The sequence below is a fragment of the Ornithorhynchus anatinus genome, chromosome 3 (genome assembly GCF_004115215.2).
Source record: "Ornithorhynchus anatinus isolate Pmale09 chromosome 3, mOrnAna1.pri.v4, whole genome shotgun sequence".
NCBI classification, from domain to species: domain Eukaryota; kingdom Metazoa; phylum Chordata; class Mammalia; order Monotremata; family Ornithorhynchidae; genus Ornithorhynchus; species Ornithorhynchus anatinus.
Window position 1 is genome coordinate 141,714,649 of NC_041730.1, and position 144,179 is coordinate 141,858,827.

The 144,179-nt window shown below is 48.9% G+C and overlaps 1 non-coding gene across 1 annotated transcript; it reads left to right on the forward strand.

Annotated features, from left to right (window-relative positions):
• Window positions 1–89,830: 89,830 nt before the first annotated feature.
• Window positions 89,831–89,967, forward strand: LOC114810513. The gene has a single exon (XR_003758212.1). It is a non-coding gene; the product is annotated as a small nucleolar RNA SNORA7 (small nucleolar RNA).
• The last annotated feature ends 54,212 nt before the right edge of the window (window positions 89,968–144,179 follow it).

The following is a 144,179-nucleotide window of genomic DNA, read 5'->3' on the forward strand; positions in this document are numbered from 1 at the left end:
CAACCAGGTGTTTTTATTCCTGCTGCTGTTCTCTGTTTTCTTCTTTGCTGTTTTTGGCTTTTGCCCCCAGGTTTTCATAAGAAATTGGAAAAGACTCACCAGTCTCTGGTTCGGCTCCCGAGTGTAACAGCCAGCGATAACTTTCGCCAGTGAGAGGGGGCACAGTCGGCAATAGCTTTTACCAATGGGAGAGAGCGGTCGGTGGTAGCTGGTAAGTGAGGGGGAGAGGGCCCAATGGGGTCTGCTGCTGCCGCGACTCAGAGACTCTGATCTGGGACCCCGGGCTGCCCCCATTCTCCTTGCCAGGTTTCTCATAGGATAATAATAATGTTGGTATTTGTTAAGCGCTATGTGCAGAGCACTGTTCTAAGCACTGGGGGAGATACAGGGTAATCAGCTTGTCCCAAGTGAGGTTCGCAGTTAATCCCCATTTTACAGATGGGGTAACTGAGGCACAGAGAAGTTAAGTGACTTGCCCACGGTCAGACAGCTGACGAGTGGCAGAGCCGGGATTCGAACCCATGACCGCTGACTCCCAAGCCCAGGCTCTTTCTGCTGGCAAGGGGGACTGGGGTGAGAGAGTGCGGATGATTCGGTGTGGACCATCCCGACTGTTACCAAGATAACTCTCGATGGTCCAGATGGCAGTGGGCAATGCTGACCTGTGCAGTGCCCAACTGCGTCTCTTTGGGCACGGTGGGCCTGTGAGCGAGAGAGTCTTTCCCAGAGTCAACCTCAGGGAAGCAGCGTGGCCTAGTGGAAAGAGCACGGCCTAGGAATCAGAAGGACCTAGGTTCTAATCCCGTCTCCTTCACTCATCTGCTGGCTGACCTTGAGCAAGTCACTTCACTTCTCTGTGCCTCAGTTACCTCATGTGTAAAATGGGAATTAAGACTGGGAGAGGGGCCATGGACTGTGTCCATCCTGATTAGTCTGTATCTACTCAGTGCTTAGTACAGTGCCTGGCACACAGTAAGCACTTAAAAACCCAGTTCTGCCACTTGTCAGCTGTGTGACTGTGGTCAAGTCACTTCACTTCTCTGTGCCTCAGTTCCCTCATCTGTAAAATGGGGATTAAGTCTGTGAACCTCACATGGGACAACCTGATGACCTTGTATCTATATATATATATAGATTTTCCATTATATATATATTATATATAGCTATATATATAACTATAAATATATATATAACTATATATTTTTCCATTACCCTATTTATTTTGTTAATGAATTGTACATCACCTTGATTCTGTTTAGTTGCCATTGTTTTTACGAGATGTTCTTCCCCTTGACTCTATTTATTGCCATTGTTCTTGTCTGTCCGTCTCCCCGATTAGACTGTAAGCCCGTCAAACGGCAGGGACTGTCTCTATCTGTTGCCGACTTGTTCATCCCAAGCGCTTAGTACAGTGCTCTGCACATAGTAAGCGCTCAATAAATACTATTGAATGAATGAATGAATGAACATCTACCCCAGTGCTTAGAACAGTGCTCTGCACATAGTAAGTGCTTAACAAGTGCCAACATTATTATTATTATAAAAGGAAAAAACCCCACATTCATGGATGCAGCCTCATCGTCGACAGCGTGGTCTTTGGAACAGAGGAGGGTTCTCTAACTAAATCTCCCAGGACCCAGGGCAGCCCCCTGCCCCCCTGGGGCCCCCAAGGGGTTGCACACCTATCCACAACGAAACAAGGGCGGGTTGTAGCAGATTGATGTTAAAACAGCCAGAAGACGAATAAACCAGGAATCCAATGGGCACTGGGTACCGGCACAACATTGAGGGGATCAGGAATCCGCTCATTATCTTCCAGCCAGGTCTGAAAACCCCACAAATGAGAATGCCTGTTCTGGAATCTCTCATCGTCTTACCCAGCTCGGGCTGCAATTCTGTCTCTCTAAACTAAGCCCCACCGCGTAATTCCTCTCCCGAACCAGAGGCTGTTTGCTTTACATTCCTGTGATGGACTCTCCCCCAGCATGGAGCTTCAAGGCCATCGGAATGTGAGAGAACACAATATTCGCTTGTGCTCGCCAAAACCTCTTTGACCATGGGGGCCAAACAGTGGGGGGTGGGGAGTGGCGGGGGGACCTCTTCGGGCCGCGGGGAAGAAGCGGCCCTCTGGCAGGAGCCGGGGAGGCAGCTGCTGGGGTCCGGCCCACTGCCGCATTCTCTCTTCTTTGCCTTTAATCTGTGGACTCTCCGAGAGAGGGACTCCAGTGTGTCTGGGCTCGTGGAGGAGAAGGTCGTTCGGGGAGGGAGTTCTCTGCTCTGTTTACACCCCGGCAGCTGGAGAGGGTCGGGGCACCATGGGAGGGAGGATCCCGCTCCCACGTGTTCCGTCTCCACTTGGCCGTGGGAGAATGACCCTGCGTTCTGGCCTCGGCAGTCCAGCAGTCCGCCCGGGGCCACGGAGGGGCCATATTAATCGTGCCCTTCCTGGGAGGGGTAATGGACTGTTCTCAGATTTGCCTCTTTCCCACCATCTCCGAGGCTCACGGCTCCTCTCCTCTACCACTCAGAGCGGGGCAGTTAGTGGAGTCCGAAGCCCAGCTGGCCGGCCTTAGGGGATTTGTTCTTCCATTTCTAGGTCCGCCCGCTTTCTGGTTGCTGAGAGAAACAGGATTTTGAATGGCTTTGGTCATCTCCATGAATCCTACTGGGCGCAGGTCCATCTGCTGAGTCTTGGGAGAGGCCACCAGAAGTAAAAGAACCCTCCCTGCCCTTTTGGGGCACAGCGGGGAAACAAACTTTAACAAACAGAGCAGAGGGAAGAACCGTAGCAGATTATAGAATGAATAAGACCCCATAAAGTAGCTGAATATTTGAATTTGCAATGATTAGGTTGGGGTGTCTTGGGGTGCTGGGGATTAATCTGGGAGATCTTACTGGAGGAGGTGGACTGTCTCTATCTGTTGCCGACTTGTTCATCCCAAGCGCTTAGTACAGTGCTCTGCACATAGTAAGCGCTCAATAAATACTATTGAATGAATGAATGAATGAATGACTTTTGTGAGGGCGGTGAAGAAGGGGAGAAGAATGGCTGGCTCTCTAGTTCTCTGTGGAAGTTTACTTGTAAACTCCTTGAATTTTAGATCTTAAAGATTCATAATCTTGCAGAGAAGAAGAACACAGGACAGTCTAGTGTACATATCCTTAGACTCTATTGCTTCCCCTACTTGTAATTAATTTTCTTGTCTCTCTACCTGGGTAGATTTGAGGCTCCCTAAAGTCAGGGACCATGTCTACTAAATGTATTGTACTTTCTCCCAGTGTCTAGTACAGTACTCAATACCCAGGAGATAGTAAGAGCCTTGAAAAGAAGGATTGTGTCTATTGTCAGCTATCTCTCATGTCTGCTACTTCCCCGATTAAGCCTTCTTTTCCCCAGCTCACTTTCCCTTCTGTGTCACCTATGCACTGCAATCAGTGACCTTTGGTCATTTGATCTTCTCCCCACCCCAGTGTTTATGTACATATCTTTAAATTATATGTTATTCATATTAATGTCTGTCTCCCCCTACTCTAAGCTCGTTATGGGCAGGGAACGTGTCTGCTAATTCTGTTATATTGTACTTTCCTAAGCTCTTAGTACAGTGTTCTGAGCATAGTAAGCACTCAATAAATATGATTGATTGATATCAATCAAAAAGATTATTCAATGGTATCTACTGAGCATTTACCATGAGCAGAGCACTGTACTGAGCACTTATACTTTTCCCAAGCCCTTAGTATAGTGCTCTGCTCACAGTAAGTGTCCATTAAATATCAGGTTGGGAAGTAGCTTGAGTGCCCTTATGGACTGGGGTCTCTGACCTGTGGTTTACAAAGGAGGGGGTTGGGGGCAGAGGGGTGTGTGTAGGTCATAACTGATGGGAGAGAATTTACAAGTCTGTTCGGATACACGGACCCATATTTACTTTCCTTCAGAAAAGCTTGTTCATTCATCCTCCACCTTGTGAGCTTTGCCAAAACCAGAATTGATTCACACTAAAATATGAGGATCCAAACCCTGATGTCTGCACTGAAGAGGAGCTTCTTAAGCTTCACCATTTCACAGAAACCAGATAATCCATCCTCTACCACACTTTTACCTCCTACTTCCATCTGGCCCGGCTGCCTCACTCAGGTAAATGTGAAAACATGTTTCCAATTAGTAGAGTTTCTGCCTCAGAATCTTGTAGATAAGTCAGTCAGTCAGACAATTGTATTTATTGAGTGCTTACTGTGTGCAGAGCACTGTACTGAGCACCTGGGAGAGTACAGCATGACCATAAATGGACACATTCCCATCCCACAAAGAGCTTACAGTCTAGGGGGGGAGACAGACATTAAAATAAATAAATAAATTACAGATAAGTAAAGAACAGATAGAAGCAGCATGGCTCAATGGAAAGAGCCCGGGCTTGGGAGTCAGAGGTCATGGGTTCTAATCCCTGCTCTGCCACTTGTCAGCTGTGTGACTGTGGGCAAGTCACTTAACTTCTCTGTGCCTCAGTTACCTCATCTGTAAAATGGGGATTAAGACTGTGAGCCTCATGTGGGACAACCTGATTACCCTATATCTACTCCAGCGCTTAGAACAGTGCTCTGCACATAGTAAATGCTTAACAAAATATCATTATTATTATTTTTTTTAAAGTGCTATTGAGCTGGGAAGGGAGATGAATGAAGTGAGTAAGTCAGGGCTATGCGAGAAAGGACTGGGAGAAGCAGAATGGAGGGCTTAGCCTAGGAAGGCCTCTTGGAGGAGTAGTGCCTTCAATAAGGCTTTGATAGGGGAGAGAGTATTTGCCAGTTGGATATGAGGAGAGAGGGCGTTCCAGGCCAGAGGCAGGACTTGGGTGACGGGTCTGCGGCGAGATAGATGAGATTGAGGTACAGTCGGGTTAATATTAGAGGAGCAGAATGTGCGGGCTGAGGTTGTAGCAGGAGAGATAATAGGGTGGAGGGAAGGAGCCCTATTAAACTGGCGGGAGGAAGGGAGGTCTATTTGTCCCCGGGATCGTTGGTTGAGCCATGGGTTGGCCCTTGGCTCCTGATGTTTGGTTCTGCAGCACCAACGAGCTTACCCTGGACTCATTTCTCTCCTTCAGCCTACATATTCAATCTGACCCAAATCTTGTAGTTTCTTCATTCACAACATTACTAAAATCCACCTTTTCCATCCAAACTGCTCCCACGTTGATCCAAACATTTACCCTGTCCCTCCTTGGCTATTGCATCAGCCATCTCACTGACCTCCCTGCCTCCTGTCTCTCCCACTCCAAACCATACTTCACTCTGCTGCCCAGATCATTTTTATAAAAAAAATTAATTCCATGTTTCCCCGCTCCTCAAATACCTCCAGTTATTGCCTATCCACTTCTGCATCAAACAGAAATTCCTTACCATCAGCTTTAAAGCACTCAATCACCTTGCCCTTTCCTATCTTACCTCACTGATTTCAATCTATCAGTCATATTTAGTGAGCATTTACTGTGTGCAGAGCACTGGACTAAGCATTTGGGAGAGCACAACACAATAATATAACAGCCACATTCCCTGTCCACAATGAGCTTACAGTCTAGAGGGGGAGACAGGGATTAATATAAATAATTGATGGCTATATAAGTAAGGATTGTGGGGCAGAGATGGGGTGAATAAAGGGAGGAAGTCAGGGCCACACAGAAGGGAGAGAGAGAAAAGGAAATAAGGGTTTACTTAGGAAAGGCCTCTTAGAGGAGATGAGCCTTCAGTGAGGTTTTGAAGGTGGGGAGGGTAATTGTCTGTCAGATATGAAGAGGGAGGGCTTTCCAGGCCAGAGGTAGGGTATGGGCAAGGGGCGTGGTGGCGAGATAGACACAACAAAAATAATAATAATAATGTTGGTATCTGTTAAGCACTTTCTATGTGCCAAGCACTGTTCTAAGGCCTGAGTTAGATACAAGGAAATCAGGTTGTTGCACGTAGTGTTCACAGTCTCCATCCCCATTTTCCAGATGAGGTAACTGAGGCACAGAGAAGTTAAGTGACTTGCCCACGGTCGCACAGCTGACGAGCGGCGGAGCCGGGATTAGAATCCATGACCTCCGACTCCCAAGCCCGGGTTCTTTCCACTGAGCCCCGCTGGTGTACAGTGAGTAGGTTGGCATTAGAGGAACCAAGATTGCAGGCTAGGTTGTAGTAGGAGAGTAGGGGCAAACAATAAGGCTGAACAATTAGATCCAGATGAGTAAATTTTGATGGGCCTTGTGATCATTTCCCCCCACCCAAACGTGGCCAACAGAAGGGAAAAGGATCAGGAAGTAGCAGGGTAAGCCTGGGGAAGGGTCTCCACTGACTCTAGGTAGTAGGTTGGAGCTCTGTTGCACCAACATGGCGAGTCACCTCTACCCAGAGTTGGGGACGTCCACTATGTCAGACCCTGCATGGTGCCGAGTGACCGATCGAACCTCCTTGCCGAAGCAAGGAGAAGTTAGCATCCCCTTGGGGAGGGAGCTCAATTGCTGGGTGATTTGAAAGGTAGCCCTGGAGACTTGATGGCCGGGTGATTTGAAAGGTATCTCCTCGTGACAACCCGTGTCTCTTTCCTGGTTCTGTCATGCTGCTAGAAGTTGGGGACCGTGCTGGCCACATAAGTCTATTCCTCCCTAGCAGAAAGCGTTCACGGAGCAGAAGTGAAGCACGTGCAAGTAATTAAAGTGTATTCCTCCCGAAAGGGAAATTCATTTTGCCATGTGGAATAAATTTTGCCCGGCTCTCAGCCTTTCTGACTCTGGTCTCTCATCTCACACAACAGGTGATAGGAGGACAGGGTTTGGATGGTTAGATGACAAGTTCTGCTTTGTACACGTTAAGTTTGAGGTGACAGCAGGACATAATAATAATAATAATAATGTTGGAAATTTGTTAAGCGCTTACTATGTGTAGAGCACTGTTCTAAGAACTGGGGTAGATACAGGGTAATCAGGTTGTCCCACGTGAGGCTCACAGTCTTCATCCCCATTTTACAGATGAGGTAACTGGGGCACAGAGAAGTTAAGTGACTTGCCCACAGTCACACTGCTAAGCGGCAGAGCCGGGATTCGAACCCATGACCTCTGACTCCCTAGCCTGGGCTCTTTCCACTGAGCTACGCTGCTTCTCTACATCCAAGTAGACATGTCCCGAAGGCAGGAGGAAATGTGAGACAGCAGAAAGAGAGAGAGATCAGGGCTGGAGAGGGAGATTTGGGAATCATTTGCCTAGAGGTGGTAGTTGAAGCCATAGGAGCAAATGAGTTCTCCAAGGAAGTGGGTGGAGATGGAGAGTAGGGAACCCAGAAATGAACCCTGAGGGACACCAACTGTTAGGGTGTGGGAGGGAGAGGAGGAGCCCCCGAAGGAAACTGAGATCTCCTATTACGACCCAGTCTTCACTCTTCGCTCTTCTAATGCCCACCTACTTGCCACAGATCCTTTGATCAAATCCTGCCTCTGGCCTGGAACATCCTCCACCTTTGTAGCCAACAGATGATCACTCTCCCCCTCTTCAGAATCTTATTAAAATTACATCTCCTCCAAGAGGTCTTCCCTGACTATGCCCTCATTTCCTCTACTCTCTTTCCTGCATCACCCTTGAATTTGGATTTGTACCCTTTATTTACACCCCCCCCCTCAGCCCCATAGCTTTCCTGTACATATCGCTAATTAATTGATTAATTAATATTAATGTCTGCCTCCCCCTCTAGACAGTGAGCTCATTGTGGGCAGAGAACATATCTAACAACTCTGTGTATTGTACTCTTCCAAACTCTATGTACACCTCACTGCACACAGTAAGTGCTCAACAAATATGAATGATTGGTCGATTGATTGGTAGGAGAGAGAGAGTTGATTGAATGCCCTAAAGTTGTAGGTAAGGAGTTTCTGTTTGATGTGGAGGTGGATGGGCAACCATTGGAGGTTTCTGAGGAGAGAGGAGACTTATTTTTGAAAAATGATTGGGCCGCAGAATGAAGTATGTCCATCTGGCGTGGGTGGGTCTGATTACTGTCCAGCTAGCCAGAGATACTGACCCCCACCCTAGTCCCTGCTCTTCTCCCCACAACCCTTGATCCTCCCAGCTCATGGGGTTGGCAATAGCCCAGGTCCTAGAAACTGCCCACTGGGCTCTGGTTGATATTGTCCAAGGCAGCTAAGAGGTCGATGAGGATTAGGATGGAGTCGAGGCTTTTGCATTTGGCAAATAGCAGATCATCGGTGACCTTTGAGAAGGCAGTTTCTGATGTGTGAAGGGGATGGAAGCCAGATTGGAGGGGCTCAAGGAGAGAATAGAAAGAAAGGAAATTGAGACAGCGGGTAAAAAGAGTTATACTTAAAGAGTTTGGAGAGGAATAGCAGGAGGGAGATGGGACGATAGCTGGACAGAGCCATGTGGTCAAGGGAGGGGTTTTTTTAGAATAAGGGATACACGGGATACATATGAGATGCAGCATGGCTTAATGGAAAGAGCCTGGACTTGGGAGTCAGAGGTCATGGCTCCGCCACTTGTCAGCTATGTGACTTTGGGAAAGTCACTTAACTTCTCTGGGCCTCAGTTACCTCATCTGTAAAATGGGGATGAAGATTGTGAGCCTCATGTGGGACAACCTAATGACCCTGTATCTACCCCAGCGCTTAGAAGAGTGCTCTGCACATAGTAAGCGCTTAACAAATACCAACATTATTATTATTACTTAACTTCTCGGTGCTTCGGTTACCTCATCTGGAAAATGGGGATTAAAACTGTGAGCCCCACATAGAACAACCTGATTACCTTGTATCTCCCCCAGCACTTAGAACAGTGCTTGGTACATAGTAAGCGCTTAACAAATGCCATCATTATTATTATTATGGACATGTTTGAAAGCAGTGGGGAAGGAGCCACTGGAGAGTGAACAGTTGAAGATGGCAGTTAAGGAGGGGGCAAGGGTTTTGACGTGAAGGAATGGGGCCAGAAGTGCGGATGAGGGGGTGGATTTTGAAAGAAGGCAGGAGATCTCCTCTAGAGATATTGCTGGGAAAGTTGGGCGAGTTGAAGGGAGGGTAGGAGGAAGTAGGGACTGAAGTGGGGCAGGGGAGATTTTAGGGAGATCAAACCTGATGGTGTTAAGTAGGTGGCCAAGTCATTGGTGGCAAGGGATGGAGGACGTGGGGGGCAGGGAGTCTGAGGAGTGAGTTAAATGTCTGAAACAACTGGTGAAGGCAATGGGCTTGGGTGTCAATAAGGATGGAGAAAGGAGGAGAGGACAAAGTTAAAACATGCAAGGATAAACTGGAAGTGGACAGCTTCGGCCTTCATTTGTTCATTCAATCATACTTATTGAGAGCTTACTGTGTGTAAAGCACTCTACTAAGCACTTGGGAGAGTACAGTATAACAACAAACAGACACATTCCTACCCACAACGAGCTTACAGTCTAGAGGGGGAGACATTCATTAATATAAATAAATAACTAGATTAATAATTACAGTATATATATATATGTGGTGTGGGGATGGCAAGAAGGATGAATGATGGAGCAAGTAAGGATGGCGCAGAAGGGAGTGGGAGAAGAGGAGAGGAGGGCTTAGCTAAAAGCTTCTTGGAGGAGATGTTCCTTCAACAAGGTTTTGAAGTGGGGGAGACCAATTTTCTGTCCGATACGAGGAGGGAGGGCGTTTCAGGCCAGAGGTAGGATGTGGGTGAGAGATCGGCAGCAAGATAGTTGAGACGGAGGTATAGTAAGAAGGTTAGCATTAGAGGAACTAAGTGTGTGGGCTTGGTTTTAGTAGGAGAGTAGTGAGGTGAGGAACGAGGGGGCAAGGTGATTAAGTGCTTTAAAGCCAATGGTGAGGAATTTTTTATTTGGAGGTGGTTGCGTGGCGAATGGAGTTTCTTGAGGAGTGGGGAAAGATGATCTGATCACTTTTAAAGGAATATGACTCAGTCAGCCGAACGGAGTATGGACCGGAGTAAGGAAAGGCAGGAGGCAGGGAGGTCAGTAAGGAGGCTGATACAGTAATGGAGGTGGGGTGGATAAGTGCTTGCATTAATGCGGTAGCAGTTTGGATGAGAGAGAGGAGTCAAGGATAACGCCTGTTATGTAGTTTTCCGCCAGCAGTGATGTGCGGCTCTGGCACAGGGGGGAAGGAGGCGGACTGTGGAGGTGATCCAGGGCTGTGGGTTAGCGGTACGACATCGATGAAGGGAATGAGTGAGTTGAATTCAGTAGAGAGGGTGGTGTGGAGAACATCTGTTTGGTCATCAAGGAAAGATAGTTTTGGTATGGTGGCTAAATGAAGCATGATGACTTGAGAAAATGGATGGGGTCAAAAGACCCCATCTTAGAAAAGCTAAGAAAAGTTAGAAAAGCAGCGTGGCGCAGTGGAAAGAGCACGGGCTTTGGAGTCAGGGCTCATGAGTTCGAATCCCAGCTCTGCCACTTGTCAGCTGTGTGACTGTGGGCAAGTCACTTAACTTCTCTGTGCCTCAGTTCCCTCATCTGTAAAATGGGGATTAAGACTGTGAGCCCCACATGGGACAACCTGATTCCCCTGTGTTTACCCCAGCGCTTAGAACAGTGCTCTGCACATAGTAAGCGCTTAACAAATGCCAGCATTATTAAAAGACTGGAGGTCTCCATGAGGGAACAGCACAGAATTGCAGGGAGGGGATGTGTGAGAGATAAGGCAGGTGAAGTGGCTGTGGTCAAATAGAGGGATTTCAGAGTTGTTGAGGGTTACAGTTGCTCAGTGGCTAGAGATGATGAGATCAAGTGTGTGTCCAAGTTGGTGAGTAGGTGAGGTGGGATAGAGCAGGAGGTTAGTGGAGTTGAGGAGTGATAATAATTATAATTATGGTACTTGTTAAGTGCTTACTATGCACCAAGCACTGTTCTAAGCACTGGGGTAGATACAACTTAATCAGGTTTGACAGACTACCTGTCCCACATTGAGTTCAGACACTTAATCCCCATTTCTGACAGATGACCTAACTGAAGCACAGAGAAGTTATGCGACTTGCCCAAGTTCACACAACAGACAAGTGGTGGAGCTGGGATTAGAACCCATCACCTTCTGACTCCCAGTCCCATGCTCAATCCACTACACCTTGCTGCTAGATGGGCAGCAGAAGGGGTGTCGGGAACATCTGTGTGGATATTGAAGAGCCAAGGATCAATGTAGGGATGGAGAAAGAGAGAAGTAATGTGAGAAAGGGATCAAAATGGTGAAAAAAGTTGGAGGTAGGATCTGGAAGGTAGTAAATGACCATTACTAGATTCTGGAGTGGGTGGTATAGGTGGATAATATGGGCTTCGAAGGAAGGGAAAGAAAGGGATGGGAGAGGAGAAATAATGCAAAAGTGGCACTGGGGCATGAGGGGGAAGCCAACATCTCTCCCTTTCCCAGTGAGACTGGAGGAGTGAGTGAAGATCAGCTCCTCTCTGGAGAGAGCAGCAGGGGAGACAGTGTTGTCTGGGGAGAGCCAGGTTTCAGGGATGGCGAGGAGGAGGAGGAGTGATTGGGTCAAGAACAGGTCAAGGAGGAAGAGAAGCTTCCCCATGTGGAGGAGGGGTCCCACAGGCCACAATTAGTTGATCCTCTGGAGGGGGTTCTGGGAGAGGGGACAGCATGAGGGATGGGGAGGGGTTGGATGGGCGTGAATTGACGGGGACTGGCACAGCGGGAGGGTGATGAGGAGTTGTGCTGGGACAGGATGACAGGGATGGGGCTGGGGACAGTAGAGTGGGGATGGGGCAAGAGGTGGAGAGGGTGTGTGTGTTTCTGTGTGTATTTTTGTGTGATGGAGTGGGCTGAGCTCCCTCAAGGGAAGGCCTGGAACCTGGGGGTGGACCATAAGTGTGTATGTTTGTGTGTGTGTTAGTTAATGAAATGGAGGGGGCAGAGCTCCCCTGAGGAAGGGTCTAGAGCTGGAGTGTGTGTGTGTGTTTGTGTGTGTTAATGTGATGGAGAAGGCAGAGTTCCTCTGAGGACTGGCTAGAGCTGAGGGGAATGTTATAGATGGAAAAATGCTCTGAGTTCCTAAGAGATGAGAGGAAGGAAAACAGCATCCAGGGAAAACACATTCCATCAGCTTAAGCTTAGGCGAAGTCACAGAATCATCACTGCGTCCCGGTCCTCATTCAGAGGGCTCGAGAACTTGTTTCTGGGGAGCAGAGTCCTGGAGACCCTGTCTTGGGGCCACTGTCTGGAGGACCCTGTATCGGAAGCCTGTTCTATGGGTCCCCATCTAGGCACCTGTCCTGGGGTTCTGTCCTGTGGGTTTCCATACTGGGTGACCTTTCCTGTGGACACTGCCCTGTGGGTGCTCAGCCAGGGACTTGTCCTGGGGTCTTGCTCTGGGGGGAGTCCCCATGCAGGGACCATCCTGGGGCCGGTCCTGGGGTCCTGTCCTAGGGGTCCCTAACCTAGAGACCGCCCCAGGGCTCCTCACGCGTGGCTGGAAAAGGCTGTCTCCCAGATGAGACTCTGAAACTGAGGGTGGGACCCTGGGTGTTTTTCTCATTAAGGCCTCCTCTCTGTCCCACAGAGCTTTGGGGCATCGAAGCAGCAGTCATCACCACCTGTGCCAGCTGCTGTGGGCCCCTGGCAGCTGGCCCAGGGCTGTGGGCCTCCCTCATCAGGAGGCTTTTGCCTTGGCCTGGTTATCCCAGCCAGGTTGCAGGGCTCTCTGTCAATCATTCAATTAATCAATCAGTGATATTTATTGAGCCTTTACCATGTGCAGAACACTGTACTAAACACTCTAGATGGTAATCTCATTATGGACAGGAAACGTGTCTGCTAATTCTACTGCATTGTATTCTCCCAAGGGCTTAGAACAGTACTCTGCACATAGTAAGTGCTCAATAAATACATTTGATTGATTGACAGGGAAAGTAAAACACAACAGGTACAAATACAACACTGAGAAGCAGCGTAGCCCAGTGGACAGAGCATGGGCTTGGGGGTCAGAAAGTCCTGGCTTCTAATCCTGGCTCCACCACTTGTCTGTTGTGTGACCTTGGACGTGTCACTTCTCTTCTCTGGGCCTCAGTTACCTCATCTGTAAAATGGGGATAGAGACTGTGAGCACCGTGTGGGACATGGACAGGGTCCAACCTGATGATATGGATCCTATCTCATTACTTAACACAGTGCTAGCACATAGTAAGCGTTTAACAAATAAACAAAAAAAAGAGTTGGGAGAATGCTATTCTACCAACTGTGGGTTCAGAAAGCTCTGCTGGCTTTCCCCACTTCCCCTGGCTGATTCCTTCAGCTTCCCCACCTTTGCTCACTTCCCCTGCCCGATTCCTTCGGCTTCTCTGGATTTCCCCCAGTTTCCCCCATTTCTCCCTGGCTTCCCTCATTCCCCACAGGCTTCCCTCAATTCCTCTGGCTTCTACTTTTCCTGGTCCAGGCCTGGCCAAGCTGGCCGGGGCCCAGGGCAGGAGCTCTCGTGAACAGCACAATCTGCTGTTCTGCCAGAGTTTTAAAGTCCAAAGAAAGTGATTTTCCAACTGGGTCTCACTGGGAAGAGACCCTGAGTGTGGGGCTGAATGAAGATTTGAGAGCTCGCATCCCCCCACCCTTCCCACCAAACAAGACCTCGGAACAGGGACCCTCAGGCAGGGCTCCGGGCCAGTACCCAAGGGACCATATTCTCCACCCCTCAAAGAGACACCCGGGGGCACCTAGAGTTCTGTGAGTCGCTTAAGCTTTTGGAATTAGTTTTCCCCCAGAGCTCCCAGAGGGCCACGTCTGGGGCTCTGAATTTCCATTTTTCTCTGCAAATGAGGAAACCTTCTGGCCGAGTCCAGTTGGGCACTGGTCCCCGAGCCACGCAGAGGCTGAGGCCTGGAGGAGCCCTAGAGATGCCTCAGGGTGGGGACTGGCAGAAACGGGAAGCCCTTATTCCTTAAATTGAGCCTCACCACTGTACAGTAGAGAAACCTGGAAGCTGCAAGTGGAGTTGGAGCCCAACACTGGCAGGTCTTCCAGGCCAGGGACTGACCAACAGGTCCTTTCCAACCTGTTCAGGGCTGGGCTTACGGCAGATGCACAGTCCAGCATTCTGCACACCACAGGCACTCAGCACAGCTCTGAGCACACAGCAGGTACCCAGTACAGCTTTGAATGCACAGGCAGGTACCCAGTACAGCTCTGTATGCACAGAGCTCCTCCCCTCCTCCCCTCCCCATCGCCCCTTCTCCCTCCCTCTGCTCTACCCCCTTCTCCTCCACAGCACTCATGTATATTTGTATACATTATTTATTACTTTATTAATTTTATTAATAATGTGTAGATATCTATGATTCTATTTATCTTGATGGTTTTGATGCCTACTTGTTTTGTTTTGCTGTCTGTCTCCCCCTTTTAGTCTGTGAGCCCATTGTTGGGCAGAGATTGTCTCTATCTGTTGCTGAATTGTACTTTCCAAGCACTTAGTACAGTGCTCTGCACACAGTAAGTGCTCAATAAAAACGATTGAATAAATGAACAGCTGATCTCAACTTCACATCACCAACATTCGCCCTTTCCTCTCCATCCTTACCGCTATCAAATTAGTACGGTCACTCACCCTATCCCGACTAGATTACTGCAACAACATCCTTTCTGACCTCTCAACCTTCGCCCTCTCCCCACTTCAGTCCATACTTCACTCCGCTGCCTGAATTATCTTTCTATAGAAATATTCAGGTCTTGTCACCTCCCTCCTCAAAAATCTCCAGTGATTGCCTATCATACTCTGTATCAAATGAAAACTCCTCACTATTAGCTTCAAAGCTCTCCATCACCTGGCCTCTTCTTACCTCACCCCCCTTCTCTCCTTTTAAGTCCCGGCCCGCACACTCGGCTCCTCTGGTGCTGACCTCCTCACTGTGCCTCGATCTCATCCGTCTCGCCGCCGACCCCTGGCCCTGTCTCCCAGATGAGAGAGGTATCCTCAACTCATCTCTCACATTCAACCCACAGATTCACTGTCACCAAATCCTTTCCATTCAACCATCACAATACTGCTAAAATCCACCCCTTCCTTCCTATCCAAACTGCTAACATTTTAATCGGAGCACTCATCCTATCCTGCCTTGATTACTGCATCAGCCTCCTTGCTTACTTCCCTGCCTCCCATCTCTCCCTACTCCAGTCCATAATTCACTCTGCTGCCCAGATGATTTTTCTGCAAAAAAAGTTCAGTTCATTTATTCCCACTCCTCAAAAACTCCTAGTGGTTGCCTGACAACTTCCGCAACAAACAGAAATTCCTTACCATCAGCTTTAAAGCACTTGATCACCTTGCCCCTACCTCTGCCTGGAACTCCCTCCCTCCTCAAATCTGCCAAACAATCACTATTCCTCCGTTCAAAGCCCACTGAAGGCTCACCTCCTCCAAGAGGCCTTCCCAGATTAAGCCCCCCCTTTCCTCAGTTCTTCTTCCCTTCCACGTCACCTCAACTCACTCCCTTTGCTTTACCCCCTACCTCCCCACCCCACAGCACTTATGTATAGATGTATATATCTATAATTCTATTTATATTGATGCCTGTTTACTTGTTTTGATGTCTGTCTCCCCGCCTCTAGACTGTAAACCCTTTATGGGTGGGGATTGTCTCTCTTTATTGGTGTATTGTGCTTTCCAAGCACTGAGTACGGTGCTCTGCACACAGTAAGTGCTCGATAAATACGATTGAGTGAATGAATGAATGAACCCTATTACCTGCTATCTTCTTTAGCACTTAGTACAGAGCCTGGCACATAGTAAGCATTTAAATACCTTGGTTATTACTCTAACTCTGCCCGCTCCTCTACCTGGCAACTCTACTTCTCCCTCATTGGCTTCCTCCCCTACTACTTACATCAACTGTCCCAGGCCCCCAGTGTCCCCACGTCCTCCCTCTCTTGTCCCGGTGACTTTGCTAACTATTTTGTTGACAAAATAATAATAGTAATACTGATAATTGTGGTATTTGTTAAGCACTTACTATGTGCCAAGCACTGTACAAGCGCTAGGGTAGATACAGGACAATCCGTTCCCGCATGGGGCTCACAGTCTTAAGTAGGAGGGGGAACGTATTGAATCTTCATTTTGCAGGTGAGAAAACTGAGGAACAGAGAAGTGAAGTGATTTGCCCAAGGTCAAGCAGTAAAGTGCCAGAGGCAGAATTGGAACCCAGGTCCTCTGGCTCCTCTAGGCTTCGCCGCTTCTCACCAAAGCCATCAGGGATGAATTTCCTCAAATCTCTCAATGTCTATCTCCCCCTCTAGACTGTAAGCTCACTGCAGGCAGGGAACATGTTTACCAACTCGGTTATATTGTACTCTCCCAAGGGCTCAGTCCAGTACTCTGCACACGGTAAGCTCTCGATAAATATGATTGATTGACACCCCCCCCAGTCCTTCTTTCTTCCCTCCCACCCATTATCTCATCCTTCTCAGCCATCTCTTAAGAGGAGACCTCCCCAAATCTAGCCCTCTGTCTGACCTCTGTCTTCATCCCTCTACACCTCTTGAGGGGCATCCCTTACACCCATTCGTCTTCCCTTCCTGACTGCCATCTGCCACTGCTTGCTTTCTGACTGCTCCTTCCCTTCTACCTTCAAACTCATCCACTTCTACCCTCTTCTTAGAAGAATCCCCTCTTCACACCTCTGCACGACCATCCACTGCACCAGCCCATCTACTTCCTGCCTCCCCCAACCAAACGTTGTTTGTTCATTCATTCATTCAATAGTATTTACTGAGCACTTACTATGTGCAGAGCACTGTACTAAGCGCTTGCAATGTACAATTCAGCAACAGATAGAGACAATCCCTGCCAAATGACGGGCTTACAGTCTAAGTTTACACCCACTGCCTCCAATTTGTCTCCTTCAACTCCCTCTTTGGCCATCTGCAATCCGCTTCTGGCCCCTCTGGTCCACGGAAATTGCCCTCTCAGGTCATCGATGACTTCCTCTTTGCCAAATCCCATAGTAATAATAATGACGGTATTTGTTAAGCGCTTACTATGTGCCAAGCACTGTTCTAAGTGCTGGGGTAGATACAAGGTAATCAGGTTGTCCCAAGTGGGGCTCACAGGCTTAATCACCATTTTCCAGATGAGATAACTGAGGCACAGGGATGTTAAGTGACTTGCCTAAAGTCACACAGCAAAGAAGTGGCAGAGCCAGGATTAGAACCCACATCTTCTGACTCCCAAGCCCAGGCTCTTGCCACTAAGACACGCCTCCCTTGATCTCTTATGAGAAGCAGCGTGGCTCAGTAGAAAGAGCCTGGGCTTGGGAGTCAGAGGTCATGGGTTTGAATCCTGGCTCTGCCACTTAGCTGTGTGACTGTGGGCAAGTCACTTAACTTCTCTGGGCTTCAGTTACCTCATCTGTAAAATGGGGATTAACTATGAGCCTCACGTGGGACAACCTAATTACCCTGTATCTACCCCAACGCTTCGAACAGTGCTCTGCACATAGTAAGCGCTTAACAAATACCAACATTAATTAATCGTTCAGTTGCCTTTTACTCTGTGGACCATCCCTTTCTCCTAGAAACACAGAAGTGTTTTATGACCCTTCAACTTCAATGGCTAGACCCTTACCCTCAGCTTTAAAGCACTTAATCACCTTTCCCCCTCCTACCTTACTTCTCTGATTTTCTACCACACATCATCCCGCACACTTCACTCCTTTAATGCCAACCTACCTTGTCCCTCATTCTCATCTTTCTCACCACTGATCCCTCACCCACGTCTTGCCTCTGGCCTGGAACTCCCTCACACTTCATATCTGACAGACGATCACTCTTCCCACCTTTGAAGCCTTATTAAAAGCATATCTCCACAAAGACGCCTTTCCCGATTAAGCTGTCATTTCCCCTACTCCCACTCCCTCCTGCATCACCCTCATACTTGGATTTGCATGCTTTAAACACTTGATATTCACCCCTATCTCAGGACCACAAGACTTATGGACATATCCATAATTTATTTTCATGTCCATTTCCCCCTCCAGACTGTAAGCTCCTTGTGGGTAGGGAACAAGCCTACCAACTCTATTAAACCATCCTAAGTGCTTAGTACAGTGCTCTGAACCCAGTAAGAACTCAATAAATACCACTGATTGATTTGTTCAGCATTTTCTATGTGCCCAATCTATACTAAGCATTGGGGGACATTCAAAATAATCAGGTTGAGCACATTCTCCTTCCATGGGCTCACAGTCTAATTGGGAGAGAGAACAGGTGCTTGAATCCCCATTTTACAGTTGAAGTAACTGAGGCACAGAGAAGGTAAATTACCTGCCCAGCAGGCAAGTGGCAGAGCTGAGATTAGAACCCAGCTCCTCCGATTCCCAGACCCATGCCCTTTCCACTAGGCTATACAGCTTCCCGGTACCTATTTTGATTTCACTGACACTGTCCTTTCCTGTTTCTCTTCAATCAGTCAGTCAATCAATCAATATTTATTATGTGCTTACTGTGTGCAGAGTACTGTACTAAGTGCTTGGGAGAGCACAGTATAATGACAGAGTTGGTAGATATGTTCCCTGCCCACAAGGAGCTTACAGTCTAGTGGGGAGATGGACATTAATATAGATAAATAAATTATGGTTAGGTACGTAAATACCGGTGGGGCTGAGGAAGGGGAGAATAAAGGTTGCAAAGACGTGTGTAGGGCGACCCAGAAAGGAGTAGCAGAAGGAGAAATGAGGACTTGGGCAGGGAAGGCCACTTGTAGAAGATGTGCCTTCAATAAGATTTCGAAGATTGGGAGAGTGATCATCTTTCAGATGTGAGGAGGAAGGGCATTCCAGGCCAGAGGCAGGATGCAGGTGAGAGGTCGGTGGTGAGATAGACGAGATCGAGGTACAGTGAGTAGTTTGGCATTAGAGAAGTATGTGTAGGCCGGGTTGTAATAGGAGAGCAGCGAGGTGAAGTAGGAGGGGGCAAGGTGATCAAGTGCTTTAAAGCTGATGGTAAGGAATTTCTGTTTGTTGCGGAAGTTGTCAGGCAACCACTAGGAGTTTTTGAGGAGTGGGAATAAATGAACTGAACTTTTTTTGCAGAAAAATCATCTGGGCAGCAGAGTGAATTATGGACTGGAGTAGGGAGAGATGGGAGGCAGGGAAGTAAGCAAGGAGGCTGATGCAGTAATCAAGGCAGGATAGGATGAGTGCTCCGATTAAAATGTTAGCAGTTTGGATAGGAAGGAAGGGGTGGATTTTAGCAGTATTGTGATGGTTGAATGGAAAGGATTTGGTGACAGTGAATCTGTGGGTTGAATGTGAGAGATGAGTTGAGGATAATGCCAAGGTTACAGGCTTGTGAGCTGGGAGGGATGGTGGTGCTGTCCACGGAGATGAGAAAGTTAAGTGGAGGGCAGGATTAGTGTGGGAAGATGAGGAGTTCTGTTTTGAATATTTTAAATTTGAGGTGTCAGTGGGGCAACCAAGTCCAGGTGTTCTGAAGGCAGGAGGAAATGAGAGACTACAGAGAAGCAGAGCAGTCAGAGCTGGAGAGGTAGATTTGGGAATCATCTGCATAGAGATAGTAGTTGAAGACGTGGGAGTGAATGAGTTCACCAAGGGAGGGTGGTGTAGATGGAGAACAAAGGGGACCTAGAACTGAGCCTTGAAGGACACCCACAGTTAGGAGGTGGGAGGCAGAGGAGAAGTCTACCAAAGGGACTGAGAATGAGTGACCAGAGAAATAGGAGAACCAGGAAAGGACATTGTCAGTGAAGCCTGCCTCCTGTTCCTCCCCACTCCAGTCCATACTCCATCTGCTGCCTGAATCATTTTCCTTCAAAAACGTTCAGCTCATGTTTCCCCACTCCTCAAGAAATTTCAGTGGTTGCCAATCTACCTCCGCATCAAAACAAAAGCTCCTCATATTGGCTTTACAGCACTTAATCCCCTTGCCCCCTCCTACCTAATCTCGCTACTCTCCCCCTATAACCCAGCTGGCACACTTTGTTCCTTCTCTCTGTACCTCGATTCTTGCCTACCTTGCCACTAACCTCTCGCCCACATCCTACCCCTGGACTGCAACGCTCTCCCTCCTCATATTGGACAGATAATTGCTCTCCCCCACTTCAAAACCTTATTGAAGGCAGATCTCCTCCAAGAAGCATTCCCTAACTAAGCCCTCCTCTCCTCCCACTCCCTTCCATTCTGCTCTTACTTGCTCCTTCATTCATCCTCCCTCCCATCCCCACAGCACATATGCATATATCTGTATATATCTGTATTTTATTTATTTATCTATCTATTTATATTAATGTCTGTGTCCCCTTCTAGCATATGAGCTCACTGTGGGCAGGAATGTTCCTGTTTGTTGTTATATTGTATTCTCCCAGGCACTTAATAGAGTTCTTTGCACGGACTAAGCGCTCACTAAATACAAATGAATGAATGAATAATGTTTTCAGGAGAAGGGGAAACATTACCTCCTACCTCTCAGGTCTCTCCTTCACAGTGTTTTTTGTCAGATTCTCTTCACCTCTGTGGTCTTACCCCGGCAAGCTGGGCTGTGTAGGCATCTCTGGGTCTTTTCTCTCATTCTGAAGCCCTGCCAGACCAAGAAATCGGCTCTGCTGCTGAGTTAACGGGAATGTTGGATTAACTGCAACCCTCCATCTGCCCTCAGTATGCTGGATAACAAAGCTCTCCCTACAACCGGAAGAAATTCAACAAAAGGATTTTTTTTTTTAATGGCATTTGTTAAATGCTTACTGTGTGACAGGCACTGTACTAAGCACTGGGTTAGATACAAGCTAATCAGATTGAATGCAGTCCATATTCCACATAGAGCACTCAGTCTTAATCCCCATTTTACAGATGTGTTAAGTGATGCACAGAGAAATGAAGTGACTTGCCCAAGGTCACACAACAGATAAGTGGATCGGAAGGGTACCTCACGGGGCTTTGGAGAATGGAAATGGAGTCCGAGTCAAGAGAAGAGAGAGAAATGGATGTAGGAGTGGTCTTCGTCCCAGGGGTATTTTGACTACCCAAATGCATCAAGTGTGTGAGCAGATCTTCAGAACTCACAGTGTCCAGGTGGGCCTTTGAGTCTGCCCCCTGCAGCGGCAGGGGGGTCATGGAGAGGGCCAGGGTGTCGGGGCTGGGGGAGATCAGGGGGCTGCTAGCTTCTCTCTGGCACCCATGGCCAACCTCTCCCCCTGGTTTCCCCGGCCCCGTTCTCGGCGGCCGGCCTGCTCTGGCCACGGCCCACGCACTGCTGCTGCCCACTTCCTTGAGGGCCGGAGATAGGGCAAGGATGGCCGTCATGACTGGAAGTGCATCGCTGCCCTCCGGTCACTCAGAGGAGGTGGCTAGTATGCAGGGTGGACCTTGCCTGGGTCACGTGACACAGAGGGCCCTGAGGATGTCCAGGGCGTGAGAGCGGGGCCTCTGATATTTGGGGCAGGAGCCAGGTGTCTTTTGTGGGAGAGGAAACGGGGTCTCGGAAAGCTGGCGTGGGGAGAACGAAATGCAAATCGCCGGCTTGGCAAATATCACCAGAAGGTGCCGTTAACCCCTAAGTCGACATTATCGAGCACATGGTATTGGCTCTGTGCTTTGGGTGTGGAAATATTCAAATGAATCAGCACAGTGCATGCATTACAAAATGTGACATTCGCGGCGTAGTAATGGATGGCTTCTAGGATTTAGAGGATAAATTCATTTCCTTGCTGTATGGAAGACATTAATACACTTTAATTATTCATTTAGTGCAGATAGCGGCTACGGATGCCAGATTCTTACTGGAGGGAGAAAACAACTAAAGGAAAGAGTTGAGGCATGAAGAATGAATTTGGCATCAACTAAAAAATAACATTTTGAAAGGAAACAGTAAAGTACATCATGCCTCTGTCATTAATAAAAAATACAGACCGGGAAAGTGGGCTGGGATAGACATTAGGAATGCTTCTGTGTTAAGGTTTCAGAATTACAATATTTCTGTTGGGGTTTGGAGGTCTCCTGGACCTTTCTGTGGAAAGAATAAGGATTCAAACACAAAATTGCCTATTTAGTGTCATGGATATCTGATTGTTGATGACTTACTAGACACTTACTGTGTGTAGACCTCTGTCCTGGGTGCTTATTATGTACAGAGTGTTGTGCTGGGTGCCTACTACTAGTCCTAATCAATCATATTTATGGAGCACTTACTGTGTGCAAAGCACTTCACTAAGCGCTTGGGAGAGTATACTACAACAGAGAATGGTAGGTTCATTCTCTGCCCACATAGAGCTCTACTGTTACTAATAGTAATTGTCATATTTTTAAAGTGCTTACTATGTGTCAAGCAATGTATTAATAATAATAATAATAATGTTGGCATTTGTTAAGCGCTTACTAATGTTGGTATTTGTTAAGCGCTTACTATGTGCCGAGCACTGTTCTAAGCGCTGGGGTAGACAGACATAGAGGAATCAGGTTGTCCCACGTGGGGCTCACAGTCTTAATCCCCATTTTACAGATGAGGTAACTGAGGCACAGAGAAGTTAAGTGACTTGCCCACAGTCACACAGCTGACAAGTGGCAGAGCCGGGATTCGAACCCATGATCTCTGACTCCAAAGCCCGTGCTCTTTCCACTGAGCCACGCTGCTTCTCTTAAGGACTGGGGTTGAAATAAGATCATCAGGTGCACAGTCTAAGTAGAAGGGAGAAGAGTGTACAGAACAATGCCCGGCACATAGCACTTAACAAAAAACATTAAAAAAAACACCCCAAACTAGGTATTCAATTCTGATTTTGGCAGATGAAGAAACTGAAGGCCGGAGGAAGAAAGTGACTTGCCTAAAATCCCCCAGCAGGCAAGTGGCAGAGATGGGATTAGAACCCACGTCCTCTAAATCTCTACTCTAGGTCATACCACTTCTCAGTGAGCTGGGCCCCGCTGAACACTCGATATGAGAATATGGTCCCTACCCTCAGGAAGTTTTCTGTGATCCAGTGGGGAGCCTGGCAGACACAGATTGTCTTCATGCTTTAGGGGATTAGAGTAAAAGCATGGATTCAAATGGTAACAGATGTAAACCCAAACTGAATGAAATGGGAAAAGCCAAGTGAGAGGGATGCTGAGGGAATGCTCTCGGATGGAGGTTGAGGGGTTGGTTTTTCTCTGACTTTTCTGTTCTCTGGAAGTCTCAACCCGTCTCAGCCTAACCCTGCCACTCTAGAGGGGTTTGGTGAATGATGAGGGGGTGAGGGAGAGAGGCTGGCACTGAGTTTGCTCTCTGGACATCCAGCCCCATGAGGCCTCTCCCACCTGGTGAGGGCCCAGGCCTGGGCTGGTGGGTGGGTGGACTGATGGACAGATGGGAGGACAGCTGATGGGAAGAGGGACTGGTGGATGGACTGGTGGATGACTGGCGGTAGGGTGGGCTGGTGGACGAACGGACTGGCAGCTGGTGGGAGGGCGGACTGGTGGATGGTTGGACGGATGGACGGCTGGCTGGAGGGTGGACTGGGGACAGGTGTGTAGACGGGTGCAGTGGCTGATCGTCTGTGAGGAAAAGATCACCATAATAACAACCTCAGCATTGATTAGGCATTTACTGTGTGCCAAGCGCCGTGCCCGGCACCGGGGGCAATATGTGATGATCAGATTGGTCAGAGTCACCAAATCCAGTTCTTCATTTTGGCCAGTCCTTTTGCATTCTACCCCAAACTTGGGGGTCTTGAAGCCACCCTGGCCTGCAGGATAAGGGGCCCCTGGGTGTGACGCCTCAACAGTGAAGACCCAGGGTGGGCTACCATGATACCTCAGCTGTGAAGACCCAGGGTAGGCTACCAACTCTCTTAGAATGGACTCTTCCAAGTGCTTAATACAGTGCTCTGCACACAATGAGCACTCAATAAATACCACTGATAGGTATTTTGGACTTGCCTCTAAGGATTTCACTGATGACCTCGGAGAGGGCTGTTTCTGTGGAGTCAAGAAGAGATACGGAGGAACAGGAATGAATACAGTGGATTTAGATAACTCATCCCGGGAGCTTGGCTGGGATGGGAGCAGGGAGCCAGGACGATAGCTGGAGAGATCTGTGGGACAATGTGATTCACTTATGTCGCAGTCAAGACTTCCGGGTGTTGACAAGGAGGGAAGTACCGACGTCTGATTTGGAGTAAATCTTTGGGGTAAAGCTTGTCATTTTCAGAAAGCTTCCTTCAGAAACTAAGCCCATATGTAGAAACCCAACCCCAACAAACATTTTCTGAACAGCTGTTTTGCAAAGCAAAGGCGGAGGAGCAATCAAAATCTATTTAGCCAACAAGTTGTAATCAGGAACATGGCAGAGAATCATCTTAGCATCCTCTGACAAGGCTTTAGTCAGCACTAGAGAGGCTAATGGAACGTGGTGGAGAGATTGATGTGTCTACGTGGTGGAGACCGATGGAGATCGGAACGTCCGTTGGCAGGTGGTCGGGATGCAGAGTGGTGTGTCTGGATGGTTAGAGGGAGGGATTGGGATTGGGTCACTTATCCATTTGATTGTATTTATTGAGCGCTTAGTGTGTGCAGAGCACTGTACCAAGCACTTGGAAGAGTATAACCTAACAATAAACAGACATATTCCCTGCCCACAGCGAGCTTACAGTCTAGAGAGGAAAACAGACATTAATGTAAATAAATAAATGACAGATATGTACATAAATGCTGTGGGGCTGGGATGGGGGATGAATAAAGGGAGCAAGTCAGAGTGATGCAGAAGGGAATAGGAGAAGAGGAAAGGGATCTCAGTCAGGGAAGGCCTAGATTGGTCTTTCGGGTGGTCGGTGGTTAGGATGAAGATCTGTCTGTCCAGGTAGTCAGAGGGAGGATGGAGATTGTTCTGTCCAGATGGCCAGTGGTCAGGATGGAGATTGTCGGTCCAGGTGGTCAGCAGGAGGTATATTGAGATTGGCGTGTCAGGGTGACCGGTAGTTAGGACGGAGATTGTTCTGTCCGGGTAGTGAGAGAGAGAGATGGATATTGGTCTGGCCGGGTGGCCGGTGGTCAGGATGGAGTTCATCAGTCCGGGTGCTCGGCGGGAGGCATATTGAGATCAGTGTGTTCAGTGGGAGGGGGCGTGAGATGGGTGCATCCAAGTGACTGGTGGGACAAATGGGAGATGGGTCAGCTACTCTGGGGAGACTGCTCATTCAGAAAAAATGGCCCTGCACCTTCCACTGAGGTTTCTTCTGGGAATGGCGCTTGGACAAGGTCCAAATTTGCCAGCCTCCCTGGGACCCCACATGGTTTAGGCTGTGAGCCAGTCATTGAGCAGGGACTGTCTCTGTCTGTTGCCGAATTGTACACTCCAAGCGCTTAGTACAGTGCTCTGCACATAGTAAGCGCTCAATAAAGACTACTGAATGAATGAATGGAAGGACTGCATCAGTGAGTGGGAAACAGGCAGAAAGACAACGAACGACACCCTGCTTTCCCACTGGAGGCCATTTTGTCTTGTTCCTTGGCTGAAGAAATCACAGCAACATCTTTATATTGGGGTGAACTCAACCTTGGGAATCATGAAGACCTTCAGACATGCGAGATGGTGGGGAGCCGGGTGCGGGGTTTTCTGGGTGGGGGATTGTCCTGATGCAGGATTGTCCAGGGGGCGGGGAGGGGTGGGGGGAAGGGACGTGGGAATTATGCTCCCGACCTGCAGGGTGTATTTTACTTTTTCTGGTTCTGCTCTACTTCTCTCTAGACTGTAAGCTCATTGGGGGTGGGGAAAGTGTCTATTTATTGTTGTACTGTACTCTCCCAAATGCTTAGTATAGTGTTCTGCACACAGTGCTCAATAAATATGATCGAATGAATAAATTTCAGAAAAGCCAAGTTGAGTTGAGGCAAACTTGAAAGTAGCATGATTTAGGGGAAAGTGCATGTGACTGGTAGTCAGGAGACACGGGATAATAATAATAATAATTGTGGTATTTGTTAAATGCTTACTATGCGCTAGACACTGTACTAAGCACTGGGGTGGATACAAGCAAATCGGGTTGGACACAGTCCCTGTCCCAGTGGGGTTCATAGTCTTGATCTCTATTTTACAGATGAGGTAACAGAGGCACAGAGAAGTGAAGTGACTTGCCCAAAGTCACTCAGCAGACATGTGGCAGAGTCGGCATTAGAACCCATGACCTTCTGACTCTCAGGCCCATGCCCTATCCACTACGCCAGGCTGCTTCTCCATCTTGTCACATCTCTGCTGCTTGCATCTGGGCCTCAGTTTCACTGTCTATAAAATGGGGATAAGACTTCTGCTTTCCTGCCTCTTGGATGATCGAGCCATTAATCAATCAGTCAATCGCTGCTATATATTGAGCGCTTACATTTTGCAGAGCACTGAACAAAGTATTTAGGAGAGTACAGTACTGTAGAGTTGATAGAAAGAAGCAGCATGGCTTAGTGGAAAGAGCGTGGGCTTTGGAGTCAGAGGTCATGGGTTTGAATCCTGGCTCGGCCACTTGTCAGCTGTGTGACTTTGGGCAAGTCACTTAACTTCTCGGTGCCTCAGTTACCTCATCTGTAAAATGGGGATGAAGACTGTGAGCCCCACGTGGGACAACCTGATTCCCCTGTGTCTACCCCAGCGCTTAGAACAGTACTCGGCACATAGTAAGCGCTTAACAAATACCAACATTATTATTATTATTACTATGTCAGCCTGCTCTCTGATCTCCCTTCCTCCTCTCTCGCCCCGCTCCAGTCTATTCTTCACTCCGCTGCCCGGCTCATCTTCCTGCAGAATCGTTCTGGGCATGTCACTCCCCTTCTTAAACACCTCCAATGGTTGCCTATCAACCTCCGCTCAAAACAAAAACTCCTCACTCTAGGCTTCGAGGCTCTCCATCACCTTGCCCCTTCCTACCTCTCCTCCCTTCTCTCTTTCCACTGCCCACCCCGCACGCTCCGCTCCTCTGCCGCCCACCTCCTTACCATCCCTCGGTCTCGCCTATCCCGTCGTCGACCCCTGGGCCACGTCCTCCCGCGGTCCCGGAACGCCCTCCCTCCTCACCTCCGTCAATCTAATTCTCTTCCCCTCTTCAAATCCCTACTTAAAGCTCACCTCCTCCAAGAGGCCTTTCCAGACTGAGCTCCCCCCTTTTTCCCTCTGCTCCCTCTACCCCCCCTTCACCTCTCTGAAGCTAAACCCTCTTCTCCCCCCTTTCCCTCTCCTCCTCCCCTTCTCCCGTCCCACCCCCTCAACACTGTACTCGTCCACTCGACTGTATATATCTTCGTCACCCTATTTATTTTGTTTAATGAGATGTACAACTCCCTGATTCTATTTATTTGCCATTGTTTTTATGAGATGTTCTTCCCCTTGACTCTATTTATTGCAATTGTTCATGTCTGCCCGTCTCCCCCGATTAGACTGTAAGCCCGTCAAAGGGCAGGGACTGTCTCTATCTGTTGCCGACTTGTACATTCCAAGCGCTTAGTACAGTGCTCTGCACATAGTAAGCGCTCAATAAATACTATTGAATGAATGAATGAACCTGATCACCTTGTATCCCCCCAGTGCTTAGAACAGTGCTTTGCACATAGTAAGTACTTAAGAAATACCACTATTATTATCATTATTATTGTTATGTATCCAAAAGGAAGCTTTTGTTGCTGGGAATTATGTGTGGCTCAGGAACTTGGCCAACATTTCAGACAATTCAGTTATGGAAACTGATGTCACAGGTTTTGTAAATCCAGGCCCCAAACATTAACTCTTTCTTGTTAGTGCAACAAACTCTTCTTCCCACAATAAAAGGACTTGGCTTCCACTTTCCAAGGAATAATGAATTTACCCCGATTAATATTTTCTTCTGACTCCATGGGATAAAGCCACAAGCTGACCTACCAACCCCGATCTCACTGTCATTAATGTAGGAATTCAGGACAAGAGGTCAGGTTGCATAACTTGCCAGGGGGCACAGAGAGGTGAAAATGTGGAGGGGTAACCATGATTTTTAAAATAGGTTCTGTGCTACATCCTGCTGGATTGTGAACAGGATTGGGACCAGGATCGAGACCATGGATTGGGAACTGGGTTGTGAACTGGATTAGAAACTGTGTTGCGACATAGTTTGGGAACTGGGTTGTGAACTGGATTGGGACCTACTTGACTACTTGTTTTGTTGGGCAGGGATTGTCTCTATCCGTTGCCGAATTGTACATTCCAAGCACTTAGTACAGTGCTCTGCACACAATAAGCGCTCAATAGATATGATTGAATGAATGAATGAATGAATGAATGACCTGAGTTGTGAAATGGGTTGTGAATTGGTTTAGGAACTGGGTTGGGACCTAGATTTTGAACTAGCCTGTGAACTGGATTGTGAACTGCAGTGGGATCTGGATTATGAACTGGATTGTGACTAATAATAATAATATTTATTAAGAACTTACTGTGTGCCAGGCACTGTACTAAACACCAGGGTGGATACAAGAAAATAGGATTGGACACAGTCCCTGTGCCACATGAGGCTCACAGTCTCAATCCCCATTTTACAGATGAAGTAACTGAGGCCCAGAGAAGTTATATTGACTTGCCCAATGTCACACAGCAGACAAGTGGCAGGTCTGGGATTAGAACCCAGGACCTTCTGACTCTCAGGCCCAAGGTCTATCGACTACACCATGCTGCTTGTGAACTGAATTGGAACCTGAGTTGTGAACTGGGTTGTTAACTGGATTAAAAACTGGGTTGGGATTTGGATTGTGGACTCTAAAAACCCCGCTCCTGGCGGTAGGCGACCAATTCATTCATTCATTCAATAGTATTTATTGAGCGCTTACTATGTGCAGAGCACTGTACTAAGCGTTTGGAATGAACAAGTCGGCAACAGATACAGTCCCTGCCCTTTGGCGGGCTTACAGTCTAATCGGGGGAGACAGACGGACAAGAACAATGGCAATAAATAGAGTCAAGGGGAAGAACATCTCATAAGAACAATGGCAACTAAATAGAATCAAGGCGATGTACATCTCATTTACAAAATAAATAGAGTAATGAAAATCTATACAGTTGAGCAGACGAGTACAGTGCTGAGGGGATGGGAAGGGAGAGGGGGAGGAGCGGAGGGAAATGGGGAGAAAAGAGGCTTAAGAGGTGAAGGGGGGGCGGTAGAGGAAGTAGAGGGAGAAGGGGAGCTCGGTCTGGGAAGGCCTCTTGGAGGAGGTGAGTTTTAAGTAAGGTTTTGAAGAGGAGAAGAGAATCAGTTTGGCGGAGGTGAGGAGGGAGGGCGTTCCGGGACCGCGGGAGGACGCGGCCCAGGGGTCGATGACGGGATAGGCGAGACCGAGGGACGGCGAGGAGGTGGGCGGCGGAGGAGCGGAGCGTGCGGGGTGGGCAGTAGAAAGAGAGAAGGGAGGAGAGGTAGAAAGGGGTAAGGTGATGGAGAGCCTCGAAGCCTAGAGTGAGGAGTTTTTGTTTGAAACGGAGGTCGTTAGGCAACCACTGGAGGTGTTTAAGAAGGGGAGTGACAGGCCCAGATCGTTTCTGCAGGAAGATGAGCCGGGCAGCGGAGTGAAGAATAGACCAGAGCGGGGCAAGAGAGGAGGAAGGGAGATCAGAGAGAAGGCTGACACGGTAGTCTAGCCGGGATATAACGAGAGCCTGAAGCAGTAAGGTAGTCGTTTGGGTGAAGAGGAAAGGACGGATCTTGCTGCGTCATTCATTCATTCATTCATTCAGTTGTATTTATTGAACGCTTACTGTGTGCAGAGCACTGTACTAAGAGCTTGGGAGATAAAGTACAACAATAGACAGACACATTCCCTGCCCACAACGAGTTTAAAGTCTAGAGGGGGGAGACAGACATCAGTAGAAATAAAATTACAGCTATGCACCGAGGGACTGTGGAGATGGGAGGACAGAAGAGCAAAGGAGCAAGTCAGGGTGATGCAGAAGGAGTGGGACATGAGGAAAAGTAGGGCTCATTCATTGTTCTGCAAGCAACCTGCTACGGAGGGAATTGCGTAGCTGGGTTTGAATTCCATGGGTTTCTGGTCTCCATCTGCTCCTGGACAGAACGGGATGAGAGGCCCTTCCTCTGACAACAGCAGATCCTCTCCTGGCTTCACAGGAGGGCTTCCCCCACCAGTTACCCCATGGCCCGAGTGCAGGACAGGAACAAAGCAGTAAATCCAGCCCTGTTCCGGAATAAACTCCGCTACTCCCACCCCGGGTTACTGCAGGACCCTCTGGAGACCCACCTCAGCAAGAGCAGAACTCAACTGGGGGAGGGGCAGGGTCAAAAAGGATGGGGAGATGGAAGGGACAGGTAAGGTTAGACTGGAGAAGGCTGGGGGACAACCAAGTAGAGAGGTCCTGGAGGAAGGAGGAAATGCAAAACTGCAGAGAAGGAGATGCAGATTTGACAATCATCTGCACAGAGAAGGTAGTTGAAGCTGTGGGAGAGAATGAGTTCTCCAAGGGAGTGGGTGAAGATGGAAAATAGAAGGGGACCCAGAACTGAGGCTCGAGGGGCATCCACAGAGGACAGAGGAGGAGCCCGGATAAGCGACTGAGAAGGAGAGGCCACAGAGGAAGAAAGAAAACCAGGAGAGGACAGTGTCAGTGAAGTCAAGGTAATGCCTTCATTCAATTGTATTTATTGAGTGCTTACTGTGTGCAGAGCACTGTACTAAGCACTTAGCACTGGGTGGGGTCCACAGTGTCGAAGATCTCAGAGAGGATGAGGAGGAATAGGATGGAGTTGGCGAGAAAGAGGTCATCGGTGATGTTCGAGAGGTCTGTTTCTTTGGAGTGAAGGATTAGAAGAAAGATTGCAGGGGTCAAGAAGAGAACTGGAGAGGAGAGCAGCAGATGGAGACAACATGACGGGGGATTTTGGAGACGAGTGTTAAGAGGGAGGTGGGGCAATACCTGAAAGGTCCTGAGGGGATCAAGGGAGGCTTTTTTTAGTATAAGATTTTGTGTCTGCCGACTGTATCGTACTGTACTCTCCCAAGCACTTGGTACAGTGCTCTGCACATAGCAAGTATGCGGTACATATGCTATTGATTGATTGATTGTTGGCTCACCATCTAAGGGGGGCAGGGGAAGGGAAGGCAGCCGAGAGGTCCGGGATACGAAAGAGCCGGGACTTATTAGTCTGGAAAGGTGCCATGGTGGGTGCCCATGGCATCCTGCAGGGTGAGGGAGAGGAGCGAGGCCAGGGTGGGACTCTGATCCCATCCCGTATCAGCTGCAGGAGCCCCCAGGGAAACTTCCTAATGAACTAACTCTAGAACACCTATCTGCACTGAGCGTGTGAAACCCACCCATCTGGAGTGAGAAATTCATTAATCTACGGGATTTTTTGAGCACTTACTAGGTGCCGAGCACTGACTGAGCACTTGAAGTAGCATGGCTCAGTGGAAAGAGCACGGGCTTTGGAGTCAGAGGTCATGAGTTCGAATCCCAGCTCTGCCATGTGTCAGCTGTGTGACTGTGGGCAAGTCACTTAACTTCTCTGTGCCTCAATTACCTCATCTATAAAATGGGAATAAAGACTGTGAACCCCACGTGGGACAGCTCTGCCACCTGTCAGCTGTGTGACCGTGGGCAAGTCACTTAACTTCTCTGTGCCTCAGTTAGCTCATCTGTAAAATGGGGATTAAGACTGTGAGCCCCACGTGGGACATCCTGATTCCCCTGTGTCTACCCCAGCGCTTAGAACAGTGCTCGGCACATAGTAAGCGCTTAACAAATACCAACATTAAACCCGATTCCCCTGTGTCTACCCCGGTGCTTAGAACAGTGCTCTGCACATAGTAAGCGCTTAATAAATACCAAGATTATCATTGTTATTATTATTGTTATTGAAGTGAGAGGATAGAGGGAGGACCCAATCTGGAAGAGACAGGAAGCTGGTGTTTACACCCTCCGACCCTCCCAGTCCCATAGGAGGTCTGGCTGCTGTCTGGCCCCTCCCTGCGGGCCCCCTCCCTCTCCTTCTCCCCCTTTACCGTCCCTGGCCAGCGTTCTCTCAAAATGGGGCATCCATCCGCAAGTGACCCCCAACTAGGAAACGGGACCTGTTGCGTTCGCTGAACGAGTGAGAAGCCAAGGTTGGTGCCCGTGGCCTGGAGGGAGAGTTCAGCCAGGCGCTGGGTTTGGCCAGAGCGCCTGCCAAGTGCTTGAGAGCAGCCCTCTTCAGCGGCTGGTTGGCAAAAACAAACACTTTTGGAACTCCTGCCCTGCTTAAAGGATGGGATTTTAGAGGTTTTTTGGAGTTTGGCAGGCACATCGTGAACAAATGCAGAGAAATCACCATGGCAGCGCAAGTTAAAAGTATTAGCAGGTCCAGAGCCACTGGGAACAATTCATGCACAAGAAGTCCATGCTGAGTCACTGGGGGAAAGTCAGGGATGGAGAAGGGAGAATCGGGGTGTTGAAGACAATCCTTGCTGGGTCACTGGGGAGAGTCAGGGACAGAGAGGGGAAAATCAGGAGAATGGGATGAACCGGGCTGGATCACTGGGGAGAGCCAAGGATGGAGAGAGAAGAGTCAAGGGTGTTTGACAGTCCATGATGGGTCACTGGGGGAGAGTCAGGGATGGAGGGGGACAGTCGAGGGGTGGGATGGTCTGTGCTGGTCACTGGGTAAGTGTCAGGGTTGGAGAGGGAGAAGTCAGGGCTGTTGGACATTCCCTGCTGGATTCCTGGGGAGAAAGACAGAAGGAGGGGTGGTGGGGAGTGGTCCATCCCCAGATGTGAGGGTGGGACTCTAAAAGGACAATCGGCACACGGTTCCTCCAAATGTTGTGGTGCCCTGCTGCAGAGGAAACCTCCGGCTGAGCGGCCGTCAGCCTAAGCCAGGATCCTCCCCATGTGTACCTCCGGTGTCCCGGCTGATGGGCCGAATTGACAGAAACTAACTGGGGAAGGTCGTGATAGAGGGAGTGGGATGTCAGGAGGGTTTTTGAAGGTGGGAAGAGTCACCATCTGTCAGATTTACGGGAGGGAGGGAGTCTTTAGAAGCTATGCACCGTCACCCAACTCTTCTCTGCTCATTTCAGCCCTATTTTAGAGTCTCGGCCTCCCTAGAGTCTGCCCCGGCTCTGTGTTCACCTGACCACAGCTCTCCCCATGTTCTAATCCCTTCTGAAATCCCACGTCCTCTGGGAGGCCTTCCCTACTTCATTTTCATCTCCCCAGGCCATGTCCTCCCACCTTCCACCTCTGCAGGAGGTGCCAAAGTACTACTAGGCACCAAAGAAAATGCACCTCATAGAGAGGATTTGGACTGTGAAAGCAGAAGAGTTTCTGTCAGTGGAAATGATTGCCCCATCAATTAGTTTCCACATGAAAATGGAGATCCTCCTTTTTAAAAAAAAAAAAAAAGTTATCTGCTAAGTGCTTACTACAAAGAAGGTGCTGTACTTAGCGCTGGGATAGATACAAGATAATCAGGTTGGACAGAGTCCTTGTCCCACATGGGGATCACAGTCTTAATCCCCATTTTACAGAACAGAAAACTGAGGCTCAGAGAAGTGAAGTGACTTGCTCAGTGTCACACTGCCTACAAGTGGTGGAGCTGAAATTAGAACCCAGGTCTTCTGACTCCGAGGGCCTTGTTCTTTTCACTAGGCCAGGCTGCTTCTCCTTCCTAGAACGTTTCTATAGACTGGGATGGTGACATCTGTCCAAAAAGGCACTTATACAACATTCCCGCATCTCCCCATTCCACTCCACCCAACCTGCTACCACCCTGGCCCAGGCCCTGGTCATCTTGTGACTTAGCTTTTGTTTCAGCCTCCTCGCTGTTCTCCCTGCCACCTGCTTCCCCACAGCCCATCTGTACTCCATGCAGCTTCACAAATCATCTTTGTGCACAACGCTCTTCTCCCTGTGAAAGCGTCCACTGGCTTTCCTCTTCTCTCTGAATCAAGTAGAAACTCCTTCCCATTGCCCTCCAGGCTCTCCACCATCGGGCCCCACCCGACCCACCTGTTCCCTTCCCCTTCCTCCGCTTTTTGCTGCCTCCAATCCTCCCAAGCCAACCACCTAGCTGTCCCTCGCTCTCGACTCCCCCCACCTCCATCTCCTCTCTCACACTGTTCCCTCAATTTGGGACTCCCTCCCTCCCATAAATCTGACAGATCGTGACTCTTCCCACCTTCAAAAACCTTCCTGACATCCCACTCCCTCTATCACGGCCTTCCCCAGTTAGTTTCTGTCAAGTCGGCCCATCAGCCGGGGCACTGGAGGTACTCATTAAATGATAATGTTGGTATTTGTTAAGCGCTTACTATGTGAAGAGCACTGTTCTAAGCACTGGGGTAGATAGAGGGTAATCAAGTTGTCCCACGTGGGGCTCACAGTTAATCCGCATTTTACAGATGAGGTAACGGAGGCACAGAGAAGTTAAGTGACTTGCCCATAGTCACACAGCTGACAAGTGGCAGAGCCGGGATTCGAACCCATGACCTCTGACTCCCAAGCCCGGGCTCTTTCCACTGAGCCACGCTGCTTCTCTACCCTTTTGACTTCCATTGTATCATGCCAACAAGGACCTTAGGGCAGGGATTGGACTACACCATTCAATCAGTGGTATTTATTAAGCATTTACTGTGTGCAGAGCACTGTACTAAACTCTTGGGAGAATAAAATATAACAGTTGGTAGACACATTCCCTGCCCACAAGGAGCTTACAGTCTACATGCCATTTCAATCTGAGGATTCTCTTCTTCTCTCTGGATTGAAGGGTGTCCACTGCCCAAGAAAGTAGTGCAGGACAACTTCCATCAGAGAGGGAGCTGGACACAAGTGGACAAAGGACTGTGGCCAATCATCTTATCTTGAATAATAATGATAATAGTAATTGCGGTATTTGTTAAGGGTTTACTCTGTGCGGGGAACTGTACTAAGTGCTAGTGAAGATACAAGTGCAGTGCTTGGCACACAGTAAGCATCTAACAAATAGCATGATTATTATTACGGTGCTTGACACATAATAAGTGCCTAACGGGTACACTTTGGATTTGGTCTCTGCACTTGGATTTGCACTCTTTATTCACCCTCCCTCAGCTCCACAGTACTTAGGTCCATTTGCTTATGTTTGATCCTCCATATCAAACAAAAACTCCTCACCGTCGACTTTAAAGCAGTCCATCACCTTGCCCCCTCCTACGTCACCTTGCTTCTCCCCTACTATGACCCAGACCGCATACTTCGCTCCTCTGATGCTAACCTTCTCACTGTGCCTCGATGTCGCCTCTCTCGCTGACAACCCCTAGCCCCCCTCCAGCCTCTGGCCTGGATCATCACTCCTCCTCAAATCTGAGAGGCCTTTACTCTCCCCACCTTCAAAGCTTTATTGAAGGCACATCTCCTTCAAAAGGCCTTCACCTCTTTTCCTCATCTCCCACTCCCTTCTGTATTGCCCTGACTTGTTCCCTTTGCTCTTCCGCCTATTCCCAGCCCCACAGCACTTTTGTAATAGCTGTAACTTTATTTATTTGTATTAATGTCTGTCTTCTCCCCTCTAGACTGTAAGCTTGTCATGGGCAGGGAATGTCACTGTTTATGGTTGTATTGTACTTTCCCAAGCTTTTAATACAGTGCTCTACACAAGTAAGTGCTTAATAAATATGACTGAATGAATGAATATCCTTTATTTATATTAATGTCTGTCTCCCCCTCTAGACTATAAGATCGTTGTGGACAGGAAACGTGTCTACCAATTGTGTTATATTGTACTCTAGAACGAGTCGTCTACAATCGATGCTTAGAATTCCTTAACTCCCATTCTCTCCTAGACCCCCTCCGATCTGGCTTCCGTCCCCTCCACTCTACCGAGACTGCTCTCTCTAAGGTCACCCGTGACCTCCTTCTTGCCAAATCCAATGGCTCCTACTCCATTCTAATCCTCCTTGACCTCTCTGCTGCCTTTGACACCGTCGACCATCCCCTCCTCCTCCATACCTTATCTCACCTTGGCTTCACGGACTCCGTCCTCTCCCGGTTCTCCTCTTACCTCTCTGGCCGATCATTCTCGGTCTCCTTCGCCGGAGCCTCCTCCCCCTCCCATCCTTTAACTGTTGGAGTTCCTCAAGGGTCAGTTCTTGGCCCTCTTCTGTTCTCCATTTACACTCACTCCCTCGGTGAACTCATTCGCTCTCACGGCTTCGACTACCATCTCTACGCAGATGACACGCAGATCTACATCTCCGCCCCTGTCCTCTCCCCCTCCCTTCGGGCTCGCATTTCCTCCTGCCTCCGGGATGTCTCCACCTGGATGTCGGCCCGCCACCTAAAACTCAACATGAGCGAGACTGAGCTCCTCATCTTCCCTCCCAAACCCAGTCCTCTCCCAGACTTCTCTATCACCGTGGATGGCACGACCATCTTTCCCGTCTCTCGGGCCCGCGATCTCGGTGTCATCCTTGACTCGTCTCTCTCGTTCACCCCACACATCCTATCCGTTACCGAGACCTGCCGGTTTCACCTCTACAATATCGCCAAGATCCGCCCTTTCCTCTCCACCCAAATGGCTACCTTACTGCTACGGGCTCTCGTTATATCCCGGCTAGACTACTGTGTCAGCCTTCTCTCTGACCTCCCTTCCTCCTCTCTCGCCCCGCTCCAGTCTATTCTTCACTCCGCTGCCCGGCTCATCTTCCTGCAGAAACGATCTGGGCATGTCACTCCCCTTCTTAAACAACTCCAGTGGTTGCCTATCAACCTCCGCTCCAAACAAAAACTCCTCACTCTAGGCTTCAAGGCTCTCCATCACCTTGCCCCTTCCTACCTCTCCTCCCTTCTCTCTTTCTACCGCCCACCCCGCACGCTCCGCTCCTCTGCCGCCCACCTCCTCACCGTCCCTCGGTCTCGCCTATCCCGCCGTCGACCCCTGGGTCACGTCCTCCCGCGGTCCCGGAACGCCCTTCCTCCTCACCTCCGCCAAACTGATTCTCTTTCCCTCTTCAAAACCCTACTTAAAACTCACCTCCTCCAAGAGGCGTTCCCAGACTGAGCTCCTCTTCCCCCTCTACTCCCTCTGCCATCCCCCCTTTACCTCTCCGCAGCTAAACCCTCATTTTCCCCTTTTCCCTCTGCTCCTCCACCTCTCCCTTCCCATCCCCACAGCACTGTACTCCTCCGCTCAACTGTATATATTTTCGTTACCCTATTTATTTTGTTAATGAATTGTACATCGCCTTGATTCTATTTAGTTGCCATTGTTTTTATGAGATGTTCTTCCCCTTGACTCTATTTATTGCCATTGTTCTTGTCTGTCCGTCTCCCCCGATTAGACTGTAAGCCCGTCAAACGGCAGGGACTGTCTCTATCTGTTGCCGACTTGTTCATCCCAAGCGCTTAGTACAGTGCTCTGCACATAGTAAGCACTCAATAAATACCATTGAATGAATACTCTCCCAAGTGCTCAGTACAGTGGTCTGCACACAGTAAGCTCTCAGTAAGTGCAATTGACTGATTGAATGATTGACTGACTAGCAAATACCACAATTATTATGGTGCTTGGCACATAGAAAGCACCTAACAAACAGCACAAGTATTATTCTGATGCTTGGCTGATAATAATAATAATAATGATATTTGTTAAGCATTTGCTGTGTGCCAAGCACTGTACTAAGCGCTGGGGTGGATACAAGCAAGTTGGGTTAGACACAGTCCCTGTCCCACATGGAGCTCAAAATCTCAATCCCCACTTTACAGATGAGATAGCTGAAGCACAGAGAAGTGAAGTGACTTGCCCATGGTCACGCAGCAGACATATGGCAGAGCCGGTATTAGAACCCACAACCTTCTGACTCCCAGGCCCATCCTCTGTCCTCTACGCCGTGCTGCTTCTCAACACACTAATCAGAGCCTCACAGATAACATCATATGGATGTTCTGGTTCCAAGGCATTCAGTTTTGACTCAGTGATGGGCCGAGTGACAGAGGGAGCTTGCTAGAATGCACTTTCCACCACTCAGTAGAAGCTCACGGGCAAAGGAAACCATATCTCATTTGGAGCCCAATTGGTTGGGTTGAGTTGGCTTTGTGTTCTGCTCTTTCCTCCTCCCTTAGCAGGTAGCCCCTCTGTGATGGAGCAAACAGTTCAAGGCAATCAGCGAGGGAAATGAAACTTGAGAGTTAAAGCAGAGGAAAAGCATTCTTGTTTAAAATGACATCATAACACTGCCTCATTGTACTCCACCCGGCAGGGCATTTGGGTCCTAACTTGCGTTCCACCCTGCACTGGAAGTATTTGTAATTATATATATATAAATATATATATATTAATGTTTGTCTCCCCCTCCAGACTCATTATGGGCAGGGAATATGTCTACTAATTCTGTGTATCGTACTCTTCCAAGGGCTTAGTACAGTGCTCTGCATATAGTATGCGCTCCATAAATACCATTGATTGATTGATTGACTGATACTGGGTCTGGGCTTTGCGTCTCAGGTCTCTGTGGGCTTGGAACGCAGCTTGGGGTGGGGCGGCTGGGAGAGGGGAGGAGATGATTCGGGCCAGGGGATGCAGACAGGGAGGGAGAGTCGGGGCCAGAAGGAGGAGGGGATGGAAATGGTGTTGGGAAAGGAGATAGCTATGGGGATGGGGAGATGGACGGGGATGAGGAAGGGGAGGGAATAATAATAATAATAATGTTGGTATTTGTTAAGCACTTACTATGTGCAGAGCACTGTTCTAAGCACTGGGGTAAACACAGGGGAATCAGGTTGTCCCTCGGGTAACTGAGGCACAGAGAAGTTAAGTGACTTGCCCACAGTCACACAGCTGACAAGTGGCAGAGCCGGGATTCGAACCCATGACCTCTGACTCCAAAGCCTGGGCTCTTTCCACTGAACCACGCTGCTTCTCAAGGATGAGGAATGGGAATGTAGGGGGGGCAGGGGAATTGCGGCGGGTGGCCGAGAAGAACCAGTAACCATTTTTAATGGTATTGTTTCAGCACTCACTCTGGGCTCAGCATTTTGCTAAGCAACTGGGTAGGTGCAAGATGACCAGATTGGACACAGCCACCATCCCACATTGGCCTCACAGTCTAAGAGGGAGGGTGAGTAAAGGATCCTATCCCCATTTTACAGAAGCTGAGGCCAAGAGAGGTGAAATTACTTGTCCAAGGTCACCCAGCAGTTCACTGTCAGAGCTGGGGTTAGAACCCCTCGTCTCCTGACTACCAGCCCCGCACCACTCTTGGCACCAAGCCAGGGTCTGGATGGTCGAGGCAGGGGGTGGAGGGGGAATAGCAGACCAGTCATGGGTCTCCCAGCTTTGGAGGATACAGGGACTCGAAAACATCCCAGGCCTCGTCCTTAGCATTGGCTGGAGGAGTCATCACTGTGGCGGAAAAGGCCAAGAATGTGCGGGCCAAAAAATATCCCTATTACTTCACTGTCTGCTCCTACATGCCTGGGTTCTGACTCTGGCCCCAATCCACTGATGGGTTTGAAAGATATTTTCCTGAACCGGGAAGGAGGAGGAGTAAGATGTCCAGCAGACAGGGCTCGGCCTTCCGCAAGATGGAAAACTCAATGTATCAAAGGCTCTTTGTGGAAATCCTGCAGGAAGCCTTAGAAAGAGACCCGATCCAGGGGCCGAGGACAGCGATCCCTTTCTGGATGCGCCTCGCCACTTGCCAGGTGAGCCACGCACGCATAGCCAAGGGGAAATGCTTTGAGGTTCCCCTGGGTCACTCTGTGCTTGCGGCCTGGCTCCGCCCGCCTCCGGGGACCTCACCTCCCCCTCACCTCTGGGCACGAGCCTCTCGGGCTCTTCTCCTGTGCTCTGGAAATGGGCGATGGAATTTTCCACTTGGCCCCGAGGTCTCTCCGTCAAGGTTGTGACTTGCCTGTAGAAATTTTGAATTCTCTGTGGGAAAGGCACCACCTCTCTGACCCGAACTCTGCTCCCAGTCCACACCACCTTTCTTTTTCTCCATTTTCTGTGATGACCCATGAAGGAAAGGGTCGTTTGGGATCGACTGAACAGGGCTGAGAAGGGGCAGACTCCTGGGGAATGGCCTCAGCTTGGAACTGTCCCGGGATGAGAATGGCCTGTGATCATAAAGGGAGATCCTCTGACTCATTCATTCATTCACTTGTATTTATTGAGCACTTACTATGTGCAGAGTACTGTACTAAGCGCTTGGAACTATTTGGCAACAGAGAGAGATAATCCCTACCCAACAACGGTCTCACAGCCTAGAAGCGGGGAGACAAACTCCTCAAAGGTCGTCTGCCCCTCTGACTTCTGGCTTCTCACAGAGGAGGCAGTCGGACCACCCACCTTCTGGGTGCAGGGAAAACATGTCTCATAACAAAAACACAACTCATAAACAAAAGTATTCCAGAGACGTTGAAATGTCCACACTCTGTGTTCTTCTGGTACTAACCTTACCTGCTCACTGGGCCTCAATCTCTTCTCTCTTGCCTCGTAACTGAGACTCCCTCGCCGTTCGTATTCAGCAGACCATTGCTTTCCACGAATTCAAAACACTACTAAAATGGAATATCCTCCAGGAAGGCTTCCCTGATTAAGCCCTTAACCCCTCACCCTATTCACCTTCCCTTCTGCATTGTCTGTGCACTTGAATCTGTATCTACTAAGCATTTCATTCACACTTTTTATCTCCTCACCACACCCCTTTAACACTTATGTCTATATCCTTTTATTCCTTCGCTTTCACTACCTGTAATTTACTTTAATGCCTGTCTCCCCAAGTTCTTGAGGACAGGGATTGTTTCTGTTAATTCTTTTGCACTGGACTCTTCCAAGCTCTTAGTACAATGCTCTGTATACAATAAGCATGCAATAAATAGCACTGATTGATTGGCTGAACTGAAAATTGATGTTAATCCCCTCCTTTCATTCATTCAATCATATTTATTGAGCGCTTACTATGTGCAGAGCACTGTAATAATAATAATGTCGGTATTTGTTAAGCGCTTACTATGTGCAGAGCACTGTTCTAAGCGCTGGGGTAGATACAGGGTAATCAGGTTGTCCCACGTGAGGCTCACTAAGCACTGGTAACATACAGTTTGGCAATAGAGACAATCCCTGCCCAATAACAGGCTCACAGTCTAAATGGGGGAGACAGCAAAGCAAAACAGAACAAAACAGAACAAGTAGTCTGGCGAAGATACCATCAAGATAAATAGAATCATAGATATGCACACATCATTAACAAAATAGAGTAATAAATAATATATACAAATATGCACAGTGCTCTGGGGAGGGGAAGGGGGGAGAGCAGAAGGCGGGAGAAGGGGGGATGGGGAGGGGAGGAGGAGCAGAGGGAAAGGGGGGGCTCAGTCCGGGAAGGCCTCCTGGAGGAGGCTCCTCCCTGGGCTCCTGGAACCTTTAACAGGAGGAAAAGGGCTATGGAAATGAAAAACACTTTGAGGGCACCCCCGCTGCCCTCCCCACACTAGCCACTCTGCTAACCTCTCTCCTCCAAGCGGCAATACTTCCAGGTTTCTCTGCTCTCTGGGTGGTCCCAACATTGGGTCTCCGAGTCCCTACTAGTCAAGAGGCCAGCCTGGACAGTGATCCTGGGGCCATCCCTCAGTCTTCCCTGGTCAGGTGGTAGACCAGGACAGTGGTCCTGGCTCTACCCGAGTCTGTGCTGGTCCGGGGACCGGCCCGGACAGTGTTCCCGGACCCACCCCTCAGTCTCCACTGGTCTGTGGGTCAGCCTGCACAGCGGTCTTATATTCACTGCTGAGTTCCCATCGGCCTAGACAGTGGTCCTGGATCCACCCCTCAGTCCCCAGTGGTACAGAGGCCGGCCTGGATAGCATTCCCAGATCTGTCCCCGTGTTCCCGCTGCCCTGGGGGCAGACCCAGACAGAAGTCCTGGATCCACCCCTCAGCCTCCCTGGTCCAGGAGTTGACCTGGGCAGTGGTCCTGGATCTACCCCTTAGTCCCTGCAATCAATCATTCATTTGTACTTACTGAGCACTTACTATGTGAAGAGGATTGTACTAAGCACTTGGGCGGGTACAATGCAATGGAATTAACAGGCACACTCCCTACCCATAATGAGTTTGCAGTCTAGAGGGGGAGACAGGCATTATTATGAATAAATAAGTAATTTATAATATATAATTTAAAGATATGTGCATTAATGCTGTGGCGTTGGGGGTGAGGAGAATAGCAAATGCCTAAAGGTAACAGATCCAAGGGAGAACAAGCTGGAGAAAAGAGGGTTCAATCAGGGAAGGCCTCTTGAAGGAGATGTGAACTTCATAATGCTTTGAAGGTGGAGAGAGTGGTGGTCCAGTGCATACAGAGGGGGAGGGAGTTCCAGGCTAGGGGGAGGATGTGGGAAAGAGGTCGTCGGTGAGATAGATGAGATCGGGGCCCTGTGAGTGAGCTGGTGTTAGAGGAGTGGAGTGTGCGAGCTGGGCTGGAGCAGGAGATCAGTGAGGTGAAGAAGGCTGGGGCAGGCTGATTGAATGCTTTAAAGCCAAAGGTAAAGAGTTTCTGTTTGATTCCCCTCCTCAGACCCTGCTGATCCAGGGACCCACCCAGAGAGTGGTCCTGAATCCACCGCTCAGTCCCTACAGGTCTGGGGACTGACCCGGACAGTGATCCTGGATCTTCCCCTGAGTCTCCGCTGGTCAGGGGGCTGGTCCAGATAGTGGTCCTGGATCCATCCCTTAAAGCCCTCCAGCTTGGTGCAAGGTGAGGCTTGAGTCACTCAGGAGAGAATCGGGGGAGCTTTCATCAGGAAAAAAGGGGCAGTGAACCGGGTTTTGGCATATGGTCAGGAGGAACAGGGCTTGGAGCTGGGAAAAGGGAGTGAGCTTTTGCTTGAGAGCTGTGGAGTCGACAAATTCCAAGGGTCTGCTATTTTGGGGGTTGAACACACCTGGCTCCTCCATTGTAATGAGCTTCCACGGCGCGTACGGTTTTGTGGAATCACCCCGCCTGGCACTTGAGTCGCTGGACTCCTGCCAGGGCCAGTGGGGTGGCAGACCCCAGCTTCAAGGATTCGGTCTATCTCTGAGCATCTGGCCCGGGGGCCACTGCTTCGAGACTCGAGAAACCTGAACTTTGGTTATGGCGGCTTCTCTCTGGCTGGAGAGAAGGATGTGTTTAAGTGTTAATCCTGCCTCTCCTCCTGCCTCCAGGAGACCTTCCCGAGACATCCCATCCACCCATCAGACCCCAGGTCTCACACCTAACTCCTCCTCTTCCCCCAAACCCACTTCTCCCCAGGACTTTCCCATCTCAGTTGCAGACATCCCGGTCCTCCTGCCCCTCCCTGCCCCAGAAGCCTAAGACCTCTGTGTGTCCGTCTCGACTCCTTGCCAGTGTCCAACTCCCGCTCCCAGTCCACGGCCAAATCCCATAGGATTTTCCTACACAATCTGCCCCTTGAATGAATGAATGAATCAATCGCGCAGGGTCGGGGAAGTCACTGGTGTTGCAGAGGCAGCTGAAGCCATGGGAGAGGGTGAGTGGGAGTGGGTGAGCTCCCCAAGAGGGTGGGCCTAAAGCCAGAACAGAAGAGGACCCAGAGCAGACTGTGGGGGATGTCCACGGTCAGAGGATGAGAAGCAAGAGGAAACAGCACAGCCAAGTGGAAGGAACCTGGGCTTGGTAATCAGGGGACCTGGGTTCAAATCCTGGCTCTGCCACTTATCTGCTCTGGGACTTTGGGCTTTTCACTTCATTCTCTGTGCCTCGGTTTCTCATCTATAAAATGGGGATTTTGAATGCAGTACTGCCTTCCCATTAGATTGTGGGATTAGACAGATCAGGACCATCTGATCTGATGATTTCGTATCTACCCCAGAGCTTAGTATGGTCTTGTCTTGTCACGCTCTCGAGTTATCTCTGACCAGTAGTGACTCCTTGGACACATCTCTCCCAGTACACGCCACCTCCATCTGTAATCTTTCTAGTAGTGGATCCATAGAGTTTTTTTGGTAAAAATACAGAAGTGGTTTACCAGTGCCTTGTCTGCACATTAAACCTGAATCTTCACCCTTGACTCTCTCCCATGCTGCTACTGCCCAGCGCAGGTGAGTTTTGACTTGAAGGAAATTGCCTTCCACTTGCTAGCCACTGCCCAAGCTAGGCTTGGATTGAGTATGCCCCTACTTGACTTTCCCTCCCGTAGCCGGACTGGTAGAGTAGTGAAAACTCTCCAGGTGCCATCTGGAGAGGGGGTTTAGTATGATGTTTGGCATCAAGTAAGCACCTGACAAATATTATTGGTATTAGTATTTTCCAGCAGAAAAAACTGAGAATAGCAATTAGAGAATTAGGAAGAGAACGAGGAGAGTTCTGTGTCAGCGTCACCCATCGCACGGGGATGGGTTCGAAGAGCAGCGCGGCGAGAGTGAGAGGCTGGAGTCAGAAAGGCTGAGACATGTGAAATTTATTCCATATGGTGAATTGAACTTCCCTTTTGGGAGGAATACACTTATTTTAGTTTGGCACCTTGTGCACTATACATGCTTCCCCCCCGGGAGGAATGCTCTTAGCCGTTACTTGCACGTGGAGAGGCGTCTAGTTCCCTCCGACTAGGGAGGACTTCAGTTATGTACTACGCGCACTTAGTGAACTGCTAGCTTCCAGCCCCATGAGTGCTCAGTGGGATATTCACTGTCCCACGATCCCTAACTTGGTACAGACAGAGCGGGCATCCCATGCTATGGGCAGAAGTGACACATGGTCAGCTGCTGCAAGTCTTGGTCCTCTGTCCAGAATGACAGAGGCAGCAGGTATTTATTACCTGTCTTTCTGGGCTCTTTGGGCTTCTGGGTTCCACTTGTCCTATCTCCGTTCCCTCCACCCCCACCCGCCCATCCCACCCCATCCTTCACCTCTGTATACCCTCTATACCTTATTTGGTTGGCACGGAAGCGAGGGACGCCTTCTTCCACATTCCTAGCCTGAGGTGTCCAGTGGCTTTGCTCGTGAGGGCGGCGTCCTGCCTGTGCTTCCAAGTTCCGCTTTGCTAGCTCGGGCAGTCTTGGGATAGTGGTTTGACTTTGAGGTGGTGGGTGCTCCAGTTCATTTTGGCACAGACAGCAAAACCAAGTCCCAGTATGGTTAAGAGGAAAATGAGAAGGAGAAGGAGGAGGAGGATGAGGACGAGGTCAAAGATGAGGAGAGAGAGGTCTTTGGAAGCAGAGAAGCATTGTGGCTCAGTGAAAAAAGCCCGGGCTTGGGAGTTAGAGATCGTGGGTTCTAATCCTGGCTCCACCACTTGTCAGCTGTGTGACCTAGGGCAAGTCGCTTAACTTCTCCGGGCTTCATTTACCTCATCTGTAAAATGGGGATGAAGCCTGTGAGACGTGGGACAACCTGATCACCTTCTATCCCCCCAGTGCTTAGAACAGTGCTTTGCACATAGTAAGCGCTGAACAAATGCCATTATTATTATTATTATTGTTATTCGGTATCCAAAGCAGCAGAGAGGCAGAGGAGGCTCAGGATGGAGTTAAGTAGTTTGGTCTTTGTGGCAAGGAGGTCATGAACTTGGAGGGAGCTGCCTTGGTGGAGCAAAGGGGTCTAGAGTCCGGCAGCCGGAGGTGGGGAAGAGGACAGGAAGACAGTGGGTGTATTTGACTCATTCTTGAAGAATTTTGTGCAGGAATAGGAACAGGAAGATGGGGTGATATCTGGAGGGGCCATGGGGTGGAGAAGGCTTTTTTAGAATGGGGGAATTGCACATGTTTGAAGGCAGAGGAGAAGGAGGTGTTGGAGTGTGGGAGGTGAAGATGGCAATGACTTCTGAGAGCTGGATACTGTCCTGAGCACTGACTAGATGCTGGGCACTGAACCGAGTGCTAACTGGCTACTGGTCTCTGGACTGAGTGCTGACTGGGTGCTGGACACTGTACTGAGCGCTGACTGGTTGCTGGGTGCTACACTGAGTGCTGAGTGGATGCTGAGCACTGTCTTGAGTGCTGACTGGGTGCTGGGCACTGTACTGAGAGCTGACTGGATTCTACATCTGAATCCAGACCAGCAAGGCCGCAGAGACCACATCAAACAAGATCCTCCGCCAACCCCGCCCCCCGACACACACACACACACACACACACAAACACACACTCTCTCTCATTCATTCATTCAGTGGTATTTTTTGAGTGCTTACTGTGTGCAGAGCACTCTACTGTGTGCAGAGCAATTGGAAAGTACAATTCAGCAACAAATAGAGACAATCCCTACCGACCAATGGACTCACTTTTTATCGCTCTCTCTCTCAGTCTCTCTCTCTTTCTCTCTCCACATCCCTGCTTTTGTTTCTCTGGCACCCTCAGCTCTTCCCCGGCCAGTTAAGAGTAAGTCCAGAACCTCGGTGCATTTTTCAGGGCAGCCCAAGTTGCCTAGCGATTTGCGGAGCCCAGACCTACCGATGGTATCGCTTGGTTTGGCGAGGTCCGGGAAAACTCCGTGGAGGGCCTGCACTTCTCCCGCATCTGGCACGCAGCTAAGATCAGGTCTGCCCTGACTTGGGCGCAGCAGGGCGGCAGCCCGACCGCAGCCGGAGGGTGGCGGGGGGTCCCCCGCTCGCGGGCTTTCCTGCTCCCCGGAGCCCCGTGCCCCGGCCCGGCTCGGGCGCCGCCTCCGGCCCACAGTGCCTGCTTGTTCCAGGGTCTTTTTATATACGTCCCGGCCACAAAGAGACTGGTGTTTCACAAAGCCTCCCAACACTGGGGCTTCAATCAATTAGGCGCTGACACTTAGAGAATGAAGTGTTAAGAATTGGGGAGCTCGGTGAAATGGAGAATAATACTTGCCTTTGTGTGTCCGGCCGGCAATAAAGAGCTTGTGTGTGTGCACCGAAACAAAAGCCTATAGTTGGTAGCCCAGGACTCTCCCTTCCCCCTTCCTTTGACACTGCCCGGTGAGCGGAAAAAGAGTGCTCCCTCCACGCTACTCGTGGCCCTCGTGCTCCCACCTCAAAGTGCTCAGTCAGTCGTATTTATCGAAGGCCTATTATATGCAGAGCATTATACTAAGCGCTTGGGACAGTACAATATAACAATAAGCAAACACATTCCCTGCCCACAGTGAGCTTACAGTCTCTGCTCCAGTCCCGCAGTGTTCCTGCCCCTCAGTATTCCTGCCTCCCCAGGTCCCCAAGTGTGACTCTGCCACCCAACCCCTGCCCAACCCAAGGCACCCAGCAGCGGGCACCGTCTGCCAATTCCGATTGTGGTTTCACCAAGCGGCCTGTCAATGGGCTGCTCATTCCAGCCTCGCCACCCCAGGCCTGTGCCCCTTGCCACTACCTCAGAGTCTAAGTTAAAAGCCTTGGTCCACCCGGTTCCCCCCAACTGGGGCGAGCAGCTGTTCAGGGCCAACAGCGTGAACGGACAGAGCACTAACAGCTTCCCCGGAGCCAGCGGCGAAGACTCCTTGGGAGGGGCAGGAGAAGTGTCAAGAGCAGGGAGAGGATGGGAGCATCTCTCCAGAGACCCCCCTGCTCACAGGCTCTGACCCGGAGAGGCCCCTGGGTGGACAGGGGAGAGCCAGGGCAAATTTACTTTAATCTCTGTCTCCCTGGCTAGATTTAAAAGTCTTGGAGGCCAGAAATCGTGTCTACTAACACTACTGTACTCTCCAAAGCACTAAGGTCAGTGGTCTTCCCAGAGTAAGTGCTCAAGTAAGTACTCTTCATTGAATGGCTCACACTCACAAACTGCGTCCAAGGAAATGCAGCTGGGCATCTTGTTTGGTCCCTGGCTGTCAGGGTGAGCTCTGTTCAGGCACCAGTGGTTAGGAGGGGAGAGGTGTGTCCCTTGGCCAGCAGGAGCTGCACTGAAGTTGTATTAGCAACAGTGGGGATGGTTTTCTCTGAACCATCCACCTCCCTCGTCCGTTCTCCCTGTGCCCCATGGCAGACACAGCGAGATGGCCGACAGGGAAAATGGGTACAGTTTGTCCTCACAGGATGGACTCTCTCTGAAACCTCAACAGCAGCAGCCACCAGCCAGCTCTGGAAACCACTGATGAATGGGACCACCCAGATACTGATTTGTCTGGTTTATCAGATTCAGATAACTAATTCAGGAGCAAGAAGGATCAAAGATAGAACAGATAGAAAGAAAGAGAAGCAGCCTGGCTTAGTGGAAAGAGCACGGGTCTGAGAGTCAGAGGTCATGGGTTCTCATCCCGCCTCCGCTACTTGTCAGCTGCGTGACTTTGGCCAAGTCACTTAACTTCTCCGTGCCTCAGTTACCTCATCTGTAAAATGAGGATTAAGACTGTGAGCCCCGCGTGGGACAACCTGATTTCCTTGTTTCTACCCCAGCGCTTAGAACAGTGCTTGGCACATAGTAAGTATTTAACAAATACCATCATCATCAACAGATGAAGATGAGAGCAGTCAATGAAACGGACAAGGAAGAACAGCCTGTGCACATGGGACCAGGAAGTCTGCTGGCACTGCCCAGTAGGATAATGGGGTGGGGGTGGGAGTCCCTAGGGGAGGCCAACCTCGGGGGAATCTGTGGGGGTAGGCACCTTTGCTCTATCACATGCATGTGATTTGGTCTGCGGGGGTCATCTGACGAATGGAAGATGCTGGTGTCCAGGTGCCCAGGGGAATCAGCTGGTCTCCTTGCGTAACAGACTTCGGCATTTCTAGAATGCTGCACAGAAAGGGCTGAGTGGAATTCTAGAATCTGGGGAGGAAGTGAGTGATCAGGTTCCGAAGAAAAGGTTGCACAATGATTTTCTCAAACTCAAACCTGGTAAAATTTGAGAAGTCACAAAATCGTGTGTGTGTGTGCAACTGTTCCTTGTTCTTGAAGGAGGTGCCCCTATGAGTGAATGACAAGACAAGAAAAACAGCATGGTCTAGTAGAAAGAGCTTGGGCTTGGGAGTCAGAGGATCTGGGTTCTAATTCCAGCTCTGCCAGTTGCTTGCTGTATGACCTTGGGCAAGTCACTGACATCTCTTTGCCTCAATTTTCCTCTTCTCCCTCCTACTTAGACTGTGAGCTCCATGGGAAATAGGGACTGTGTCCAATCTAATTAACTTTTACCTACCCCAGCACTTAGAACGGTGTTTGACACATAGTGAGTGCTTAACAAATACCATATAAAAATAACAAAAATAATAATAATAATGATGATGATGGATGATGATGATGTGGGACCCCTGGTCCTAGCCACACGGAGCCCACATGTGAGCTGTCTCTTGTTGTACTGCCGTGTACGTTTGCAGCCCCTGGCCCTGATTTTGCTTTTGCCCCATCGTCTCTCGTCCCTTATAAAGCTTGAGCTCAAAAGAAAGCCACCTTTTTTTAATAGCAGTGTGCCCTGCTGGTCTGTCCTTATCACTGGACTCCCAACGTTCAGCTGGGATGCAGCACTGTCTGAGGCTTTGTTCTGCCATGGTTCTAAAACACTTCTCTGCCCTCCTGGTTTTTGGTCTCTCTATGTCAGCTCTCCCCACAGCAGCTGTTTGGGTCTCCCGCTGTCACTCATTAGTCTGACATGTTCCACCCAGAATAGCAGTGTTAGGGTGAGCAGAGCTTCTATGCTTTGAGACTGATGATGTTCCAGGACTTCATTGTTCAGGATCTTGTCTGATAACTTGATGTTGAACCTGGCCCATCGGCGTAGTTGGTGGAACCAGTTGAGGAGCTGGACGTGGTGTCTGTGTGGGATCCGGGTCGGACAACACATCAGCTCCGTAAGTCTTCCGCGGTTGACCTCCCTACCCCCAAACTCTGTCAAGTCTCCCAAAGGGTGTGCCGGCCTTCTCGATAACTTTTCATATGGGATGGCTTCTTCCCCAGCCTTCCCTGACCCAGGACACTCTGGTTGTCCCCCTGACAGCTCTGCTTTACCCCGGATAGCTCTATTCTTTCCCAGGGCAGCTCCACTCTCCACCAGGGCAGTTCTACTCTCCACCAGGGCAGCTCCACTCTCCCCTTAGACAGGTCCACTCACCATCAGGGCACCTCTACTCTACCCCAGGGCAGTCTTCTTCTCCTCTGGAGTTCTTGTTTGGTATGTTTGGCCAATATGAATGCTCTGAAACAAGAATCAGACTTCTAGTAATAATAATAACTGCAGTATTTGTTAAGTGCTTATTATGTGACAGGCTCTTTAGTAAGCACCTGGGTGGAAACAAGCAAATCTGGTTGGACACAGTTCTTGTCCCATGTGGGGGTCACAGGCTCAATCTCCATTTTACAGACAAGGTGACTGAGGCAAAGAAAATAAAAATAATAATAAATATAGTATTTGTTAGGCACTTACCATGTGCCAAACGAAGTTCTAAGCACTGAGGTAGATACAAGATAATCAGGTTGCCCTACATGGGGCTCACAGTTTTAATCCCCATTTTACCGATGAGGCAACTGAGGCACAGAGAAGTGAAGTGACTGCCCAAGATCACACATTAGACAAGTGGCGGAGCCAGGATTAGAACTCACATCCTCCTACTCCCAAGCCCATGCTCTTGCCACTAGGCCGTGCTGCTTGTGACTTGTCTAAGGTCACACTGCAGACTAGTGGTGGAGGTCAGGAAGAGAACCCATGACCTTCTGACTCCCAGGTCTGAACTCTATCCACTACGCCATGCTACCCACGTATTGTATCTTGCACCACAAGCGAATCTTTGGCTGTGTTTGTCCTCTGATTTGAACTCACTGGATTGTAAATTCCTTGAGGGCAGGCACTGTTTCTCCCAACCCCATCGTACTCTCTCAAGTGTTTACTACAATGCCCTACACACTGTGAGCACTCAATAAATGTAATTTATTGCTTAATTAATTGCTGTGCGCAAAGTAACAATTGTTGTATTCGTTTAGCACTTACTACATGCCAGGCACCATACTGAGCGCTGAGGTAGATACAAGCAAATTGGATGGGACACAGCCCCTGTTCCACATGGGGCTCACTGTCTCAATCCCCATTTTACAGATGAGGTAACTGAGGCCCAGAGAAGTGAAGTGACTTGCCCAAAGCCACACAGCAGACAAGTGGAAGAACCAGGATTAGTGAATACCATTTGGTTGATTCCTTGATTGATTTATTTGGACATTTTGTCAATTGTAATTTCAGATCCCACAGTGCATCCAAGTCTCTAACGCCTCTCTCCATATAGCATCTCTACTCGTTATCTCCCGATTTCCTTCCCTTCATGATTCATGGGAAGCAGCGTGGCTCAGTGTCAAGAGCCTGGGCTTCGGAGTCAGAGGTCATGAGTTCGACTCCCGGCTCTGCCACTTGTCAGCTGTGTGACTATGGGCAAGTCACTTAACTTCTCTGTGCTTCAGTTACCTCGTCTGTAAAATGGGCATTAACTGTGAGCCTCACGTGGGACGACTTGATTGTCCTGTATCTACCCCAGCGCTTAGAACAGTGCTCGCCACATAGTAAGCGCTTAACAAATACCAACATTATTATTATTATGATTCTCTTTGCCCCAAGTCTTCCAGCTTAGGGTCTCTAGGAAAACTGCCTCAGCGACATATTTCTCCTCATTTGTTTGCTTCTTTGGGTTCCAGGTGGACAATGGTCCTATCCCTTGGGGCACTGGCTGGGCCCATCCCTCTGGATGCCAAGTGGACAGAGATTCCAACCTTTTGTGCTCTGGATGGAGAGAGATTCCATTTCTTCATGTCCTGGGTGGACAGAGATTCCATCCCTTCAGGCACTGGGGGCAGGAATTCCAACCCCTCATGTCCGAGGTGGACAGTGATTCCAACCCTTTGACCACTGGATGGACAGCAGTTCCATCCCTTTGGGCACTAGCTGGACAGTGATTCCATCCCTTTGTGCACTGGGTGAACAGAGATCCCATCCCTTCATGTCCTAGATTGACAGAGATTACATTTTTTAGGACACTGCGTGAGTAGCAATTCCATCTCTTCAGGCACTGAGTCGGTAGCGATTCCATCTCTTTATACACTGGGTGGACAGAAATCCCATCCCTTAGGGCCCCAGATGGACAGAGATTGCATACCTTTGGGTACTGGATGGGCAGCGATCCCACCCCTTCCTGCACCAGGTGGATAGTGATCCATTCTTCCCTTTGGGCCTGGTCGCACTTGTATCCACATCTGTAGTGGGAGCGGCTCCTGCAGCGGGAAGCCTGGTCCAGCCAAACAAGAAAACCTGAGCATGTCTCCAGAGCATTTCACTGTCCCAGAAGCCCTCAGAGGGATTTCCAAGTTCACAGGGATTCCTAAATTGGTAGGCCCTGTGTGGGCAGAGCCTGTTTTACAGAGGATTTCTCAGCCGGAATTCCCCCTTTTGCCCAGAAGATGAATGGGCAGGTCTGACTCGGTCCAGCAGGTTGGCCAGGGAGAAAGCCAGGAAGGTTTGAGGTTGGGACCCACCAGCCCTGCTCCCGTGCTCTCTCCAGAGCCCCTCACACTTGCACTCCACCTTGTTTCACCAAGAGCCCAGGAGATTTTCCAATCCAAGTTCTGGTTCCAGCTTCAGCCGCAACCCCATCCCCACCCCGACCTCCAACCCCAACCACCGCCCTAGTCCTGGTCCCAATCTTGGTTCTAGTTCTACCTTCAGCCTTTACTCCAGCCCCACACTCAATAAATCAATCATATTTATTGAGTACTTAATCTATGCAGAGTATTGTACTAAGTGCTTGGGAGAGTAGGGTTGGTAGACACATTCCCTGCCCACAGCGAGCTTACACTCTAGAGGCTACAGTCATTCATTCATTCATTCACTATACTAAGCGCTTGGGAGAGTACAATAAAACAAGCAGACACATTCCTGTCCATAACGAACTCACAGTCTAGAGGGGGAGACAGATATTAATATAAATAAGTAGATATATAAATAAATGAATGTTACAGATATAAACATATGTGCTTTGGGGATGGAAGGGAGGATGAATGGAGGAACAAGTAAGAGCTATGCAGAAGGGAGTGCGAGAAGAGGAGGGGCTTAATCAAGGTGGGCTTCTTGGAGATGTGCCTTCAATAAGACATCCCTGGTTCTAGTTCTACCCTCCGCCTGGTCCCCAGCCACTCCCAGCCCTGCTTCCAGTTCCAGATATGTCCCATGTCACCAATTCTCTCCTCTCTCCTTGATTTTTCTCCATGCCCCAGCATCGACTGTATTATATAATGGATTGCTTGGCACGTAGTAATCATTTAACAAATACCAACGTTATTCTACATAATACATAATAATAATAATTGTTGTTGTTGTTATTATTACCATCCAACCCTGACTCTCCTCTCTCTGTCCCTGACTTTCCCCCACTGACCCAGCACAGGCAATTGTACCGGGTGGGACCGGAGCCTGCGTAGGCTACCTGTCCCCTGTATAACGGAATACTGAAGAAAGAGGTGGATATGTCCAGGTTGATAGTTTATTTAGAGTGTAACGCTGTGGGGGCTTACCCACAGAACAGTCCGTGGCGGCCGGCGGACTAGGAGAGATCACACCGCACCCTCCCCCTGCATGCACTGCCTTATATCCCCTCTGGTGTGCCAAGAACAAAGGGGGCCCTGAATGGGCAGATGGGAGGGAGGCATCAACCATCTGGCTCAATGCTCCCTTCCAGATATCTCTGGGGCCCCAAGATTCGTGAGGCGGTATGTCCTTGGCGGTCGTTCACCGTACGGTCTTGTTGCTGCCGTGGGGCCTCCTTCCTCCGGCAGGTCCGTCTTCCTCCCACCCGTGGTTGGCACTACGCCGGCACTGTGCAATTAATGAGGCAGGATGGAGCGGGGGTCGACCCTGACTGTGCTAGCCCAAATGTTTCCCATGGAGTCTGACCATACAGCAATCCAACACCTCTGACTCTCCCACTGCATCCTTCACTCTCCCCAGTCACGCAACACAGGCCATTCAATACCCCTGATTCTCCCCTCTCTATTCCTGACTTTCTCTTCATGACCCAGCATGGACCGTTCAACCCACTCACACTCCCCTGCCCATCCCTGACTCTCCCCCTGTGACCCAGCACAGTCCATCCCACATCCCTTGACTCTCTGCAGTGACCCAGCATGGACCATCTAACACCCCTGATGCTTTCTGGTGACCCAGCACAGACCATCCATTACTTCTGACTCTCCCTCACCATCCTGTGGACCCAAATTGTTTCTGACTCCTGGAGGACCCACTGTTTCCCTTCACCATCCAGAATCCAGGCCATTTGTCCCCTTGTCCCTCCCCAGGACTGGGCCTTCCTCCTTCCATGGTTCCTTGGGTGTTTACGCTTCAGACCTCAGTCCAGGTCAGATGCAGAAAAAAGTTTTAAGGGCTCACTTACCTTTCAAGAGAGAATTCATGACTCTGGCTTATAAAAATGAGATCTATCTGGAATTTACCCATCGTCACATTGTTGCTTGCTGGCTCAACCCCTTGCCAGTGGTGTTATGTGTGTTATGTTTCTAAGAGCTGTCACTTCAATTCCCGGTGGTGGTACGTGCCTAAAGGCCGTGTCCCCTATCCTGGAAGTGAGGCGGCGGCCAAGTACAGGGTGTTCCATCTTGGGCTGATCTGACAGTTTTGTCATTTTCCAGCCCCGGCCGAGTTCACTGAGCTTCTGTTTAACAACCTCCCCAGACCACTAATCTCAGGCTCCCAGCTTTTTCCGTGGGCTGGGAACCAAACCCAGACTAACCCCCAGACTCTCACTCTTCTCCCAAAAGTGTGTTTGCCAAAATTCCGCTGCTTTGCTTTAGGCTGTTTGAATTCTTGAACTTATCACCTAACCCCTTTGCTGACACATTGGAGAAAAGATGATGATAGAATATGAGAGAGAGAGAAAGAGAGAGAGCTTGGAGAGTTTGTGTGTACGCATATGGGTGTGAGTTTGTGTAATTGTCCTCTGTACTGAAAGAAGACACCACTGTTGGGGAAGGCCAATATGGGACCTTCAAGTTGGGAGCTGCAAGCCCAACCACACTATGCCCGTGTACACACACACACACACACACACACACACAACTGTACCGCACCCTTGGTTGTCAGCAGTGCCAGAAGCTGATTGTGCCCTTGTCTCTTGTCTTTCTACCCTGGGTTTGGAGCAGATCGTTGACGTGACTCCAAACATCTCTTTAATTAATTAATTAATTATTGTAATGTCTGTCTCCCCCACTAGCTCTTTGTGGGCATGGAATGTGTCTGTTTGTTGTTGTATTGTGTTCTCCCAGGCACTTAGTAAAGTGCTTTGCACACAGTAAGCACTCAATAAATATGATTGAATGAATGAATGAATGAATTTCCTGCCTGACATGTGAGATGCTCTGTCCCAGAGAACTCCAGCTTGATCCTAGTCTTGGACGGGCATTTATGGAGCAGACGTGGGGTCAGTCAGTCAGTCAGTCAGTATTAATGAGTGCTTACTGGGTGCAGAGTGCTGTACTAAATGCTAGGGAGAGTACTGAAGTAGACAGAGCACAGTCCCAGGAGTCAGAAGGTTATGGGTTCAAATCCAAGCTCTGCCACATGTCTGCTGTGTGAACTTGGGCAAGTGACTTCATTTCTCTGTGCCTCAATTACCTCGTCTGTAAAATAGGAATTGGGACAGAGCCCCATGTAGGACAGGAACTGTGTCCAACTTGATTTTCTTGTATCCACCCCAGCACTTAGTACAATGCTTGGCACAAAGTAAGTGCTTAATAAATACCACTATCATTATTATTATTATTACAATATTATAGAATTGGTAGAAATGTTCCCTACACACAACAAGCTTACACTCTAGAAGGGGAGCCAGACATTAATATAAATAAATTACAGATAGATACATAAGTGCCATGGCTCTGGGAGGGGGGATGAATAAAGTGAGCAAGTCAGGAGGATGCAGAAGGGAATAGGAGAAGAGAAAAGGAGGGCTTAGTCAGAGAAAGCCTCTTGGAGGAGATAGGCCTTCAATAAGGCTTTGAAGTGAGGGATAGTCACTGTTCGTCAGATATGAGGAGAAAGGACATTCCAGGCCAGAGGCGGAGGTAGGCGAGAGGTTGGCAGCAAGATAGACGAGATAGAGGTACAATTGAAGTGCAGTGTACGGCACTTTGGGCTCCAACTTGGTGCTACAATTTGGAAAAGGAGGGCAGACTTGGCTCTGGAGACCAATACCCTGATTTCTCCTCCTGCTTGGCTCAGGGTCTGGGTCCTGTGTCTCCTCCACTCAGGCACCAATAGTCAGTCAGTCGGTCAATCGTATTTATTGAGTGCACTGGGGCAAATGGAATCCCAGGAATTTCTAAAGTCCTGAAGATCATGGAATTTCAATCTGGTGAATTATTTTCCAAGTGGCTCCTCTCCTTAGCCATGATTCTGTCTGAAATTATTTCTGATGGAGTCCAGCTGGTGTGCTGCAACAAACAGGGAGAGTTCACTGGTCAGTATACCTCTTTGATAAGGCATTAGACAATTCAAGCTCATTGTAATTGATTGTTGGTATTTATTGAGTGAGATTGTGTGCAGAGTACTGTACTAAATGCTTGGGAAAATACACTAACAACAGAGACAGTGGACACCTTCTCTGCTCACAAGAAGCTTACAGATGACGAGAGACAGACGTTAAAATAAACCGCAGATGGAAATGTACATAAATGCTGTGCGGCTGGGCAGCAGGAGGGGAAGAAGGCACCGGGAAGGGGAGGACCTCCACTGGACTCCAGAATGCAGGGGTCGGAGCCTGGTTCTCCCCGCTGCGGGGCTGAGTGCAGGGGAATGGGAAGGAAAGGAGAGGGCCAGCTGAGCCCCACCCACTGCTCATTCAATCAATCATATTAATTGAGCACTTTCTGTGTGCAGACCACCGTACTAAGCACTTGGGAGAGTAATAGTATAAGGGAGTTGGTAAACATGTTCCCTGTCCACAACGAGTTTACAGTCTACAGGGAGGGGTGAATAAAGGGAGCAAATCCAAGTTCAAGGGCAACACAGATGGGCGTGGGAGAAGAGGAAATGAGGGCTTAGTTAGGGAAGGCCTCTTGGAGGAGATGGGCCTTTAATAAGGCTTTGAAAAGGGGGAGAGTAATTGTCAGATATAAGGAGGGCTAGGCCAGAGCCAGGATGGCAGTGAAATAGAGAAGACTGAGATACAGTGAAAAGGTTAGCACTTAAAGTGTGCAGGAAACTGCAGCAAGGAATGGTAGGAGGGGGCAAGATGGCAGAGTGCTTTAAAGCCAATGGTGAGGAGTTTCTGATTGATGCGGAGGTTGATGGGGATCCACTGGAGTTTCTCGAGGCGTGGGGAAAAGTGGCGTGAAGGTTTTTGTAGAAAAATGATCCTAGCAGCAGAGTGAAGTATGGACTGTAGTGGGGAGAGATAGGAGGCGGGAAGGTCAGCAAGGAGGCTGAAACAGTAATCAAAGCGGGGTAGGAAAAGTGATTGGATTAATGTGGTATCAGTTTGGATGAGAAGCAGCGTGGCTCAGTGGAAAGAGCCCGGGCTTTGGAGTCAGAGGTCATGAGTTCGAATCCCGGCTTGGCCACTTGTCAGCTGTGTGATTGTGGGCAAGTCACTTAACTTCTCTGGGCCTCAGTTACCTCATCTGTAAAATGGGGATTAAGACTGTGAGCCCCATGTGGGACAACCTGATTCCCCTATGTCTACCCCAGCGCTTAGAACAGTGCTCGGCACATAGTAAGCGCTTAACAAATGCCATCATCATCATCATCATCATCATCATGAAGAGGAAATTGTGGATTTTAGCGATGTTGGGAAAGTTGAACTGCCAGGATTTAGTGACGGATTGAATATGTGGGTTGAATGAGTGAAAGAAGTCAAGGATAACGTCAAGGTTACGGGCTTGTGAGACGGGAAGGATGGTGGTGTCGCCTATAGTGATGGGAAAGTTGAGGGGAGGACAGGGCTTGGGTGGGAAGATAAGAAGTTCTGTTTTAGACATATTAAGTAGGAGGAAGATGGGGTGCTAACTGGAAAGAGCTGTGGGGTCAAGGGAGGGTTTCTTTAGGATAGGGGGGACATGGGCAAATTTGAAAGTAGTGGGGAAGAAGCCATAGGCGAGCAAACAGTTGCAGACAGTTACTGACAAGATTTGGTGAGAGATTGAATATGTGGGTTGAAAGCTGCTGGACTCCAGAACCCCGGTGGAGGGGGAGAAGTGGGTGCAGGGAAGCAGGCACCAGAGTCCAATCTCTGAGGAGCGGTGGGCAGGGAGCATCGGCCCTGTGGCCACGGGAGCCCGAGTTTTCCTCATGGTATGCATCCTCACTCGCTCCTGCCTATGTCCCAAACCCAGGCCAGCCTTGCCTGCCACCGCAGGCCCGTCTCTGAGGTACTGCAAAAAGCATGGTGCCCTCTGCTCCCTGAGCCCGCACTGTTATTTGCCCGGGCCCCAGGAAGGCTGAAACTGTTGCCCTCTCCTCCCCCAAGCAGTCACCAACACACCTTCACCACAGCTTAGGAAGGTGGCCCCCACGCCCTTAACAACAGGCACTGGGCAGAAACTATCTGGCTGGGTAATAGCACTTACTGTGTGCTTTGCACTGTGCTATGCTTTGGGGAGACAATAGAGACAGCAGACACACTCTCTGTTCTCAAGGAGCTTACATTTAGTAGGGGAGACAGACATCACACCACATTAGTAGTGACCTTGTGGAAAGAGCAAGGGCTGGGCGACAGGAGAGCTGAGTTCTAGTCCCAGTCCTCCCACTGGTCTGCTGTGCGATCCTGGGCAAGACACACAGCCTCTCTGGCCCTCAGTTTTTTTTATATGACTCTGAGCCCTGTGGAGTAGAGGGACCAGGTCCAACCAGCTCCCCAGGCTTTAAAGCTGTCAATCGCCCTGCCCCCTTCTACCTCACCTCGCTACTCTCCTACTACAACCCAGCCTGCACACTTCACTCCTCTAATGTCAACCTTCTCACTGTGCCTTGATTTTGTCTATCTCACCACTGACCTCTCACCCACTGGGTTGTAGTAACAATAAATACAGTATTTGTTAAGTGCTGGACGGAATTGAGGTGAGGCATGAGGGGGCAAAGTGGTGGATTGCTTCAAAGCCAATAGCGAGGAGTTTTTGTTTGATGTGGAGGTGGATGGGCAACTAGTAGAGTTTTCCGAGGAGCAGGGTGACACGTCCTGAACGTTTCTGTAGAAAAATGATCCAGGCAGCAGAGCCAAGTATGGACTCTGGTGGTGCCGACGTAACCCTAGGGATCGCTCGGTCAATCAATGGTATTTATAATAATAATAATAATGTTGGCATTTGTTAAGCGCTTACTATGTTCCCAGCACTGTTCTAAGCGCTGGGGGGATACAAGGTCATCAGGTTGTCCCTCATGGGGCTCACAGTCTTCATCCCCATTTTACAGATGAGGTAAGTGAGGCACAGAGAAGTTAAGTGACTTGCCCAAAGTCACACAGCTGACAAGAGGTGGAGCCAGGATTAGAACCCATGACCTCTGACTCCTAAGCCCATGCACTTTCCACTAAGCCATGCTGCTTTGACCTCTTACTGTGTCCAGAGCACTGTATTAAGCGCTGGGAGAGTACAATACATCAGAGTTCAAAGATACATTCCCTGGCCACATGGAGCATACAGTCTAGAGGGGGTGACAGACATAATTAAATTATGGACACAGACATAGGTGCTGAGAGGCTGAGGGTGGAGTGACTAAAGGATGCAAATCCAAATGGAAGGGTGCCCCCACCCAGCAGTTCAGCGACCTGCCCTTGTGGTCTTCTGCCCCTCACCTCTAGTACCGTGCTGCATCCTGACATGTTCCAGAGGGCTGGTCTTGGCCAGGCCTGGTGTTCTCCAGCCGAGTGGCCTCAAGCCCGATGACCCAGCTGTCAGCCTGGTCCTGGTGGGAAAGGGGATCTTTGGGAAGCCAGTGGGAATGGACCTGACCTCTCGATTCTGCCTTCGGGATCCTGGGTGATGCAGAAAGACTTAGAAGGGGACAAGCGTCGGGAGGCACCGTCCCCACCCCCGCAGCGGGGCAGAGTCTCCTGTGGTCGGAGAGACTGTGATGGTGGCACGTCTAGTCAGAGGATGGACGGGGACAGTTGAGGAGCTCGGCTCAGTGGAAAGAGCCCGGGCTTGGGAGTCCGAGGTCATGGGTTCAAATTCCGGCTCTGCCACTTGGCAGCTGTGTGACTGTGGGCAAGTCACTTCACTTCTCGGTGCCTCAGTTACCTCATCTGTAAAATGGGGATGAAGACTGTGAGCCCCACGTGGGACAACCTGATTCCCCTATGTCTACCCCAGCACTTAGAACAGTGCTCGGCACATAGTAAGCGCTTAACAAATACCAACATTAAGTGTACTCTTCAACTCAGTGCTGTCGGTATTTCCAATTACACTGGGTGCAGTGCACTGTGTTGAGCACTCAGGAGAGTGAACAGAAGCCCAAGACGGAGTCTCTCTCCACAAAGAGCTTGCAGTGTGAAAGGTCTCAGGTGTTCTTGGAGGCGATGTTGTTGGTGTCTATTATTCCACTGGACTTTGGCTGTCAGGACTGGGGGATGGTAATGAAGACTTAGTTGTGGTTTTGGAAATCGCAGCATCTACTACACCCCAGCTTAGCTCTCAGCACTGTGCCAAGTGGTGAGGCAATAATACTAATAAAATAATAATAATAGGAAAGCAGCACGACCTAGTGAATAGAGCACAAGCACGGGAGTCAGAAGGACCTGGGTTCTAATCCCAGCTCTGCCATCTGTCTGCTGTGTGACCTTGGACAAGTCACTTAGCTTCTCTGTGCCTCAGTTATCTCATCTGAAAAATGGGGATTCAAACTCTGAGCCCTCTGTGAGACAGGAACTTTGTCCAACCTGATTAATTTGTATCTACCCCAGTGCTTAGTACAGGGCTTGGAACATAGTAAGCGCTTAACATATACCATAAAAAATAGTACTTGTTAAGCACCTACTATGTGGCAGGTAGATGCTTGATAAGCAGTTAGGGCACAGTCCCTGTCCAGCACGAAGCTCACAGTCTAAGAGGGAGGGAGGAAACTGAGGCACAGAGAAGTGAAATGACTTAAGTTTACACAACAGACAAGAGGCAGAGCTGGGATTGGAACCTAAGTCTGACTTTCAGGTCCACTAGGTCACAGCGTGGCTTAGTGGAAAGAGCATGGGCTTAGGAGTCAGAGGCAAGTCACTTAGCTTCTCTGTGCCTCAGTTACCTTATCTGTAAAATGGGGATTAAGACTGTGAGGCCCGAGTGGGACAACCTGATTACCTTGTCTCTACCTTCGCACTTAGAACAGTGCTTGGCACATAGTAAGCGCTTAACAAATATCATCATCATCATCAATTCCAAGCAAGGCAGATGGGACCCAGTCACCCCATTCTGCAGTCACGATCTAATGCGAATGACAGGGTAGTCTACTGGGCCTGAAGACGCCGGTCCCCAGAAAATCTCAGGGAGGTGCCGGGAAGCAGAATGGTTTACGAAGCCATCCTCTCAGAGAAAGCCACCCAGCCCCCCAGCCAGGTGCCATGCCAGGCCTCAGCCTCCCTGCTGCGGGGCAGGGAGCCCAGCTGGCTGTCGGTCTTGTGACTCTAGAAATTGACTTGGTTGGAAGTGGAAGTTGGCTGGCGTCTGAACGTATGTGATTTCACCCACTTATACATCTGAATGACACACACTTTCCAGGGAAAGTGGGCAGGCATGAGGGTTCACGCCCTGAACTCAGCAGGCCCTGTGACCTAACTGAGAAAGACTTGCATTCCTTGATAGGCAGGAAACACAGCATAGCTACTCGAGCCCTGTCATTCAGGACTTGAGTGGCTACCAACATCTTCTGGAGTGTCTTCCCCTCTTGCCTGTAAACTCGTTATGGGCAGGGAACATGGCAGCTAATTCCATTGTATTGTACTCTCCCAAGCACTTAGAACAGTATTCTGCACATAATAAGCACTCAATAAGTACTAGGGATTGATTGATTGAAACTCACTCCCATTCATTTATTCAATCATTTATTCAATTGTATTTATTGAGGACTTACTGGGTGCAGAGCACTGTACGAAGCACTTGGGAGAGTACAATACAACAATAGACATGTTCCTTGCCCACAATGAGTTTACAGTCTAGAGGGGGGTAAGACAGACACTAATATAAATAAAGAAATTACAGATATGTACATAAGTGTTGTGGGTCATTCAAAGTATTTATTGAGCATTTATTATGGGTAGACCACTGTACTTAACGCTTGGGAGAGTACAATACAACACCAGAGCCAATAGCCTGGAGGATTCCTAAACTGAGATTTTCCTCAACCAATTCTGTATTGTCATCTCTCTTGTCATCAACCCTTGTTCACAACCTTCCTCCTGCCTGGAACTCCCTCCCACTTGGTATCTGACGGACCACCACTCTCTCCACCTTCAAAGCCTTACTAAGATTTCATCTTTTCCGGGAAGCCTTCCCTGACTAATCTCTCATCTTGTCCTATTTTCCCTTCTTTCTGTGTCACCTAAGCACTTTGATACTTACCCCAATCCCATCTCTACAGCACTTATGTCCTTATTCTTATACTCTGCTGCTTCCCAATCTCTAATTTATTTTACTGTCTACCTCCCCACCCCCAACTCTGACCCCCAGATTGGGAGCTCCTGAAGGGCAGGGATTATGTCTACCAGCTCTACTCTACTCTCTCCCAAGCACATGGTAAGTGCTGAGTAAACACCATTTATTGACTGGAATTTTCCCCATTGGTCTTGTTCTTTCCCGTGGAGAGAGCAGGCCCCAGCGAGCAGGGCAGGGCAGGGCAGGGCAGGGCATGGCAAGGCCGGGTAGGACCACTGCAGGAAGTGTTTCTTTGGCCCATGCTGGACGGACAGGGATGAGTCTGTAGGCTTCATCTGGAAATCGTGGCTCAGTGGAAAGAGCACGGGCTTGGGAGTCAGAGGTCATGGGTTGGAATTCCGGCTCTGCCACTTGTCAGCTGTGTGACTGTGAGCAAGTCACTTAACTTCTCTGTGCCTCAGTTACCTCATCTGTAAAATGGGGATTAAGGCCGTGAGCTTCATGTGGGACAATCTGAATACCCTGTATCTACTCCAGCACTTAGTAAGCACTTAACAGATACCAACATTATTATTACTATTATTAAATCCAGATTTGAAGTTAGAAGTTTTGTAGGACTTTTGACAAATTGGTGGGAACAGCATATTGGCTTAATGTTTCTGGAGCAGACTTAGCCAATCAGAGAACAGATGTAAGAGGACCATTCTGAGACCAGGTGAGGTAGAAGGGGTACACCACAGGGACCCCCCTGCCTAATGCCTAAACCGCATCTGATTGGATTATAAAATGTGTCGCCCTGTGATGGAGCCCATAGAAGCAGTTCTGACAGTACTTACTGAGCACCTACTGAGGGCAATGCCTTGTTCTGAGCTATAAGAAGGATCAAAGGATGCCAAGGACATAGTCCCTGTTCACCAGAGGTGACCATCCAATCAGCCAACCAATAGTATTTACTGAGTGCTTCCTCTGTGCAGAGCACTGCAATAGTGCTTGAGAGAGTACAGTAGAGTAAGTAGACTTGATCCCTGCCCTTAAGGAACTTACAGTCTACTGTGGGAAACAGACACTAATACAGGTAAGGGAAGCAACAGAGTTTTATAGACACGTAATAAGAGCTGTCGAGGTCGGAGGTATGTGTGAGTATCCAAGTTCTTATGTGATCTGGAAGTGCTGGAGTGGAGGGAGGAAGGGAGGGAGGTATAGGGCAGAGAGAAGAGTGATTGATGAGGGAAGACTTCTTGGAGAAGATGTATTTCAGAATGGCTTTGAAGATGGGGAAGTCTGGTCTGTTGGTTTATGAAGAGGAAAGGTGTTCCAGGCAGGAGGGAGGGCCTGACCAAGGGGATGAGGCCCAGTCAGTAAGTTGGCTTGAGAGGAGTGAAGGCTACGAACTGAGGTGTAGTGGGAGAGGAGCCAAGATAATTAGGGGCAGAGAACTGATTGAGTGCTCTAAAATCCAATGGTAAGGAGTTTCTGTGTGGTGCGGAGATGGATGTGGGCAGCTGTTGGAGAATTTGCAGAATGAGGAAATGGGTACCAAATGATGTTTCAGAAAAATGGTCTGGGCAAGCAGAGTGAAGTATGGGCTGGAGAGGCTGGAGGCAGGGAGATCAGCAAGATGGCTGATGCAGTAAACGAGGTGAAATATAATGAGTGCTTAGACTAGCATAGGGGCTATTTAGAGAGGGAGCAGTAGAACTAACCACCACGGTGGCCTTGGCCTTGGGAGGTGGGAAGGAAGGGAAGGAAGGAGGACGGGGAATCGAGTGCAATCCGAGATTTGTTTCAGGGAGGGAGAGTATGGACTGGAGTGGGGATAGTTTCAATTTTCTCAATAGAGTAGGTGGCCAGATTATTAGGGGCAAGAAATGGAGGAAGCCGGGGGCTGAGGAGAAAAGGGGTTTAAGGAGGGAGTTAGACATCTGGAACAGCTGGTAAGGACAATGAGCACGAGTGTCAATAAGGATGGAGAAATAATTTTCTGGGCAGAGGGAACAGCGGGGTTTAAGCACATAAGGATACACTCGAAGTGGACGACGTCGGCCTGATATCTAGATTTCTTCCAGCAGCGCCCTGCAGCTCATGTCCAAGAGCGAAGAAAGCAGATTGTGGAGGTGATCCAGGACTGTTGGTCAGTGGCACAAGATCTACGAAGGGATAGAGGGGAGTGAGTTGAGTTCCGTAGATGGGGTGGTGTTGAGAGCATCAATTTGGTGGGCAGAGGTCTGTACTAAGAACTTGGGAGAGTATAATATAACAGACACATTTTCTGCCCACAGGAGACAGACAAAAACATAGATAAAGGAACAAGGAACAGGAACCAGGGGGCAGGGAGCAGAAAGGAGGGAGCAGGGACCCTCAGTCTCTTCTGGAAGCAGGGAGTGCTGTCCTCTGAACAGCACAGTGCAGTAAAACAGTGGTTCAGGAAGGCTTTCCCTCTTCACGGGCCAATCAGTGACACTACCTGGGGCCAGGCCATGGGCTGGGGCTGGGGCTGGGGCTGGGGCTGGGGATTGGGGGCTGGGGAGAAAACTGCAGGATTCAGACACACACCCCCTGTCCCCAAGGAGCTTCAACAGATGGGGAAGATGGAGGATTTAGTAAGCAAAAAGTCTAGAGCAATTTCTTTCACATATTCCCAATTCATAACAAAGTTTTATGACAGGGCCAAGTAACTTTAAAGACTTGGGATTGTGCAACAGTCTCCCATTGATATTTGTTTCCACAAACTTACCTCTATGAAGTGGCTCTTATATTCTGAAATCCCCTAAAAAGTGATCAGTTAAATTTCCACGGCAGCGTTCAGTCGCTCCGCACAGCCCTACAGCGGCAGTAGTTTGGACTGATGCCTGGGAGTGTGTATGCCCACACTGTACAGGAACGAGGGGGTTGGGGAATGGACAGGGTGGGGATGAGGCGGAGACGGGGAGGGGATGGGATGCGAGGAGAGGTGGGGGACGGGACGAGGTGGGGGTGGTTCCTACAGTAGCAATTCTGAGCCAGAAAAACAGAGCTGGAGCCCCTGACCACCCACCTGCCCCCATTAATAATAATAATTATTGTGGCATTTGTTAAGCGCTCACTGTGTGCCAGGCACTGTATTAAGTGCTGGGTTGGATACAAATTGGGTTGAACACAGTCCCTGTCCCACACTGGGCTCACAGTTTCAATCCCCATTTTACAGATGAGGTCATTAAGGCCCAGAGAAGGGAAAAGATTTGCCAAAGGCCACACAGTAGACAAGTGGCAGAGACAGGATTAGAACCTATGACCTTCTGACTCCCAGGCCTATGCTCTATCCACTATACCATGATGCTTCTCCCGCCAACCTGTCCTCCCACCTGCCCTCCTGCCTGCTTGTCCACTTAATAATAATAATAATAATGTTGGTATTTGTTAAGCGCTTACTATGTGCCGAGCACTGTTCTAAGCGCTGGGGTAGACACAGGGGAATCAGGTTGTCCCACTTGGGGCTCACAGTCTTAATCCCCATTTTACAGATGAGGTAACTGAGGCACAGAGAAGCTAAGTGACTTGCCCAAAGTCACACAGCAGACAAGTGGCCGAGCCGGGATTCGAACCCATGAACTCTGACTCCAAAGCCCATGCTCTTTCCACTGAGCCACGCTGCTTCACTTGCTTGCCCTCCTGACTGCCCACCTACCTGCTCACTCACCTGCTTGCCCACCTGCCCTCCCACCTGGCCACCCCTCTCCTCCAGTCAATCCATCCATCAGACGACGATATTTCCTGAGCATCTACTCACTGGGATTAACTGCACTGAACGCTTGGGAGAATACTACAGAAACAGTACTTATAGTTCCTACCTTCAAGGTGCTTGTAATCAAACTAGTCAGTCAATCAATCAGTAGCATATCTTGAGTGCTTACTGTGTGCAAAGCATTTCATTCATTCATTCAATTGTATATATTAAGCACTTACTGTGTGCAGAGCACTTTACCAAGCACCTGGGAAAGCATAATACAACAATAAAGAGTGACAATTTCTGCCCACAACGAGCTTACCACCCAGCACTTGGGACAGTACAATCCAATACAGCTGGCAGACACTATCACTGCCCATAAATTGCTTCCAGTCTAGACTTCTGCATTGGTGTCACTGGCTTCTATTTCTTCTACCCAAAGACAGTTTTCACATCCAATGGATGTGAACTGCATACAAGAACAGCAGTGAGGCCTAGTGGATAGACTGTGGAAGGACATGAGTTCCAATCTTGTTCTGCCACTTGCCTGTTGAGTGACCTTGGGCAAGTCATCTAACTTTTCTATGCCTCAGTTACCTCATCTGTAAAATGGGGATTGAAATTGTGAGCCCTATGAGGGGCAGAGACTATGTATGTCTAACCCGATTTACTTGTATCTATCCCAGTGTTCGGTTCAGTGCCCGGCACATAGTAAGCGCTTAACAAATACCACAGTCATCACTATACAAAAACAAAAAAAAGAATGAATGGCAGGCCATTCCTGCTGGTGAATTGGGCTGCTGGCCTCACTGTGGCTTCTGCTGCTCAGTCAAACCTGAGCTCCAAAGGGAAGCAGCATGGTTTACTCGGAAATCCAAGGCCTGGGAGTCACAGGATGTAGGTTCTAATCCTGGCTCTTCTTTCAGGATGATAAATTTCAGGAAGCTGATGAACAGCAATCTCAGGGACGGAGGCCTTCTGTTCTGCGGCCCCAGAACCGTAGCCTCAGCTTTTCTTTGCAGTGATGCACTGCCTAGACTTCCCCACTCTCAGGCATCAGTGCTCACTATCGAATGGGGGAAATCAACAGTCGGAAAGTATTTACAAGCTTCACTGTAAGTAGAGATGCAGCATGGCCAAATCGAGAGTCCAGGTCTGGGAGTCAGAAGACCTGGATTCCAATCCCAGCTCCTCCACTTGTCTGCTTTATGAGCATGGACAAGTCATTTCACTTCTCTGTGCCTCAGTTTCCTCATCTGTAATACAGAGATTAAGTCTGTGAGCCCTACTTGGGGCAGGGTCTGTGTCCAACACAAATTTCTTATATCTACTCCAGTGATTAGTACAGGACCTAGCACGTAGTAGGTACTTAAAAAATATAAAAATTATTACCGCCCAAAGAATAATAATAATAATAATGTTGGTATTTGTTAAGCGCTTACTATGTGCAGAGCACTGTTCTAAGCACTGGGGTAGAGAGAGGGTAATCAGGTTGGCCCACGTGAGGCTCACAGTTAATCCCCATTTTACAGATGAGGTAACTGAGGCACAGAGAAGTTAAGTGACTTGCCCACAGTCACACAGCTGACAAGTGGCAGAGCCGGGAGTCGAACTCATGACCTCTGACTCCGAAGCCCAGGCTCTTTTCCACTGAGCCATGCTGCTTCACGCTGCTTATCCTGAAAGAATAAGGAAATAACAGGTGAAAGCAAGGAGAGTAAAATGTCAAATCAAAGTTCAGTATACAAGTAGATGTACAATATGTATAAAAGCAGTGGGGAAGCAGCATGGTATAAAGGATAGAGCACAGACCAGTGAGTCGGAATGTCATGGGTTCTAATCTCAGCTCCACCACTCATCCGCTCTGTGATCGTGGGCAAGTCACTCACTTCTCTGTGACTCAGTTACCTCCTCTGAAAAATGGGGATTGAGACTATGAGCCCCACGTGGGACTGGGACTGTACCCAACCCGATTTGCTTGTATCCACCCCTGCATCTAGTACAGTGCCAGGCACATAATAAGTGCTTAACAAATACCATGATTTTGAAATTTTTTTAATTGATAAGTGCTGAGGAGGGGTATGAATAAATTATGTGCTAGAGGTAGCCATTAAATCAGACAGCTCAGTTTGATAGGAATTAACTGGAGAAGGATTTGGGGAGGAGGGGAGAATGTGGGTGGTCTGGGAGCCTTGGTAGAGCTGCGCTCTGGTGGACTGGGAGGGAATTCCAGGTCAGGAGATTAGTATGAGTGAGGGGGCAGCGAGAAGGCCCCAGTCCAGAGTGAGGGTCAGTGAGCAGGAAAGCTTTATGTTGGGAGACCAAAGAGGGAAAGCTGGGGCCTGGTGGGGGTGAGGGGGAGAAGGGATACCTATATAAAATGGAGACTAAGCCCGAATAAGCCATATCATGTCTTCTTCCACTCCCTTCTGCATCACCCTTGCCCTTGGATTTGCATCCTTTATTCACCCCTCCCTCAGCTCCCACCACTCATGTCCTTATCTGTCATTTATTTATTGATATCAACGTCTATCTCCCCTTCTAGACTGTAAGCTCCTTGTGGGCAGTGAATGTGTCTACCAACTCTGTTATATTATTGTTGCCCAAGCGCTTAGTACAGTGCTCTGTACACATAAAGTACAAAGTCACGGCTTTGACTACCATCTCTACGCAGATGACACGCAGATCTACATCTCCGCCCCTGTCCTCTCCCCCTCCCTTCAGGCTCGCATCTCCTCCCGCCTCCGGGACATCTCCACCTGGATGTCGGCCCGCCACCTAAAACTCAACATGAGCAAGACTGAGCTCCTCATCTTCCCTCCCAAACCCGGTCCTCTCCCAGACTTCTCTATCACCGTCGATGGCACGACCATCCTTCCCATCTCTCGGGCCCGCAATCTCGGTGTCATCCTTGACTCGTCTCTCTCGTTCACCCCACACGTCCTATCCGTTACCAAGACCTGCCGGTTTCACCTCTACAATATCGCCAAGATCCGCCCTTTCCTCTCCACCCAAACGGCTACCTTACCGCTACGGGCTCTCATTATATCCTGGCTAGACTACTGTGTCAGCCTTCTCTCTGACCTCCCTTCCTCCTCTCTCGCCCCGCTCCAGTCTATTCTTCACTCCGCCGCCCGGCTCATCTTCCTGCAGAAACGATCTGGGCATGTCACTCCCCTTCTTAAACAACTCCAGTGGTTGCCTATCGACCTCCGCTCCAGACAAAAACTCCTCACTCTAGGCTTCAAGGCTCTCCATCACCTTGCCCCTTCCTACCTCTCCTCCCTTCTCTCTTTCTACCGCCCACCCCACACGCTCCGCTCCTCTGCCGCCCACCTCCTCGCCGTCCTTCGGTCTCGCCCGTCCCGCCGTCGACCCCCAGGCCGCGTCCTCCCGCGGTCCCGGAACGCCCTCCCTCCTCACCTCCGCCAAACTGATTCTCTTCCCCTCTTCAAAACCCTACTTAAAACTCACCTCCTCCAAGAGGCGTTCCCAGACTGAGCTCCTCTTCTCCCTCTACTCCCTCTGCCATCCCCCCTTTACCTCTCCGCAGCTAAACCCTCATTTTCCCCTTTTCCCTCTGCTCCTCCACCTCTCCCTTCCCATCCCCACAGCACTGTACTCCTCCGCTCAACTGTATATATTTTCGTTACCCTATTTATTTTGTTAATGAATTGTACATCGCCTTGATTCTATTTAGTTGCCATTGTTTTAACGAGATGTTCTTCCCCTCAACTCTATTTATTGCCATTGTTCTTGTCTATCCGTCTCCCCCGATTAGACTGTAAGCCCGTCAAACGGCAGGGACTGTCTCTATCTGTTGCCGACTTGTTCATCCCAAGCGCTTAGAACAGTGCTCTGCACATAGTAAGCGCTCAATAAATACTATTGAATGAATGAATGAATGAACAAATCACTCAATAAATACCACTGATTGATTGGGAAGGCAGGACGACAGTCTGGAAGCCAATGGGGCAGAAGTTTCTGTGGGAGGTGGAGAGAGGTGGTAAGCCGTTGGAGGTGTTTGAGGAGTGGACAGTCCAGGGAGGTTTTCAGGAAGGAGATATGGGCAGCAGAAATCTACATCTCTGTCCCGTCCTCTCCCCCTCCCTCTAGGCTCGTATCTCCTCCTGCCTCCAGGATGTCTCTACCTGGATGTCTGTCTACCACCTAAAACTCAACATGTCCAAAACTGAACTCCTCATCTTCCCTCCCAAGCCCGGTCCTCTTCCTGACTTCATTATCACTGTGAACGGTACGACCATCCTTCCCGTCTCTCAAGCCCGCAACCTCGGTGTCATCTTTGACTCGGCTCTCTCATTCACCCCACACATCCAATCCGTCATGGAGACCTGCCGGTACCACCTTTATAATATCACCAAGAGCCGCCCTTTCCTCTCCACCCAAACGGCTATTTTACTGGTACAGGCTCTCATAATATCCCAGCTGGATTATTGTGTCAGTCTTCACTCTGATCTCCCTTCCTCCTGTCTCTCCCCGCTCCAGTCTATTCTTCATTCCACTGACCGGCTCATCTTCCTGCAGAAAGACTCTGGGCATGTCACTCCCCTTCTTAAAAACCTAGGTGGTTGCCTATCGACCTCCACACGAAACAAAAACTTCTCACTCTAAAGCTTCAAGGCTCTCCATCACCTTGCCCCCTCCTACCTCTCCTCCTTTCTCTCTTTCCACTGCCCACCCCACACTCTCCGCTCCTCTGCCGCCCACCTCCTCACCGTCCCCCGTTCTCGCCTATCCCGCCATCGACCCTTGGGCCACGTCCTCCCGCTGTCCTGGAATGCCCTCCACCAAACTGATTCTCTTCCCCTCTTCAAAGCCCTACTGAGAGATCACCTCTTCCAAGAGGCCTTTCCAGACTGAGCTTCCCCTTTCCCTCTGCTCCCTCTGCTTCCCCTCTACCCCCTCCCTTCATCTCCCCTCAGCTAAGCTCCCTTTCCCCCCCTTTTCCTCTGCTCCTCCCCCTCTCCCTCCCCCCACCCCCCCCGCCCCCACCACTGTGCTCATTTGCTCATTTGTATATATTTTTATTACCCTATTTATTTTGTTAATGAGATGTAGATCACCTTGATTCTATTTATTGCTATTGTTTTAATGATATGTACATCCCCTTGATTCTATTTATTGCTATTGCTTTTGTCTGTCTCCCCCGATTAGACTGTAAGCCCCTCAGTGGGTAGGGACTGTCTCTAACTGTTGTCGATTTGTACATTCCAAGCGCTTAGTACAGTGCTCTGCACATAGTAAGCGCTCAGTAAATACTACTGAATGAATGAATGAATGAACACCGACTGACGGGGAACGCAGAGGATGGGAGGGGGAGGAAAGTGGTGGTCCCGTCCTTCCCTTCCAGGCCCTGGACCTGGGGTCCTGCTTGTTTCCTCACTCTGAAGCCTCACACCACCCTGGGGAATCATTACCATTGTTTAATCAGGCACAAATCCTCAATAGCTCTCTGCATTTTAAAGTCTAAAGGCTGCATTATGCTTTCCATAGAGTGCTCTAATCTCTGATCTAATTGTAATTGTTTTAACTGGCTCTTTTCTCTGAAGAACCCATTATCCACTAGTTTACTGGAGATTTATTGCTCTATCTGCTTTTGAATGTGAAAGCTCTGGCCTTATCTTTAGATCTCAGCTTTCCTCTAGGTTCAGTGAAGTACAGATTCATAAACCTGCCAGAGAGGAGACTTTAGTCATTTTTTTCAGCTGGATGGAAAGATGACTCTTGTAGCTTCCAGAAAGACAGGCTCTATCTTCTCCCTCTTTCCCTACTCCCCTCCTAGTTTCATCTTCTTCTCTGCTTACTTTTTCCTATGAGAAGCACCGTGGCTTAGTGGAAAGAGCACGGGCTTGCGAACGTGGGTTCTAATTCTGATTCCGCCACTTATCAGCTGTGTGACTTTGGGTAAATCACTTAATTTCTCTGTGCCTCAGTTACCTCATCTGTAAAAATGGGGATTAAGACTGTGATCCCCACGTGGGACAACCTGATTACCTTGTATCTACCCTAGTGCTCAGAACACTGCTTGGCACTTGGTAAGCACTTAACAAATGCCATCATTATTATTATGATGCTGATGGTAATAATAACATTATTAAGTGGCAGAGCCAGGATTAGAACCCATGACCTCTGACAATGCCGAAGGGAGTGGGAGATGAGGAAAATCGGTGCTTACTCTGGGAAGGCCTCTTGGAGGAGATGGGCCTTCAGTAATTAATTAATTAATGTTGGTATTTGTTAAACGTTTACTATGTGCAGAGCACTGTTCTAAGTGCTGGGGTAGATACAGGGCAATCAGGTTGTCCCACATGGGCTCACAATCTTAATCCCCATTTTACAGATGAGGTAACTGAGGCACAGAGAAGTGAAGTGACTTGCCCACAGTCACACAGCTGACAAGTGGTAGATTCAGGATTAGAACCCTTGACCTCTGACTCCCAAGCCCAGGCTCTTTCCACTGAGCCGTGCTGCTTCTCTATAAGGCACTGGGGTAGATACAAGATTATAGATCAATCAATCAGTGGGATTTATTGAGTGCTCACTATGTGCAGAGCACTGTTCTAAATGCTTGGAAGAGTATGAGACAAGAGAATTAGCAAACTCCCTGCCCATAATGAGCTTACAGTCTAGAGGGGGAGAGAGACAGTAATATGAACTGTCAGTCAGCCAATCGTATTTATTGAATGCTGGGTGCAAAACACTGTCCTAAATGCTGGGGAAACTACAATATAACAGTATAACAGACACACTCCCTGCCCACAACGAGCTTATAGACTGGAGCCTATTATGAATAAATACATTATAATAAATAATTTAAAGAAATGCAAAATAATTTAAAGATTATCAGTCCCTGACCTGCATGGAGCTCACAGTCTAGATAGAAGGGAATACGACTTAATCCCTCTTTTACAGATGAGAAAACTGAGGTCGAGAGAAGAGAAGGCCCGAGGTCACACAGCGGACATCAGTGGAGTGGAGATTAGAATGTAGGTCCTCTGAATCCCAGGTCCTGGGTTCTTTCCACTAGGCCACACTGCTTCTTGCTTCTGTTTCTTACTCTGCTGGCTGTAGGTGTGGTGGTCTCATGGCTTGGGCTGAGGCTGTAGAGCAGCACGGGCCTGGTTCAGAGGAGAGGCCCATCTGGAGAGGCCCATTGGCTTCCTTTGATTCTTTGGGAACCGTGGCATCTCCAGCTCATAGCAGGACCAAGGAGCTACACATTTTCCCATGTGTGTAAGTGTGTGTGTTTGTGTGAATAATGTGTTTGTGTGGGCATGTGGGTGTGGGACGGTGCAGGCTACTGCACTAAATTCTGGGAAGTCCAGCACAAAGAAATGTCACGTTCCCTGACCAAAAACAAACTCATATATTCAGTCCGTCATCAAATCCTGCTGGTTCCACCTTCACATTGCTAAAATCTGCTCTTTTCTTTCCATCCAAACTGCTATGACTCATCCTATCCCGCCTAGATTACCGCATCAGCCTCCTTGCTGACCTCCCAACCCCCTGTCTCTCCTCACTCCAGTTCATACTTCACTCCGCTGCCCAGATCATCTTTCTACAAAAATGTTCAGGACATGTCATCCCCCTCCTCAAAAATCTCCATTCATTGATTCATTTGTATTTATTGAGTGCTTACTGTGTGCAGAGCACTGTACTAAGCACTTGGAAAGTACAATTCAGCAACAGAGATAATCCCTACCCAACAACGGGCTCACACCGGTTGCCTATCCACCTCCCTATCAAACAAAAACTTCTCACAATTGACTTTTAAGTGGTCCACAACCTTGCCCCCTCCTACCTCACCTTGCTTCTCTCTTTCTACAACCCAGACCAGAAACTTTGCTCCTCTGGTGCTAACCTTTCATTCAATTCATTCAATAATATTTATTGAGCGCTTACTATGTGCAGAGCACTGTACTAAGCACTTGGAATGAACAAGTCGGCAACAGATACAGTCCCTGCCTTTTGACTGGCGTACTGTCTAATTGGGGGAGACAGGCAGACAAGAACAATGGCAATAAATAGAGTCAAGGGGAAGAACATCTCATAAAAACAGTGGCAACTAGATAGAATCAGGGTGATGTACATCTCATTAAACAAAATAAACAAAATAAATAGGGTGGTAAAGATATGAGCAGACGAGTACAGTGCTGAGGGGGTGGGATGGGAGAGGGGAAGGAGGAAAGGGAAGGGGGGAGAAGAGGGTTTAGCTGCAGAGAGGTGAAGGGGGGGTAGAGGGAGCAGAGGGAAAAAGGGGGGAGCTCAGTGTGGGAAGGCCTCTTGGAGGAGGTGAGTTTTAAGTAGGGATTTGAAGAGGGGAAGAGAATTAGATTGTCTCAGGTGAGGAGGGAGGGCATTCCAGGACCACGGGAGGACATGGCCCAGGGGTCGACGGCGGGATAGGCGAGACAACCTTCTCACTGTGCCTCAGTCTCGCCTGACTTGCTGCCCCTGACCCTGGCCCATGTCCTGCCTCTGGCCTGGAAAGCCCTCCCTCCTCAAATCCTACAGACATTGACTCTCCCCACCTTCAAAGCCTTATTGAAGGTACATCTCCTCCAAGAGGCCTTCCCAGACTAAGCCTCGCTTTTCCTCATCTCCCACTCCTTTCTACATCACCCTGACTCGCTCCTTTTTTCTCCCCCACCCAGCCCCATTTATGTATATATCTGTAATTTTATTTATTTGTACTGATTACCTCCCTGCCTCTAGACTGCAAGCTGGTTGTGGTCAGGGACTGTCATATGTTTATTGTTGTATTGTACTTTCCCACGCGCTTAGTGCAGTGCTCTGAATGAGTGAATGAGTGAATGAACGAATGAACAAAGGAGCCTCCACTCCACAAGGTTAGAGATGATTTTATACATGTGTGAGGGCTTCCCTGCTAAATTCCTATTTCCCCTATTTGCTCTCCTAGCTGTGTCGCCTATGCATTTGGATCTGTATCCTTGGAGCTCTTGATATTCACCCCACCCTCAGCCCCACAGCACTTATGTCCATTTCCTTGAACTTGGCCATTTCCCCTAGCTGTAATTTATTTCAATTATGTCAATGTCTAGCTCCCCCTCTAGACTGTAAGCTCCTCATGGGCAGGGCTCGTGTCTACCAACTCTACTGAACTGTACTCTTCCAAGTAGTAAGTACAGTGCTCTATCCCTGTTAAGTGCTCAGTCAATTAATCAGTGGCATTTATTAAATGCTTTCTATGTGCAGAGCACTGTACTAAGCACTTAGGAGAGAGCAATACAATAGAGTTGTGTGGACATTCAATCAATACCCTTGATTGATTAATTGGTTTGGGATTTAGTGGGCTGAGGAAGAAAAGAGGTCAAGAGCATGTGGCTGCTGGCCATCCTCCATCGGTTCCTAAATCTTTATCTTGCTAATAATAATAATAATATTTATTGAGCACCCAATGGGTGTCTCACACTGTGATAAGAGCTTAGGAAAACCAGAAGCATGGGCCATGGACTGTGTCCAACCTAATAAACTTGTATCTACTCCAACACCTACTACAGTGCCTTGCCCATAGAAAGCACTTAACAAATCACCATTAAAAAACAAAACAAATAAACGCTGTCTACAAGGTCCCTCCAGTAATAAAAAATGATGGTATTTGTTAAGTGCTTACTGCCTGCAAAGCACTGTTCTAAGCGCTGAATGATAATGGCATTTGTTAAGTGCTTACTATGTGCCAAGCACTGATCTAAGCACTGGGGGGAAATACAAGATAACCGGGTTGTCCCACCTGGGGCTCACAGTCTTAATCCCCATTTTACATATGAGGTAGCTGAGGCCCAGAGAAGGTAAGTGACTTGTCCAAAGTCACGCAGCTGACAAGTGGTAGAGCCGGGATTTGAACCCATGACCTCTGACTCCCAAGCCCGTGCTCTAGAAGGTTGATATGATAGATAGTGATGGTGATGATGATGATGATGATGGAGATCAGAGTCTCATTCATTCATTCATTCAATAGTATTTATTGAGCGCTTACTATGTGCAGAGCACTGTACTAAGCGCTTGGGATGAACAAGTCGGCAACAGATCTCAGTCAGTCTCCTGGCTGAACCTCCATCCTGAGACCCTCTGTGAAGGAATTGATGCTGGGGCTTGGGATTTTTACATGGCCCCTGCACCACTTCTGTTGTACCTGCCCGTTATAACACTCCGGTGGCAGGGACTGCAAAGGCTGATGCACCAGTGATGGGCAGGGGGGAAGGGAGAGGAGGGGAGAAGGGAGGGAGGGGGCAGGGGGATGGAGAGGGGGAGAAGTAAAGGGTCTGTGTATTTCCCACTTTCAGAAGATACATTCCTTCTGCAAACATGAATTTAAGTAAGTAAGGCCAGAAAGCAGCAGCAGATTTGGATGACATTGGTGGGTGGGTCCACCAACCTGAGCCTGGATCGCTGCTGTCGAGTTCCAGCTGAGTTTTGGGGGATGGGAAGGTGAGAATGGGAATCATTTGGTGGATGCAAATTACTGCTTTTCTAAAAACCAGAGCACAGGGCAGTGTGTGAAGTGGTTTGGTACCTTTTCATCACTGCCCAGTAGGCTCCTTGGCTGGCGGCCTTTTCAGGGCGGGGGTCGATAAGGTGGAGCTCCTGGGCTGTGACCAATAGTGGCTTGATCGCCTGCTCACAGGGACTTGGGAAAATGCTGGCATTTAAAGGGGAAGGACCCTGTAGTGTGTTTTGTGTGTGTGTATATGGCAGGAGGCCCTCTCTGCTCTCACGCAGGACCTCAGGTGGGCTGCGGGGGTCAGAAAGTGGTCAGAAGAGCGAGGGAGTGAAAGGGGATGAGAAAGGAATTCATTCAATCGTGTTTATTGAGCATTTACTGTGTGCAGAGCACTGTACCAAGCACTTGGGAGAGTACAAAAATAAACAGTCACATTCCCTGCCCACAACAAGTTTACAGTCTAGCGTGGTGAGGGGGCGGCCATAGTCTAGAGTGAGGGAGACATGAGATGGGATTTGGGAAGAGATGGGAAAAGGAGCTAGACTGACATGAAGAGGACAGACAGTCTGTGCGTTAGGGCTTGGGCTCAGGCTCTAGAGGGGCCATGGCTGTGGGGGAACAGGAATTCCCACCCCCCCCACCCCCTGGAGGAAAGCTCACTCAGCCTGGATCTCTGCTTGCTGGCCAGCACATTCCAGCCCCTGCTCTGGGCCCTATCTGATGGAGACGTTGGAGGGCGGTTGACCTAGTGGCCCGTCAGAGTGAAGACGGAGGGAGGTGGCAGCCCTGGCCCAGTCCATTGACCCCACTTTGGTTTGGAATTCGTTTTTGCTCTCAGAGGAGCCGACGGGAATATGTCCTTGGCCGGTGTCATGAATCACTGGAAATGGCAACATCCGGGCTAGAAGGGAATAGCTGCCATCAAACCTCTGTCTAATCCTCACATATCCTACCCTACTCTGGTATATTCTCCAAGTTCCACAGCTGCTACTAGCCAGGGCCTGCCCTGGGGCGAGAACCCAGATCTCCCGAATGCCAGATCCCGGGGGCGGTTCCTGGAGTCCCTTGGATCCTTCGGCCCTGGCTGAGATCCAGTCTGGAAGCCACTTGGATCGGACTGTTTTCATGGCATTTTCTCCATAGGGAGGTTAGCTCGAATCTGCTGAAATTTGTAAAGTTCATTAAAAATCTCAGGCCAGTTAAGTAGGCCTCGCTCCTCTTCTGGCAACAGAAATTTCTCACTACAGGAAACCACCTATTCTCAGAATGGCCAAGGGAGAAGTGCTGCGACTATTCAAGTCCCACGATCTGAGGTCGCACAACCCAGTCAATCAACAGTATTTTTCCAGTCCTTACTCTTTGCAGAGCATTGTAGTGAGCTCTTGGGAGAATACAATAGTGTCAGTAGGCATGATCCCTGCAGTCTAGTCAGTGGAGACAGAAACTAAGATGAACTACAGGGAGGGGAAGCAACAGAGTTTAAAGATATACTCCGGGGGTGTTGAGGGGTCAGTAACCAGGTGCTCAAGGGATGCCAAAGTGCAGAATTGGCAGGGGACAGGGTGGGGAGATGAAAGATGAATCAGGGAAGGTCTCCTGGAGGAGATGTGATTTCAGTAGGGCTTTGAAGACGGGGAGAGCGGTGGCCTGTACAATGTGAAGGGAGTAGGAGTTCCAGGCAGGAGGGAGGTTGTGAGCCTGAGAGACAAGAAGCCAGAGTCCCAGCCTCTCAGAGATGCTCAAACCAGGCAAACCAGAAAGCCTGGAGGCTGCAGAGTGTCAGCTGTGAGAGGAGTGAGGGGGCTCTATTTCCATAATCCCTCTGTCCTGACAGAGACCTCAAGCCCACCCACGAGGATGAGAAGCAGACCCAGAGCCAGACATTAGCTGAAGTGCAAATAACATGTAAACTCACTGATGGCAAGCTTTTAGGGGAAGACAGAAGACCCATGCAGATCTTGTGTGTGTGTGTGTATGTTCATTCAATCATATTTATTAAGCACTTACTGTGTGCAGAGCACTCTACTAAGTGCTTGGGAAAGTACAATACAATAATAAACAGTGACATTCCCTGCCCACAATGAGCTCACAGTCTAGAGGGGTTGAGACAGACATCAATATAAATAAATAAAATTACAGACATACATCAGTGATGTGGGCCTGGGGGCGGAGCAAAGGAGCAAGTCAGGAGGACACAGATGGGAGTGGGAGATGAGGAAGTGTGGGGCTGGGAAGACCAATTGAAGGAGATGTGTGTGTGTGTGTGTGTGTGTGTGTGTGTGTGTACACAGGTGAATGCATGGGTGTCAGATGTGTATGGGTAAAACATGCTGGTATGTGAGCGGGTGTGGGGGTGTTTGTGTAAAATTTGTTGATGAATGGGTGTGCGGAAGTGTAAAACTTCCTTTCCACTTCTCTTCTTGACCCCCTCCCCATCTTCATAGCCTTACTGAAGCACATTTTTTCCAAGAGGCCTTCCCTGACTAAGTCCTCATTTCCTCTTCTCCTACACCCTTCTGCATTGCCCTGGCATTTGGATTTGTACACTTTATTCACCCTACCCTTAGCCAACAGCATTTATGTACATATTCAAAATTTCTGTATTTATGTTAATGTATGTCTCCCCCTCTAGACTTTAATCTCCTTGTCGGCAGAGATTGTGTCTATCAACTTGCTATCCTGGACTCTTCCAAGGGCTTAGTACAATACTTGGCACACAGTATATGCTCAGTAAATACCATCGATTGAGGCTGGTGTCTGATTTAATGTGAGCAGGTGTGAGGGTATTTGTGTAAAACATGTTGGTGTATGAATTGGTGCGTGTGTGAGTGTGAGCATGTTTGTGTAGATCATGTTGGTATGTGAGCAGGTGAGCGTTGCAGATGTAAGCAGGCATATAAACCTCGGGTTCCGATTAACCTACAGAAGCTGCTGAGGCCGGCTCGGAGCCTGGAGCTAAGCTGGTTGGACATGCCAGGACACTTGGGTGGTGATGCTCCCTTTATTCATCTCTCCTCCCAGCCCCACAGCCCTTATGTACATTATCCATAATTGTGCACAGGAAATATAATAATAATAATGTTAGTATTTATTAAGTGCTTACTATGTGTAGAGCACTGTTCTAAGCACTAGGGGTGATACAGGGTCATCAGGTTGTCCCACGTGAGGCTCACAGTCTTCATCCCCATTTTCCAGGTGAGGGAATTGAGGCACAGAGAAGTGAAGTGACTTGCCCACAGTCACCCAGCTGCCAAGTGACAGAGCCGGGATTTGAACTCATGACCTCTGACTCCCAAGCCCGGGCTCTTTCCACTGAACCACGCTATATACTTTCCCAAGCACTTAGTAGAGCTCTCTGTAGACAGTAAGTGTTCTATAAATACCATTCATTCATTCAATGGTATTTATTGAGCTCTTACTATGTGCAGAACATTGTACTAAGCATTTGGAATGTACAATTCAGCAACAGATAGAGGCAATCCCTGCCCACTGATGGGGTTACAGTCTAATTGGGGGAGACAGATAGACAAAAACAATAGCAATAAATAGAATCAAGGGGATGTACATCTTATTAACAAAATAAATAAGGTAATAAAAATATATACAAATGAGCAGATGAGCACTGTGCTGAGGGGAGGGGAAGGGAGAGGGAGAGGTGCGGGGGAAAAGGGGGCTTAGCTGAGGGGAGGTGAAGGGGGGCAGAGAGGCAGCAGAGGGAGCAAAGGGAAAAGGGGAAGCTCAGTCTGGGAAGGCCTCTTGGAAGAGGTGAGCTCTCAGTAGGGCTTTGAAGAGGGGAAGAGAGTAAATTGGGCAGAGGTGAGGAGGGAAGGCATTCCAGGATAGCGGGAGGACGTGGGCCGGGGGTCGACGGCGGGATAGGCGAGAACAGGGGACGGTGAGGAGGTGGGCGGCAGAGGAGTGGAGCGTGCGGGGTGGGCAGTAGAAAGAGAGAAGGGAGGAGAGGTAGGAGGGGGCAAGGTGATGGACAGCCTTGAAGCCTAGGGTGAGAAGTTTTTGTTTCATGTGGAGGTTGATAGGCAGCCACTGGAGGTTCTTAAGAAGGGGAGTGACACGCCCAGAGCATTTCTGCAGGAAGATGATCCGGGCAGCGGAATGAAGAATAGACTGGAGTGGGGAGAGACAGGAGGAAGGAAGATCAGAGAGAAGGCTGACACAATAATCCAGCTGGGATAGTATGAGAGCCTGTAGCAGTATGATAGCCGTTTGGGTGGAGAAGAAAAGGCGGATCTTGGCAATACTATAAAGGTGAGACTGGCAGGGGTTGGTGACGGATTGGATGTGTGGGGTGAACGAGAGAGTTGAGTCAAGGATGACACCGAGGTTGCGGGCCTGTGAGAGGGGAAGGATGGTCGCACCATCCACAGTGATAGGGAAGTCAGGAAGAGGACAGGGCTTGGGAGGGAAGATAAGGAGCTCAGTTTTGGACATGTTGAGTTTTAGGTGGCGGGCGGACATCCAGGTAGAGATGTCCTGGAGGCAGGTGGAGATACGAGCCTGAAGGGAGGGGGAGAGGACAGGGGCAGAGATGTAGATTTGTACATGTAGATGTAGATATAGAGGCAGAGATGTAGAGATGTACCACTGATTGATTGATTGAAGTGGGGCTCTGCTGATAGGGGTTGATGGACAGGTGCCTTTGGGCATGGGAAGTCGACCCATAGATACATGACCCTTATCACCCACCACTTTGTTCACCCACCTCCCATCTGCTGCTGTCCCATTCACACGTCTCTATTTGCATGATATCCCATTCACCCTTCCACACACCCCCACCCCAGTTCACACCTCTTCCTGACTCACCACAAATATTTCACAAAGCAATCTGGGATACCAAAGGAATTTGCTGGCTTCCAGAGAAGGGGTCCCTGTGCTTCTGACCAGGGGTGCTGTCTGCTGATCCTTCCCAACTGCAGGAGTGAAGTGACTTCAGAGCATGAGGCTTTGGGCCTCGGTGCACACCTCTGCCCAGCTCTGTTGGCCTCCTCTCCCCAGCTATTTCCATGCTCAAGTTTATAAATAGACACCCAATTGCCACTCAGGGCTGGGTTGGGGCACTGGTCTGTGGCCATGAGTGGTGGTGGAGGGTGGCGACGGCTATTGGCCACGCTGGGCACCTCCCCCCCCCCAACAACACCACTGGGTGTGAACCCGACTGTCCGGACACTCCCTCCCTGGTCATCCCTCCGTCGCACCCTCCAGCCAGCTGGGGGTCCCTGGAGGTCTAAGAGTTTCTTTCGAGCTGTGCAAACTTTTCCTTCTGAAATCCTATAACAAGATGTGTGACCCCAAGTAAATAGTTGGTTTGATGATGCCTGCCAAACTTTCTTCGCATTCCACTTTCATCTGCTGTTTCCCTGGCTTGCTCTCTAAGTTTGGACAAAGGGCAAGAACCCCTCCAGGGATCAAACCCGGCCTACACTCTGCTCTCTACTCCCTGCCGTCTGCTCTCCTCTTTGTCCCTTCTCCTCCCCCACCCCCATGGTTGGGTCTCTGCGGACAGATGGGTTCACACCCATCTTAGTCCTTTGGAATTAAGTACAAACTGTGGCATTTGTTAAGTGCTTATTGTGTGCCAGGTACTGTACTAAGTGCCGGGGTGGCTACAAGAAAATTATGTTGGACACAGTCGCTGTCCCACGTGGGGCTCACAGTCTCAATCCCCATTTTACAGATGAGGTAATTGAAGCAGAAGCAGCATGGCATAGTGGGTAGAGCATCAATTTGGGAGTCAGAGGGTCACGTGTTCTAATCCCAGCTCCGCCATTTGTCTGCTGTGTGACCTTGGGCAAGTCACTTAACTTCTCTGTGCCTCAGTTCCCTCACCTGTAAAATGGGAACTGAATCTGTTAGCCCTATGTGTTGTGACAGGGCAATCTGATTATCTTGTAATCTACCCCAGTGCTTAGAAGAGTGCTCGGCACATAGTAAGCGCTTAACAAATGTCATAGTTATTATAATTATTATTGAAGCACAGAGAGGCAAGGTCACACAAGGATCCGGGATTAGAACCCCTGACCTTCTGACTAGCAGCCCTGTGCTCTACCCACTACGCCATGCAACTTCTCCTAAAACCTGGGTGTCTTATTCAGATCAAACGAATGGCTCAGCTTTTCTCCCTGACAGGCTTTAATGATTTCTGCTTTGCCCAGAGATGGAGTGTTGAGACCCCGAATGCCTGACAAGCCACAACTATGTCGTTTCTGGAGAGAGCCTTCCCAGGCCACTTCAGGTCAACCCCCTCCTCCTGCTCTCCCTTCCTCCCTCTCTCGCTCCCACGCAGAGCCTTGGCCACTTGTGGCCCTAAAAGGGCACCGGCTCCGGGGTTCATGTTGAGCAGACCAGATTCCGATAACACCAGAGGAGAAGTAGAAGAAGGAAGCAAACACCCCTCAGCTTGGCTTGCACAACAGCAAGCATGTGAATGCTTTCAGAAACCACAATAGGTTTGGGGATTTGGGGAAATAAAAGATTATCTCACAAAAATGCCAAATCAAAATAGTTTGTTAACAGAAGAGGGTGCTGAGAAGGACTTCCTGATCTGAAAAGCATCCAGACATTCCAAGTGGCTGGTCACTGGTTGGCCAGGTTCTGGTGGAAACAGAGATGGGGCAGAGGGAGAGCTGTGCTTCTCCTCTGGATCCTCCAAACTGTAAATGACTTTGGGACGGTTATTGTTTAAGGGTCTTGCACTTGCCTTTGATTTGGGGAAATGTATGATTCAGCTCTCTAGATCAGCTGTGAGCAGCCCTGACAATTGTCTTGGGGAAAAAGCTCAGCTCTGGGAGCCAAGCGACCTGGCTTCTAATCCTGGCTCAGCCTGCTGCAGCTGTGCCATCAGTAGGGAAGGTTTCTGACCAAGGGACCCGTCCCCCTTCCTCCTTCCCCCACCGGGAGTTCCGAGAAGAGGACAGGCCTGGAAGGAATCCTGAAAATCATTGGCTCACGTGGACAGGGAAGACCACAGTGGTTACCCGGGCAATCGCCTGCTGGGTCATGGGGCCCACGGTTCACTGCCGCCATCCGTCAGTCCGTGGGTCCTGCCCCTCAAACATCTTTCCTGCCCTTTGCTATATGGTGCAGCCCTGTCTACCCACTTCCCAATCAATCAATAGGATGTACTGAGTGCTTGCTCTATGTTGAGCACTGTGCTAAGTGCTTGGGAGAGTATGATATAGTAGGTATACATGATGCCTGCCCTCCAAGAGCTTACAGTTTAACAGGGGAGACAGATATTAAAATTAATTTACAAGCAACTGAGAATAAGGATAGCAATCCTTGGTATTTATTGTCTATTGTGCGCTCAGCATTGTACTAAGGGTTTAGGAAAGTACTTGCAGTAGATTTGGTAGGCACTATCCCTGCCCACAGAGGGTATGTGCATAAGTTCTGTGGGGTGGGGTGAGGCTTATCAATCAATCAATCAATTGTATTGATTGAGCACTTACTATGTGGAGAGGACTGAACTGAGCACTTGGAAGAGTTAAATGATAATTAATAGACATGATCTGTGCCTCCAAGGAGTTTCCAGACTGTCACCCATTGCGCTCCATGCACCAGCAGGGATTATAGAGTATCAATCAATCAATCAATCAATTAATCATATTTATTGAGCACTTACTTTGTGCAGAACCTTATTCTCATTCTCAGTCTCTTTCCCTGGCTCCTCCTCTGCCCCCCCCCGCCCCCACTTGTGGGATTCCCTCAGGGTTCATTTCTGGGTCCCCTTCTAGTCACCATTGATAATGCTTTGCACACAATAAGCACTCAATAAATATGATTGAATGAATGAATCTACACCTACTGCTTTGGAAAACTCATTTGCTCCCAAGGCTTCAAATACCACCTCTATGCAGATGATAAATCTACATCTCCAGCCCTGGTCTCTCTCCCTATCTGCAATCTCACATTTCCTCCTGCCTTCAGGACATCTCTACTTGGATGTCCTGATTGGAGTCCTGATTGGAATCCTCCAATCACCACAAACTTAACATGTCAAAACAGAACTTTTTATCTTTCCACCCAAACCCTGTCCTCCCTGTGACCTCCTCATCACTGTAAATGGCAACACCATCCTTCCTGTTTCTCAAGCCCATAACCTTGGCATTATCCTTAACTCTCTCGTTCCACCGACATATTCAATCCATCACTAAATCCTGTCAGTTCATCCTTCACAACATTGCTAAAATCTGCCCTTTCCTCTCTATCCAAATTGCTACCACGTTAATCCAATCACTTATTCATTCATTCATTCATTCAATAGTATTTATTGAATGCTTACTATGTGCAGAGCACTGTACTAAGAGCTTGGAATGAACAAGTCAGCAACAGATAGAGACAGTCCCTGCCGTTTGACGGGCTTACAGTCTAATCGGGGGAGACAGACAGACAAGAACAATGGCAATAAATAGAGTCAAGGGGAAGATCATCTCGTAAAAACAATGGCAATTAAAATGAATCAAGGCGATGTACATTTCATTAACTTATCCCATCCCGCCTTGATTTCTGTATCAGCCTCCTTGGTAATGTCCCAGCCTCCTGTCTCCCCCAACTACAGTCCATACTTCACTCTGCTGCCTGGATCATTTTTCTACAGAAATGTTCTGGCCATATTTCTCCTCGCCTCATTGGTATTTGTTAAGCGTTTACTATGTGCAGAGCACTGTTCTAAATGCTGGGGGAGATACAGGGTCTTCAGGTTGTCCCACGTGAGGCTCACAGTTAATCCCCATTTTACAGATGAGGTAACTGAGGCACAGAGAAGTGAAGTGACTTGCCTACAGTCACACAGTGGCCAAGTGGCAGAGCCGAAATTCAAACCCATGACCTCTGACTCCCAAGCCCGGGCTCTTTCCACTGAGCCACGCTGCTTCAGAGTGGCCTAGTGGAGAGTGCACGGGCCTGGGAGTTACAAGGACCTGGGTTCTAGTCCCAGCTCTGCCACTTGTCTGCCGTGTGACCTTGGGCAAGTCACTTAACTTCTCTGGGTCTCAGTTACCTCATCTGTAAAATTAGGATTGAGACTGTGAGCCCCATGTGGGACAGGACTGTGTCTAATCTGATTTGCTTGTATCCATCCTAGCGCTTAGAACAGTGCCTGCCACATAGTAAACGCTTAACAAACACCACAATTATTATTATTGTTACTGCCCAGCCACCTCCTCATCAAACAGGAACTCCTCACCATTGGCTCTAAAGCACTTAATTACCCTGGCCTCTCCTAATAATAATAATAATGATGGTATTTGTTAAGCACTAACTATGTGCCAAGCACTGCTACTTCACCTCACCACTCTCCTCCTACAACCCAGCCCACCCACTTCACTGCTCTAATGCTAACCTTCTCTTTCTACCTCGATCTTACTTATCTCATGACAGACTCCTCACCCACATCCTGCCTCTGGCCTGGAATGCTCTCCCTCCTCAAATCCGACAGACAATGACTCCCCACCGCCCCCCTTCAAAGCCTTATTGAAGGCATATCTCCTCCAAGAGGCCTTCCCTGACTTTCAGTCATTCATTCATTCAATCATATTTATTGAGCTCTTACTGTATGTAAAGCACTGTACTAAGCACTTGGGAGAGTACAATATAACAACAGTCAGACACATTAGTGCCCATGAGCTTACAGTCTAGACGGGGAGACAGACATTGATATAAATAAACGAATAACACATATATGCAGATATACACATATGGGCTGTGGGAATGGGAGAGGGAGGATGAATGAAGGAGCAAATAAGCGTTGCTCAGAAGGGAGTGAGAGAAGAGGATAAGAGAGCTTAGTCAGGGAAGGCTTCTTGAAGGAGATGTGCCTTCAGTAAGGCTTTGAAGTGGGGGGAGAGCAATAATCTGTCTGATACGAATAATTGTGGCACTTGTGATATTCGTGATATGAAGAGGGTGTTCCAGGCCAGAGGTAGGAAATGGGCGAGAGGTTGACGGCGAGAAAGACGAGATGGAGGTACAGTGAAAAGGTCAGCATTAGAGGAATAAAGTGTGTGGGCTGGGCTGTAGTAGGAGAGTAGCGCTCAATACATATTATTGAATGAATGAATAAATGAATGAATAACGTGTGAAGGAATAGGGTTGGATGGGCAGGTGGAAAGGGTGGAGTTTGAGAGAAGACAGATCTCCTCTAGAGATTCTACTGGGAAAGCACTCAATAAATAGATTGACTGACACGCCTAAGCACTTGAGAGAGTACAGTATAACAGTATAACAGTGTTGGTAGAAACATTCCCCTGCCCACTGACATCTCTACTCAGACGTCCCATTGACATCTCAAACTTAATGTCCAAAACAGAAGAACTCATCTTCCCAGCCAAATCCTTTCCTTCGCCTGACTGTCCCATCACTATAGACAGCACCAACATACTCCATGTCTCAAAAGCCTGTAACCTTAGCGTTATCCTCATCTGTCTCATTCAACCTACATATTCAGTCCGCCACCAAATTCTGTCAGTTCTACCTTCTCAACATCAGCCCGATTAGACTGTAAGCCCGTCAAACGGCAGGGACTGTCTCTATCTGTTGCCGACTTGTTCATCCCAAGCGCTTAGTACAGTGCTCTGCACATAGTAAGCGCTCAATAAATACTATTGAATGAACATCTCTAGACTTTTCCCTTTCCTCTACAACCAAACTGTTACTAACTGGTCCAAACAAACATTGATTTTTATCCCACCTTAACTACTACATCTGCCTCCTTGCTGATCTCTCTGCCTCCTGTCTCTCCCCGCTTCAATCCTTACTTCACTCTGTTGTCCAGATCATTTTTCAAAAAAAATTCAGTCCACAACTCCCCATTCCTCAAAAAACCTCCAGTGGTTGCCCATCCACCTCTGCATCAAATAGAAACTCCTTGCCATTGGCTTTAAGGCTCTCAATCACCTTGTCCCCTCCTACCTCACCTAGCTCATCTATTATAATGCCAAACTACACCTTCTCAGATACCTAATAATAATGTTGGTATTTGTTAAGCGCTTACTATGTGCCGAGCACTGTTCTAAGCACTGGGGTAGACACAGGGGAATCTGGTTGTCCCACGTGGGGCTCACAGTCTTAATCCCCATTTTACAGATGAGGGAACTGAGGCACCGAGAAGTGAAGTGACTTGCCCAAAGTCACACAGCTGACAAGTGGCCGAGCTGGGATTTGAACCCGTGACCTCTGACTCCAAAGCCCGTGCTCTTTCCACTGAGCCACGCTGCTTCAGTGTACCTCTCTGAGGATCCCTTGCCTTTGTCCTCCTTCTGACCTGGGACTCCCTAACCCTTCACACATATCACTCTCCCCACCTTCAGAACCCTATTAAAATCACATCTCTTCCAAGACACATTACCTGACAAACCCCTCGTTTCCCTACCTATTCACCCTCCCTTCTGCATTGCCTTAAGCACTTTGGTGCTCAGCCCCCTCAACCTCAACCCAGCCCCCAGCACTTATGAATTCATTCATTCAGTAGTATTTATTGAGCTCTTACTATGTGCAGAGCACTGTAATAAGCACTTGGAATGTACAATTCAAGCAACAGATAGAGACCATCCCTGCCCATTGACAGGCTTACAGTCTAATCGGGGGAGACAGACAAAAACAATAGCAATAAATAGAATCGAGGGGATGTACATCTCATTAACTAAATAAATAGGGTAATAAAAATATATACAAATGAGCAAATGAGCACAGTGCTGGGGGGAGGGGAAAGAGAGGGGGAGGGGCAGAGGGAAATGGGGGAAAGGGGGCTTAGCTGAGGGGAGGTGAAGGGGGGGGCAGAGAGGCAGCAGAGGGAGCAGAGGGAAAAGGGGAAGCTCAGTCTGGGAAGGCCTTTTGGAGGAGGTGAGCTCTCCAAAGGGCTTTGAAGAGGGGAAGAAAGTTAGTTTGGTGGAGGTGAGGAGGGAGAGCATTCCAGGACAGCAGGAGGACGTGGGCCACGGGTCGACGGCGGGATAGGCGAGAACGGGGGGACGGTGAGGAGGTGAGCGGCAGAGGAGCGGAGCATGCGGGGTGGGCAGTAGAGAGAAGGGAGGAGAGGTAGGAGGGGGCAAGGTGATGGAGAGCCTTGAAGCCTAGGGTGAGAAGTTTTTGTTTCATGCGGAGGTTGATAGGCAGCCACTGGAGGTTTTTAAGGAGGGGAGTGACATGCCCAGAGCATTTCAGTAGGAAGATGATCCAGGCAGCGGAATGAAGAATAGACTGGAGCGGGGAGAGACAGGAGGAAGGGAGATCAGAGAGAAGGCTGACACAGTAATCCAGCCGGGATATTATGAGAGCCTGTAGCAGTAAGATAGCCATTTGGATGGAGAGGAAAGGGTGGATCTTGGCGATATGGTAAAGGTGAGACCGGCAGGGGTTGGTGACGGACTGGATGTGTGGGGTGAATGAGAGAGCTGAGTCAAGGATGACACCAAGATTGCGGGCTTGAGAGATAGGAAGGATGGTCGTACCATCCACAGTGATAGGGAAGTCAGGAAGAGGATGGAACTTGGGAGGGAAGATAAGGAGCTCAGTTTTGGACATATTGAGTTTTAGGTGGCGGGCAGACATCCAGGTAGAGATGTCCTGGAGGCAGGAGGAGATACAAGCCTGAAGGGAGGGGGACAGAACAGGGGCAGAGATGAAGATTTGTGTGTCATCTGCATAGAGTTGATAGCTGAAGCCGTGACAGCGAATGAGTTCACCGAGGGAGTGAGTGTAGATGGAGAACAGAAGAGGGCCAAGAACGGACCCTTGAAGAACCCCTACAGTTAGAGGATGGGAGGGGGAGAAGGAGCCTGTGAAGGAGACCGAGAATGAACGGCCAGAGAGATAAGAGGAGAACCGGGAGAGGACAGAGTAGGTGAAGCCAAGGTGAAATAAGGTGTGGAGGATAAGGTGGGAAACATGCCTACAAGTTCTGTTATATGGTCCTCGTCCAAATTCATTCATTCATTCATTCAGTTGTATTTATTAAGTGCTTACTGTGTGCAGAGCACTGTACTAAGTGCTTGGAAAGTACAATTCAGCAATAAAGAGAGACAATCCCTGCCCACACCAGGCTTACAGTCTAGAGGAGGGAGAAAGTCATTAATACCAGTAAACAAGCATCAATATAAATAAATAGAATGATAGATGTATATACACCAAGACAGTTCTCTGCACACAGTATGTGCTCAATAAATATGATTGATTATTAATAATAATAACAATATTTTTAAAGTGCTTACTATATGCCACCCCTTTCAAGGTCGCATCTGGAGAGTTTCCAGTCCTCTACCAGTCTCGACTACAGGAGGGAGAATCAAGCAGGGGCATACCCATTCCATTCCTAGCTTGGCCAGTGGCTAGTTGTGGAAGACAATCCGCTACAAGTCAAAACTCACCTGTGCTGGGCCGTAGTGGCGTGGGAGAGAGTCATTCATTCAATAGTATTTATTCGAGGGCAGAGAGGAAGGACGCAATGGTAAACCACTTCCATATCTTTCCCAAGAAAACTCTATGGATACACCACCAGAATGATTGCAGATGGAAGTGAGGCAGTCTGGGTCAGATGTGCCTATGGCGTCGCTGTGGGTCGGACACGATTTGAAAGCATAAGACAACAACAACTATATGCCTAGCACTGTGCTAAACCCTGAGGTAGATACAAGATAATCAGAATCGACACAGTTCCTGTTCTACTTGGGGCTCACAGTCTAAGAGAGAGGGAGAACGATTATTCAATTCTCACTTTACAGAAGAGGAAGCTGAGGCCCAGAGAAGTGACTTGCCCAAAGTCCCACAGCAGGCAAGAGTGGGAGCACCAGAATTAGAACCCAGGTCCTCTGACTCCTGTGACCCAGGTCTGTGCTCCTTCTACTAGGCCATGTTGCTTTGTGAAAAGGGAAGGAGTTCCAGGCAGGAGGAAGGACACGAGCACGAGGCTGGCTGTGGGAGAGGTGAGGATGAGCACAGTGAGGTTGGCTTGAGAGGAGCAAAGAGTACAAGCCTGGAAGAGTGGAAGAGGAGCTGGGATAAATATGGAGAGGGACTTGACTGAGGACACTGAAGCCAACTGTTTCTGCTTGACGCAGAGAGGGATGGGCAACTGCTGAGGTATTTGATGGTGGGGAGAGAGGTACAAAAAGCAATCTTTTAAAGAAATGACCTGGGCAGCAGAGTGAAGTATGGCCTGGAGAAAGGAGAGACTAGAGTCAGGGAAGTCGGCAAAGAGGTGGATGCAGTAGTTTTGTCAGAAATTGACAAATAGCTGGAACAGCCCACTGGCAGTTGGGATGGAGACCTGTCTTGTCTTAGGCTGTCTAGTCGTGTCTGATCCATAATAATAATATTGGTATCTGTTAAGCGCTTACTATGTGCAGAGCACTGTTCTAAGCGCTGGGGTAGACACAGGCGAATCGGGTTGGCCCAACGTGGGGCTCACAGTCTTAACCCCCATTTTACAGATGAGGTAACTGAGGCGCAGAAAAGTTAAGTGACTTGCCCACAGTCACACAGCTGACAAGTGGCAGAGCCGGGAGTCAAACTCATGACCTCTGACTCTGAAGCCCAGACTCTTTCCACTGAGCCATGCTGCTTCCCTAGCAACTCCATGGATGTGTCTCTTCCAGAATGCCCCACCTCCATCTGCCACTATTCTGGTAGTATAGCCATAGGGTTTTCTTGGTCAAAATATGAAAGTAGTTTTCCATCACCTTATTCTGTGCAGTGAACTTAAGTCTCCGCCCTCGACTCTCTCCCGTGCTGTTGCTACCCAGCACCGATGAGTTTTGACTTGTAGCTTTCCACTTGCTAGCCACTGCCCACGCTAGGAATCGAATGGATATGCCTCTGCTTGACTTTCCCATAGCCGAGACTGGTAGAGTCTTGGAAACTCTCCAAGTGCCATCCTAAGAGGGTTGGGATGGAGAGGAAGGGGCATATTCTGGGGGTGCTGTAGAGGGAAACTGACAGGATTTGGTGATAATAATAATGTTGATATTTGTTAAGCGCTTACTATGTGCAGAGCACTGTTCTAAGTGCTGGGGGAGATACAGGGTAATCAGGTTGTCCCACGTGAGGCTCACAGTTCATCCCCATTTTACAGATGAGGTAAGTGAGGCAGAGAGAAGTGAAGTGACTTGCCCACGGTCACACAGCTGACAAGTGGCAGAGCCGGGAGTCGAACCCATGACCTCTGACTCCAAAACCCAGGCTCTTTCCACTGAGCCAGGCTGCTTCAAAGGTGATGAAATATGTCGGTTGAAAGAGTAAGAGGAATCAGAGATAATGCCAAGGTCATGGGCTTGAGAGCTGGGGAGGGTGGTGGGAGATTTCACCATGAATGACAGCTTCCAAAACAAGGTCCTCTATTATTGTTATGTTTGTCAGCAGATTGTTTCCACTCTTGTCATCCCTTGTTATTTTATTCTATTAAATACTGTCTAGTTGCAAAAAATCAGAAACAAGAATCCTAAATGCCACATTACAGTCAGGTGAGGCAGAGGCTGGAAGGTGTAGAAGCATCAACCATGACCAATGCCACATGTATGTGACTGACCATTTCTTCTGGCTCTAGTATGTGGATTGTGTTCCACCAGGGCACATACCTGTTTTGGGAAGACTTTCCCTAATTTTTCCATCATGGTCCCCAAAACCCAGTGTCCTAGTTGAGCTCAGAGTAGCATATGCAGTGGAAGGAATGGAAGGAAAATGTTCTGGCTCTCCTGATCCCACCAACGTCCATAGATGAATAATAATAATAAAACGGCAGTCAGGTTTCCAGATTAAATGGCTACATTCCTAACCCAAAGCACGTTTCAGTGCTATATCTTTCCAGAAGGGGTTTTGATCCTGTGAATGATTCTGCCAAAGCTAATTGCTTAACAGAAAAATGTGCGTGACTTTATCCAATGAATAAATTATTTCTCCTACTAACATAAAGCTATTTCCCAATCTTACATGACAACACTGGTTGTCTATTCTGAATGGATTCAAAGGAATATTCTTGCTCTCCTAAATGGAAAAAATCCCATCACTGAATTCCAGAAATATGCTCATCTGACTTGGTGTTCTGTCATATGGATGTTAATGGAAAACCAGGCCTTGTTTGGAATTTAAAAGTGAAATGTAAAATGCAATTAGTTGAACTAAGGGAAACTGAATTTATCCTACAAGCCTCGGGAAATTAAGGCAGGAAAAGAGAAGTAAAAGGTAAAATTCAGGGATACGCAGTTATTGCTCTTTTCAATCCTACTGATGGAAGCCATCCCTTTCCTGTGCTCTGCAGATTCATCTCCCAGCTCCTGTGACCCTGACCTGCCAGGGGCTGTGACCCCTGTGAACTGCAGGGGAGGTGGTTAAGGTGGTTAGTGTTTCCAGGACCCTTGATCATCTGGAGGAAGAATGACAACCACCTCTGCAGACGGAGGTGGGGAAGGGGAAATGGGCCAAGGGGATGTCATATGAGGTAAGGATGTGTGTGAGATCTTCGGGTGCAGCCATGGGGTCTGACCTTTATGCGAGGCCTCCGCTACTAATCGTAAGTATTAATTAAGTAAATATTAAATCCTGTCAGTTCCACCTTCCGCCTTCACCACATTCCTTTGATCTGCTCTTTCCTCTTCATCCAAACTGCTACTGTGTTATCACTTATCCCAGACTGAGCTTCCCCTTTTCCCTCTGCTCCCTCTGCTTCCTCTCTGCCCCCTCTTCACCTCCCCTCAGCTAAGCCCCCTTCCCCCCCCTTTCCCTCTGCCCCCCCTTCCCCTCTTCTCAGCACTGTGCTCATCTGCTCATTTGTATATATTTTTATTACCCTATTTATTTTGTTAATGAGATGTATATCCCCTTGATTCTATTTATTGCTATTGTTTTTGTCTCTCTCCCTTGATTAGGCTGTAAGCTCGTCAATGGGCAGGAATTGTCTCTATCTGTTGCCGAATTGTACATTCCAAGTGCTTAGTACAGTCCTCTGCACATAGTAATTGCTCAATAAATACTATTGAATGAATGAACTTATCACTTATTTTATCCCCCCTTGATTACTGTATCAGCCTCCTTGCTGACCCCCCTGCTTCTTATCTCTCCCCACTCCAGATCATACTTCACTCTGCTTCCCGGATCATTTTTCTACAGAAATGATCAGGCCATGTTTTCCCACTCCTCAAGAACCTCCAGTGGTTGCTCATCTACCTCTGCATCAAAGAAAATCCCCTCAACATTGGCTTTAAAGAATAACCTTGCCCCATCCTACTTCACTTTGCTACTCTGCTACTACAACCCAGCCCGCACACTTCACTCCTCTAATGCTAACCTTCTCACTGTACCTCAATCTCATCTATCTTGCCCACGTCCTGTCACTGGACTGGAATGCCCTACCTCCTCTTATCCAACAGACAATTACTCTTCAAAGTGTTATTGAAGGTGCCCTTTCCAGCCCCACAGCACTTCTGTATATATCTGTAATTTATTTATGTATACTGATGTCTGTCCATGACCTTCTGACTCCCAGGCCCATGCTCCATCCATTAGGTCTAGAAGAACATATAGTATCTATTGTGACACCTCAAATATAGCGTGTCCTAAATAGAACTCATCTTCCCACCCAAACCCTTCCCGTCTCCTGACTTTCCCATCACTAAAACAGCACCACCATCCTAGTGGAAAGAGCACAGGTCTGGGAGTCAGAGCACCTGCCTTCTAATCCCGAACCTGCCATTTACTTACTGCGTGACTTTGGGCAAGTCACTTAATTTCTCTGCACCTCAGTTTCCTCATCAGCAAAATGGGAATTCAAAACCTGTTTTCCCTCCTTCTTAGACTGTGTGTCCTGTGGGACTTGATTATTTTGTATCTACCCCAGCACAACAAATACCGTTATTATTATTATTATTGTTCTTATTATTAAAAGCCCATAACCTTGGCGTTATCCTCGACTGATCTCGCTCATTCAACCCACATATGTAGTCTGTTACCAAATCCTGTCAGTTCTACCTTAACAGCACTGCTAATATCTGCCCTTTCCTCTCCATTCTAACTTCTACTACGTTAATCCAAGCACTTATCCTATCCCATCTTGACTACTGGATCAGCCTCCACCCTATCCTGTCTCTCCCCACTTCAGTCCATACTTCACTCTGCTGCCCAGATCATTTTTCTACAAAACCGTTCAATCCATGTATCACCATTCAATCCATGTATCACCACTCCTCAAGGATTTCCAGTGGTTGCCCAACCACCTCCACATCAAGCATAAACTCCTTACCATTGGCTTTAAGGCACTCAATCACCTTGCCTCCTCCTACCTCACCTCCTTGATTTCCTACTAAACTGTCTTCCCCTCTCAACTGTAAGCTCACCGTGAACAGGGAACATGTCTACCAACTGTTATACCATATACCAATTGGTATTCATTAAGTGCTTACTACTACGGGAAGGGAATATTTCTGCCAAGTCTGTTGTACTGTATTCATTCATTCAGTCATATTTATTGAGCGCTTACTCTGTGCAGAGCTTGGGAAGTACAATTCAACAACAAATAGAGACAATCCCTGCCCGCAACGGGCTCACAGTCTAGAAGCGGGGGAGACAGCCATCAAAATGAGTAAACAGGCATCAATAGCATCATTATAAATAAATAGAATACTATATATATAACTAATAAAATAAATAGAATTATAATTATAAATATGTTCATATATACATAAGTGCTGTGGGGCAGGGACGGTAGAGCAAAGGGAGTGAGTCGGAGCGATGGGGAAGGGAGGGGGAGCAGATGAAAAGGGGGGCTTAATCTGGAAAGGCCTCCCAGAGGAGGTGAGCTTTCAGTAGGACTTTGAAGGGGCGGTGTACTAATTTTTGAGGAGGATTTGAGGACAGTACTCTCCCAAGTACTTAGTACAGTACTCTGCACATAGTAAGCGCTCAATAAATACCACAGATTGATGCATCAAACTACTATACTAGACTCCAGGTCAGATGTGTAATAATTAAGTTAGACATAGTCTCTAAGTCCTCTTTTCCTCTTCTACTGCCTTCTGCATCTCCCTGACTTGCTCCCTTTATTCATCTGCCCTCCCAGCCCCATAGCACTTATGGGGATACCTTTAATTAGAGAAGCAGCGTGGCTCAGTGGAAAGAGCCCGGGCTTGGGAGTCAGAGGTCATGGGTTCAAATCCCAGCACCGCCACTTGTTAGCTGTGTGACTGTGGGCAAGTGACTTAACTTCTCTGTGCCTCAGTTACCCCATCTGTAAAATGGGGATTAAGACTGTAAGCCTCACATGGGACAGACAACCTGATTACCCTGTATCTCCCCCAGCACTTAGAATAGTGCTCTGCACATAGTAAGCGCTTAACAAATACCAACATTATTATTATTATTATTATTAATTAATTTATATTAATGTCTATCTCCCCCTCTAAACTGTAAACTCATTGTGGGCAGGAAATATGTCTCTTTATTGTTGTATTGTACACTCCCACGCATTTAGTATAGTGCTTTGCACACTGTAAGTGCTCAATAAATATGATTCAATAAATGAATTAATTAATGAACATGGGGCTCACGGAACTTGGGAGAGGTGCTCCCAGCAGGGGCTGGAGCTGGAGGTGGGTCAGGGGTTCCTCTCATTCCTGACTGTGGGATCCCTCCAAAGGGAAAGGGCCAGGAGCTTAGGTAATAATAATAATAATAACAATAATATTTGTTAAGAGCTTACTATGTGTCAAGCACTGTTCTAAGCGCTGGGGTAGATACAAGCTAACCAGGTTGGACACAGTCCCTGTCCCACAAGAGGATCACATTCTTATCCCCATTTTACAGAAGAGGTAAGTGAGGCACAGAGAAGTGAAATGACTTGCTCAGCGTCACACAATAGACAACGGTGGAGCTGGGATAAGAACCCAGGTCCTTCTGACACCCAGGCCCATGCTCTGTCCACTAGGTCAAGCTAGGCCAAGGGCGTTTAGAACAATGCCAGAGCTTAGAACAGTGCTTGGCACATAGTAAGCACTTAACAAATATCATAATTATTATTTAGGACGTTTGAAAGGGCAAGCGGGCCAGAGTGGAGATCACCAGACAACTAGTGTGAGATAAATGTCCGGGCCAGAGTGGTGAGAGTCAAACAAAAATTCCTCATTCTTAGTTTCAAAACTCTCCATCACCTTGCCCTCTTCTTCCTCACCTCCTTTCTCTCTTTCTACTGTCCACCCCATACACTCCGCTCCTCTGCCGCCGCTCACTTCCTCACAGTCCCTTGCTCAAGCTTATCCTGCCATCGAGCCCTGGCCCACGTCCTACTGCTGTCCTGGAATGCTCTCCCTCCTCACATCTGCCAAACTAACTCTCTTCCCCTCTTCAAAGCCCTACTGAGAGCTCACCTCCTCCAGGAGGCCTTCCCAGACTGAGCCCCCTTCCCCTCTACTCCCCTTCTCCTCCTCTGCTCCCCCCACCCTCTGTTCTTCCCCCTTCCCCTCAGCACTGTGCTCATTTGTATATTTTATTTATTACCCTATTTATTTTGTTAATGAGGTGTGTATTTCCTTGATTCTATTTATCTTGATGATGTTGTCTTGTTTTTGTTTTGTTCTCTTCTGCTTTGCTTTCTGTCTCCCCCGTTTAGACTGTGAGCCCGTCATTGGGTAGGGAGTGTCTCTATCTGTTGCCGAATTGTACATTCCAAGCGCTTAGTACAGTGCTCTGCACATAGTAAGCTCTCGTGGCTCAGTGGAAAGAGCACGGGCTTGGGAGTCAGAGGTCATGGGTTCGAATCCTGGCTCTGCCACTTGTCAGCTATGTGACTGTGGGCAAGTCACTTAACTTCTCTGTGCCTCAGTTGCCTCATCTGTAAAATGGGGATTAAGACTGTGAGCCTCACGTGGGACAACGTGATTACCCTGTATCTACCCCGGCACTTAGAACAGTGCTCTGCACATGGTAAGTGCTTAACAAATACCAACATTATTATAATTATTAATAAATACTATTGAATGAATGAATGAATGAATCCAGACCCCCATCCTTCCAGCTATGTTTGGATGGAGCCTAACAAGACTAATTGATTTGTCTGTAACTTACAAGGTCATCCTTCCCCCTATATTAACAAATACGCAATGAAGCAGCCCTCAGGGGGCCCATAGAGAGGGTTTCCCGTGATGGTTCACCTTGCTCCATCCGCCTACTATGTATCTGCATCCACTGGAAGGACTGAGATGCCTCGGTGCGAAGGTGGTGGTGGTGGTGTGTGTGTCTGTGTGCTGCGGGGGGAAGGGTTGCAGCTCCCCCAGTGCTGCTGGCCTCTGGTCACCGTGACCGCTCAGCAGGACATACGGGTGACCTGCACCATTTTCTCTGTGTGCATCACTGGACCCAAGCATCAAAACCACAGCCTTTCTATGGTGTGTGTAAACACTCCAGGGTGTGTACTGACTCTCAGGGTGTGTGTGGACTCCCCGGGTGCGTGCAGGCCCTCAGGGTGTGGCCCAGCGCCTTAGATGTGGGGGAGTAGAGCATCACTGTCTGCAGTTTGGGCACACGTTTCTGGCTCTAGGACGCCCTTCCTCCTTAAATCTGCCAAGCAATCACTCTTCTCCCCTCAAAGCCCTACTAAAGGCTCACCTCCTCCAAGAGGCCTTCCCAGATTAAGCCCCCTTTTCCTCAGCCGCCCCCACCCCGTTCCGTGTCACCTTGACTCACCCCCTTTGCTCTCCCTGCCCCAGAACACTTATGTATATATGTATATATCTATAATTCTATCTGTAAAGTAATAATGATATTGATGCCTCTTTACTTGCACTGATGTCTGTCTCCCGCCTCTAAACTGTGAGCCCATTGTGGGTTAGGGATTGTCTCTCTTTATTGCTGTATAGGACTTTTCAATCACGTAGTTCAGTGCTCTGCACACAGTAAGCGCTTGATAAATACGACTGAATGAATGAATGAATGAATTAATGAATGGGGAACAAGTGAAGGCTGTCTGGATTAGTGGATAGAGCCTGGGTCTGGGAGTCAGAGGTCACGGGTTCTAATCCCCACTCCACCACTCGTCTGCTACATCACCTTGGGCAAGTCCCTCACTTCTCTTGGTCTCATCTGTAAAATGGGGATTAAGACTGTGAGCCCCACGTGGGACAACCTGACTGCTTTGTATCTACCCCAGCGCTTAGAACAATACCTGGCATATAGTGAGCGCTTAACAAATGCCATCAGTATTAATTAGAGAAGCAGCATGGCTCAGTGGAAAGAGCACGGTCTTAGGCGTCAGAGGTTGTGGGTTCTAATCCCAGCTCTGCCACCTGTCAGCTGTGTGACTTTGGGCAAGTCACTTGACTTCTCGGTGCCTCAGTTACCTCATTTGTAAAATGGGGATTAAGACTGTGAGGCCCAAGAGGGGCAACCTAATTACCCTGTATCTACCCCAGCTCTTAGAACCGTGCTCGGCACATAGTAAGCGCTTAATAAATACCAACATTATTATTAATTATTACTACTAATTATTATTTGAGCCCGCGAGAGGTAAGAGGCATCCTTGGGGCTAGGGAATGGCTCTCCCATCACGGCGGGCGGGCGGAACCCGGGCCCTCCGCCTACAATCAGACTTAGCCTCGGCCCTGTAATTAGCGGGACACGACCAGGAAGCGCATTCAGCCAAACCCGCTAATTAGCAAGCTTTTTGTCTGCCTGCTCCTCGCAGCCTAAATGATTCAGAAGCCAATAAATCTCTTCTAATGCAAGCTGTTCGCACATGCAGCGCGCCACAGAATGCTTTACAATCTGCGAGGCTCTCAGTTTAAATAACAATCCCCCTCCCCCGCTGCCCTCGGCTGCCCATTAAACCATTAAGCCTGTTTTTCCTGGGAAAGGCTCACAGACAAAGCAGTTTTCATTCCCTCCTCGGGGCTGGGGGCGGCCCCGGCGCCGGGTGTCGGGGAGGAGACCCCCACCCGGGCAGGGGAGGAGAGGAGGAGTGGGTTCACATCCCACACCAACTCCACTGTTCTCCGCTTCCAGCCCTCGGCTCCGGGCTAAGGAGGGGAAAACTCAGGTGGCTTCTCCCCATCCCATCTCTCTTTCCATCCCCCCCATCCCAGGCCCTCTCCCCCAGCCATTCAGCCCCAGTCACTATTAATCAATAAGTGGTATTAATCGAGTACTCACGAGTAGCATTGTGACTTGGTGGGAAGAGCTTGGGCCTGGGAGTCAGAAGACCTGGGTTCTAATCACAGCTGCACCAAGGACCTGACAGATGGTCGTGGACACGTCCCTTCACTTCATTTAATACCCGTTCTCCCTCCTACTTGGACTATGAGACCGTTCATTCAATCGGATTTACTGAGCACTTACTGTGTGCAGAGCACTGCATTAAGCACTTGGGAGAGTACAACACAACAGTAGAACAGACCTATTCCCTGCCCACAGTGAGCTTACAGTCTAGTGGGGGAGACTGACATGGATGTAAATAAATAAATTGCGGATATGTACAAAAGTGGGGCGAGGGGGAGGAGGGTGGGCCAGCCAATAAAGGGAGTGAGTCAGGGCAACACAGAAGGAAGTGGGAAAATAGGAAAAGAGGGCTTAGTCAGGGAAGGCCTCTTGGAGGAGAAGTGCTTTCAATAAGGCTTTGAAGGTACAGGGAGTAATTGTCTTTTGGATAAGAAGAGGTAATAATAATAATAATGTTGGTATTTGTTAAGTGCTTGCTATGTGCAGAGCACTGTTCTAAGCACTGGGGGAGACACAGGGGAATCAGGTTGTCCCACATGGGGCTCACAGTCTTAATCCTCATTTTACAGATGAGGCAACTGAGGCCCAGAGAAGTTAAGTGACTTGCCCACAGTCACACAGCTGAGAAGTGGCAGAGCTGGGATTTGAACTCATGAGCCCTGACTCCAAAGCCCGTGCTCTTTCCACAGGTAGGGTGTTCCAGGCCAGAGGCATGACGGGAGTGAGAAGTCAGCGGTGAGAAAAACGAGATTGAGGTACAGTGAGGAGGTTGACATTAGAGGAATGAAGCGTGAGCCCGGGGTTGTGTTAGGAGAGTAGTGAGGTGAGGTAGGAGGGGCCAAGATGATTGAGTGTTTTAAAGCCGATGCTGAGCAGTTTCTGTTTTATGTGAAAGTGGATGGGCAACCACTGGAGGTTCTTGAGGAGTGGGGAAATAATGGATTAAACGTTTTTGTAGAGAAAGGATCCGGGCAGCTGAGTGGAGTATGGTCTGGAGTGGGGAGAGACAGGAGCCAGGGAGATCAGCAAGGAGGCTGATACAGTTATCAAGGCAGAATAGGATGAGTCCTTGGATTAGTAAATGCTTAGTTCAGTGCTCTGCACACAGTAAGCGCTCAATAAATACGACTGAATGAACTGAATGAATGGATTAACGTGGTAGCAGTTTGGATGGAGAGGAAAAGGTGGATTTTAGTGATGTGAAGGTTGAACTGACAGGCTTTAGTGATGCATTATGTAGGTTGAATGAGGGAGAGGAGTCCAAGATAACACCATGGTTATGGGTTATGTCCCATGTGGGACAGAGACTGAATCCAGCCTGATTAATTTGTATTTACCTCAGCTCTTAGAACAGTGCTTGACGTAGAAACCACTTCACAAATACCATAATAATCGTAACTATAATTATTATTATAAGTTGCAGATAGGGGAAATGGCAGAGGGTAAGGATATGGACACAAGCACTGTGGGGCTGTTGGTGAGGTGAGTATCAAAGGGCTTAAGGGAAGCAGCATGGAAAGAGCACAAGTTTGGGAGTAGGAGGATCTGGGTTCATTCATTCATTCATTCATTCATTCATTCATTCATCCATTCATTCATTCAATAGTATTTATTGAGCGCTTACTATGTGCAGCGCACTGTACTAAGCGCTTGGAATGAACAAGTCGGCAACAGATAGAGACGGTCCCTGCCATTTGACGGGCTTACAGTTTAATCGGGGGAGGCGGAACGATGGCGATAAATAGAGTCAAGGGGAAGAACATCTCGTAAAAACAATGGCAACTAAATAGAATCAAGGCGATGTACAATTCATTAACAAAATAAAAAGGGTAATGGAAATATATACAGTCGAGCGGACGAGTACAGTGCTGTGGGGATGGGAAGGGAGAGGTGGAGGAGCAGAGGGAAAAGGGGAAAAAGAGGGTTTAGCTGTGGAGAGGTAAAGGGGGGGTGGCAGAGGGAATAGAGGGAGAAGAGGAGCTCAGTTTGGGAAGGCCTCTTGGAGGAGGTGAGTTTTAAGTAGGGTTTTGAAGAGAGGAAGAGAATCAGTTTGGCGGAGGTGAGGAGGGAGGGCGTTCCGGGACCGCAGGAGGACGTGGCCCGGGGGTCGATGGCGGGATAGGCGAGACCGAGGGACGGTGAGGAGGTGGGCGGCAGAGGAGCGGAGTGTGCGGGGTGGGTGGTAGAAAGAGAGAAGGGAGGAGAGGTAGGAAGGGGCAAGGTGATGTAGAGCCTCGAAGCCTAGAGTGAGGAGTTTTTGTTTGGAGCGGAGGTTGATAGGCAACCACTGGAGTTGTTTAAGAAGGGGAGTGACATGCCCAGATCGTTTCTGCAGGAAGATGAGCCGGGCACCGGGTTCTAATCCCACTTGTCTGATGTGAGACATTGGGCAAGTCACATCACTTTTCTGTGTCTCAGCATCTTCTACTGTAGAATAGATTTAATACCTGTTCTCCTTCCCACTTGACTGTGAGCCTCATGTGGGACAAGGACCATTTCTGACCTGATGAACTTGTATCTACCCCAGCACTGAGAACACTGCTTGACACATAGTAAGCATTTCACAAACAGTTATTGTTATTATTATTCTTACTGTTAAGGGATACAGACTCAAGTGCATAGGTGACACAGAGGGGAGGGAGAAGACCTTTGGAAGAGATAATTTTGGTAAAGATTTAGAGGGATTTAAGAGGGATTTAAATGTAGGGAGAGCTGTGGCCCGTGTGATGTTGCAGAGAGGGAGTTCCGAGCTGGGGAAAAGCATGAGCAAGGAGAACGAGTTTTGAGTCGTAAGCAGCGGGGATTGATCCCACACTAGTGAACTGAAGCCCTTTGTGAACAGACACTGTGACTGGAGGAGAGGGAGGAGCCAGAGGAGAGAGAGCGACAGAAGGACTCCAACCCCTCAGAACCCATCTTAGCTATTTGGTTTAACATTGCTCTTTTGGACTGCCGATTTTGGTTGCTTCATTTTCTGTGGCGGCAGCTCTCTATCTGTTCATCTCATTCAGTCTGTGAGCCACCATGGGATGAGGGCTGTGTCAAGAATGTCTACCTGCTAAAACTACCAGGTCTTATCCTCTGAGCTGGGGAAGAAGAAGAGGAGACATTTCAACACTAGTGGCCAAAAAGGATCTGCAGTTTTGGTCAGGTGCCCAAAGAAACATTTGGTGATTTATGTTATTGCCAGATTGGTTGGAATGGAAGTTAAGCCAAAGTGTGGTGCGAATGGGTTGCTTTTATTTATTTTCACATTTCCCTAGGCTATGGCTTCCTCTCTCTCTCTTCTGCTGCTGATGAAGGAGAAGGAGGAGGAAGAGATGGGAGGCACTATAGTTAGCATCAGAAAGAAATGCTTGGGTGATAATTGGCTACAGTTCCTGGTCCCCAAGGGGCTTTCCATCTAAGAAGGTCAGGCCTGTAAAGGTTGGAGACACATGAGGAAAGGCAAGGCAATAACAACATAAAAGAGGAACAGTAGGAGGGCCTGGTATCTGGAGAGGCAGAGTTTTAGGCTTATTGCAGCTCAGAGAGTGATAGTTCTGACTGTCCCAGACCCCATCCGAACGTCCAATGTTATAGAGGTGGATGGAGCCTCAGGCTTCAGGATTTTCCATGCTCTACCAGCAAGTCATTCATTCATTCATTCAATAGTATTTATTGAGCGCTTACTATGTGCAGAGTACTGTACTAAGCGCTTGGGATGAACAAGTCGGCAACAGATAGAGACAGTCCCTGCCGTTTGACGGGCTTACAGTCTAATCGGGGGAGACGGGCAGACAAAAACAATGGCACTAAACAGCGTCAAGGGGAAGAACATCTCGTAAAAACAATGGCAACTAAATAGAATCAAGGCGATGTACAATTCATTAACAAAATAAATAGGGTAACGAAAATATATACAGTTGAGCGGACGAATACAGTGCTGTGGGGATGGGAAGGGAGAGGTGGAGGAGCAGAGGGAAAAGGGGAAAATGAGGCTTTAGTTGCGGAGAGGTAAAGGGGGGATGGCAGAGGGAGTAGAGGGGGAAGAGGAGCTCAGTCTGGGAACGCCTCTTGGAGGAGGTGATTTTTAAGTAAGGGGGAGGATGAGAGTTCCGATGGCATGGAGTGGGGGAAAGGGGCAGCACCTGGCATGCAGCAGGCATGGTACCTAATAATGATGATGGTATTTGTTAAGTGCTTGTTATGTGTCAAGCACTGTTCCTATTCAGGGTGGACATAGTCCCTGTCCCAGAGGGAACTCATAGTCTTAATCCCTTTTGCAGATGAGATAAGTGAAACACAGAAAAGCAAAGTGACTTGCCCAAGGTCACACAGCAGACAAGTAGCAGAGCTGGGGTCAGAACACAGGTCCTTCTGACTCCCAGGCCTGTGCTCTAACCACTAGACCACGCTGCTCCTATCCATGGCCTGTCAGAGACCATGGCCTCAGCCCCCGTGGGCACAGAGACTCTGGGGCTTCTGCTCAGGCCCGGTTGGTTTCCCCAACCAGGGCATTACTATAAGGCTCAATGTGTCTGTGGAAGAGGAAGTACCAGCCAGAAACCTGTGCCACAGGCAGCGGGCCCATTTCTGATGAGGGAAATTGGGCCGGTGAACCCATCTGGCACCAAGAGAAGGGCTCAGTATGGCTCTTCCACAGAAGGGAGCTTTAATTTATTTAAATGGGATGGAAAACCATATGGAGGGGCGCAGAAAGCTCATTTTGGAAGCGTGCTTGAAGCATCCATACGGTAACGGTTTCCTCCGATCGAGTCTCCAAACTTGGCTGCTGAGGAGGTCTTTCAAGAAAGCTGACTGGCCACCTGCCTGCTATGGCCGGCAGGATTTCCCCTAGGCAGGACGAGCCTGTACTGGAGAAACACAACTGGACTTGCTGTTGGAAGTGTTGTCTCCGCCTGGGAGGGCAACTTGCCAATTTCCTTTGTCACACGAGCCTCCAGTCGTGAAATAATAACCTTCCTCTCCATCCCAACAGCCACTGAAAGCTTGTCATCTCTTGGCTTGGTTACTGTGCCAGCCTACTCCCTCCAATCTCTCCTTTCTCCAATCCACACTTCACTCTGCTGTTCAGATCATCTTTCTACTCATGGCTTCTCTCTCCTCAAAAACTCTCAATTGCTGTCTCTTCTTCACATCAAATCAAATTTCCTGACCATTGACAGTAAGGCACCCCAAAAGCTCTTTCCGGCTTGGGAGTCAGAGTATGTGGGTCCTAATCCTGACTCCACCACTCTTGTTCATTCATTCAGTCGTATTTATTGAGTGCTTACTGTGTGCAGAGCACTGTACTAAGTGCTTGGAAAGTACATTTCGGGCAACAGAGAGAGACAATCCCTACCCAACAGTGGGCTCAGAGTCTAGAAGGGGGAGACAGACAACAAAACAAAACAAGTAGACAGGCATCAATAGCGTCAGGATAGATAAATAGAATTATAGATATATGCACATCATTAATAAAATAAATAGAATAATAAATATGTACACATATACACAAGTGCTGTGGGACGGGGAAGGGGTAGAGTAGAAGGAGGGAGTAGGGGCCACAGGGGAAAGGAGGAGGAGCAGAGGAAAAGGGGGACTCAGTCTGGGAAGGCCTCTTGGAGGAGGTGAGCTCTGAGAAGGGCTTTGAAAGAGGGAAGAGAGCTAGTTTGGAGGATGTGAGGAGGGAGAGCATTCTAGGCCAGAGGTAGGACATGAGCCAGGGGTCGGCAGTGAGACAGGCAAGACCGAGGCTCAGTGGGTTAGCGGTAACAGAGGAGCGGAGTGTGGAGGGTGGGCCGTAGAAGGAGAGAAGGGAGGTGAGGTAGGAGGGGGCAAGGTGATGGACAGCTTTGATGGTAGTTGTTAAGCGCTTACTATGTGCAGAGCACTGTTCTAAGCGCTGGGGTAGATACAGGGGAATCAGGTTGTCCCACGTGGGGCTCACAGACTTCATCCCCATTTTACAGATGAGGTAACTGAGGCACAGAGAAGTGAAGCGACTTGCCCACAGTCACACAGCTGGCAAGTGGCAGAGCCGGGACAGCTTTGAAGCCAGGAGTGAGGAGTTTTAGCTTTATGAGAAGATTGATAAGCAACCATTGGAGATTTTGAGCGACCAAAGGAGTACTTGTCTGGTCTATGACCTTGGGTAAGCCACTTAACTTCTCTGTGCCTCAGTTACCTCATCTGTAAAATGGGGATTAGGGCTGTGAGCCCCATGTGGGACAACCTGATTACCTCGTATCTACCCTAGGGCTTAAAACAGTGCTTGGCACATAGTAAACTGATTCTCTTTCCCTCCTCAAAACCCTACTTAAAACTCACCTCCTCCATGAGGCCTTCCCAGACTGAGCTCCTCTTCTCCCTCTACTCCCTCTGCCACCCCCCCTTTACCTCTCCGCAGCTTAACCCTCTTTTTCCCCTTTTCCCTCTGCTCCTCCACCTCTCCCTCCCCATCCCCACAGCACTGTACTCATCCGCTCAACTGTATATATTTTCATTACCCTATTTATTTTGTTAATGAATTGTACATCGCCTTGATTCTATTTAGTTGCCATTGTTTTTACGAGATGTTCTTCCCCTTGACGCTGTTTAGTGCCATTGTTCTTGTCTGTCCGTCTCCCCCGATTAGACTGTAAGCCCGTCAAACGGCAGGGACTGTCTCTATCTGTTGCCGACTTGTTCATCCCAAGCGCTTAGTACAGTGCTCTGCACATAGTAAGCGCTCAATAAATACTATTGAATGAATGAATAAACGCTAACAAATGCCATAATCATTATTATTCTTACTTACCTGGTCTCTTCCTCTACTACATCCCAGCTCGGGCTCTTCATATTTCTGAGCTCACCTTCTCTCTGAACCTCAATCTCAACTCTCCTTCCTACAACACCTGACTCATGTCATTCCCCTGCCTGGAACTCCCTCCCTTTTATTTAAATGGTATTTGTTCAGCTCTAACTATGTGTTAAGCTGTGTTCTAAGGGCTGGGGTATATACAAGTTAATCAGGTTGGATACAGTCCCTGTCCCTCATGGGGCTCACAGTCTAAGTAGAGGGACAACAGGTATTGAGTCCCCATTTTACAGTTGTGGAAACTGAGTCACAGAGAAGTTAAGTGACTTACCCAAGATCATACAGCAGGCACGTGGTGGAGCCGGGATTAGAACCCCAGTCCTCTGGCTCCCACGTCTGGGCTCTTTCCACTAGGCCATTTTGCTTCCCTGCTGCTCCCCCCAAAAACCCCCAAGCTTACAGCTCTCCCCATATTCAAAACCCCTCTGAGAAGCAGCGTGGCTCAGTGGAAAGACCCCAGGCTTGGGAGTCAGAGGTCATGGGTTCTAATCCCGTCTCCACCACTTGTCAGCTGTGTGACTTTGGGCAAGTCACTTAACTTTTCTGGGCCTCAGTGACCTCATCTGTAAAATGGGGATGAAGACTATAAGCCCCACGTAGGACAACCTGATCACCTTGTATCCCCCCCAGCGCTTAGAACAATGCGTTGCACATAGTAAGAGCTTAACAAATACCACCATTATTATTATTATTATTATTCTGAAATCCTACTTCCCCCAGGATGCTTTCTCGGATTACTTTTTCTTCTCCTCAGATCACATCTGTGGCTTAATGGATAGGGCACAGGACAGGGAGTCAGTAGGTCTTGAGTTCTAATCCTGGCTCCACTACTTGTCTGCTGTGTGTCCTTGGGTAAATCACTTAACTTCTCTGGGCCTCAGTTTCCCTCATCTGTAAAATGGGGATTGAGACTGGGAGCTCCATGTGGGACAGGGACCAACCCGATATGCTTCTATCCATCCCAGCACTTAGTACAATGTCTGGCACACAGTAAGTGCTTAACAAATACCATTATTATTATTATTATTATTTGATTGAAATGGAGGGTGCAGGGTGGGTTGTCAGTTGGAGGTGTTCTGAATAATTTTGGTATTGAATTATTATTATTACTAATAATAATAATGATGGTATTTGTTAAGCACTTTCTATGTGTGAGAATTGGCAGTGGAGGATTTTGAGGCCGATTTCTGGTTCCTGACTTCTAGAAGGGCAGGATAGATGGATGAGCAAGTCCCTGTGCTTTGTAGGAATGGGGCATTTCTGAAATTAGAAATGGAGAAAATGGGGGTACAGAATGGTCAGCGGGAGGTTCCCCTAGGGGCCATTGAGTTCCACTGAAGATTAGCTTTCTTAGATAAGGAGGGCTAATGAGAAAACCCTCTACATTGGTTATATCCCAATTCCCCACAGTCACCGGTTTCTGCACAAAAAGCCTAATTCTTTTAGCCAAGTGTGCAAAATTCCTGTGGTGCCTGCCCAGAGGGCTGGTGCATCAAGATTTTGACCATTTCCTTGTTTAGAATGATTTGCTGTTTTGGGAGACGTTGCTGAGAAAGGAAATGGTCTGCTGATGACTACAGCAGGTTGGTTTGGGCTGGTAATTAGCAATCATGATGTGTGCTGAGATGATTAAACCCAAAGTTTAAGAAAATTGCAGATGTTTGAAAAAGGGCATAGTGAAGATTATGTCTTTGATTGTAATAATTTAGGTTATGGAATTAAACAGACCATGTTTTTTCCTGGCATTTAATTTTCAAGATAGATTAAAACAAAACCAGACATCATAGGGAAGAATAATTTGGGGAGGAAGATCTATTTTCAAAGCTAGCAAGACACAAGGAAGAGTGAAAGGAAAATTGAGTTCTAGTAAACACTAATGAACTAGTTCAAGAAAACAGATCTGTTTGTAAGAATGCTTCCAATTTTGAGAATAATTTAGGAACATATAATGGATGAAAAAAGGCACTGCCTCTTATAAAAGACAACCTGTATAAGTGATGGGAAATTTTTCATCCATCTGTGCTTCAGTTGGGTGCAGTGTACTGTGCTAAGCACTTAAGAAGGTACAACACATAAAAGTGATGCATTTCCTCCCCTCCAGGTAGCTTCTGCTCTAAAGAGGGAGATGTGGGTGGGAGCCTTTGCTAGTGAAGTTGGATTAGAATTGTGCCATCACCATTCAGAGACTTTCTGGGAAGGAGAAAACAGATGGCAGAAACCTCCTGAAAACAAAACAAAACAAAACAGGGTGTCTGCCATTGATTGTAAACTATTTCACCCAGTCAGCCAAACACTGTGGATGGACAGTAAAGCTAAAGAAACCTAAGGAGAAGCCCCCCACACAACCCCAAATTCCTATTGGTAACGAGGGCTAAACATTGTGACAGAATTCTGTTACCTGGGCAGCACACTGCCTAATGAAGCAATGATAGGCAAGGAGCTAAAGAACTGAATCAACAAGGCCAACACATCCTCTGGGATCCAAGTGTGTGATGGCAGCCGGGTATCAGGCTCCAGATCACACTGAAGGTCAGCAGAACTGGAGTGTTATTCAACCTTCTTGACGGCTGTGATTCCGGGACCCCACACAGTCTCCACATCCGGTTCCTGGAGCAGTTCCTCCGGTGTCACTTATGGGCCAGACTCAATATCCAGGTGCAAGACAAGAACACAAACAATGAATTTCTGGAACGTCATCAGTCTCCTAGCACTGAAGTTGTGTTCACCTTAACACAGCTATGCTGCGTGGGACATATGAGGAGGAGTGTCAACAGGAGACCCAAACAGCTGCTGGCTGGAGGGCTGAAATTGGAGAAGCAAAAACAAGGAGAGCAGAGGAAACTTGATTTAAGGACATGATAAAACAAAGCCTCAGTCAGTGCTGCATCTCAGCTGAAATTTGGAGCCAGTTGCTGAGAACTGACCAGCATGGCATATTGCTACCAAGAAGACAGAGACTCTTTGAGCAAAAAATTTTGAATGGAAACAGAGACAATCAGTCAATCAGTGGCATTTATTGAGCACTTACTATGTGCAGAGAACTGTACTAAGCACTTGGGAAAGTACACTACAGAATTCAATCATTCAGTCATATTTCTTGAGCACTTACTGTGTGCAAAGCATTGTATTAAGCACTGGGAGAGTACAATCTTACAATAAATGGGCACATTCCCTGCCCTCAACAAACTTTCAGTCTAAAGGGGGAGACAAACATTAATATATATAAATAAATTACAAATGTGTACATATAAGTACATACGTGCTGTGGGCCTGGAAGGGAGAATGAATAAATGGAGCGAGTCAGGGTGACACAGAAGGGAGTGGGAAATAAGGAAGGAGAAGAGCTTAGACAGAGAAGGCCTCTTGGAGGAGATGTGCCATCAATAAGACTTTGAAGCAGGGGAGACTAATTGTTTGACAGATATGAGGAGGGAGGGCATTCCAGGCCAGAGGCAGGATGTTGGCAAGAAGTCAGCGGTGGGATAGATGAGATTGAGGCACATTGAGAACATTAGCACTAGAAGAGTAAAGTGTGAGGGTTGGGTTCTAATAGGAGAATAGCAAGGTGAGGTAGGAGGAGGCAAGGTGATTGAATGCTTAAAAGCCAGTGATGAGGAGTTCTGATTGATGCAGAGGTAATAATAATAATAATGTCAGTATTTGTTAAGTGCTTACTATGTGCCAAACACTGTTCTAAGCACAAGGGTAGATACAAGGAATTAGGTTGTCCCACGTGGGGCTCACAGTCTTCATCCCCATTTTACAGATGAGGGAACTGAGGCCCAGAGAAGTGAAGTGACTTGCCCAAGGTCACAAAGCTGACAAGTGGCAGAGCCGGTATTAGAACCCGCAACCTCTGACTCCCAAGACCAGGCTCTTTCCACTAGGCCACGCTGCTTCATGAGGTGGATGGTCAAACACTGGAGTTTCTAAAGAAGGGGGAAGCGTGGTCTGAATGTTTTTGTAGAAAAATGATATGTTTTTGTAGAAAAATGGAGAAGACAGCAGAGAGAAGTATGGACTGGAATGGGGAGAGGCAGGAGGCTGGGAGGTCAGCAAGGAGGATGATATAGTAATCAAGGTGGGATAGGATAAGTGCTTGGATTAACATGGCAGCAGTTTGGATGGAAAGGAAATGGTGGATTTTAGAGATGTTGTGAAGGTGGAACCAACAGGATTTAGAGATGAATTGAATTTGTGGGTTGAATGAGAGAGAGGAGTCAGTGATAATGTCAAGGCTACAGGCTTGTTAGACAGAAAGGATCATGGTGCCAGCTATGGTGATGGAAAAGTCAGGAGGTGAACAGGGCTTGGGTGGAAAGATAATTTCAGTTTTAGACATATTAAGTTTGAGATGAAGGAAGAACATCCAAGTAGAAATGTAGAGATCTACAGGATATAGATCTTCATCTTGTAGATCTCAGGGCTGGAGGTGTCCTCGGCATAGAGGTGGTAGTTGAAGCCGTGGGAACAATTGAGTTCTCCAAGGGAGAGGGTGTAGATGGAGAATAGAAGGGAGTCCAGAACTGAACCTTGAGAGACACCCACAGTTAGGGGCGGGAGGCAGAGGAGGAACCAACAAAAGAGACTGAGAAGGAGAGGCCAGAGAGATGGAAGGAGAACCAGGAGAGGACAGTGTCAGTGAAGCTGAGGCTGGATAAAGTTTCCAGGAGAAGGGGATGGTCAGTAATGTCCAAGGCAGCTGAATGGTCGAGAAAGATTAGGATGGAGTAGAGGCCATTGGATTTGGCAAAAAGGAAATCATCTGTGACTTCTGAGAGGGTGGTTTCTATGGAGTGAAGGGGACAGAAGCCAGATTGGAGGAGGTCAAGGAGAGAATGGAAGAGAGGAACTAGCAGACATGTTCTCTGCCCATAATGAGCTTACAGTCTAGAAGGGGAGATAGACATTAATATGAATAAAAAATTAATTTATAATATATCACTTAAAGATATGTACAGAAGTGAGGTGGGGTTGGGGCAGGGCAAATATCAAACGTCCAAAGACAAGGAGGCTAAAAGGAAAACAGCACCAGGTGCTGCTTATATTCAACATCATCACAGGTGTCACAGGCAGGTGTCTGTTTATTGTTATGTTGTATTCTCCCAAGCATCTGTTTGTTATATTATATTCATCCAAGCACTTAGTACAGGGCTCTGCACCGAGTAAATGTTCAATAAATAAGACTGACTGACATCACTCAAAAAAGAACAACAATTTTCTGTGCAAAATGTAGCTGAGGCTGTGGATCCCACTTTGGCCATTCTAGGCACAAAAGCTCTCATGGGTAAATTTCACTGTCAGAAGGGTCTCCTTCGAATACAAAGAACAATTCCCTATGTAAATATTTACATAGTTAAATATATAAAACTGCAGCACTATGAGGGGAGATTCAATTGTCTTTTTCCTTTTTCATGGCTCAAGGATTCCTCTTTTCCCCCAAAGTATTGTGCTGGCAGGTCTTCCCATCTGGCCACAGACATCTAAGGGGTATTTAAGTCCTATCTTTGAAGAGAAGCCCAGCTCTATGGAGGGAATAAAAATAGTCATCTCCCAGCTTCAGCGGGGAAGGGAAAACGAGTTCCCTCCAGACTGTTCCTGACCTATCCACTTCACCATCTCCTTTCTCACAGGAAACCCGTGAACAGGAAATGTTTCCCTCCCAGCATAAACCAACTGGCCTAGTGAGACACCCATTGTCACTGGGCGGAAGCAGCCACAGGGTAACTCATGAGTTCACTGATAAGAGGGTTGGAAATGGACTCACAAGACTTGAGGGTTACTGGTGGCAGCAAGAAGTAGGTTTACTGCAATTTACAAGACAAAGAAGCCCCACTAGGCAATCCACACAGAAGTACGCACAGCAAGTACACTGCCAAGCACTGGTCCCTGACATCTAACAGTCAGGGCAATCGGGGAGGGGGTCACTGTTCTTCTCCAGGGCTACCTTTCAAATCACCCTGGGTTTTCCTTTCAAGAAGCAGCGTGGCCTAGTGGACAGAGCATGGGCAAGAGAGTCAGAAGGACCTGTGTTCTAATCCTAGCCACACCACTTGTCTGCTGCTCTTCTCCCACTCCCTTCTATTCCGCTCTTACTTACTCCTTCATTCATCCTTCTTCCCATCCCCACAGCACATATGTATATATCTATATATATATATATATATCTGTAATTTATTTTTATCTATTTTTTTATTCATATTAATGTCTCTCTCCCCCTCTAGCTGTAAGTTCGTTTTAGGCAGGAATGTACTGGTTTCTTGTTATAGTGTACTTGTATACTTGCCCAAGTGCTTAGTACAGTGCTTTGCACACAGTAAGTGCACAATAAATACCACTGAATGAATGAGTGAAGTGGCAGAGGGCTGGGATCAGGACCCAAGTCATCTGATTCTCAAGTCCAGGCTGTTGCCATTAGCAAATTGCTCTTGAGCAAACATAGTTTTCTGTTCATTCATTTAATCACATGCCTGTCTGCTGTGTAACAGGGATTACATCTGATCTAATTACCACAGTGCTTGGCACATAGTAAGAATTTAAAAATATGCAATTATTATCTTTATTTCAGGCCACCTCAAGGGCCTGATCCCACTTCCAGTTGAGGTGGGGAGAGGGGAGGGGAATAATAATACTGTTGTATTCTCCCGAGTGCTTAGTATAACGCTCTGCACAAAGTGAGTAGCAAGTGCTCAATAAATACTATTGAGTGAATAATAATGGGGATTGTAATATTATCGGATGATAATGCTAAAAATAATGACAGTGCTTTTTAAGCACTTTCTATGCATTAAGCACTAGGGTAGATATAAGATATAAGATATAAGACAGGCGACGTCCTACCTTGGGCTCCCAGCCTATGAGGGATGGAGAACAAGTATTTAACCCCCATTTTACGATGAAAAAATTAAGAGTCAGAGAAATTAAGTGATTTGGTCAAGGATACATAGCTGGCCAGTGGCAGCTTCAAAACCTTATCCCCCATTTCAAAATCTTAATGAAGGCACATCTCTTCCAAGAAACCTTCCCTGACTAAGCCCTCCTCCCCTCTTCTCCCACTCCCTTCTGTGCCACTCTTACTTACTCCTTCATTCATCCTCCCTCCCACCCCCACAGCACATATGTATATATCTATATATATCTGTAATTTATTTTTATTTATTTTTTATTCATATTAATGTCCCTCTCCCACCTCTAGGCTTTGAGCTCATTGTAGGCAGGAATGTGTTGGTTTCTTGTTATATTGTACTCTCCCAAATGCTTAGTACAGTGATTTGCACACAGTAAGTGCACATTAAATACCACTGAATCAATGAGTGAAGTGGCAGAGAGCTGGGATCAGGACCCAAGTCATCTGATTCTCAGGTCCAGGCTCTTGCCATTAGCAAAATGCCCTTGAGCAAACAGAGTCTTCTGTTCATTCATTTAATCATATTTATTGAGCACTTACTATGTGCAAAGCACTGTCCAAAAATCTTGAGAGAATACAACAATGAACAGACACATTCCCTGCCCACAATGATTTTACAGTCTAGAGGGGTGGAGACAGACATCAGAACAAATAAATTAAAGCTATGTACATAAGTACTGTGAGGCTGGGAGTGGGGAAGAACAAATAGAGCAAGCCAGGGTGATGCAGAAGGGAATGGAAGAAGAGGAAAGGTGGGGCTTAATCTGGGAAAGCCTCTTGGAGGAGATGTACCTTCAATAAGGCTTTGAATTAGGGGACACTAATTGTCTGTTGGATTTGAGGAGGGAGGGCTTTTTGGACCAGAGGTAGGACTTGAGCTAGGGGTTGGCTGGGAGACAGGCAAGATCGACGTACAATGAGAAGGTTAGCATTAGAGGAGTGAAGTGTGTGGACTGGGTTGTAGTAAGAGAGAAGCAAGAAGAGGAGGGGGCAAGGTGATGGAGTTCTTTAAAACCAACGGTGAGGCATTTTTGTTTGTTGTGGAGATGGATGGGCAACTACTGGAGTTGGGGTGATATGTCCTGAATGTTTTTGTAGAAAAATAATCTGGGCAGCAGAGTGAAATATGGACTAGAGTCGGGGGGGGGGGGAGGGGGCTGGACAGGAGGCTGGGAGATCAGCAAGGAGCCTGATATGGTAATCAAGTTGGGATAGGATGAGTGTTTGGATTAACAAGGTGCAGTTTGGTTGGAGAGGAAACGGTGGATTTTAGCGATGCTGTGAAGGAGGAACCAACAGGACTTAGTGATGGATTGAATATGTGGGTTGAAGGACAGAGAGAAGCCAAGAATAACACCAAGGTTATGGACCTGTGAGACAGGAAGGATGGTGGTGCCATTTATAGTGATGGAAAAGTCACGAGGAGGACAAGGCTTGGCTGGGAAGATAAGGACTTCTGTTTTGGACATGTTAAACTAGAGGTGATGGGAGAACATCCAAGTAGAGGTGTCTTGGAAGCAAGAGGAAATGCCATACGGCAGAGAGATAGAAAGATCAGGTCTGGCCATTTGGGTATCGTCTGCATAGTGAAGGTAGTTGAAGCCATGGAAGCGAATGAGTTTGTGTCCAGAGATTGTTTCCAGGGCTGTTTCAGGACTTCAAGTGATAATAACTGTGGTGTTTGTTAAGCATTTACTACATGCCAAAAACTGTACTAAGCGCTTGGATAGATACAAGATAATCAGGTCCCACAGGCCATCCACAGTCTAAGTAGATGGGAGAACAGGTATCAAATCCCCATTTTGCAGATGAGGGAACTGAGGCCCAGAGAAGTGAAGTGACTTACCCAAGGTCACACATCAGACAAGTGGAGGAGCAGGGATTAGAACCCAGCTTCTCTGACTCCCAGTCCTACGTCCTTTCCACTAGGCCACACTGCTTCCTGTGAGAGCGGAAAGACCACTACATGCAAAAACATGATCTGGGAAAATCCTGAGTAATGGAAACATTATATTGGATGTCCTGCTGGCACCTCCATGAGAAGCAGCATTCATTCATTCAATTGCATTTATTTTTTGAGTGCTTACTCTGTGCAGTGTACTGTACTAAGCACTTGGGAAAGTACAATGTAACATCAGGCACATTCCCTGCCCACAACGAGCTCACGGTTGCATGCTATAAACCGCATGGCATAAGGGATGGAGTATGGGCCTGGGAGTCAGAAGGATCTGTTTCCTAATCCCGGCTCCACCACTTGTCTGCTCTGTGACCTTGGGCAAGTGACTTCACTTCTCCGGGCCTCAATTACCTCATCTGTAAAATGCAGATCGAGACTGTGAGTCCCTCATGGAACCGGGAGTGTGTCTAACCCAATTTGCTTGTACCCACCCCAGTGTTTAGTAAAGTGCCTATAAATGCTTAATAAATACCACAGTTATTATTATTGTTATTAACATGCCGAAATTGAAGCCCTCCTCACTCTCCCTCCTGTCCGGAACTCCTTCCCCCTTCACATCTGGCAGACCCTTGCAGAGCAGAGCACTGAAATAAGCACTTGGGAAAGTACTACAGTGTTGGTCAGCACAATTATCTGTCCACAAAGAGTTTTCAGTCTACAGGAGGAGAGGGACATGAAATTGACTTTCACTTCTGCCTCCCCTGTTAGATTTCAAGTTCCCTGAGGGAAAGGAATTCTACTAAATCTACTAATTATATTGTACTGTATTCCCCTAAGTGTTTAGTAGAGTGTTCTGCACACAGTAGGTGCCACAGTAAATGCTACTGATGATGGTGATTATGATGATGACAGCGAGGATTGTTTGGAACTCAATCCTCCCTCCCCCAACCCTCCCTACCCAGCAGCAAAAGAAAGCATTTTGAAGAGAACAAAATATTTTATTATGGGCCAAGCAGTGTAGCTTAGTGTGGCCTAGTGGAAAGAACATGGGCCTGGGAGTCAGAGGACCTGGGTTCCAATCCTGGGTCTGCCATTTACCTGTTTTGTGACCTTGGGCAAGTCACTTAACTTCTCTTTCCCTTAGTTCCCTCATCTGTAAATTGGGGATTCAATATCTGTTCTCCCTCCTACTTAGACTGTGATCCCCATGTGGGACCTGATGATTTTGTATCTACCCAGTGTTTAGAACAGTCCTTGGCACATAGGTGGTGCTTAGCAAATATCACACTTAATATTATTATTAGTAATAGTACAAACTTTCTGGTTTTCCAGCTGAGTTTCAGGGTAGAGTTGGGTCTTTATGAGAAGCAGCGTGCCTTAGTAGACAGAGCACAGGCCTGGGTGTCAGAAGCAGCTGGGTTTTAATTCTGGCTCTGCCACAAGTCTGCTGTGACCTTGGGCAAGTCACTTAACTTCTCTGGGCCTCAGTTATCTAATCTGTAAAATGGGGATTAAGACTGTGAGGCCCATGTGGGACAGGGGCCGTGTCTAATCTGCTCAACTAGTATCTGCCTCAGTGCTTAGAACAGAGTTAGGCACATAGTAAGCACTTAACAAGTATTATTATCATGTCATTCATTTCTGGAGGTGGCTTCATATTGTACTTTATTTCTCTAGACAATCAATTCAGGGACTCTGGGGGCATTTAACTCCTGCTCCCCATCCACAAATCAAGATGCCGGTAGACGTCTGTCCCACCTCCACCCTGCTGAAGAACGAAGACACCCAGGAGAAGTGTGGCCCCGTCTAAGGGAGAAGTTGTTCTGATTCTTGAAATTCAAAAAGACCCACCCACTGCCCAGCTTTCTCAAGATGCCTGGCAGGGGCTGCTTCTGGGCTTTTTATATTGCAGAACGAAGCCACATCAGTAGGAGATGCATATTTTTAGAACCAGAAGGCAGCTCTTAAATTAAAGACCAGCTGCAAAGATAATTTTGACTTTTTAAATTTTTGACCAGCAAGAGTAGATGTCTGCCTACCCTTGTCTACACTATTTAATCTGATGATTTACTTTCACACAGAATGTGTTTCCATTTGAAAAGCACTCACTTAATTTTTAGTTAATGATGTCTGATGAGAATATTTTAGCATGAAACGTAGTGAATTAGTTAAAATATGATTCACACTGTCATATTCAATTATAAAACATATTGAATTGTTTTACATTTTTTTATTGTGAATTCTATAAAAAAATAGGAAAGTAATTTGCAATTGAAAAAACTCAAAAGAATCAAACAGGAACACACTTTCCTCTGGGTCTCTATGCCCCTTCACTGTTTAAAACACTCAATTTCCTTGCCCTCCTCTACCTTGACTTGCTGCTCTTCTACTAAAACCCAGCCTGCATACTGCACACCTCTAATTCTCTAATTGAGAAGCACCATAGTGTAGTGGATAGAGCGCAGGATTGGGAGTCAGAAGGTCATGGGTTGCAATCCCAGCTCTACCACTTGTCTGATGTGTGACCTTGGGCAAGTAATTTCACTTCTCTGACCCTCAATTATCTCATCTGTAAAATGGGGATTAAGACTCTGAGGCCCTCGTGGGATGACCTCACTACCTTGGGTCTACCCCAGCACTTAGAACAATGCTTGGCATATTGTAAGCTCTTAACAAATACCTTTATTGTTAATAATGTTATTAATTATTATTAATAATAATTCATTCCATTGTATTTATTGAGTACTTAAAGTGTACAGAGCACTGTACTATGCACTTCAGAGAGTACAATAAACAATAGCAATAAACAGTCACCTTTCCTGCCCACAACAAACTGACAGGTCTAGAGGGGGAGACAGACATTAATATAGATAAATAAATTAGAGATATGTACATAAGTGCTATGGGGCTGGGGGGCGATGAATAAAGGGAGTGAGTCAGGGCAATGCAGAGGGAGTGGGAGAAGAGGAAAGGAGTGCTTAGTCACAGAAGGCCTCTTGGAGGACTTGTGCCTTCGATAAGGCTTTGAAGGGGTGGAGAGTTATTGTCTGTCAGATTTAAGGAGGGAAGGCGTTCCAGGCCAGAGGTAGGATGTTCATTCATTCATTCATTCAATAGTATTTATTGAGCGCTTACTATGTGCAGAGCACTGTACTAAGCGCTTGGGATGAACAAGTCGGCAACAGATAGAGACAGTCCCTGCCGTTTGACGGGCTTACAGTCTAATCGGGGGAGACGGACAGACAAGAACAATGGCACTAAACAGCGTCAAGGGGAAGAACATCTCATAAAAACAATGGCAACTAAATAGAATCAAGGCGATGTACAATTCATTAACAAAATAAATAGGGTAACGAAAATATATACAGTTGAGCGGACGGGTACAGTGCTGTGGGGATGGGAAGGGAGAGGTGGAGGAGCAGAGGGAAAAGGGGAAAATGAGGCTTTAGCTGCGGAGAGGTAAAGGGGGGATGGCAGAGGGAGTAGAGGGGGAAGAGGAGCTCAGTCTGGGAAGGCCTCTTGGAGGAGGTGATTTTTAAGTAAGGTTTTGAAGAGGGAAAGAGAATCAGTTGGCGGAGGTGAGGAGGGAGGGCGTTCCAGGACCGCGGAAGGACGTGACCCAGGGGTCGACGGCGGGATAGGCGAGACCGAGGGACGGCGAGGAGGTGGGCGGCAGAGGAGCGGAGCGTGCGGGGTGGGCGGTAGAAAGAGAGAAGGGGGGAGAGGTAGGAAGGGGCAAGGTGATGGAGAGCCTTGAAGCCTAGAGTGAGGAGTTTTTGTTTGGAGCGGAGGTCGATAGGCAACCACTGGAGTTGTTTAAGAAGGGGAGTGACATGCCCAGATCGTTTCTGCAGGAAGATGAGCCGGGCAGCGGAGTGAAGAATAGACCGGAGCGGGGCGAGAGAGGAGGAAGGGAGGTCAGAGAGAAGGCTGACACAGTAGTCTAGCCGGGATATAACGAGATCCCGTAATAGTAAGGTAGCCGTTTGGGTGGAGAGGAAAGGGCGGATCTTGGCGATATTGTAGAGGTGAAACCGGCAGGTCTTGGTAACGGATAGGATGTGTGGGGTGAACGAGAGGGACGAGTCAAGGATGACACCGAGATTGCGGGCCTGCGGGACGGGAAGGATGGTCGTGCCATCCACGGTGATGGAGAAGTCTGGGAGCGGACCGGGCTTGGGAGGGAAGATGAGGAGCTCAGTCTTGCTCATGTTGAGTTTTAGGTGGCGGGCCGACATCCAGGTGGAGACGTCCCGGAGGCAGGAGGAGAAGCGAGCCTGAAGGGAGGGGGAGAGGACAGGGGCGGAGATGTAGATCTGCGTGTCATCTGCGTAGAGATGGTAGTCAAAGCCGTGAGAGCGGATGAGTTCACCGAGGGAGTGAGTGTAAATGAAGAACAGAAGAGGGCCAAGAACTGACCCTTGAGGAACTCCAACAGTTAAAGGATGGGAGGAGGAGGAGGCTCCAGCGTAGGAGACCGAGAATGATCGGCCAGAGAGGTAAGAGGAGAACCAGGAGAGGACAGAGTCCGTGAAGCCAAGGTGAGATAAGGTATGGAGGAGGAGGGGATGGTCGACAGTGTCAAAGGCAGCAGAGAGGTCAAGGAGGATCAGAATGGAGTAGGAGCCATTGGATTTGGCAAGAAGGAGGTCATGGGTGACCTTAGAGAGAGCAGTCTCGGTAGAGTGGAGGGGACGGAAGCCAGATTGGAGGGGGTCTAGGAGAGAATGGGAGTTAAGGAATTCTAGGCATCGATTGTAGACGACTCGTTCTAAGATTTTGGAAAGGAAGGGTAGTAGGGAGATAGGACGATAACTGGAGGGGGAAGTGGGGTCAAGAGCGGGTTTTTTTAGGATGGGGGAGACGTGGGCATGTTTGAAGGCAGAGGGGAAGGAGCCCTTGGAGATTGAGTGGTTAAAAATAGAAGTTAAGGAAGGGAGGAGGGCAGGGGCGATGGTTTTAAGAAGGTGAGAGGGAATGGGGTCCGAGGCGCAGGTGGAGGGGGTGGCACTTGCGAGGAGGGAGGAGATCTCCTCTGAGGATACTGCAGGGAAGGATGGGAAGGTAGGGGAGGGGGTTGTTGGGGCGGAGGGGTGACTTTGGGGAGCTCAGACCTGATCGTGTTGATTTTCGTGAGGAAATAGGTGGCCAGATCATTAGGGGTGAGAGATGGGGGAGGGGGAGGAACAGGGGGCCTAAGGAGAGAGTTAAAGGTCCGGAACAATCGGCGGGGGTGACGGGCATGGGTGTCGATGAGGGAGGAGAAGAAGCTTTGCCTGGCGGAGGAGAGGGCAGAGTTAAGGCAGGAAAGGATAAATTTGAAGTGTGTGAGGTCGGCTTGGTGCTTGGACTTTCGCCAGCAGCGCTCAGCAGCTCGAGCATAGGAGCGTAGGAGGCGGACAGAGGAGGTGATCCAGGGCTGTGGGTTAGTGGCGCGAGAGCGGCGGAGGGAAAGGGGGGCGAGAGAGTCGAGATGAGTAGAGAGGGTGGAGTTGAGAGCGGAGACCTGATCGTCGAGAGTGGGAAGAGAGGACAGGGCGGCAAGGTGAGGCGAGATGCTATTGGAAAGACGGATGGGATCGAGAGAGCGGAGGTCTCTGTGGGGCAGTAGCGAAGATTTGCAGGGGGAGGGAGTGTGAGAGATGAGGCAGGTGAGAAGGTTATGGTCAGAGAGAGGGATTTCAGAGTCGGTGAGTGAGGAGATAGTGCAGCGGTAGGAGATGACGAGATCGAGGGTGTGACCCAGTCGGTGAGTGGGAGCGGTATGGTGGAGGAGGAGGTCGGCAGAGTCGAGGAGGGATAGCAGGCGGGCGGCAGAGGAGTCGTCGGGTACATCCGTATGGATGTTGAAGTCTCCAAGGATCAGAGTGGGCAGAGAGAAGGAGAGAAGGAAGGTGAGAAAGGGGTCAAGGTGGTTGAAGAAGTCGGAGGTGGGACCGGGAGGGCGGTAGATGACGGCGACAAGTAACTGGAGTGGGTGGTAGAGGCGAATGATATGGGCTTCGAAGGAGGGGAAGGAGAGGGAGGGGGGAGGAGGGATAGTGCGGAAGCGGCATCGGGGCGAGAGGAGGAAGCCGACGCCTCCTCCCTTACCGGTGAGTCTGGGGGAGTGGGAGAAGGAGAGGCCTCCGCTGGAGAGAGCGGCGGCGGAGACCGTGTCTTCGGGAGAGAGCCACGTTTCCGAAAGGGTGAGGAGGAGGAGAGAGCGGGAGAGGAAAAGGTCATGGATGAAAGGTAGCTTGCCTGTAACAGAGCGGGGGTTCCAGAGGCCACACTTGAAAGTAGCTGTGGGTGCAAGGGGAGGAGGGGGGGAAGGGCGGGGGGAGGGGAGGGTTTGGATGGGAAGGAGGTGGCGGGGCCCTGGACGAGGAGAGGGGGATGAGGGGTGGCGGTGGGACAAGAGGACTGGGATGGGGCATGGGTGGGGAAGAGAGAAGGGGGGAGGGGGTGAAGAGGGGGTTTGGTGGGGGGGAGAGTAGGGGGAGGACGAGAGGTCGGTAGTGAAATAGAGATCGAGGTACAATGAGAAGGTTAGCATTAGAGGAGCAAAGTGTGAGGTCTGGGTAGGGGAGTAGCGAGTTGAGGTAGGAGGGGGTAGGGTGATTGAGTGTTTTAAAGCCAAAGGTGAGGAGTTTTTGCCTGATGAGGAGATCGATGGGAAACCACTGGAGGTTCTTGAGGAGTGGGGAAATATGGACTGAACGATTTAGTAGAAAAATGATCCGGGCAGCAGAGTGAAGTAGGGACTAGAGACTGAAAGCTGGAAGGTCAGAAAGGAGCCTGATACAGTAATCAAGGTGGGAAAGGATGAGTGCTTGGATCAACATGGTAGCAGTTTAAATGGAGAGGAACCGGCGGGTTTAAGCAAAGATGTGAAGGTGGAACCAACAGAATAATAATTGTGGTATTTGTTAAGCGCTTACTATGTGCCAAGCACCTTTCTAAGTGCTGGGGTAGATACAAGCTACTCAAGTTGTCCCACATGGGGCTCACAGTCTTATTCCCCATTTTACAGATGAAGTAACTGAGGCACAGAGAAGTTTAGTGACTTGCCCAAGGTCACACAGCAGATAGGTGGCGGAGCCGGGATTAGAACCCATGACCTCTGACTCCCAAGCCCGTGCTCTTTCCACTAAGCCACGCTGCTTCCCTGAAGCCATCAGAATTTGGTGATGGATTGAATGTATGGTTGAATGAGAGAGAGGAGTCAAGGATAACGCCAAGGTTACAGGCTTGTGAGACAAGAATGATGGTGGTGACATCTAAAGTGATGAGAAAGTCATGGGGAGGACAGGGTTTGGGTGGGAAGATAAGAGGTTCTTTTTTAGACATATTAAGTTTGAGGTGACGGGAGGACATCCAAGTAGAGATATCTCCAAGGCAGGAGGAAATGTGAGACTGCAGGGAGGAAGAGATATCAGGGCTGGAGATGTACATTTGGATATCATCCACATAGATGTGGTAGTGGAAGCCAACCTAATACCAAGCTGCTTACTGTACCTCAATCTCATCTATCTCACCACCAAACTCTCACCCACATCCTGCCTCTGGCCTGCAACTCCCTTGCCGTGGCCTGGTCACATCTCTCTAGCACTGCCATTGGTCTTGTCCCCCTAGAATGGCCAGTGACCAAGTCTTCATGGCACAGCCAGTGGTCAGATCCCCCCAGCTGGGCCAGCGGTCACCCCTGGCCATGGTCCAACCACCTCTGGGATAATAGTGCAGGCCTCCTAGCTCTGACCACTGCCCCTTTCTGAGCACCTGGTGATGTTGGCGGTGGCTGTGGGCCATCCCTGCAGAGGTGCCAGGAGCAGAGCCCCCGGCCAGTTTTGTTCGCTTCCAAGCCCGACATTGTGCCCCTTGTTTTCTCATTCTTGAACGGGGTAGAGAGATATCAAAACAAATAAGCAGGCATCAAAATAAATAAATAGAATTAGAGATATATGCAAATATACATAAGTGCTCTGGGGCCAGGAGGGAAGAGCAAAGGGTGTGAGTCGAGGTGACGGGGAAGGGAGGGGGAGCTGAGGAAAAGGGGACTTAGTCTGGGGAGGCCTCTTGGAAGAGGTAAGCCTTCAGTAGTGCTTTGAAGGGGGAAAGAGTGATTGTTTGGAGGATTTGAGGAGGAAGGGCGTTATAGGACAAAGGTAGGACGTGAGCCAGGAATAGGCAGTGAGACAAGCGAGACTGAGGCACAAGCAGAAGGTCAGCACCAAAGAAGTGGCCTCTGAGGGCTGGGTTGTAGGAGAGAAGGGAGGTGAAGTAGGAAAGGGCAAGGTGATGGACAGCTTTAAAGCCAGTAGTGAGGGGTTTTTGCTTCATGCGAAGGTTGATATGCAAACACTGTAGATTTTTGAGGGAGTGACATGCCTTGAACATTTTTGTAGAAAGAAAATCTGGGCAGAGGAGTGAAGTATGGACTGAAGTGGGTACAAGCAAGAGGTTGGAAGGTCAGAAAAGAGGCTGTTGCAGTAATCCAGTCAGGATGCATGAGGAACTGTTCTAACGATTGTACACTTCCCACACTCTCCCGGATGTAATTTGAGGTTGTAGCCTGGGGAGTGGTTTTTTTTTTTAATGGTATTTGTTAAGTGCTTACTATGTGCCAGGCACCGTTCTAAATGCTGGGTTCCTCTATCCAGTTGAACTGGCCAGCTTGCTGGTCTGAAGACCCTGGTGGCTGGATCTGCTCCTTGATTGGTTCTGGATCATTTGGGAATTGACTCCCAGCAGTGGGAGGATATTTCAATGCCACTTTTGTTCCCCAGTGACTCCTTTGTGAGTGCAAAGTCGCCTCTGGCCGACCAGCTAATGCTCAACAAACCAGGACCAGGATCTTTCCCATCTCCAACTCTTCTGGGCCAGTTCAATGGAGGGAGCGTCAACAAATGTAAAATATAAAATCCCCCAAATCACCCAAATCAATGATTTTGGCATCAAGCAAGGGCCAATTTAGAAACACTAGAAAGAAGGTCTCTAGTACCATTTCCCAGTTAGCCTGGTCTAGCAGGCACTGAGCAGAGATGGGAGGAGACGTGGGCAGAGATAGCTAGAGAGATTTATTACAAGCACAAGCTTTCCCTGGTTTTTTTTTGTGAGGAAAATTTTTTTTTATAGTATTTATTAGTTGCTTACTTTAAATCAGATCCTTACTAAGCTCTGGGGTAGAGACAAGCTAATCAGATTGCACATAATCCATGTCCCATAAGGGGCTCATAGTCTTGATTCCCATTTAAAGATGATGTAAATGAGGTATAAAGAAATGAAGTGACTTGCCCAGGGTCACAGAGAAGACAAGTGGAGGAGCCAGCATTAGAACCCAGTTCCTTCTGATTCCCAGGACCATGCACTATCCACTCAACCACACCGGCTCTGTGAAATTGAAATCTGTTCACTGAAATTCATTGAACTCTTGTAACTGGGCAAATATAATAGACTAAACTAAAAGTTATTCCTGTTTTTCCTTAATCCTGGTTCTTTCTGTTTTTTCCTCCTTTCCCTTCCAGATTCCACAGTTTCTCCCCTTCCCCTCATCTTTGCTCCTTTTCACATTCCTACCTTTTGTTTTCTTCCTTTCAGGTTTGTTCCTCTTATAGTAAGGCTATTCTTGCTCCCACCTCCCCCTCATCTATCACCCTGCTTCTCCCTCCCCTTTCTTCTACTCACCCCCACTCCCCACTCCCTCAATCCCTCCCTCTCTTCCTTTCTCTTTCCCTTCCCCCTCTTCCTCCCCCTCCCACTTTCTCTCCTTCTCTCTCCCTCTCTTCTCCTCTGTCCCTCTATGTTCCTCTTTTCCTCTCTTCCTCTATCTTTCTCTCTCTCTCTCTCTCTCTCCCTCCCCCCCTCACCCCCTTTCTCTTTCTCTCTCCCTCATAAGCTCCTCAAAGTGCACCCTCATCTTGATATTATGTTCTTTGATACCCTCATGAAGTCCTGGAATCCACCTCCTTACAGGCAAATCCTGAAGCCTGTTCTCAGCTATTCACTCAGCTGCATCTGAACCCAGGACATCCTGTATTTTGGTTGCAAGGACCTGCTCTGGCCCATTTCTCTTCCAACTCTTGAACCTCTCTGGCCCATTCCTTTGTGATTCCTTGAATCCTTGTTCCAGGGGCATTTCTCAGGTTTAGGCCTGGGGCCTTAACTCCTCTCAATTGATCAGTCAGTCAGTGGTATTTATTGAGCACTCACTATGTAGAGCACTATACTAAGCATATGGGAAAGTAAGATGCAGTAGAGTTGGTAGGCTATAATGGGGGCACCAGACCTACATCTCTGGCCCTCGCTCACCCTAGAGCCCGTTGGCTCTCTTGGCTTCAACTGCCTCCCTATTGAGATGTGTCTCCCTCCTTGTTTACCACTGTGTCCCCTCCTCTGCTCTCTAATCCAGGAGCCAATTGGGAGGTTGGGGGGGGGGGGCGTTCATCTTGAGAAGCAGCGAGGGCCTAGTGGATAGACCCCAGGCCCGGGAGTCAGAAGAACCTGGATTCTAATCCCAGCTTCACCATTTTGTCTGCTGTGTGACCTTGGGCAAATCACTTAACTTCTCTGTGCCTCAGTTACTTTATCTGTAAAATGGGGATTAAGACTGTGAGCCCCTCATGGGACAACCTGATTACCTTGTATCTATACCAGCACTTCGAACAGTGCTTGGCACATAGCAAGCACTTAACAAATACCATTATTATTATTATTATTATAATCTTCAGGGCAGACACATTGCAGTTGGTCCGTGGAGGCAGCTCCGGCGAGGAACCCTCTCCATCCGTGGGAAGGACGGGGACGGGACCCCAGCCAAACTTCTCCGGAAAGGACACAATGCAAACCCATTTATCTTGGCAGGTTACAGACTCTGGCTGCAGACTGCCACGGTCACAGAGGTCTCCTTTCAGGGCCCAGCGTGCTGGTGTGTGAGGCATTCTAAGTGTGGTCTTGTGGGTGAGTGTGGCTGGGTGTAACTGTGAAAGCGACTATCAACACGATTATGGGCAATTGCGCAAGGGACGGTCAGAGTGATCATGGGAGAGGGTGCAAAGAATTCTCACAGTGAGCATGAGTAAGAGTGCAAGCCATTCTCAGCATGAGTGCACAGGGGATTTTAAGCCTGAGTGCGCAAGGGACTGTCCACAAGCCCCCTAGTCCAGTCTTTGGCCGGCCAGCGGGAAGAGAGCCATGTGCACCCCTGGCCTGCTTCCTCTCTGTGTTTGATCCCACCCCCCTCCCAGGGCTTCTGAGTCTCCAGGGGCTCCCTGGACTCCCAGAACTCATGGCAGCATCCCTGTTCTCCTCATTTCTTTCTATTGTGCCAAGCCCATTTCTGCTGGCTGTGAGGGCAGGGCAGAAGCGGTGATGGGAATGGCGCCGGGAGCCAGAGTTGTTGGCTCATGTTGGGACTCTGCAGGGGCCAGGGACAGGGGGCAGGGAGGATGCGGTAGAGATTGGGGCCGGGGGCAGCGAGTGCAGGCTCCGGGCAGTGCATCCCAGGCAGATTCATTCATTCATTCATTCATTCGTATTTATTGAGCACCTACTGTGTGCAGAGCACTATACTAAGCATTTGGGAGAGTACAGTATAACAATAAGCAGACATATTCCCTGCCCACAATGAGCTTACAGTCTAGAGGGGGAGATGGTCCCAGGCAGGGGAACTAGGCAGGCTAACCCTAATGCCCCTAATCCACTGCCCACAAAATACCTTCAAAATTCACTTGATTCTCACTTGCTTCTTCCTTCCATGTTTGCTGACAAAATAATTGATGCTCAAAACATCCAAACCAGCTCTGGGGTAGCGCTGTGGCTGGCAGCCTCCTGGAGGAGTTTAAAGGAGATTGACCAAATGAGAAAGTCTTCCCTGCAGAGAGCACTGCGTGTTTTAGAATGTGACACAGGAAGAGTTATCCCCTCCAGGGTTAGTACTACTGACCAGGACCACAGGACATTAATGTGTGATGCTCCCCTTTCAAGATGTCGGCTGGGACAAATTGAAAATCTTCAGGTAGGAGTCACACATTGGTCTCTTCTCTGATACTTTTCAATCAGTCACTGGGTATTTGTTCAGCATCTAGAGAGTGCAAAGCACCGTACTGAGTGCTGGAGGAGTACAACTGAATCAAGGCAGCCGTTTCGTGTCCTAACGGCAGTGGGGAAGATGGACCAAGACTACTTGCAGAGTGGAGCAGAACGAAGGCTGGAACAGGTAGCAGTCGGGGTGTTATCTGAATGCAACATTCAACAGGCCAGTGACCAGACAGGGCAGTGTCAGTCAGTCAGTCATTTGTATTTCTTGAACGCTTACTGTGTGCAGAGAACTGTACTAAGTGTTTGGGAGAGTACAATACAACAATAAACAGAGTCTCTGTCCACAATGATTTTATACTCCCCTCCGGGGCCCCGGCCCTTGGGGATAACAAGGCAACTCGTGCAGGAAACACCTGATATGAGGCCCCTTGGATCACCTGCTCACTGGGAAACAACAACTTGTTTTTGAAACGATTGTTTTCAATCTATTTCCTTCCACTTTGGGTACTTGATATCGTCAAGAGCCAGCCTAATTCACCAAGACCAGCTCAGCAGGGCCCTACTCATGCCCATCATGGCCCCTAGACCCTTCCCTGACGCTCTTGCCCCTTCCCTGACCTCTACTCATCCTCTTCCCTTTCCCTCATCCATCCCTCTCACCCCTGACCTCCACCCATCCCCTCCTCTACCCCCATCCCTCGCCCCCTCCCCAATTTACAGATGAGGGAGCTGAGTGGACCCAGAGTGGTTAGGTGACTTGCCCAAGGTTACTCAGCAGGACTGGTGGCAGAGTTGGGACTGGATCCTGAGTCTCCTCACTCCCAACTGAGAGGGTTTGGGGGCTGTCCCCAGCTTCTGCCTGTCCCCACACTCTAATTGTCCTCACATTCTGCCTGGTATCATCCCATCTTTCAGTGGATGCACCAACCTATCCAGCCCTGCTCTGTTTGGGGACGGGGCTGGGACAAAATGTGCTCCTGCTCGCCTCTGGGCTCCTGGGCTAAGATCCCACAGACTGTGCCAGGGAGTGTCTTCCAGAGCAATTTCCTTTCTCCCAGTAGTGGTATGTACTGAACACCTCCTGAATGCCCCTGAGCTGAGTACAGAGGAGAGCATGATTCATGAGTACACCCGGTCCCTGCCCTTAAGGATCTCAGTCTGCCGTTGACATCCCCTCCCCAACATGAATGTCCTTTTGGGGCTACGGCCTCTTCTCCTGATCAAGTGTGTCTGAATTAGAAGTTGAGCACAAGCACAAGTGGTAGACTCTTCTGGTTCTGTCTGCTGGGGATGGAGCCCTGCAGGTTCCTTCAGTGAGCTCTGTCCGTGGTCCCTGTCCTCAGGTTCTGTATACAAGCACCATCCCATTTTTTTTATGGCATTTGTTAAGCACTTACTATATGCCAGACATTGTTCTAAGTGTGGTTCTAAGCCCTGGGCCCCACCCACAGGTCCTGCCCTCGAGTCTGTCTGTGTGTTCTGTCCACTGGTTCTGTCTGCAACTTTCATCTGTGGGCTCTGTCCACAGGTTCTGCCCGAAGGCTCCATATGCAGGCTCCATCCCTGGGTCCCGTCCCCAGGTTTTACTCTCGAGTCTGTTTGTGGGTTCTATTCATTGGTTCTCTCTGCAGGTTTCATCCATGAGCCTTGTCCGTGGGCTCCATCCAAGGACTCCATCTGAATTTCCCCATGTTCCATCCCTACCCTCCAGGTAAGGGCTCCATGTGTTCCATGGAGCACTCTCTCCTCTGGGGAAGGGCTCCTGAGCCTCTCTGAGGGTCAGGGGAAGGAGTCCTGGTGGGCAATGGGTGGTCCCTGCCTGTGGCCCAGCAATGGGGCCGCTGGAACCTAGGGAGGGGTAGTAGCCAGGGAGCTGAGGGTTAGTGGAATCTCAACCCGGGGTTAAAGGCTACCCTGCCCCCATCATGGGGTAGTTTGTCCGCAACATCCTCCGTCCAGGAGGCTTGCCAAGGAATTCATGATGCTCCTTAGGAAATTCAAAAACTTGGTGGACCGCCAACTGCAGGCTAAGTGACAGGCAAGAATCATGGGTTTTTGCCCAGGAAATTTCAAAAATGAGGTTTGAGACTGAGAAAGAGATGGCTGGAATGTTCATGTGCTGAGTTTTGACTGTGGTAAATGGGAAGTGCCCGTGTGTCACTGTTGAATTCGTTGCTCTGCTCGCTGTTCTCTCCAGCCAGTCTTTAGAGCCCGGGAGAAGAGACAGTTCAGCTCAGCTCCTGGAGTTCCAAGGTTTACTAAAAGCTGTGCACTCCAGTGGCTCTGGGCAGGATTTCTACAAAGGAAGATCCTTTGGGCACCTTCCTTGCTGGCTGAACCCTGAACCTGGAGAAAAATACATTAGAGTCCAGAAATACCATCTCCTCCTCCACTCCCCCTCAGCCTCCAACTATTAAAGCATAAACTCCTTGTGGGCAGAGAATATGTCACATCTATCCCACATGATTAGCACAATGCTCATTGGATGCTATTATCACCACATCCAAAGTACCAAAGTCTGGTATAACAGTAATAGTAACAGTAGAACTAACTGAAGGAGTGATGGATTGTATTGGATGACCTCTGAGTGTAATACACCCTACTAGGAGCTTAAGAAAATACAATGAAAGCAGGAGACATATCTCCTGCCCTCAAGAAGCTTCCACTCTAATGGTGGGGAGTGAGGAGAGTTCCATTTCTTCTGTTCCCCACCCTACCCATCAAGGCAGAAAGTCCCAGCCTGGGTCCTGGGCTGTGTAAGTACTCAATAAATATGATTGAATGAATGATGGGGGAAGGAGAATCTATTTGTCTCTGATTGTACCCCACTTGGTCCCTTTATGGACAGCTGTGTTGTGAAGCTGCATGATGTAGTGCATGGGCCTGGGAGTGCATGGACATGGTTTCTAATTCAGGCTCTGCCACCTGTCTGCTGTGTGGCCTTGGGCAAGGCACTTCGATTCTCTGTGCCTTAGTTTGCTCATCTGGAAAATGGGGATTGAGACTGTGAGCCCCATGTGGGTCAGGGACTGAGTCCAACCCAATTTGCTTGAATCCACCCCAGTGCAAGTGCTTAACAAATATTATTATTAAATGTTCAACTTCTTGCTCTCTGATGGCTCCTGCCTCTTGCCTCCTGCAGTCATCGGCTCATCTCCCTCCTAGCATTCCTCTCCAAACTCCTCAAACAGGTTGTTAACACCCACTGCCTCCAATTCTCTTCTTGACTCCCTCCGATCTGGCTTCTGCACCCTTCACTCCACAGAAACTACCCTCTCATGGTCACCAGTTATCTCCTTCTTGCCAAATCCAACAGCCTCTACTCCATCCTAATCCTCCTCAACCCCTCAGCTGCTTTCGATACTGTCGACCACCCCTTCTCCTGGAAGCATTACCCAACCTCATCTTCACTGACAAATTCTGTCCTGAGTCTCCTGTCTCTCTGGCCGCCCATTCTCAGTCTTTCGCGGGCTCCTCCTCTGCCTCCCTTCCCCTAAATGTGGGGTTCCCTCAAGGCTCAGTTCTGGCTCCCTATTTATTCTCCATCTACACCCATTCCCTTGGGGAGCTCATCCACTCACATCTATCTGCAGGGGACCCCAAAACCCAGTGTGGTGGACACCCAAGTTAGACTGGGAGAGAAGAGGCTGAGAAGGCTGCTGGAGGAGAAGGAAACCCACTTCTTTTTTAAAATGATATTTGTTAAGCATTTACTGCATGCCAGGTACTGTTCTAAGCGCAGGGATAAATAAATACAAACCTGACTGTGTCAGGTTGGACACAGTCCATGATGAGGGAACTGAGGTCCAGAGACGAGAAGTGACTTGCCCAGCGTCACAGACCAGGCAAGTTTGTGGAGCTGGGATTAGAACCCAGGTTCTTCTGACTTCCAGGAGAAAGAAGCTGAGAAGTTGGAAGGATTAGGATATGGTAGAGGCCAGAACCGCTGGCAGACTCCTAGAAGGGTGTCCAGGTGATGGACCAGGAACCCATGTGTCAATCACTGTTTCAAGTACTGGGGTAGATACAAGTTTATCAGGCTAGATAAAGTCCCTGTTCCTCAGGGGCCTCAAAGTCTAGAGAGAAGACAGAACAGGAATTGAAACCCTATTTTGCAATTGGTGATTGCAATTGTACTGGCACCACTGCCAGTGAGGTTTTCCCCTATAGAGAATGAATGGGTAACCACTAAAGCAGAAGTCAGGTAACAGTGTAGCAGGGAAATTGGGAGGGGCTAGGAGACATGGGAAACCCACTGGGGCTGGAACTGGGAGACTCAGGGCCCCTGAAACAATTAACTGCGGCTCGAGCAAGGCAGGGAAGGTCCAGAAACTGGCTTTCTGTCAACTGACTGAAGCACCAGGAAATGTGCCAATGTGCAAGAAATACCACGTTCCTCAAAAGGTAATGTGCATTCCCGGGCAGGTGGGGGCAGGGGGCATGTGTCTCAGAAACACCTCTGTTCAAGAGCGAGCAGCTGGGCCACGTTGCTTTTTGTGGCCAGTTTTTCTCAGTTTCCCTGTCCCTCAGTCGGATCCGGGAAAGGGGTGGGGCATCTGGGGAAATGGGGCTCCCTGTCCTGGAGGCTTCTTCACATGCTTCATTTGCATTTGTCTTTCCCTGCCTGAAACTGACACCTCCTTCACCCGACCCCTGTGCATCACCTATACCCTTGTATTTTGGCAGACAGAAAGACACACTCAGTAGCCCTGGGCCATGGGATCTGGGCAGCAGGAAGGAAGCAAGGTCAGCTATTCTTCTTCTTTTATATGGGCCCCTCCAGAGGTCTAACCAAAGAAAGGGGGCTTCTGGGGGTTTCCGGCACCTTATTTCTGGCTGGTGCCCCGAAGGGCCAAGGGCTTTTACCATTTTTCAGTACGTGGTACTTTCTATTTATTGCCATTGTTCTTGTCTGTCCGTCTCCCCCGATTAGACTGTAAACCCGTCAAACGGCAGGGACTGTCTCTATCTGTTGCCGACTTGTTCATTCCAAGCGCTTAGTACAGTGCTCTGCACATAGTAAGCGCTCAATAAATACTATTGAATGAATAAACACTTCCTCTCGTGCTTGGAGGGTGGTTCGTATTTTGAAGTGCAGGAAGCAATGAGTACAGTCATTTCCCAAAGACAGTGTAATGTTTAGCATGTGGGCTGCATGGATGAGGCTAGACGGGACAGATTTCAGAGCATGGGCTGGATGGGCCGTATTTTGGAAATATCTTTCATTCAATCAATGGAATTTATTGGGAGCTTACTGTGTGCAGAGCACTGTACTAAGTACTTGGGAGAGTAGAATACAGCAGCCCTTTTTAGACTGTGACCCTGTTGTTGGGTAGGGATTTTCTCTATCTGTTGCCAAATTGTACATTCCAAGCACTTAATACTCATTCATTCATTCAATAGTATTTATTGAGCGCTTACTATGTGCAGAGCACTGTACTAAGCGCTTGGAATGAACAAGTCGGCAACAGATAGAAATGGTCCCTGCCGTTTGACGGGCTTACGGTCTAATCGGGGGAGACAGACAGACAAGAACAATGGCAATAAATAGAGTCAAGGGGAAGAACATCTCGTAAAAACAATGGCAACTAAATAGAATCAAGGCAATGTACATTTCATTAACAAAATAAATAGGGTAATGAAAATATATACAGTTGAACGGACGAGTACAGTGCTGAGGGGATGGGAAGGGAGAGGGGGAGGAGCAGAGGGAAAGGGGGAAAAGAGGGTTTAGCTGCGGAGAGGTGAAGGGGGGGTGGCAGAGGGAGTAGAGGGAGAAGGGGAGCTCAGTCTGGGAAGGCCTCTTGGAGGAGGTGAGTTTTAAGTAGGGTTTTGAAGAGGGGAAGAGAATCAGTTTGGCGGAGGTGAGGAGGGAGCGTTCCGGGACCGCGGGAGGACGTGGCCCGGGGGTTGACGGCGGAATAGGCGAGACCGAGGGACGGCGAGGAGGTGGGCGGTGGAGTAGCGGAGCGTGCAGGGTGGGCGGTAGAAAGAGAGAAGGGAGGAGAGGTAGGAAGGGGCAAGGTGATGGAGAGCCTCGAAGCCTAGAGTGAGGAGTTTTTGTTTGGAGCGGAGGTCGATAGGCAACCACTGGAGTTGTTTAAGAAGGGGAGTGACATGCCCAGATCGTTTCTGCGGGAAGATGAGCCGGGCAGCGGAGTGAAGAATAGACCGGAGCGGGGCGAGAGAGGAGGAAGGGAGGTCAGAGAGAAGGCTGACACAGTAGTCTAGCCAGGATATAACGAGAGCCCGTAGCGGTAAGGTAGCCGTTTGGGTGGAGAGGAAAGGGCAGATCTTGGCGATATTGTAAAGGTGAAACCAGCAGGTCTCGGTAACGGATAGGATGTGTGGGTTGAACGAGAGAGACGAGTCAAGGATGACACCGAGATTGCGGGCCCGAGAGACAGGAAGGATGGTCGTGCCATCCACGGTGATAGAGAGGCTGGGAGAGGACCGGGTTTGGGAGGGAAGATGAGGAGCTCAGTCTCGCTCATGTTGAGTTTTAGGTGGCGGGCCGACATCCAGGTGGAGACGTCCCGGAGGCAGGAGGAGATGCGAGCCCGAAGGGAGGGGGAGAGGACAGGGGCGGAGATGTAGATCTGCGTGTCATCTGCGTAGAGATGATAGTCGAAGCCGTGAGAGCGAATGAGTTCACCGAGGGAGTGAGTGTAAATGGAGAACAGAAGAGGGCCAAGAACTGACCCTTGAGGAACTCCAACAGTTAAAGGATGGGAGGGGGAGGAGGCGCCAGTGAAGGAGACCGAGAATGACCGGCCAGAGAGATGAGAGGAGAACCGGGAGAGGACGGAGTCCGTGAAGCCAAGGTGAGATAAGGTATGGAGGAGGAGGGGATGGTCGACGGTGTCAAAGGCAGCAGAGAGGTCAAGGAGGATCAGAATGGAGTAGGAGCCATCGGATTTGGCAAGAAGGAGGTCACGGGTGACCTTAGAGAGAGCAGTCTCGGTAGAGTGGAGGGGACGGAAGCCAGATTGGAGGGGGTCTAGGAGAGAATGGGAGTTAAGGAATTCTAAGCATCGATTGTAATACAGTGCTCTGCACACAGTAAGTGCTCAATAAATATGATTGAATGAATTGAATGAATGAAAGTTGGTAGACAGGTTCCCTGCCCACAAGAAATGTATAATCTAGAGGGGGTGACAGACGTTAAAATAAGTGCTGTGGAGCTGAGGACAGAGTGAATTAAGGGTACATATTCATTCATTCACTCAATAGTATGCTTTGAGTATTTACTGTAATAATGTTGGTATTTGTTAAGTGCTTACTATGTGCAGAGCATTGTTCTAAGCGCTGGGGTAGACACAGGGTAATCAGATTGTCCCATGCAAGGCTCACAGTCTTCATCCCCATTTTACAGATGAGGTAATTGAGGCACAGAGAAGTTAAGTGACTTGCCCACAGTCACACAGCTGACAAGTGGCAGAGCCGGGATTCGAACCCATGCCCTCTGACTCCCAAGCCCATGCTCTTTCCACTGAGCCACGCTGTGTGCGGAGCATTGTATTAAGTGCTTGGGAAAGTACAATATAACAATAAACAGACATGTTCTCTGCCCACCATGAGTTTTCAGTTGAGAACTTGAGAAGCAGCATGGCTTAGCCAGATTGGAGGGGGTTCAGGAGGAGAGGAATTCGAGGCAGCGAGTGTAGATGACTCACTTTAGGAGTTTGGAAAGGAAGGGTAGGAGGGAGATGGGGTGATAACTGGAGGGGGCAGTGGGGTCAAGGGAGGGTTTTTTTTAGGACTGAGGAGACGTGGGCATGTTTGAAGGCAGAGGGGAAGAAGCCATTGAAGAGTGAGCAGTTAAAGATGGAAGTTAAGGAGTGGAGGAGGGAAGGGGTGAGAGTTTTGATAAGGTGAGAGGGAATGGGGTTAGGAGCACAAGTGGAGGGGGTGGCACTTGTGAGGAGGGAGGAGATCTCTGCTGAAGATACTGCTGGGAAGGATGGGAAAGTAGAGGAGGGGGTGGAGAGGTGGTGGGATGGAGGAGGGGGAGGGGTGACTTTGGGGAGCTCCGTCTTGGAGGAGATGGTTTTCAATCAGTGGTATTTATTGGTTGCTTACGTGTGCAGAGCACTGTACTAAGTGCTTGGGATTGTACAGCACAACAGAGTTGATAGACACACTCCCTGCCCACAAGCAGTAGATCAGTGACTGTTGGAAGAATTTTTTTAGTCAGACAAATCTCTGTCCTGGCCTGCCTCTCGGGTCTGTCTAGTAGTGCAGAGAACAGCTTTTTGGTTTTTTTTTTTCTCTTTGCTTCTGTTCTTTATTTTGTTTTTGATTTCTTGTTTTTGTGAAATAGAGGAAAAGACTCCCCTGATTCTTACAAAGCCACTCCATGTATCCCACTCAAGGACAGCTTACAGAATGGCGAGGCCCCAGTGATGTCAGTATCCTTGCCTCTTCCCAGTGCTCAGGACAGTGCCTGGCTCACAGAACCACTTATCCAACATCAGATAGAATCTTCATCGGTGCTTAGAGAGACAGGAAAGGATGCCACCATAAGCAAATGAAATCTGCTTTTCATCTTCAGGATAGGATTTTGCAGGACTGTGTTTTTATGAATCTTTCTGACACCTTGAAGACCACTACATCAGTTTATCTTTCAGTCTTTCTGAAAAAAAAATTCCATGTTATACAAATCTTTAAATAATATATTATAAATTACTTATTTATTAATATTCATGTCTGTTTCCCCTCTTGACTGTAAGATCATTTTGAGCTAGAAACATTTCTGCTAACTCCATTATATTGTATCCTTTCAAATGTGCCAGGCGGTGTACTAACCGTTAGGGAAGATGATGAGGTAACTGAGGCACCAAGAAGTGAAGTGACTTCCCCAAGTTAACCCAGCAGAAAAATGGCAGGGCTGGGATTAGAACGCAGGTCCTTCTGACTGTAGGACTGTATTCTGTCCACCAGACCATGCTGCTTCTCTAACTTCAACTCTAGCTTCTTTAATTCCTCTGAATACAGTATCAAATGGTGGAACCTAATTGAAAGCAACAATCAAATATCAAACCAACCTCTCCTGAAAATATGAATTCAATTAATTTGAATACTGGCTGGTAGCAAGCAGGATGCTACATTACTATAACCAAAGGATTTCAGTTTCTCCAAATTTGAATAAAGGGTTCATCCAAAACTGAATTTTGTTCTAGACTGTGCCCTCCACAACAGGAGGTTTAGCACTGAAGCACTACAGACTATGAATGATCAATTCAACATTTCAAAGCCTCTAATTCTAGCTCTTCATCTAGTAACTTCACTGCTTCTGTGTATTCAGACTCATTAACGAAAACAATTAAAAATACTTGCTCAATACTCTAGTTTATTCATCAGCATCAGTATTTTCTTAATATTGTTAAATGCTATGTGCCAGGCACTGAACTAAGCACTGGGATAGATACAAGCTAATCAGGTTGGACACAGTCTCTGTCCTATATGGGGCTCACAGTCTTAATCCCCATTTTCCTGGTGAAGTGACAGAGGTCCAGAGAAGCTACATGACTTGCCCAAGGTCACACAGCAGACAAGTGGCAGAGCTGGGATTAGAACCCAAGTTCTATTTGAACCTTATTAAAGCTACATTTCCTCCAAGAAGACTTACCTGACAAAGCTTGTACCGAGAAGCAGCGTGGCTTAGTGGGAAGAGCAAGGGCTCGGGAGTCAGAGGTCATGCATTCCAATCCTGGTCTGCCACTTGTCTGCTGTGTGACTTTGGGCAAGTCACCTAACTTCTCTGTGCCTCAGTGACCTCATCCGTAAAATGGGGACTAAGACTGTGAGCCCCATGTGGGACAACCTGATAACGTTGTATCTACCCCAGTGCTTAGAACAGTGCTTGGCACATAGTAAGCACTTAAATACCATCATTATTATTATTATCTAGCCCAGCTCTTAGAACAGTGCTTGACACATAGTAAGCGCTTAACAAACACCATCATCATCATCATCATCAAGGGGGCCAGCTGGGCATCTGTAGGGAATATTCTGCTGATGCAGTATTGACCTGCTTTGCTGATCCAAGCACTTATTCTATCCCTCCTTGATTATTGCATCAGCCTTCTCACTGACCTCTCTGACCCCTGTCTCTCCCCACTCCAGTCCATACTTCAATCTGCTGCCCGGATCCTTTTTCTAAAAAAATTTTGAGTCCACATTTCCCCACTCGAAGAAGCTCCAGTGATTGCCTAACCACCTCTGTATCTAACAGTGGAGGTGTTGGAGAAGCAGCCTAGCCTACTGGAAAGAGCGAGGGCCTGGGAGTTAGAGGACCTGGGTTCTAATCCCAGCTCTGCCACTTGTCTGCTGTATTATAACAATAATAATAATAATAATAATGTTGGTATTTGTTAAGCGCTTACTATGTGCAGAGCACTGTTCTAAGCACTGGGGTAGATACAGGGTAATCAGGTTGTCCCATATGAGGCTCACAGTTAATCCCTATTTTACAGATGAGGTAACTGAGGTACAGAGAAGGTAAGTGACTTACCCACAGTCACACAGCTGACAAGTGGCAGATCTGGAATTCGAACCCATGACCTCTGACTCCCAAGCCCGGGCTCTTTCCACTGACCCACGCTGCTTCTCTGTATGACTTCGGGTAAGTCACTTAGCTCTCTGTGACTCAGTTACCTCATTTGTAAAATAGGGATTAAGATTCTGAACCCATATGGAATATGCATTGTATCCAACCTGAAAAGCTTGTGTTTACCCCAGTGCATCATACAGTGCCTGGCGTGTAATAAGCATTTTACAATCAGTATAAAAAAACAAAAAAAAAGAAGAATCATTGGCTTTAGAACACTCAATTAGCTCTCCCCCTCCTACTTTAGCTTGCTGATGTCTCACTGTAGTCCAGCCCTCACACTTAACTCATCTAGGGTCACCTTGCTCAGTGTGCCTCAATCTCATCATCAACACCTTACCCCTGTCCTCTTTCTGGCCTGGAACTCCCTCCCCCTCCATATTCACCAGACCACCACTGTCCCCACCTTGCAAAACCTTTATTAAAATCACATTTCCTCTAAGAAGCCTTCCTCTATTAAGCCTTCTTTTCCCCTACTTCCTCTCCCTTCTTCATCACTTATGGATTTCTAGCTATACCCTTTAAGCGCTTGATATTCACCCCATCCTCAGTCTCACTTCACCTTTGTACCTATCCATAATTTATTCATTTATATTAATGTTTCTCTTCCCGACTAAATTGTAAGGTCCTTGTTGGCAGGGATTGTGACTCCCAATTCTGTTGTATTATACTCTTCCAAGCACTGACTACAGTGCTCTGCATACAGTAAGTGCTCAAGAAATATTACTGATTAAGGAGGGAAAGGAGGATATTGATGCTATTGATGCCTACTTCTTTTGTTTTGTTGTCTGTCTCCCCAATTCTAGACTGTGAGCCCGTTGTTGGGTAGCAATTCTTCTTTCCAGGTGCTTAGTACAATGTTGTGCATATAGTAAGTGCTCAATAAATACGATTGAATGAATGAATGAAAGGAAGAGAAAGAGAGGATTAGGAAGGAAAGGGAGAAGAAGGGAAAAAGAAGGAGGAGGAGGAGGTTTTCATAGATGCTTGATCTCCCTCCTCATCCCTTCATGCTCCTCTATAGCCTTTTCACCATTTGTTTCAGGGTCCACATCAGATGGCGAATCAGAGTAGAGAGCCAGCCATAATCAATCAGCCAAATTTATTGAGTGCTTACTGTGTGCAGAGCACTGTACTAAGTGCTTGGGGGAGTACAGTATAGCAGAGTTGGTAGAAACATTCCCTGCCCACAGTGAGCTTACAGTCTAGAGGGAGAGACAGACATTAATATAAATAAATAATGAGTATGTACCAAGTGTTTTGGGGCTGAGGGTGGGGAGAATAAAGGTTGCAAATCCAAGTGCAAGGGTGACACAGAAGGCAGTGGAAGAAGAGGAAATAAGGGCTCAGGGGGCAAGGCCTCTTGGAGAAGATGTGATTTGAATATGGCTTTGAAGGTCCAGAGAGTGCTCCTCTGCCTGATACGGAAAAGGAGGGAGTTCTACCCAAGTGCTGTGAGGCTGAGGGTGGGGTGAATAAAAGGTGCAAATCTAAGTGCAGAGGCACAGGCCTAGGAGTCAGGTCACGGGTTCTAATCCCAGTTCTGCCACTTGTTTATTGTGTGACCTTGGGCAACTCACTTCACATCTTTGGGCCTGTTACCTCATCTTTAAAATGGGGATGGAAACTGTGAGCCCAACCTGGGACAGGGACTGTGCCCAGCCCTACTTGCTTCTCTGTGAGCTCATTGTGGTAGACTGTGAGCCCGTCTTTGGGCAGGGATTGTCTCTATCTTTGGTCGAATTGTACATTCCAAGCGCTTAGTACAGTGCTCTGCACATAGTAAGCACTCAATAAATACTATTGAAGGAATGTGTCTGTCATTGTATTGTACTTTTCCAAGCACTTAGTACAGTGCTTTGCACACAGTAAGTGCTCGATAAAGACAAGAGAATGAATGAATGCCCTGGGAGTCAGAAGGACCTGGGTTTTAATGCCGGCTCGGCCCAGTGTCTGTTTCGTGACCTTGGGCAAGTCACTTTATTTGTCTGGGCCTCAGTGACCTCATCTGTAATAACAATGTTGGTATTTGTTGAGCGCTTACTAGGTGCAGAGCACTGTTCTAAGCGCTGGGGGAGATACAGGGTCATCAGGTTGTCCCACGTGAGGCTTACAGTTAATCCCCATTTTACAGATGAGGTACTGAGGCACAGAGAAGTTAAGTGACTTGCCCACAGTCACACAGCTGACAAGTGGCAGAGCCGGGAGTCGAACTCATGACCTCTGACTCCGAAGCCCAGGCTCTTTTCCACTGAGCCACGCTGCTAAAGTGGGGATTGAGACTGTGAGACCTATGTGGGACAGGGACTGTGTCCAAACTGATTAACTTGTGCCTATCCCAATACTTGGAACAGTGCTTGGCACAGAGTAAGTGCTTAACAAGTACCATAATTCATTCATTCAATCGTATATATTGAGCGCTTACTGTGTGCAGAGCACTGTACTAAGCACTTAGAATGTACAATTTGGCAACAGATAGAGACAATCCCCGCCCAACAACGGGCTCACAGCAGCGTGGCTCAGTGGAAAAAGCCCGGGCTGAGGAGTCGGGGGTCATGGGTTCTAATCCCGGCTCCGCCACTTGTCGGCTGTGTGACTTCGGGCAAGTCGCTTCACCGAGAAGTGAATTCTCGGTGCCTCGGTCACCTCGTCTGTAAAATGGGAATGGAGACTCTGAGCCCCACGTGGGACAACCTGATCGCCCTGTATCTACCCCAGCGCTTAGAACGGTGCTCAGCACGTAATAAGCGCTTAACGATTACCAACATCTTTATTATTATTATTAAGAGGGGGAGACGGCAAAACAGAACAAGTAGTCAGGCAACGATACCCTCACAATATAATAATATTATATACTATTATATATTATAAGAATGTATAATAATAAGGGCCTCTTGGAGGAGATAACCATAATCAGAGACATGGCCATAATCCCAGACATAACCCCTATGCCCAGGACCAGAAGACCAAAAGTCTCCTCCATCCCCAGACCCGCAGTCTCGGACCCGCTGCCCGGGTCACCGGACCAATCCCCGCTGGTCCCGGCTGGGGATAAGCTGAGGGGAAGTTCAGAATCGGTTAGAAAAAAGGAAAACACCGTCGGGGGTGTGTGGGGTGTGAGAGATGTGAAGTGTGGAGTGTCTGTGTGTGTGTTTTCGCAGGCTGGAGCCCCAGGTGCCGGGGAAGCTGTCTGCGGGAGCGAGCCTAACGCCGACGCCGGGGAGGCTGAGCCTTGGAGGCCGAGCCCCTGGAGGCGGAGCCCGTGGAGGCCGAGCCCGTGGAGGCCGAGCCCGTGGAGGCCGAGCCCGTGGAGGCCGAGCCCGTGAAGGCCGGGCGGGCTGAGCCCGGGGAGGTCGAGCCCGTGGTCGCTGAGCCCGGGGAGGCCGGGCGGGTTGAGCCCGTGGAAGCTGAGCCCGTGGAAGCTGAGCCCGTGGAAGCTGAGCCCGTGGAGGCCGGGCGGGCTGAGCCCGGGGAGGTCGAGCCCTTGGAGGCCGGGCAGGCTTAGCTGGTGGAAGCTTAGCCCGCGGAGGCCGAGCTCGGTCCGTCGGCGGTGAAGCCCGGGGTCCTCGCAGTTGTGGCGCAGCCTCGCCCCGGGCCCCGCCCCCGCCCCCAGACTGCGGCCGAGTTTCCCCAGCCGAGACGGCTCGGAGCTGCCCCTCGCCCCCTCCCCCTGCCCCACCGCACCTCCCCCACCCCCTTACCCCCCCCCCCACCCCCTTTCTCCCCCCGCCTTCCTCCTCCTCCGGCCCCCTCCCTCTCCCGGGCCCCGCCCCCGGTCCGGCCCCCGGCCCCGCCCCCCGGCCCCCCGGCCCCCCGGCCCCCCGGCCCGGACCCGCTCTCCCGGGCACTCGGTCCTGGCCGGCGGCGGCGGGGGTTGCGCTGCGCACCTTCTCCTCCTCTTCCACCAGCTCAGCTCCTGTGCGGTGCCCTCCGCCGGGCCGGGGCCGCTGGGTGGGTGGGGGCGGCTCGGCTCCGGGCCGGGAGAAGAAAGAAGGCGGCGGAGCAGGAGCAGGAGGAGCAGGAACAGGAGGAGGAGCAGCAGGAGCAGCAGGAGCAGGAGGAGGGAGAGACTTGTGTGAGTGGGGGCGGCGGGGGGGCGGGGAGCCTGCGGACGCTGGCTGTCCGGGGCCTGGAGGGATGCGGCCCCGGGGGTCCGGAGGTCTGGGGGGTCTGAGGGCGACGGGAGGCTGCGGGGTAGGACTGGGGGGACCGGGGCATCCGGGGACGGTCCTGGGGGGGGAGGACCCGGGGTCGTCGGGCAGGGCTGGGGGGAGGTGGGCGAGGACCGTGTGGGGAAGGGGAGAAGCTGAGTCAGGAGAGGAGGCGCCGGCCGGCACGGACACCGCTCTCTGTGTCTCTGTGATTGTGTGATTGTGTGATTGTGTGCGTGTGGGTGATGGTGTGTGCGCGCGCGCGTGCTCGGGCTGGCCGGGTACCCTCTGGGGATGGAAGGTGTGTGTGTGTGTGTGTGTGTGTGTGTGTGTGTGCTTGTGTGCATGCGGGGGACGGGGGTGAGGGGGTGACGGGTAGGAGTGGGGGGGGCCGGAGTCCGGGGCTGGAAGGTTGTGTGTGTGTGTCTGTGTGTGCGCGCAGGCTGGGGGAGGAGGGATAGGACTTTGTGGGATGGAGTCCGGGGAGGGACGGAGTGTGTCTGTGTGTGTGTGTCTGTGTGTACGTAAACGCTGGGGACGGAACCTGGGAATGGAAGGGGGGGGTGTGTGGGTGTGCAGGGGGCGGGCAGAGGGGCAGCAGGGTTGGGGATGGAGCCCAGGGATGGAAGGAGGGGGAGTGTATGTGGGGGGGGGGGGCGGGCGGATACGCTGGTGGAGGAGGGGGCACGAATGTGGGGTGCTCTGCTCCGCCCTGCTCAATAAATACGATCGATTGATTGATTGATTGATTGATTGATTGGTCGGAAGCCGGGTTGGGTCGGCACGCCGCGGGGGCCTGACCGCATCCCACTGGCGGGGAGGCTGGGGGATGGAGGTGGAAGGGGGTGAGGAAACCTTCTCCCTCGGACAAGTTGGTGCCCCGCAGGGGGCCCGCAGAGTTATTTCCTCCTCGAAGGGTCCGAAGCCCCCCGCCCCCTCCGGTGACCCCTCCCGGAAAACCCGCCCCGCGGGACATCGGGCCGGGAAATCCGCAGAGCGGGCGCTCTGTCTGTCTGTCTGTCCATCTGTGTGTCCGTCCGTCTGTGTGTCCGTCTGTCCATCTGTGTGTCCGTCCGTCTGTGTGTCCGTCTGTCCATCTGTGTGTCCGTCCGCCCGTCTGTCTGTCTGTCCTTCCATCTGTATGTCCGTCTATCCGTCCTCCGGCCGGGAAATCCGCAGAGCGGGACACGCGTGTGTCCCCGTGTCCCCGTGGGTCCTCCCGCCCTCCGACCGGGAAATCCGCAGACAGAGAGTCGGATTTGGGTCGCTCCGGACCGCAGCGTGGCTTTTAGTGGCAAGGGTCCGGGCTGGGGAGGCAGAGGGCGTGGGCTCTAATCCCGGCTCCGCCACTTGTCGGCTGGGTAACTTTGGCAAGTCACTTCACTTCTCTGGGCCTCAGTGACCTCATTTGTAAAGAGGGGATTAAGACCGTGAACCCCAGGAGGGACAACCTGATTATCTTCTATCTACCCCAGCTCTTAGAACAGTGGTTGATACATTATTAGCACTTAACAAATGTCATCATCATTTTCATTATCATCATTATCATCATCATTCTGGAGCTCCCTGGCCCCTGGTGAGGAGCTGATCCCATCCAGTCTGGTGGTGGGGGTAGGGAAGGGGAGAAGAGGGGGTTCCCCGTCTTTGGGGCATGAAGAAGAGGAGTCACGGGGATCGGGGAGGGAGGGGACGAGGTCCTTGGAGCCCGACAGGAAGTTTTGCGGGTTTCTGGTGTGGACGTGGGGGCGTGCGTGGGGGCGTGCGGGTCCCCCGAGGGGATGTCCAACTGTGTGGGGCGGCGTGGGCCGATGGATTCCCACGCGTGGGAGGTGTAGTGGCCTAGCGGCAGGCCGCTCCACCAGCTCATCGTGGTCAGCGGAATCAGCGGGGCCCAGCGGTAACACGTTCTGCGGTGGTGGGGGACGGGGATGGGACAGGACAAGACTCTTCCCT